General features: G+C 44.4%; 5 protein-coding genes across 22 annotated transcripts in view; 1 reads left to right on the forward strand and 4 right to left on the reverse strand.

Moving 5' to 3' along the window:
• The window catches only part of LOC109906707 (abl interactor 2-like), a 17,151-nt gene extending 15,335 nt beyond the window's left edge, over nucleotides 1-1,816 (reverse strand). For 10 of the 12 annotated variants that reach the window (XM_031792402.1, XM_031792401.1, XM_031792400.1 and 7 more), the window contains exon 1: nucleotides 1,610-1,815. In XM_031792402.1, coding sequence (XP_031648262.1) covers nucleotides 1,610-1,780 — 171 coding nt within the window. In that variant the 5' untranslated portion in view covers nucleotides 1,781-1,815. Of the gene's footprint in view, nucleotides 1-1,609 lie in introns of all 12 variants that reach the window. The other 2 variants (XM_031792399.1, XM_031792398.1) reach the window with 1 other exon arrangement.
• Nucleotides 1,817-1,965: 149 nt separating this feature from the next.
• On the reverse strand, nucleotides 1,966-7,001 carry LOC109906709 (cytochrome P450 20A1). Its single transcript, XM_031792407.1, has 13 exons — nucleotides 6,797-7,001; nucleotides 6,401-6,450; nucleotides 5,974-6,140; nucleotides 5,388-5,533; nucleotides 4,790-4,957; nucleotides 4,610-4,688; nucleotides 4,353-4,465; nucleotides 4,145-4,199; nucleotides 3,846-3,966; nucleotides 3,443-3,554; nucleotides 3,223-3,287; nucleotides 3,028-3,117; nucleotides 1,966-2,809 (listed from the first exon to the last, which is right to left on the reverse strand). The coding sequence occupies exons 1-13, from the start codon at nucleotides 6,866-6,868 to the stop codon at nucleotides 2,659-2,661; spliced, it is 1,389 nt and encodes a 462-aa protein (XP_031648267.1). The 5' UTR covers nucleotides 6,869-7,001; the 3' UTR covers nucleotides 1,966-2,658.
• Nucleotides 7,002-21,988: 14,987 nt separating this feature from the next.
• LOC109906711 (transmembrane protein 237B) lies at nucleotides 21,989-49,901 on the reverse strand. 3 transcript variants are annotated; one of them, XM_020504563.2, is made up of 27 exons: nucleotides 49,835-49,901; nucleotides 49,564-49,641; nucleotides 49,348-49,431; nucleotides 49,064-49,195; nucleotides 45,744-45,815; nucleotides 45,258-45,526; nucleotides 43,901-43,942; nucleotides 43,769-43,795; nucleotides 43,634-43,669; nucleotides 43,288-43,505; nucleotides 42,980-43,049; nucleotides 42,710-42,803; nucleotides 38,724-38,854; nucleotides 37,329-38,527; nucleotides 37,072-37,113; nucleotides 35,730-35,761; nucleotides 35,596-35,609; nucleotides 35,416-35,487; nucleotides 35,039-35,173; nucleotides 24,939-25,038; nucleotides 24,349-24,506; nucleotides 23,959-24,082; nucleotides 23,678-23,869; nucleotides 23,304-23,377; nucleotides 23,074-23,161; nucleotides 22,756-22,877; nucleotides 21,989-22,236 (listed from the first exon to the last, which is right to left on the reverse strand). In XM_020504563.2, exons 14-27 carry the CDS (start codon nucleotides 37,347-37,349, stop codon nucleotides 22,172-22,174), a joined length of 1,239 nt encoding a protein of 412 aa, XP_020360152.1. In that variant the 5' UTR covers nucleotides 37,350-38,527; nucleotides 38,724-38,854; nucleotides 42,710-42,803; nucleotides 42,980-43,049; nucleotides 43,288-43,505; nucleotides 43,634-43,669; nucleotides 43,769-43,795; nucleotides 43,901-43,942; nucleotides 45,258-45,526; nucleotides 45,744-45,815; nucleotides 49,064-49,195; nucleotides 49,348-49,431; nucleotides 49,564-49,641; nucleotides 49,835-49,901; the 3' UTR covers nucleotides 21,989-22,171. The 3 variants fall into 3 exon arrangements, with proteins under 3 accessions (XP_020360152.1, XP_020360151.1, XP_031648268.1); XM_020504562.2 differs by having other exon boundaries at nucleotides 35,039-35,176; XM_031792408.1 differs by lacking the exons at nucleotides 23,074-23,161; nucleotides 23,304-23,377 and having other exon boundaries at nucleotides 35,039-35,176.
• A 15,633-nt stretch (nucleotides 49,902-65,534) lies between these two features.
• On the reverse strand, nucleotides 65,535-84,923 carry LOC109906713 (alsin). Of its 5 annotated transcripts, none has more exons than XM_031792411.1 (35): nucleotides 84,812-84,923; nucleotides 84,131-84,235; nucleotides 83,714-83,862; nucleotides 82,534-83,519; nucleotides 81,906-82,269; nucleotides 80,142-80,313; nucleotides 79,820-79,916; nucleotides 79,644-79,721; nucleotides 78,494-78,691; nucleotides 78,179-78,350; nucleotides 77,650-77,839; nucleotides 77,439-77,504; nucleotides 76,317-76,479; nucleotides 76,083-76,214; nucleotides 75,677-75,805; nucleotides 75,467-75,490; nucleotides 74,374-74,444; nucleotides 74,021-74,087; nucleotides 73,643-73,833; nucleotides 73,445-73,510; nucleotides 73,247-73,345; nucleotides 72,912-73,076; nucleotides 72,627-72,738; nucleotides 72,421-72,498; nucleotides 72,138-72,271; nucleotides 71,613-71,777; nucleotides 71,373-71,496; nucleotides 70,944-71,101; nucleotides 70,706-70,822; nucleotides 70,183-70,359; nucleotides 69,922-69,967; nucleotides 69,749-69,810; nucleotides 69,486-69,635; nucleotides 67,810-67,906; nucleotides 65,535-67,597 (listed from the first exon to the last, which is right to left on the reverse strand). In XM_031792411.1, the coding sequence occupies exons 2-35, from the start codon at nucleotides 84,148-84,150 to the stop codon at nucleotides 67,559-67,561; spliced, it is 5,058 nt and encodes a 1,685-aa protein (XP_031648271.1). In that variant the 5' UTR covers nucleotides 84,151-84,235; nucleotides 84,812-84,923; the 3' UTR covers nucleotides 65,535-67,558. The 5 variants fall into 5 exon arrangements, with proteins under 5 accessions (XP_031648271.1, XP_031648269.1, XP_031648274.1 ...); XM_031792409.1 differs by having other exon boundaries at nucleotides 76,071-76,214; XM_031792414.1 differs by lacking the exon at nucleotides 75,467-75,490.
• A 4,817-nt stretch (nucleotides 84,924-89,740) lies between these two features.
• LOC109906714 (cyclin-dependent kinase 15) lies at nucleotides 89,741-118,427 on the forward strand. Its single transcript, XM_031792415.1, has 13 exons — nucleotides 89,741-90,701; nucleotides 98,755-98,786; nucleotides 101,968-102,108; nucleotides 102,808-102,902; nucleotides 105,340-105,419; nucleotides 105,613-105,770; nucleotides 105,922-106,045; nucleotides 108,534-108,654; nucleotides 109,739-109,832; nucleotides 110,124-110,187; nucleotides 114,142-114,190; nucleotides 115,407-115,549; nucleotides 117,401-118,427. Exons 1-13 carry the CDS (start codon nucleotides 90,656-90,658, stop codon nucleotides 117,514-117,516), a joined length of 1,263 nt encoding a protein of 420 aa, XP_031648275.1. The 5' UTR covers nucleotides 89,741-90,655; the 3' UTR covers nucleotides 117,517-118,427.
• Nucleotides 118,428-143,853: the final 25,426 nt, after the last annotated feature.

Genomic DNA, 143,853 nt, shown 5'->3' on the forward strand with positions numbered 1-143,853 from the left:
ATAGCCCCGTTATTGTTATTTACTGCTGCTCTTTAATTGTTAGTTATTCTTCTCTCACTCTTTTTTTTAGTATTTTCTTAGAACTGCATTGTTTTTTAAGGGCTTGTAAGTAAGCATTTCACTGTAAGGTCTATCTATACCTGTTGTATTCGGGCGCATGTGGCAAATAACATTTAAATTGCAGCCTCAGTTAGCCTAGCTAGCTAACGTTAGCTAGCTTCTCCCGGTTTGATGCAGTCCTAGACAGGTACTACATAATCATATTTGATGATAAATAACCTAGCTATGGCAGCTATTAGACTACTACAGGGCGAGTCGGCTTGGATGGTTGCTGTCTCATCTCTCCCTCCTACCTCCCCAAGTCACTTGCTCAAAGTATGGCCCCTCCCCCGCCTGCTATAGCAGCACCTCTCTCCCTCTTGGCTTTATCAGCTCCAGTTAATTAAATCGCTTAAAAACATGATTTTCTGCTGCTTCCATCACTCGGATCAGATCGGCCCTGGATTCTTCCGTTCTAAATGGAATGGGTGTATTGTCCTCGGGTCCGTCCAGAACGGGTTTCTATATATTTTTTAATGAATTTATGCATATCGAGTCACGGTGGGAAAGTCCCAGATCCATTTCGGAACAGGCCCAACTTTTTGGACCCGTGAAGACCTCTAGTTCCAGGGCAGTGGCACTATTGACAAACGTTTCACACTCGGTGTCAGAGCCGCACTTCATATTAGAAAAAACGTACTTCATGGCATGACTAACGTTATGAACCACCAGTAGTCTATGAAACACCGATTTTCCCACTGTACAGTCAGTAGTACAAGAAGTTCGGAATTGGTGATACAGAATGTCCGATCCAATTTGCTTGTGTTATGTGTTTTGGCACATAACACATAAGGCTATAACATTAGCTAGCTAACGCTAAGTATTGGCAGGAGAAGAACGCTTACAAGTGCCACACATATTATATATATTTTTTTCTTCACGACCACTGTTTACAGCCTGCTAATGTTGACACGAATTGGGAATTTCAAACCCCTACCACTGGAGAATTTGACAGTAATGGCAGCGCAGCTAACTAGAAACCGAGGCTAACGTTAGTTGGAATTAGTTAGCTAGTCATAATTCGTTTACTTATGGCTCATTTGATTCTCTTCTGGTATCAGAACGTGTACCAACATTTTAAATCCAATTCCTTTCCGTAGCTGAATACCTTGTTGTATACCCCATCACGACACAGTCAATCTTGAAACCAGCTGTGCCCAGATAATTCGTGCTAGCTCAGCTAGCATTATTTGGTTGGAGGTAAATAGCTAACGAAGTCAAGTTAGTAAAAATACTAACAACTAAATACACGTTTGATAAATGACGATACATGTATGACGGTTGGAGAACAGCAACCAATGTTTTCATATTAGGAAAAACATAACTACGTTCTGCATAAAGTAGCTAACTAAGGTTAGCTATCTATAGCCTAGCTTGGTCGCGCTAACAGGAGCACCCTTGCAGTGGAGTCGCTGCACCTCATCGGCATAGCTCGTAGCCATCACTTCGCCCACCGTCAAAGATGATAGTCGTAGAATATATAATTGATAATGTTATAAAGTATCATTACCTGAACATAGTTGCTTTCGCAATACTCGGCAACTCTTTCTAAATTGGTAAAACTATCTAATAAAGCACTACGTCCAGCTGGAATCTCCTCTTCCAAAAGCATTTGTAACTCCGCCATTTTCACATCTTTAGCAATCAATGCATGCCAGATCCCAGCCTCTCCAACGCTCATGCAGAAGTGGCGTTGGGCATCCCAACTATGACGGAGTGTATGACAATCTGTGACACATTTAAGTGGATATGATACCTAGATCTTTGCTCTTTCAATTCCTTTCCAATTTACATTGTGACTGGTGTAAATTATTACAAAGCCCAAGAGTCTGTTTCGAAAGGAAACAATACCACCTGGAAAAAGGCTGTTAATAAATCCAGAAGTTACGGATATTATTTTTATTTTAAACAATTAAAGCTAATGTAGCGATACAGTGGAAACAGGGCTGAGAATTGAACCAGAGACACTGCAGACACAAAGTGAGCACTTGTTGACAATAACAGCCTAGACGTCTTGACAGTGGCAGGATTTTCTCACAACAGAGGGGCTGCAACAAATGTGCAAAATATTATATTCCTATCCTAACACACGATTAGTGTAAACTTTATTAAAAAATTAACTGTCTAAAATGTCATGTATCTGGGGGAGTTGGGACCACGTGTTTTGGAAGGCAGTTCAGCTGGAATGTTGTGCATAAGTCCAAGAGTGGAGATAAAATAGCCATCACTTGTGCAGCATTTGGTTTAAGGCAAGGTTTTAAGACAATACATAAATGATCATGCAGCTTGAAAAGATAGCTACTGATCCTCATATTGAAATGGGGGGGACAAAAAGCTACTTCGGGTGATAGCTCAAATAACCGAGTCGCCATTGGCAATGACTTTAGCTAATCAAAACCATGTTCAAGAGCTGACTGACAAGTAGCCCTACTAAGCTCATGTTTACAGCTTTTTAAACAGTTCCACTCGGTCTAGAATCTAAGCTAACTGACAAGTACCTTCCCAATTAACACAGTTCCTCTTCCACAGATGGAGTTTGAGACAAATGTCCACTGTTAGTTAGCTTCTTCTGCTCACAGTGATCCATGTGTCATCTTTAGGTGTGGACACAAGCTCAGATCTGGCCTCTACCACCTGTCCCTTCACCTGATGCAGCTTCAGTTGGCGCACTACAGTGCTGAGGACGACAGTGGCCACTGTGTACGCAAACCTGAAATGTGGCGAAATGGTGGTATAAAAAGTTAGTAACAAGCCCACATTCTTCTTTGCCTGGTAGTGACACTCCCTCCATTTCCTTTCATTTGATATTGTAGAATAAATATGGTAAAACTGTATGACAAGTTGCTCCTGTGCAATTACAACTAGTAAATGCCCTAGCCCCTTGGTTAATCTCAAGTGCACGCCACTATCCTTTCCCATCCCCGTTACCTCAGCTCAGGACAGGCCTGGTTCCCTGAGAATCCAAGCAGAGAGAAGCTTTTCCTGGCTGAATCTTCTGTGAATCGGTCTGGGTCAAACCTGGATGTACAAAGTGCAGGAATTCAAACTTGGTACCAAAAAAATCCAGCAAAAAATGCCTCTTTAGGTGGCAAAAGGTTCAAAAGAAAATACATATGAACAGACTTGTAGGGACGGCTCCAGGTGTCTGCATCCTGTAGGACTACCCCAAGTGCATAGATCACCAGTGTCTAAAAAAAACAAAACATAGGAATAAAGTGTTATTATTATTATTATTATTCACTTTAAACAACAACAAAAAAATATTTTAAAAATCCATAAGCACTTGCTGACAATAAGATGTGGATAATAAATTGACTAAGTTGGTTAGAGGAGAATAAGATACCTCTTTAGGAATAATGTGCTGATCGACTTTCCCTTCGTTTTCCTGGAGCCGGGCTGCGATGGGCGTCAGTTTGGCTGTCCGCACAGTCTCGTTCAAAACCTGCTGAAAATACCTATAGTATAGAAGATGCATTTGATAAGCATGATAAAATGTATCTATAAACATACATTGAAGACATGCTACCATGAGGATACCTGCCCCTTCTGCTGTGACCGACCAGGGTTCGAACCCATGTGTCATGTGGGCCACAAGGCTATTAGCCCCTGTTAGCTTAGGCATTAGCTCAGGAAGCTACACCAGTCTTCAGGTCTCATATAAGGTACACGTCATGCAAGAGTGGATCTGAAACACCTCTGTTACACTGCATCACATTGTTTATGTTATTTGGCTGTCAGGCTATCACCTGAGCTGTGGGATCTTATCCAGAGAAACAGGCTCAGAGCCCAGAACATCCTCCAGCTCCTGATGCAGCTTCTCCTGAACTTCCTCTGATGTGGACAGGAAGTGTACTGCCCAGATGCACACTTGGAAAATATTACAACCACAAAGAGAAACATCAACACTTTGTGAGAGAGATTTTCTGACAGAATACTAACCAAATGTATGATATTATTCTCTCAGAAAAAAATGACGATTGGCTACACCATAAAAGCCGCAAGTTCTAACGTAGATAGGCATAATCTATTTATTACTAGTACTCACAATTAGCTGTGATGACACAACCTGCCAGTGTGAATACCATGCTGTCCTCCATCACCTACAAAAGAGAAACAATGAAAACAAGCGTTCATTAAAACAAAAGCAGGAAGGAAGTTTTATTTTCCTCTACACGTGAGTAACAGCAACAGGAGGCTCTATGCTCTGCCTCAATGAGCCTGTTCTCCTTATAATCAAAGAATCTGTGCATCACCTGTCTCTCTGTGAGGTTGGACTGGAGAAGAGTGTCTACAAACGCTGTCTGGCTCCTTTGTCCTTTCCTGTCTTTAGCCACAGACATCAGCACTGTTTCCATTTCTGCCAGCGCTGTAAACAAACAATGTACTTAGCATGAGGACAGAAAATGTATACACATCTCTTTTCTATTTCAGATACATTCTATAAGGAAGTGTATGCTGAGATGTACAAGTAACACATATGATCCATAGCAGTGAACTAGTTTCCACTCACCGCTCTCATAGTGCTCCTTTCTGATGGAGCTCTTCTCCATGGAACCGTCCAAATAGCCTTTTCCGATCTCCGACCAGATCTGACAAGTAAAGGGAATTATCTGTGAAAATCTGCAAACACCGGTCGTAATGGGCATCTTTTCACCAGAAACAGTGACTTTAAATGTGACTGCTCACTCACTGCCTCATGGTTCTTTCGGAAGCCGATGACTTCAGCATCATTCCGGAAACGGTCACCCAGAGCGAGTTGAGTGACAGCCTTCATAGCCAATCCTAGCAGATGGGCACAGAGGGGTGTGTGCTGGTCCTTAGGGAAAGACTGCCACTTCCCCACTAACTCCTCCACCAGCTAGAACAAGACAAAGGGGTAGGGAGACAGAGAGAGCGTGTGTCAATGGGAAAGGGGGATACTTAGTCAGTTGTCCAACTGAAATGTGTCTTCCGTATTTAATCCAACCCCTCTGAATCAGAGATTCGAAGGGGGCTGCCTTAATCGACGTCCACGGCGCCCGGGGAACAGTGGGTTAAGTGCCTTGCTCAGGGGCAGAATGACATATTTTTACCTTATCAGCTCAGGGATTCGATACAGCAACCTTCCGGTTACTGGCCCAATGCTCTAACCACTAGGCTACCGAACTATAACATTCCAGGGAAGTGAGCACAACAAGCTTTTGGAGTAAACAAATACTAATGGATACACAAAAACAGAAGAAAGTATTACAGAATACTACAGCCAAATATTAAAAACTGCAAAATGGGCCATTTTGTAAGAGGCAAACCTTTAGCAGCATTGGAAAGTTTTTCTCCAGGGTGTTGTTGACGGCACTCTCATACAACTTCTTCCTCATTACAGCCTCTGTGGCCCCTCCACCCGTTCCTGACTGGTAACCTAGCAACGACTTCAGCATTGTCTCAAATGAGTCCGCTACAAGTAAGGATAGAAGATGTCACAGTGTTACTGTTTCTTTATTTCAAAACAACACTGTACATGTATAACGGAAATCACCTGAATCTGTTACAATGTCTATCTATACCTACATTCCACTTAGAATGGTGCAATCTTTTAAGCATGAATTTTAAGTGGCCCGACTAACCATTGTCTGTATGTAGCCTCGCTACTTTTATAGTCTTGCTACTGTATATAGCCTCGCTACTGTTTTTCACTGTCTTTTTACTGTTGTTTTTATTTCTTTACTTACCCATTGTTCACCTAATACCTTTTTTGCACTATTGGCTAGAGCCTTAAGTAAGCATTTCACTGTTGTATTTGGCGCACGTGACAAATAAACTTGATTTGATGTTAGTAGGGACAGAGCACCTGTTTCCCTTTCCTCCCAATAGTTTCCCTCCCTCCCCAGTACTCACTAGTCCTGTTGGGGTTGATGTGCTGCCGTAGCTGGTCCACTGAACCCAAGCTGACCACAGGGCGTCCTCCAAACCAGAAGGATGCCACAGGACCAAACTGTCCATGTAGACTAGCCAGGAACTCATGCAGACTGCCTCGGTTCACTATGTCTTGCAGATTTCCATCCCTTGATTAAGAGAATGAGACGAATAAACCAATAGGAACCTAGGTCAGGCCAGGGCCCGTATTCAGAACATTTCTCAGTGTACGAGTGCTGATCCAGGATCAGTTTAGCCTTTTATATGGAGATGAATAGACAGGGGGATCTGATCCTGGATCAGTACTCCTACAGTGACGCTTATAAATATAGGCTGAGATCAAGTGTGGAGTGCTAAAGAGAGACAGTACTTAGAAAGTTGTAAACATATTTGGTCATAGTCTACTCACTTCTCTTCGGTAGGGTTGAGACCTGGTATACCAGAAGCACTTCTTGATGACTTGATAAAAAAATTATTCAAGCATGTTACTTTCAGTTTCAAGAGACATAAATTAAACATGACAAGAAATGCTGTGCAGTTTACATATTCTAAGTCTATGGCAGTAACCTCTAAAAACTTGAGCTTTGAAAAAATTATTTGTCCACTCCACAATTCACTTAAACTGCTGAAACATTTGGGTGCTAAAGGTCAGATGCATAAAATGTCCAGGGATTTTTTTTAACTGTCATGTCACTGTAAAACTGCACAAAGTTAGCAGCTTTACAAGTAACGTTAGCTAGTAATGACATGGGTGGATATACGATGTTGCAAATATTGGCTAATATAAACACAGGCATTGACTTACTGGATACAAATAGAGGACTGCGCCGACCAGAATGATGACAAAAGTCACTGCAAATATCGCAAAGTCCAGCATGTTTGCTGGTGTTACTAAAAAAGACGTTTAGACAGGTAGCTAAAGCGATACTAAACATTCGGTATCACTACCACGTCTACGGTAGCATTATAACTCCGTGTTCTACTGCAAAGCCTGCACACAGTCAGTGAGGCCAGAGCAATGCATCTCAGAGCGCATGGATAAATCAGAACGTACAGAAGCAGATACAATCTAACTACAAAATGTTACAAACTACTTGATCTGGCATAGCACAATTGGTCAAATCAATTCATTTTCATCTATCCAGATAATTTAGTGATTGGTCTACTTAGACCTAGGCAAGGGGGGAAGCAATGGTCCATTTTCCAAAAATTCGAACAACACACTTATATTCTGGGCAATGACAAAAGTGTCTGTAGATCATAAATCCGAGAGCAGATAGAGGAGAGCAGATACAGTTTTAGTATCTTAATTTCATCACCCTGTTGCAAGAGAACACTTGTAGTGTATTCTAGGTTTAAAAAGGCTTCTGAAGTTTGTACTTTTTCCATTTTGAAATTTCCGACTTGCTTTTCCCTTACAATAAAAAACGAAAATAATCAACCCCTACAAAAATGCCCATTAACGATTTTAGCATGTAAATCTCAGTGGGGCAAAAAATGTTTTAGTCAAAACTATTTGTTCAGCACTTTTGGAAATGTACAGCGACAGAATTCAAAACATGGGCCGTTCTTACAGTGTTCTCCCTGTACTTCAAGTCAGAACTGCAGGATAAATAAAGGAGGCATATAAGCAGACAATACATTTCTCAAAAACAGGTTATAGGCTACATGTGCACCACCAAGTCAGAACAGTAAGTGAAATTAAGAGGTGAAAATAGACCACAAATTAGGGTAGGCTACTAACAGCTTACTACACAACATACACTTAGTATTACTTTCTTAGCTACAGTATACATATCTCCCTGGCATATTACATTATTTATGCATTTGCATACAATACATTTTTGAACTCACCTTGTTGTGCTGTGCTCACTTGAACAGGAAGGTGGCACGGTGGTCCTTCGTGGACAAATTTTGTCATCAAAGCATTCTCTGGATTTATGGTGCTTTCAAGACAACTGGGAACTGGAAAAAAAGGCTGAATCTTGATACCGTCGGTGATCTTCAGGTCGTAGCTCTAGAAAGAGACCAGAGTTCCTGATTTACAATTCTGAGTTGGATGAAAGTTCTAAACGTATTTTCCCAGTCGTAGCTTGTTTTTCCCGAGTTCCCAGTTGTCTTGAACTCACTAAAGTAAGATTTTGCAGTTCAGAGTTAATTCAGTTGTTTTGAGCACAAATCGTGCTTCATTGACAGCAATGTTGAATGTTAACCATTTTAAACTAGGAAAATAGACCCTTAATCTTAGACTTGGGACCACACAGCCACTCCACTGAATAGCAGGCTAATGATTGCTTTGCAACGCTTGCAGTTAGCCACTCATTCCTTCTAAGCCACTCATTGTTGAATTTCTGGTTTCCAACTGGTTGTGTAATGTTTATGTCCAATGGCCGGTGAGCACCGATATGTTTTATCTATAATTTCTCTACATTTTCTATCTTCATATGACAAGGATTAAAAAGGATTTACCAGTAGATTGTCAACTTCATTCATGATGATGACTGCTAGCTAAGATTTAGAAAGTATGATGTTGACATGATCAGTCCAATCAAAGCTACTGTAGATATAACGTGATTTTACGTCATTTAATCTGTGGCCAATGACCTTCTTTGATGGGCACTTCTAATGTAACTCTTATGGCAGCACCCAAGGCGCTTGAATTTTCGAGCTCTACCCTTAGACCTGGCAATGACGTAGTATCCCCATGAGTGACAGAACACTGAGCCAATCACTGCACAGCGCTGCATTATTTACTGTTGGCTTGCCCCATCACCACAGAAGACAATGAGCTAGGCTGAAACACCTGCATTTTGGAACTGCCTTACTCAAGAAAACAAAAAAGAAACCATATTTGTATGCGGCTTTATTAACTCAATAATATATATATTTTTCATTGTTTGCAAACTGATATGTGCCAAAATAACATACAAAACAGGAAAGCCCATTTTGAATGACAGGTTGCCACTGATCCACATAATAATTCACATTTCCTGTATCTGCAGGATTATTTTCATGCTGTAGCAAACTGGCTCAAATGAATCCTACATATGTAGGAGCAGTTAGGAGAAAGAATCCTGGGCTGTAAATCGTTAACAGAATTACACAAAAAATCAGTAACAGAATTACTGCAATTGAGTTGGACACAATGGGAAATCATAGAAGTCACAAACCATAGTTGGGGCACCTGCTACTGTCCTTCCTTCCACTGGCATACTGTTATGTTCAGCTTATAACTGTTTTCTTTATCTTTCTGTTGTCAGGTGATCAAAGTCTGTGTGAAAACAGTCTGGACAACCCCTCCATCTCTCTCTCTCTCTCCCCACCTCTACAGGCTGGTGGGAGGAGCTCAACGAGGACAGGCTCATTGTAATGAATGGAATGTTATCAAACATATGGAAACCACATGTTTGAGTACATGACAATAGAGTACAGTATAATGTACTTTATTGTATTGTACTGAACTATACTTTACTGCACTCTACTGTCCAAACTTGTGAAACATAGATGTCTATGATTGGTTCAGATATTGTCCAGACCAACCAACTTTGGTCTTGTTTGGGGGCGGGGCTCATTCAATAGCAAAAAGTGCATGTCTGTAGAATAATACTCAAATATGCAAAGGAGGATATTGCATATTTATTCATGTAACATGTGGGACCATGGGAGGTCTACCAGTAGTGGCACTGTTTCAGGTATTGGGCAGTTTCTGCCAGCCTTTATAAGGAAAGTGGAAGTAAGCCATTGGGAGAAGCCATTTTACCTGGAATCCATGTGCCAGAATTGTTTGTTGAATGGATGTGTGTATTTTTGAAAGTGCTAAAAGCCCTCTGAACCCCAATGGTGTAAAAATTAAACATTTCCTAAATTGCATCCTGTATAACAGGTCCTAAAGTCAAAAATAATTTCTAACACTACAAAGTGCATCTCCTTAGACTGAGATCTATCTTAGTACTTGGTGTGTGTAAGTATGATTATTGTGGCATCAGTAGCAGAGGAGGCTGGTGATAGGAGCTATAGGAGGATGGGCTCATTGTGATGGCTGGAATGGAATCGATGGAATGTAGTCAAACGTGGTTTCCATATGTGTAATATGTTTGATACCCGACTTCCAATAGCTCCTCCCACCAGCCTCCTCTGACTCAGTAGCCTCTAAAACACGTCTCAAAATCATTCCACGGAGGGCAGAGGGTCTCTGGGTTTTTGCTGCGCCCTTGTACTTGATTGATGAATTAAGGTCACTAATTAGTAAGGAACTCCCCTCACCTGGTTTTCTAGGTCTTAATTGAAAGGAAATAACCTGCAGACACTCAGCCCTCGGTGGAATGAGTTTGACACCCCTGCTCTAAAACATTAGAAACCTGTCCACTGGGTGCATGTTTTTGATGCAAATTGTCAAAGCTTGATGATGAGTTCGTTATTTGAAACAGCTGTGTAGTGTTAGGGCAAAAACCAAAACGTGCACCCATGAAGGGCCACACTACACAATTTGCGAAACCCTGTCCTACACAAGCATATGTTGTAGGCCATTCATGCAAATAAACGCATTACATATTTTTTCAGTTTTCTCTAAGATGTAGTGATTAGGTGGAAAACAAGAAATTGAGAGAAAAAAGTTCTGAGCCAGAGGTAGTTTGTGTATACCAAGAGGTGGCGTTATATGGTTGTCTATCATGTCACACATAATTATGCATTTCTGTGTTGTTCAGATCAGGGACGCATAATGTCATTCCGTTATTATTTTAATGGGTGAAAATCCACTTAATTTACTGTAGTTCAATAACCAAAAGAGATGTTTACAAACTCAAGGGGTCATGTCATACTGTGGCTAACACCCCATTCTTCTGCAGACATCTTTCAATCTTAATTCAGAGCAGATATTTAAAACTTTTTGGAAAACGTGGTCACATAAAAAACTGAGGGAGACCCTCCGCTAATCCCTGCCCTCCTTGGTTAATATTGCAACCTCGGACAACATTTTCCCAGGAAAACCAATTTCGCCTAACAACTGTCAAAATTCACAATGACCTCAAACTGTGATTTTAATATGCAATTAAGTTAAACACAGACTATCCCTTGCTAATCAGAGGACTCTCTGGTATGTTGTGGTGGACTGTCATTACAATTGCTTACGGGAACCTGGTAAAAATGAAGGTTGTAGTGTGGCTAGCCACAGGATGGCTAAATGCACTGTCAGCATGCAGCCAAAGTTACAAACCCTTTTTGGAGCTAACTAATGTTTTTAAATCGTATTGTGATGTCAACAGCAGATGCTTTGTATTCATAACATGGCTAACTAACATATTGTTATGAGAATTTCGTTATCAATGTTCATAAACTTCAATTCATCTACTCAGTCTGCAACCCAGAGTTTGTAAGGTTAAATGAAACAGACAGATTTCCCAGCTTACAATAGTCAAAACATTTATTCACGAGAGCACTCTGAAGTCCATCATACAAATCCAGTCTTTATAACACAAACAAACAAGTTCAAATCTTAAGCTACGCCTTGCTCAGACAGTCAGTGTTTTTCCACTACACAGATACATTGTTTAATCTGCAACATGTTTCATCATTTTCTGCAAGCCTAACAGTTTCTCCCCTCCACGGGTGGAGACAGAATGTCCTGTAAAGGAACACAGTATTACAACTTGTCTGTCAATAGCTCCTCTTATCATTTGTTTCCCCACTTGCACCCTGCTTACATACTAAAAAGGAACAAAATGTCCTTGTTCTAATTCTGACTAAAACTACACACATCATCAGATTATAGTTTTATGATTGTAATAAATTTCATACAATTATATGGTTTCAGGGTGGAATATTTTTAGTCATTATCTTATCATTACAGTAAACATATAAATCATTGTCATTATCTTACCATTACTTTAAACATATAAATCATATGAATTTCTATCATATCACATACTAACTAACTAAAGTGCTGGTCCCATGTTTCATGAGCTGAAATAAAAGATCCCAGAAATGTTCCATATGCACAAAAAGCTTATTTCTCTCTAATTTTGTATACAAATTTGTTTACATCCATGTTTTTGAGCACTTCTCATTTGGCAAGATAATTCATATGTGTCATATCAAGAAACTGATTAAACAGCATGATCATTACACAGGTGCAATCGACCTGGACAGGGTATCCTGAAAGGATATTGACCTCATCATGTCAGTAGAGGATGCCTGGTTATTCTTTAAAAGTGCCTTCCTCACCATCTTAAATAAGCATGCCCTATTCAAATAAAATTGAACCAGGAACAGATATAGCCCTTGGTTCACTCCAGACCTGACTGCCCTTGACCAGCACAAAAACATCCTGTGGCGTACTGCATTAGCATCGAATAGCCCCCGTGATATGCAACTTTTCAGGGAAGTTAGGAACCAACATACACAGGCAGTTAGGAAAGCTAAGACTAGCTTTTTCAAACATACATTTGCATTCTGTAGCACAAACTCAAAAAGGTTATAGGACACTGTAAAGTCCCTGGAGAATAAGAGCACCTCCTCCCAGCTGCACACTGCACTGAGGATATGAAACCACCGATAATGAAACCACCGATAAATCCACTATAATTGAGAATTTCAATAAGCATTTTTCTATGGCTGGCCATGCTTTCCACCTGGCTACCCCTACCCCGGTCAACTGCCCTGTACCCCCCACAGCAACTCGCCCAAGCCTCCCCCATTTCTCCTTCACCCAAATCCAGATAGCGGATGTTCTGAAAGAAAACAAAATCTGGACCCCAACAAATCAGCCGGGCTAGACAATCTGGACCCTCTCTTTCTAAAATTATCTGCCGAAATTGTTGCAACCCCTATTACTAGCCTGTTCAACCTCTCTTTCGTATCGTCTGAAATTACCAAAGATTGGAAAGCTGCCGCGATCATCCCCCTCTTCAAAGGGGGAGACACTCTAGACCCAAACTGCTACAGACCTATATCTATCCTACCCTACCTTTCTAAGGTCTTCGAAAGCCAAGTTAATAAACAGATTACTGACCATTTCGAATCCCACCATACCTTCTCCATTATGCAATCTGGTTTCAGAGCTGGTCATGCATGCACCTCAGCCAAGCTCAAGGTCCTAAACGATATCCTAACCGCCATCGATAAGATACATTACTGTGCAGCCGTATTCATTGACCTGGCCAAGGCTTTCGACTCTGTCAATCACCACATTCTTATCGGACAGACTCAACAGCCTTGGTTTCTCAAATGACTGCCTCGCCTGGTTCACCAACTACTTTTCTGATAGAGTTCACTGTGTCAAATCGGAGGGCCTGTTGTCCGGACCTCTGGCAGTCTCTATGGGGGTGCCACAGGGTTCAATTCTCGGGCAGACTCTCTTCTCTGTATACATCAATGATGTCGCTCTTGCTGCTGGTGATTCTCTGATCCACCTCTACGCAGACGACACCATTCTGTATACTTCTGGCCCTTCTTTGGACACTGTGTTAAGTAACCTCCAGACGACCTTCAGTGCCTTTCAACTCTCCTTCCGTGGCCTCCAACTGCTCTTAAATGCAAGTAAAACTAAATGCATGCTCTTCAACCGATCGCTGCCCACACCTGCCTGCCCGTCCAGCATCACTACTCTGGACGGTTCTGACTTAGAATATGTGGACAACTACAAATACCTAGGTGTCTGGCTAGAGTGTAAACTCTCCTTCCAGACTCACATTAAGCATCTCCAATCCAAAATTAAATCTAGAATCAGCTTCCTATTTCGCAACAAAGCATCCTTCACTCATGCTTCCAAACATACCCTCGTAAACGGACTATGCTACCGATCCTCAACTTCGGCGAAGTCATCTACAAAATAGCCTCCAACACTCTACTCAACAAATTGGATGCAGTCTATCACAGTGCCATCTGTTTTGTCACCAAAGCCCCATATACTACCCACCACTGCGACCTGTACGCTCTTCTTGGCTGGCCCTCGCTTCATACTCGTCACCAAACCCACTGGCTCAAGGTCATCTACAAGCATTTGCTCGGTAAAGCCCCGCCTTATCTCAGCTCACCATAGCAGCACCCACCCGTAGCACACGCTCCAGCAGGTATATCTCACTGGTCACCCCCAAAGCCAATTCCTCGTTTGGCCGCCTTTCCTTCCAGTTCTCTGCTGCCAATGACTGTAACGAACTGCAAAAATCACTGAAGCTGGAGACTCATATCTCCCTCACTAGCTTTAAGCACCAGCTGTCTGAGCAGCTCACAGATCACTGCACCTGTACACAGCCCATCTGTAAATAGCCCGTCCAACTACCTCATCCCCATACTGTATTTATTTATTTATCTTGCTCCTTTGCACCCCAGTATCTCTACTTGCACATTCATCATCTGCACATCTATCACTCCAGTGTTTAATTGGTATATTGTAATTAATTCGACACCATGGCCTGTTTATTGCCTTTCCTCCCTTATCTTACCTCATTTGCACACACTGTATATATACTTCTTTTCTACTGTATTATTGACTGTATGTTTGTTTACTCCATGTGTAACTCTGTGTTGTTGTATGTGTCAAACTGCTTTGCTTAATCTTGGCCAGGTCGCAGTTGTAAATTACAACTTGTTCTCAACTAGCCTACCTGGTTAAATAAAGGTGAAATTAAAAAAATATATTAAAAAAAACTTGTGCTGGGGAAAAATAAAAGGCCACTCTAAAATGAGCAGTTTTGTCACACAACACAATGCCACAGATGTTTGAAGTTTTGAGGGAGTGTGCAATTGGCATGCTGACTGTAATAATATCCACCAGAGCTGTTGCCAGAGAATTGAATGTTTTAGAGAATTTGGCAGTATGTCCAACCACAGACCTTGTGTATGGTGTCAGGTTGGGGGGCGGTTAGCTGATGTCAACGTTGTAAACAGTATGCCCTATTGTGGCGCTGGGGTTATGGTATGGGCAGGCATAAGCTATGGACAACGAACACCATTACATTTTATCGATGGCAATTTGAATGCACAGAGATGTGACAAGATCCTGAGGCCCATTGTCTTGCTGTTCATCTTACGCCATCACCTCATGTTTCAGAATGATAATGTATGGCCCCATGTCGCAAGGATCTGTACATAATGGAAGCAAAAAATGTAATCTAGAATGTCATTGTATGCTGTGGGGTTAATATTTCCCTTCACTGGAAGAAAGGGGCCAAGCACAAACCATGAAAAACAGCCCCAGACCATTATCCCTCCTCCACCAAACTGTTCAGTTGGCACTATGCATTGGGGCAAGTGGCATTCTCCTGGCATTCGCCAAACCCAGATTCGTTGGACTGCCAGATGGTGAAACGTGATTCATCACACCAGAGAATGCGTTTCCACTGCTCTAGAGTCCAATGGTGGTGAGTGGTTTTCAAACCCATTTTTACAGTTTGTTACAGAAGGAAAATAATCATGCAGCAACAGGAAATGTGAATTTATGTGGATTATAATGGATATTTTTGTAGGGGTTGACACGTTTTTCATAAGGGAAAAGCTTGTCTGATATGTCAAAGTGGAAATGACAAACTTCAAGCCTTTTTAAACCTTAAATACACTACAAGTTTTTGATTTCCACTTTTGTCATTGCCCCCCAAAAACAGTGTTGTTCAAATTCTTTTGAAATGCACCATTGTTTCCTCCCATTCAAGTGTTCGAACTTGTGAACAAAGTTGCATGGGATTTCTCTTAATGAGACTCTGTGCAGCCAATGGCAAAGTCCGCTTTAGGTATAATGCCAGGAGCCATTTGTGGATTTGACAGCACTAACACAGTTCCACCTCTGACATTGCCAAAACAACTGCTATAAGAATGTCAGCTAAAGCCCATCTGATTAAATAGAGCCCTTAGTGTGTTACTGTGCTTCATCCAATACCACAACCACAAAAAATGACCTGCATTGCCGTTGAGATGACATTAAAGTACATGGTGCAAGTGATCAACACTGTTTGATATTCTGTGCAGATTATAGCAATTGTGAAGATTTACACAGTCCTGTGACCCTGAACCTGCATGCTTTCTATGATTACATAAGACATTTGATGTTACAGTAACCTCAATGCGAGCACAGCCACTATCTGATTACTGATCACTATCTTGATTGTGTTGGTTTTGCCACCTTTAATTCCCTGAATTCTGAGCCACATAATTCCTTTTGAATTTGAGCAGGCGTTTCAAATAAGTTATTGAACTGACCGGGTAGGTTGTAACTATGAATATTAAACTACACTGCTACGGGGTGAAAATACATTTGTCTTAAGGAGTCTCCCAAATCCTGTGGCTCAAGGCACATCTACTCCTGCTCCCCCACTTTGGTGCTCGACATCACCAGTCCTGGCAAGGGCAACCCATCTTTATGCAGACCAGCCAACCATCATTACTGCACACCTGCGTCTCATCATCAGTCACACATGGACTTCATTACTCCCTTGATTACTTACCCTTTATATAGCACTCTTTTGTTATCATTCATCAGCTAGTCTTGCTTCTATGTCAGATACTCCTCTTGTTCTGTAGCGGTTGTTGTTAACTTCCTGTGTCTACGTTACACTTGCATTATTAATCTTTCAACTCCTCCCGTAAACGCTCCTTTATCTATGAGAGGGTCTGGTCAAAGTGACTGATTCTGTCCAAATGAGTCTGTCAGTTCTACAGCTCAGTTGTAAACCTTAATACTGCTCTCACATGGTCCTCTCTCCTCACAACCAGAGCACATCAATTTCACCAAGGCAACTCCATCTCGCCATGACGTGTCTCTTTGGGCAGATTGTACAGACTGAGACATCACTGGTCCTCCTGGTCTTGTTGTTCATAGTTCTTCCCCTCTGTTAAGTTGAACAGCTACCTGCTGTTAGGACTGAAGAGCTCGGATAGCCTCTCCTAGCTGCCTCGCTGTACTCTGCTGAAGAATCTGATTGTTAGTGACCTGTTGGTGTCCATTGCTCTGTCATCCACTGTGCTGCGCTGCCTGCTGATCAGGCACACCCTGGTGTTTGGTGGCTGGCACTTGGTCCAGTTCAGAGTCAGTAATATGGGTGTCCTGAGCTTTCTGTTCACTCTGGCCCTCATGGCTATGGAGATTTTCAACTTCATATACCTCGGCCTCTGCTACCTGGTCATCATGACTTCCAGGCGCCTGCGTCTGGCCATAGCGCTAATCTGGGTTGTTACTGAAACTGTAAATCAAATCAAATTGTGTTGGTCACATACACATGGTTAACAGATGTTAATGCCAGTGTAGTGAAATGCTTGTGCTTCTAGTTCCGAAAGTGCAGTAATATCTAACAAGTAATCTAACAATTCCCCAAGAACTATCTAATACATACAAATCTAAAGGGTTGGAATAAGAATACGTACATATAAATATATGGATGAGCGATGGCCAAGCGGAATATGCAAGGTGCAATAGATGGTAGAAGGTACAGTATATACATATGAGATGAGTAATGTAAGATATGTTGTTTAAAGTGACTAGTGATCCATTTATTAAAGTGGCCAGTGATATGAGTCTCTATGTAGGCAGCAGCCTCTCCGAGTTAGTGATTGCTGTTTAACAGTCTGATGGCCTTGACAGCTGTTTTTCAGTCTCTCGGTCCCAGCTATGATGCACCTGTACTGACCTCGCCTTCTGGATGGTAGCGGGGTGAACAGGCAGTGGCTCAGGTGGTTGTTGTCCTTGATATTTTTGGCCTTCCTGTGACATCGGTGCTGTAGGTGTCTTGAATGGCAAGTAGTTTGACCCTGGTGATGCGTTGTGCAGACCACAGCACCCTCTGGAGAACCTTGCGGTTGAGGGCGGTGCAGTTGCCGTACCAGGTGGTGATACAGCCCGACAGGATGCTCTCAATTGTGCATCTAAAAGTTTGTCAGGGTTTTAGGTGACAAGCCAAATTTCTTCAGCCTCCTGAGGTTGAAGAGGCACTGTTGCACCTTCTTCACCACACCGTCTTTGTTCGATGTGAATAGGGGGATGCTCCCTCTTTCCTGAAGTTGACGATCATCTTCTTTGTTTTGTTGACGTTGAGTGAGAGGTTGTTTTCCTGACACCACACTCTGAGTGCCCTCACCTCCTCCATGTAGGCTGTCTCGTTGTTGTTTGTAATCTGTTTTGCATGTTATTTTGACCATTAGTATGAATCACAAATCAGTTTGCACACAATGTAAAAAAATATACATATTATTGAGTTAATAAAGCCACATACAAACATCTCTTTCTTGTTTTCTTGAGTAAGGCAGCTCCAAAATGCAGGTGTTTCAGCCTAGCTCAGTGCTTTCTGTGGTGGTGGGGCAAGGCAGCAGAAAATAGGAGCATTGCACCGTGATTGGCTCAGTGTTCTGTCACTCATGGGGACACTACATCACGACCAAGTAGTAAGGGGAAAGGGGAATACCTAGTCAGTTGTACAACTGAATGCCTTCAACTGAAACATGTCTTCTGCATTTAACCCAACCCCTCTGAATCAGAGTGGTGCAGGGGGCTGCCTTAATAGACATCCTTTCGGTTACTGGCCCAACACTCTAAACATTAGGCTACCTGCCGCCGGTAGACATCAAATTCAAGCCCCTTTGGCTCCTGCCATAGAATGACATTAGTAGTGCCCTTACAAGAAGGCTCAAGGTCATTGGCCACAGATAAAAAGACGTCAAATCACGTTATATGTACAGTAGCTTTGATTGGACTGATCATGTCAACATCTTACTTTCAAAATCTTAGCTAGCAGTAATCATCATGAATGAAGTTGACAATCTACTGGAAAATTATTTTTAATCCTTGTCATATGATGAGAAATAATGAAGAGAAATTATAGATAAAACGTATCGGTGCTCATCAGCCATTGGACATAAACATTACACAACAAGTTGGAAATCTCAAATTAAACAGTAAGTGGTTTGGATGGAATCGGTGACAGTGGCTAACTGCAAGCATTGCACCTGGGAAGTTGAGAATAAACGAGCTCAGACTGGGAAAATACATTTTGAATGGTCATCCAAATCCAACTCGGAATTGTAAATCCGGCCTCTTTGTCTTCCTTTGATGACAACATTTGCCCACGAAGGACCGTCGCGCCACCTCCCTGTTCAAGTGAGCACATCACAACAAGGTGAGTCCAAAAATGTCTTATATGCTGCTGCATAAATTATGTAATATGCCAGGAAGATATGTATACTGTAGCTAAGAAAGTAATACTACGGGTATGTTGTGAAGTAAGCTTTTAGTAGCCCATGTGCCTCACCCTAATAATTTGGTCTATTTTCACCTTTTAATTTCAATGTAATCATTGAATATTGTAAGCGCTTTCATTGTCTGCTAATGTGCCCCCTTTATTTATACTAAGATTCTGACTTGGTGTACAGGGAAAACACTGTAAGAATGGCCCATGTTCTGAATTTTGTTGCTGTACATTTCAAAAGTGCTTAATAAATAGTTATATTGTCTAAATCAGTCCTGGCTCACTCATTAATGTATTAATCGAAATTACGGATTGCATCTTATCTGCTTGTTGTCCCTTATGCCATCATTTGTACATCTCAATCGTCAGTAGAAACCACATTTGTTTAAAGCAGGTCAGCTATATCAGCTGTTTTTTTAAAGGCAGTAAATGTGGCTGGATGAACTGTTTCGCTGCCAGACACACAGTGTTGCCAATTTAGCGACACATTTTCAAAAAAGTGACTAGCGACTTCTTCTGGTGTTATTGGACTTTTGGAAACTCTTGACATGAAAGCACGTATCGTTCTAACTCTTCTCAACGAGCAGCGGGTGCTACCGCGGGCCCCACCCCCGTCGCAAAACACTTACAGGCGGCCCAGTCCTCGCGCAGCAGGCACTCCCAGCTTCAGTCAGAGCACATCAGTATTTCTACTTGCACATCCTCATCTGCACATATATCACTCCAGTGTAAATTGCAAAATTCTAATTACTTCGCCACTATTGGCCTATTTATTGCCCTACCTCCTTACTTCATTTGCACACGCTAGATACAGAATGTTCTATTGTGTTATTGACTGTACGTTTGTTTATCCCATGTGTAACTCTGTCATTGTCGCACTGCTTTGCTTTATCTTGGCCAGGACGCAGTTGTAAATGAGAACTTGTTCTCAACTGGCCTACCTGTTTAAATAAAGGTGAAATAAAACAAATAAGTGAATAAAGTTGAATCCCCAATCCTACAATGAATGTTAAGACGATTATGACAAATTTTTTCACATATCAGTTATTGTCCATCATTGTCGGTTACACGACTATTGTTCCAGCGCAACACATTTTATAGGATTCGATTTAGTGGTGTAATGATCTGGTTTAATGGTGTTTTATATAGAGCCTTCCAAATGAATTCACTCCCCTTGACTTTTTCCCAAATAAATTGTGTTACAGTCTGAATTTAAATGGATTAAATGTAGATGTTTGTGTCCCTGGGCTACACACACAATAGCCATTAATGTCAAAGTGGAATTCTGTTTTTTGAAATGTTTCCTAATTAATAAAAAATGAAAAGCTGAAATGTCTTGAGTCAATAAGTGTTCAACCCCTTTGTTATGGCAAGCCCAAAGATCAGGAGTAAAAATGTGCTTAAGTCACATCATTATGCAATAAGTTGAACATGATTTTTGAATGGCTACCTTATCCCTGCACCCCACACATACAGATAATTGTAAGGTCCCTCAGTCGAGCAGTGAATTTCAAAAACAGATTAAATCGCAATGACCAGGGAGGTTTTCCAATGCCTCGCAAAGAAGGACACCTATTGGTAGATGATTGTAACGGTTCTCTTGTGGTGAAGGAGAGTCGGACCAAAATGCAGCATGTAGATTTCGATCCATGTTTAATAAACAAACATAAAACACGAATCAATTATAAACACTACAAAACAAAGAACGTAACGAAAACCGAAAAAGCCTATACTTGTGTAAACTAACACAGAGACAGGTACAAGGACACTAAGGACAATCACCCACCAAACCCAACACAAAACAGGCTACCTAAATATGGTTCCCAATCAGAGACAATGACTAACACCTGCCTCTGATTGAAAACCATATCAGGCCAAACATAGAAATAGACAAACCAGACACACAACATAGAATGCCCACCCAGCTCACGTCCTGACCAACACTAAAACAAGGAAAACACATACGAACGATGGTCAGACCGTGACAATAATAGGTATAAATAAAAAGCAGATATTGAATATCCCTTTGCACATGGTGAAGTTATTCATTATACTTTGGATGGTGTATCAATACACCCAGTCTCTACAAAGATACATGCGACCTTACTAACTCAGTTGCCAGAGAGGAAGAAAACCTCTCAGGGATTTCACCATGAGGCCAATAGTGAGTTTAAAACAGTTAGAGTTTAACAGCTGTGACAGAAAACTGAGAATGGATCAACAACATTGTAGTCACTCCACAATACTAACCTAATTGACAGTGAAAAGGAAACATGTACAGAATACAAATATTTCAAAATATACATCCTGTTTGGAACAAGGCACTAAAGTAATACTGCAAAAAAATGTGGCAAAGCCATTAACTTTTTGTCCTGAATACCAAGTGTTATGTTTGGGGCAAATCCAATAACATATTACTGAGTACCATTCTCCATATTGTCAAACATAGTGGTGGCTGCAGCATGTTATGGGTATGCATGTAATCATTAAAGACTGGGGAGTTTTTCCAGGTAAAAAAAAAAACGGAATGGGCACAGGCAAAATTCCAGAGAAAAACCGGATTTCAGTCTGTTTTCTTCCACACTGGGAAATTGATTCACCTTTTAGCGGGACAATAACCTAAAACACAAGGCCAAATCTACACTGGAGTTGCTTACCAAGAAGACCGTGAATGTTCCTGAGTGGCTGAGTTACAGTTTTGACCCATGAATACTTTCTGAAGGCACTGTATTTAATGGTGTGGTATATAACAAGACACATGCTGTTTCAGGTCAATACACTGCAAATGGTATGTTTGGTTTAAAGTCCCCAAAATGACATATAGAAGCCTCTCAGTGGGATAACATTTTTATTATTTCCAATGGTAATCAATACACTTGACAAAACAAGTGCACATTTGGGTCATACAAAAATAAACTGCTTATTACCACAAACAAGGTGTACATTTTGTGTTGGCTGATAAAAATACAGCACAAAAAAAGATGTGCAAGGAAAAAAAATGGAAATACTATTCCTCAAGTAGACATTTCTGATTTCTCCTCTGGTCTCAAGGACTCGATCTCCATAGCCATTAGGAATCCTGGTTTGGAGGTAAGTGGAGAGAGAGATTGGCAGCCCATGTCACTTCTAAAGGCAACTGACATACAAAGCTTTTATACACATGAAAAATGAAAACACATCTCTGAAGGGACTTTAACATGTGCGTCATTCGGGAAGGTTGCTGAGTGTGTGTTACAATCCAGTCAAATTGCTGTGGTCTGTCTGAGGTGCTTTGTCCCTTCTAGTAATTATATTTCTATGGTGTATCCAATTTCAGTATGGGGTATCCAAAACATATTAAACAATTTATATAGATACGTATTGAGACCACGGTAACATATAGGACCGAGCACGTCAACAATGTCTGTCTCAATTTATCTACGCCTGAGTAGGTGGTGTTGTTTTCAGTAGACCTTTTTCTTTCGTCTCTGTTTATTGTGACTGTTGTGCAGTTAGTCTTGGTCAATGTCATGTGGAACTATGTCTGTGGAAATGTTAAGTTGCTGTTTGTTCAATTAAATCTACAAAAACTCAATTTAAAAAACTACTTCAGCCTCACCTTCGGTGTAGTCCATCTCAGGCCTAGTGGAGATGAAGATCCAGGCCATTCCTACCAGCACAGCCACCACCAGGTTCACTATGATCCACGGGTTCAGGATCTGGTGCTCTGACCCAGGAGGCCTGGGGAGGAGAGGGGTTGTAAAAGTCACAATGCTTTGTTTGTTTGTTTGGCTAGAGTCAGAGGAACAGAAGAAAAGGGGGTTCTCTTCTCTCGGACTCCCAACAGTGATATTGCTGAGTAGGAGAATCAATATACAAGAACTAACTTAGAACTACATGTTAATATCAAGACAATAAGAACAGTAAGTTAGCACACCATAAGGTCTCGTTAGCACTGGGATACAGGTTGATGCGGTCACTGGTCATCTGCTGGCTGAGAGAGAGGACCAGAGATGAGAAGTACACTGCAGGAGGAGAGGGAAAGTTACTTCAAGGCCAGAGAGACAAAGTGCTTGCTGGGCTGCATCATAGGCTGCATCATATACAGGTTGGCTCCATCTGTCCTGAATGAATGGAGTAACATACTGTAAAGATGTTTTCACTCACAGAAAGAGGCTAGAGCAACTGGGTCCAGGGTGACAAACTCTCTCATAGCCATGGCGCCTTTGGCCAGATTCACCCTGAAATGGAAAGAGAATGAGTCGCTCTCCACACACACACACACACACACACACTGGGTAGGGACGGGGCACACTGGGGTTTGTTGTAAAATGTGCAAGCCTGTAGCTAGAGAAAGTAGATGTGTGTGTGTGTGTGTTTGTGATGGAATAGAACGACAGTGCGTTGTATACATACACACACACAAACACCTCCTAGCTCTAGCCACAGGCTTCCCATATTTTCACAACAATGGCCACATTTAATTTGGGCCTGACCCCAGTGTGCCACACACAGACTCCCACTCTCTCTCCCCTCCTTACCTGTCAAAGGCTGACACGGTGCTTATAGCCAGTAGCAGGTAGAAGAGAGACTGTGCAGGGTAGGCCAGGCTGTGGTACTGCTGCAGTAGGTTAGGCAGAGTAGTGAGATGTTTTCCTGCCAGGGCATAGATCACTATGATGTTCCACACTGCATAGCCTGCTAGGAAGCCGTGGCAGAACAGCCCAACCCCCCTGTACATTAGAGAGATAGAGAGACGTGAGATAGAGGGAGCACACACACACAGTCTTTCAAACAGACACCTGCACACACACACACACACCTGAAGCCACCATGTACCCTAAGAGACACATCCTTGGTAGTCCACATCTGCTGGATGTCCACGAAGTTGTCCACCTGATCGCTGGACTTCGGTCTGTCTGACCGATCGGCCGCTTGAAACCTCTCTGAAAGTAAAACAACACATCATTATCCAACATAGAAGACAGGACACACAAGGATGTCCAAATAATTAATATAAGGCCAATTTTTCCAGACACAGAAACAAGACAAGTCCTCGACCAAGTAAAGCTGCCAATGGAGGTTTTCCATTGAAATTGCTTCATAGTCCAGGACTAGGTTAATTATTCTGTGTCCTGGAAACCAACCTATACTCTTAAAACTCTACCATGTACAGCTAACATAAAATAACAGAAAGAAGAGGGACACTCACTGCTCCTCTCTACAAACACCTTCCCCACGGGCTGGCTCTGTCCCAGGGGAGCAGAGAACAGGGAATGCCGGGGGACGGGTGGCTGAGCGTCTGTGATGATGTCATCGTCCTCTACATGAAGCTCGTTGACGTACTGTGTCTCTGACACTTTCGACTTCCTAGGGAGTTATCAAAAAAGAAAGAAAGAACAAAAGAGAGGGAAACTGAGCTCATTAATAAAGCACATCATAATAGAACCATACCAGTGAAAACATACCACACACATTTTACTCTACACCATAAATCAATTCAATTCGATTTGTCACATACATGTGATTAGTAGATGTTATTGTGGGTGTAGCGAAATGCAGTAATATGCAGTAATATCTAACAAATTACACAACATATACCCAATAGACACAAATCTAAGTTGGAATGAATTAAGACTACATACATCATATGGACGAGCAATGTCAGAGTGGAACGGACTAAGATACCGTAGAATAGTATAGAAAACAGTATATACACATGAGATGAGTAATGCCAGATATGTAAACATTAAGTGACTAAGATACCGTAGAATAGATAGGGCATATTACAGTGTCTCTTACTTCTTCCTCTTGGGTTTTTTGGTCACTTCTTCCCCTGCCTCTGCTGTGTTCTGGACCAGTCCATCCCCGTTCACCAGGTCAGCCTGGTCATCCTCCATGTCTGAAACACAAACAAGTGAACGAACAACGCTCCACATGTAACTTAATACATTTCACAAATACAGTAAGTACAACTATGACATATAGCCTATAAATGGTTTTGGTAAAACAGAACGGAATGTATTGAATATAAGTGTAATATAATCTTAACCATGAAGAAGTGATAGAATAAATAATACACAATCAAGATAATGTTTGAGTTAAAAGTAGGAAGAGTAGGTATATGGTTCCCCTGAGGTATGTTGTTACCTATAGTCAGGCCTGTTGTTTATCTATAGTCAAGCCTGCTGTTTACCTATAGTCAAGCGTGTTGTTTACCTATATTCAAGCGTGTTGTTTACCTATAGTCAAGCGTGTTGTTTACCTATAGTCAAATGTGTTGTTTACCTATAGTCAAGTGTTGTTTACCTATAGTCAAGCGGGTTGTTCACCTATAGTCAAGCGTGTTGTTTACCCACAGTTGAAGTCAGAAGTTTACATACACTCAATCAATACCTATCCCAGTCTGCTGTTCCCACATGCTTCAAGAGGGCCACCATTGTTCCTGTTCCCAAGAAAGGTAACTGAGCTAAACGACTACCGCCCCGTAGCACTCACTTCCGTCATCATGAAGTGCTTTGAGAGACTAGTCAAGGACCATATCACCTCCACCCTACCTGACACCCTAGACCCACTCCAATTTGCTTACCGCCCAAATAGGTCCACAGACGATGCAATCTCAACCACACTGCACACTGCCCTAACCCACCTGGACAAGAGGAATACCTATGTGAGAATGCTGTTCATCGACTACAGCTCGGCATTTAACACCATAGTACCCTCCAAGCTCGTCATCAAGCTCGAGACCCTGGGTCTCGACCCCGCCCTGTGCAACTGGGTACTGGACTTCCTGACGGGCCGCCCCCAGGTGGTGAGGGTAGGCAACAACATCTCCACCCCGCTGATCCTCAACACTGGGGCCCCACAAGGGTTGGACCACCCACACAGACAGCATCGTGAAGAAGGCGCAGCAGCGCCTCTTCAACCTCAGGAGGCTGAAGAAATTCGGCTTGTCACCAAAAGCACTCACAAACTTCTACAGATGCACAATCGAGAGCATCCTGGCGGGCTGTATCACCGACTTTTACGGCAACTGCTCCGCCCACAACCGTAAGGCTCTCCAGAGGGTAGTGAGGTCTGCACAACGCATCACCGGGGGCAAACTACCTGCCCTCCAGGACACCTACACCACCTGATGTTACAAAAAGGCCATAAAGATCATCAAGGACAACAACCACCCGAGCCACTGCCTGTTCACCCCGCTATCATCCAGAAGGCGAGGTCAGTACAGGTGCATCAAAGCTGGGACCGAGAGACTGAAAAACAGCTTCTATCTCAAGGCCATCAGACTGTTAAACAGCCACCACTAACATTGAGTGGCTGCTGCCAACACACCGACTCAACTCCAGCCACTTTAATAATGGGAATTGATGTAAAATGATGTAAAATATATCACTAGCCACTTTAAACAATGCTACCTAATATAATGTTTACATACCCTACATTATTAATCTCATATGTATACGTATATACTGTACCCTATATCATCTACTGCATCTTTATGTAATACATGTATCACTAGCCACTTTAACTATGCCACTTTGTTTACATACTCATCTCATATGTATATACTGTACTCGATACCATCTACTGTATCTTGCCTATGCCGCTCTGTACCATCACTCATTCATATATCTTTATGTACATATTCTTTATCCCCTTACACTTGTGTGTATAAGACAGTAGTTTTGGAATTGTTAGTTAGATTACTTGTTGGTTATTACTGCATTGTCGGAACTAGAAGCACAAGCATTTCGCTACACTCGCATTAACATCTGCTAACCATGTGTATGTGACAAATCAAATTTGATTTGACTTAGGTTGGAGTCATTAAAACACATTTTTCAACCACTCCACAAATTTCTTGATAACAAACTATAATTTTGGCAAGTCAGTTAGGCTATCTACTTTGTGCATGACAAATAATTTGACCAACAATTGTTTACAGACAGATTATTTCACTTATAATTCACTGTATCACAATTCCAGTGGGTCAGAAGTTTACATAGACTAAGTTGACTGTGCCTGTAAACAGCTTGGAAAATTTCAGAAAATGTCATGGCTTTAGAAGCTTCTGATGGGCTAATTGACATCATTTGAGTCCATTGGAGATGTATTTCAAGGCCTACCTTCAAACTCAGTGCCTCTTTGCTTGACATCATGGGAAAATCTAAAGAAATCAGCCAAGACCTCAGAGAATAAAACTGTAGACCTCCACAAGTGTAGTTCATCCTTGGGAGCAATTTCCAAACGCCTGAAGGTACCACGTTCATCTATACAAACAATAGTATGCAAGTATAAACACCATGGGACCACGCAGCCGTCATACCGCTCAGGAAGGAGACGCGTTCTGTCTCCTGGAGATGAACGTACTTTGGTGCGAAAAGTGCAAATCCATCCCAGAACTACAGCAAAGGAGCATGTGAAGATGCTGGCGCAAACAGGTACAAAAGTATCTATATCCACAGTAAAACGAGTCCTATATCGACATAACCTAAAAGGCCACTCAGCAAGGAAGAAGCCACTGCCCCAAAATCGCCATAAAAAAGCCAGACTACGGTTTGCAACTGCACATGGGGACAAAGATTGTACTTTTTGGAGAAATGTCCTCTGGTTTGATGAAACAAAATAGATCTGTTTGGCCATAATGACCATCGTTATGTTTGGAGGAAAAAGGGGGATGCTTGCAAGCCGAAGAGCACCACCCCAACTGTGAAGCATGGGGGTGGCAGCATCATGTTGTGGGTGTGCTTTGCTGCAGGAGTGACTGGTGCACTCCACAAAATAGATGACATCATGAGGCGGAAAATTATGTGGATATATTGAAGCAACATCTCAAGACATCAGTCAGGAAGTTGGGGTCATTGTTCCAAATGGACAATGACCCCAAGCATATTTATAAAGTTGTGGCAAAATGGCTTAAGGACAACAAAGTCAAGGTATTGGAGTGGCCATCACAAAGCCCTGACCTCAATCCCATAGAAAGTTTGTGGGCAGAACTGAAAATGCGTGTGCGAGCAAGGAGGCCTACAAACCTGACTCAGTTACACCAGCTCTGTCAGGATGATTTATTGTGGAAAGCTTGTGGAAGGCTACCCGGAACATTTGACCCAAGTTAAACAATTTAAAGGCAATGCTACCAAATACTAATTGAGTGTATGTAAACTTCTGACCCACTGGGAATGTGATGAAAGAAAAAAAGCTGAAATAAATAATTCTCTCTACTATTATTCTGACATTTCACACTAAAATAAAGTGGTGATCCTAACTGACCTATGACAGGGAATTTTTTACTAGGATTAAATGTCAGGAATTGTGAAAAACTGAGTTTAAATGTATTTGGCTAAGGTGGATGTAAACTTCCGACTTCAACTGTATAGTCAAGCCTGTTGTTTACCTATAGGCAGGCATGTTGTTTACCTATAGTCAGGCATGCTGTTTACCTATATTCAGGCATGTTGTTTACCTATAGTCAGGCATGTTGTTTACCTATAGTTAGGCATGTTGTTTACCCATAGTCAGGCATGTTGTTTACCTATAGTTAGGCATGCTGTTTACCTATAGCCAGGCATGCTGTTTACCTATAGTTAGGCATGTTGTTTACCTATAGTCAGGCATGTTGTTTACCTATAGTCAGGCATGTTGTTTACCTATAGTCAGGCATGCTGTTTACCTATAGGCAGGCATGCTGTTTACCTATAGGCAGGCATGCTGTTTACCTATAGTCAGGCATGTTGTTTACCTATAGTCAGGCATGTTGTTTACCTATAGTCAGGCATGTTGTTTACCTATAGTCAGGCATGTTGTTTACCTATAGTTAGGCATGTTGTTTACCCATAGTCAGGCATGTTGTTTACCCATAGTCAGGCATATTGTTTACCTATAGTTAGGCATGCTGTTTCCCTATAGCCAGGCATGCTGTTTACCTATAGTTAGGCATGTTGTTTACCTATAGTCAGGCATGTTGTTTACCTATAGTCAGGCATGTTGTTTACCTATAGGCAGGCATGCTGTTTACCTATAGGCAGGCATGCTGTTTACCTATAGGCAGGCATGCTGTTTACCTATAGGCAGGCATGCTGTTTACCTATAGGCAGGCATGCTGTTTACCTATAGTCAGGCATGTTGTTTACCTATAGTCAGGCATGTTGTTTACCTATAGTCAGGCATGTTGTTTACCTATAGTCAGGCATGTTGTTTACCTATAGTTAGGCATATTGTTTACCTATAGTTAGGCATGCTGTTTACCTATAGCCAGGCATGCTGTTTACCTATAGTCAGGCATGTTGTGTAGCTATAGTCAGATTTGTTGTTTACCTATAGTCAGGCATGCTGTTTACCTATAGCCAGACATGTTGTGTAGCTAGTCAGATTTGTTGTTTACCTATAGTTAGGCATGCTGTTTACCTATAGCCAGACATGTTGTGTAGCTATAGTCAGATTTGTTGTTTACCTATAGTCAGGCATGCTGTTTACCTATAGCCAGACATGTTGTGTAGCTATAGTCAGATTTGTTGTTTACCTACAGTTAGGCATGCTGTTTACCTATAGCCAGACATGTTGTGTAGCTATAGTCAGATTTGTTGTTTACCTATAGTCAGGCATATTGTTTACCTATAGTTAGGCATGCTGTTTACCTATAGTCAGGCATGTTGTTTACCTATAGTCAGGCATGTTGTTTACCTATAGTCAGGCATGTTGTTTACCTATAGTCAGGCATATTGTTTACCTATAGTTAGGCATGCTGTTTACCTATAGCCAGACATGCGGTTTACCTATAGCCAGACATGTTGTGTAGCTATAGTCAGATTTGTTGTTTACCTATAGTCAGGCATGTTGTTTACCTATAGTCAGGCATGCTGTTTACCTATAGTCAGGCATGCTGTTTACCTATAGGCAGGCATGCTGTTTACCTATAGGCAGGCATGCTGTTTACCTATAGGCAGGCATGCTGTTTACCTATAGTCAGGCATGTTGTTTACCTATAGTCAGGCATGTTGTTTACCTATAGTCAGGCATGCTGTTTACCTATAGCCAGGCATGCTGTTTACCTATAGTTAGGCATGCTGTTTACCTATAGTCAGGCATGCTGTTTACCTATAGTCAGGCATGCTGTTTACCTATAGTCAGGCATGTTGTGTAGCTATAGTCAGATTTGTTGTTTACCTATAGCCAGACATGTTGTGTAGCTATAGTCAGATTTGTTGTTTACCTATAGTCAGGCATGCTGTTTACCTATAGCCAGACATGTTGTGTAGCTATAGTCAGATTTGTTGTTTACCTATAGTTAGGCATGTTGTTTACCTATAGTTAGGCATGTTGTTTACCTATAGTCAGGCATATTGTTTACCTATAGTTAGGCATGTTGTTTACCTATAGTTAGGCATGTTGTTTACCTATAGTCAGGCATATTGTTTACCTATAGTCAGGCATGTTGTTTACCTATAGTTAGGCATGTTGTTTACCTATAGTCAGGCATATTGTTTACCTATAGCCAGACATGTTGTGTAGCTATAGTCAGGCATGTTGTTTACCTATAGTCAGGCATGCTGTTTACCTATAGCCAGACATGCGGTTTACCTATAGCCAGACATGTTGTGTAGCTATAGTCAGATTTGTTGTTTACCTATAGTCAGGCATGCTGTTTACCTATAGCCAGACATGTTGTGTAGCTATAGTCAGATTTGTTGTTTACCTATAGTCAGGCATGCTGTTTACCTATAGCCAGACATGTTGTGTAGCTATAGTCAGATTTGTTGTTTACCTATAGTCAGGCATGCTGTTTACCTATAGCCAGACATGTTGTGTAGCTATAGTCAGATTTGTTGTTTACCTATAGTCAGGCATGCTGTTTACCTATAGCCAGACATGTTGTGTAGCTATAGTCAGATTTGTTGTTTACCTTTAGTCAGGCATGCTGTTTACCTATAGCCAGACATGTTGTGTAGCTATAGTCAGATTTGTTGTTTACCTATAGTCAGGCATGCTGTTTACCTATAGCCAGACATGTTGTGTAGCTATAGTCAGATTTGTTGTTTACCTTTAGTCAGGCATGCTGTTTACCTATAGCCAGACATGTTGTGTAGCTATAGTCAGATTTGTTGTTTACCTATAGTCAGGCATGCTGTTTACCTATAGTCAGGCATATTGTTTACCTATAGTTAGGCATGTTGTTTACCTATAGTCAGGCATGTTGTTTACCTATAGTCAGGCATGTTGTTTACCTATTGTCAGGCATATTGTTTACCTATAGTCAGGCATGTTGTTTACCTATAGTCAGGCATGTTGTTTACCTATAGTTAGGCATGCTGTTTACCTATAGCCAGACATGTTGTGTAGCTATAGTCAGGCATGCTGTTTACCTATAGCCAGACATGTTGTGTAGCTATAGTCAGATTTGTTGTTTACCTATAGTCAGGCATGCTGTTTACCTATAGCCAGACATGTTGTGTAGCTATAGTCAGATTTGTTGTTTACCTATAGTCAGGCATGCTGTTTACCTATAGCCAGACATGTTGTGTAGCTATAGTCAGATTTGTTGTTTACCTATAGTCAGGCATGCTGTTTACCTATAGCCAGACATGTTGTGTAGCTATAGTCAGATTTGTTGTTTACCTATAGTCAGGCATGCTGTTTACCTATAGCCAGACATGTTGTGTAGCTATAGTCAGATTTGTTGTTTACCTTTAGTCAGGCATGCTGTTTACCTATAGCCAGACATGTTGTGTAGCTATAGTCAGATTTGTTGTTTACCTATAGTCAGGCATGCTGTTTACCTATAGCCAGACATGTTGTGTAGCTATAGTCAGATTTGTTGTTTACCTTTAGTCAGGCATGCTGTTTACCTATAGCCAGACATGTTGTGTAGCTATAGTCAGATTTGTTGTTTACCTATAGTCAGGCATGCTGTTTACCTATAGTCAGGCATATTGTTTACCTATAGTTAGGCATGTTGTTTACCTATAGTCAGGCATGTTGTTTACCTATAGTCAGGCATGTTGTTTACCTATTGTCAGGCATATTGTTTACCTATAGTCAGGCATGTTGTTTACCTATAGTCAGGCATGTTGTTTACCTATAGTTAGGCATGCTGTTTACCTATAGCCAGACATGTTGTGTAGCTATAGTCAGGCATGCTGTTTACCTATAGCCAGACATGTTGTGTAGCTATAGTCAGATTTGTTGTTTACCTATAGTCAGGCATGCTGTTTACCTATAGCCAGACATGTTGTGTAGCTATAGTCAGATTTGTTGTTTACCTATAGTCAGGCATGCTGTTTACCTATAGCCAGACATGTTGTGTAGCTATAGTCAGATTTGTTGTTTACCTATAGTCAGGCATGTTGTTTACCTATAGCCAGACATGTTGTGTAGCTATAGTCAGATTTGTTGTTTACCTATAGTCAGGCATGCTGTTTACCTATAGCCAGACATGTTGTGTAGCTATAGTGAGATTTGTTGTTTACCTATAGTCAGGCATGTTGTTTACCTATAGTTAGGCATGTTGTTTACCTATAGTCAGGCATATTGTTTACCTATAGTCAGGCATGTTGTTTACCTATAGCCAGACATGTTGTGTAGCTATAGTCAGATTTGTTGTTTACCTATAGTTAGGCATGCGGTTTACCTATAGCCAGACATATTGTGTAGCTATAGTGAGATTTGTTGTTTACCTATAGTCAGGCATGCTGTTTACCTATAGCCAGACATGTTGTTTACCTATATTCAGGCATGTTGTTTACCTATAGTTAGGCATGCTGTTTACCTATAGTCAGGCATATTGTTTACCTATAGTTAGGCATGCTGTTTACCTATAGCCAGACATGTTGTGTAGCTATAGTGAGATTTGTTGTTTACCTATAGTCAGGCATATTGTTTACCTATAGTTAGGCATGCTGTTTACCTATAGTCAGGCATATTGTTTACCTATAGTTAGGCATGCTGTTTACCTATAGCCAGACATGTTGTGTAGCTATAGTCAGATTTGTTGTTTACCTATAGCCAGACATGTTGTGTAGCTATAGTCAGATTTGTTGTTTACCTATAGTCAGGCATATTGTTTACCTATAGTTAGGCATGCTGTTTACCTATAGTCAGGCATGTTGTTTACCTATAGTCAGGCATATTGTTTACCTATAGTTAGGGATGTTGTTTACCTATAGTCAGGCATATTGTTTACCTATAGTTAGGCATGTTGTTTACCTATAGTTAGGCATGTTGTTTACCTATAGTCAGGCATATTGTTTACCTATAGTTAGGCATGCTGTTTACCTATAGCCAGACATGTTGTGTAGCTATAGTCAGGCATGTTGTTTACCTATAGTCAGGCATGCTGTTTACCTATAGCCAGACATGCGGTTTACCTATAGCCAGACATGTTGTGTAGCTATAGTCAGATTTGTTGTTTACCTATAGTCAGGCATGTTGTTTACCTATAGTCAGGCATGCTGTTTACCTATAGGCAGGCATGCTGTTTACCTATAGGCAGGCATGCTGTTTACCTATAGTCAGGCATGTTGTTTACCTATAGTCAGGCATGTTGTTTACCTATAGTCAGGCATGTTGTTTACCTATAGTCAGGCATGTTGTTTACCCATAGTCAGGCATGTTGTTTACCTATAGTCAGGCATATTGTTTACCTATAGTTAGGCATGCTGTTTACCTATAGCCAGGCATGCTGTTTACCTATAGTTAGGCATGCTGTTTACCTATAGTCAGGCATGCTGTTTACCTATAGTCAGGCATGTTGTTTACCTATAGTCAGGCATGTTGTGTAGCTATAGTCAGATGTGTTGTTTACCTATAGCCAGACATGTTGTGTAGCTATAGTCAGATTTGTTGTTTACCTATAGTCAGGCATGCTGTTTACCTATAGCCAGACATGTTGTGTAGCTAGTCAGATTTGTTGTTTACCTATAGTTAGGCATGCTGTTTACCTATAGCCAGACATGTTGTGTAGCTATAGTCAGATTTGTTGTTTACCTATAGTCAGGCATGCTGTTTACCTATAGCCAGACATGTTGTGTAGCTATAGTCAGATTTGTTGTTTACCTACAGTTAGGCATGCTGTTTACCTATAGCCAGACATGTTGTGTAGCTATAGTCAGATTTGTTGTTTACCTATAGTTAGGCATGTTGTTTACCTATAGTTAGGCATGTTGTTTACCTATAGTCAGGCATATTGTTTACCTATAGTTAGGCGTGTTGTTTACCTATAGTTAGGCATGTTGTTTACCTATAGTTAGGCATGTTGTTTACCTATAGTCAGGCATATTGTTTACCTATAGTGAGATTTGTTGTTTACCTATAGTTAGGCATGCGGTTTACCTATAGCCAGACATATTGTGTAGCTATAGTGAGATTTGTTGTTTACCTATAGTCAGGCATGCTGTTTACCTATAGCCAGACATGTTGTTTACCTATATTCAGGCATGTTGTTTACCTATAGTTAGGCATGCTGTTTACCTATAGTCAGGCATATTGTTTACCTATAGTTAGGCATGCTGTTTACCTATAGCCAGACATGTTGTGTAGCTATAGTGAGATTTGTTGTTTACCTATAGTCAGGCATATTGTTTACCTATAGTTAGGCATGCTGTTTACCTATAGTCAGGCATATTGTTTACCTATAGTTAGGCATGCTGTTTACCTATAGCCAGACATGTTGTGTAGCTATAGTGAGATTTGTTGTTTACCTATAGTCAGGCATGCTGTTTACCTATAGTCAGGCATGCTGTTTACCTATAGTCAGGCATATTGTTTACCTATAGGTAGGCATATTGTTTACCTATAGGTAGGCATGCTGTTTACCTATAGTCAGACATGTTGTGTAGCTATAGTGAGATTTGTTGTTTACCTATAGCCAGACATGTTGTGTAGCTATAGTGAGATTTGTTGTTTACCTACGGTCGCTGCCTTTTTCTTCTTCTTCCTTCTCTGTGGTGCAGCTTCCGGCGAATCGGGGGTCAAGGCCTGGATGACCTCAGATGACCTGCGACTGCTCAGACCCCCCACTTGGGCCATCTCCATCCCAGAGTCTGCTGCACATACAAAACAACACAACTCTCTTATTATATACTTGAGGTGTACTTACCATGTGGTTCAAGTCATTACTAGTACTTTAACTGTATATACATGATTATTTGACAGTGGAATACAAGCTTTATAGTTAACCCATAGCCTGAAACTTAAAGGCAAAGTGCCTCCAAAATCTGGAACAACGCTGTTCACCAGCAGTTCAACAGAAGGAGCTCCCGAGAACTATTCCTTTTCCACCCACCCTCTGGGCTTTCAACACCATCCACCTGACTCTTCGACTTCTTCCTCTTGCTTTTAGGGACCGGCATCACGTCTACATAGGAGACAAAACAGGTAAAGAAAACTATATCCAAGCCAGCAGCGCCAACCAATATTCAATAGTTAAATGATCTATTACAACATCCTTCTGAAGGCAACTCACCAACTGTATCTTGACTTCATGCAGTTGTTCAAATGCCATACATATAAAAGGGAAAGAGAGAGCGTGAGAGAGATGTTCTGCTGGGATAAATTAGTTGAAACAGTATCACAACAGCATAAGGAGGCGAGACTCACCTTGACATGGGGGGCAGGGCACGCTGTCCACGCTAAAGAGGACAAGGAAGAAGAGAATGAGGCTTGGCCAACATCTTACATAACACACCTTAATGATTACTTAATATACTTCATTACATTCACTTATTTAACCTTTATTTAACTAGGCATGTCAGTTTAAGAACAAATTCTTATTTACATTGACAGCCAACCCCCCCAGCTGAACACTCCCCTAACCCAGACAACGCTGGGCCAATTGTGAGCTGCCCTATGGGACTCCCAATCACGGCCGGTTATGACACAGCCTGAGAACAAACCAGGGTCTGTAGTGACGCCTCTAACACTGCAATGCAGTGCCTTAGACTGCTGCGCTCTTGGGAGGCCCTCAATCCATACATGCCAAGAGATAGGATCAGAGGGGAACCAAGGAACAATGGAACCAAGCAAGTGGTTGTACAAAGCGCTCTCCAAAACTTGCTTTCAAAGTAGATAACACTCCCAGTCACAAACAGTACATTTCTCCAATTGATCTCAACTAGAGGTCGATCGATTATGATTTAATCGACCATTCCGAATAATCGTTCGACCTCTAATCTCAACAATAAAATCCTCCAAAACTCAACAACCTGGACTCAGAAAACAGAGTCCTTCTCGTACAGAGAGAAGATCCAGCAGCACCAGGGCCCGATTTCCCAAAACTAGGCCCAGGACTGTGTATGAGAGAGAACTTACCATGATTTGTTTTCTCACCATTCCACCCAAGAATCAGAAAGGGCTCTGAGGATATTCCTGTGCCACAGCCTTGGTGGCACTGCCTAATCCTGGGCTAAATCTGCAGTATGCATCTGCCAAGGTACTGGAATACCAACCAATCCAGGCATAGATCAGATCAGACTATTCAGACTTGAGGGATTTGACCCCTTGAGGTGAAAGTGAATAAGACCCTCAACAAAAATAGCCTAGAGTAAACTACAACACCTTTATTGATGCAATAATTTGGTGTAAGAACAATGTTGATGATTATTAAGGCCGTATTTCATTTCCCCCTCATATTGGGCCACAGTTTTGAAGTGACATAAGCTACACCTCTTCATGGGGTTGTTGACCTTAACCCCTAATGCTGTATGGTTCTGCAGCAAGGTCCCTGTTACACCCTCTCTGATTTGTTGTTGTTGGGCCCTCTGCAGGGTGCAGAAACCAGAGACCTATGGGAACTGGCTGTCTGAGAGCAGTCTTTTGACTGGGCTTGTGCTCATAGGCTACCAATGTGCTGCATACTAGCTAGTTACAAGTCGAAATACTCTTAAGATTTATGATATGGATGGTCGTGTAAGTGTAGTGGCGTATGCGCGGCTAATGGTACCTGTGGAAGAGGCGGGAGGTCCCTCCGTCGCATACTTTGTGCCTAAATAAATATTTGGATTAAAAAACAAACTGCACACACTGGGCAACAGGAATAGGACAAAAATCACTAGTTATAACGAATGCATGGATAAATAGTAATAGCTAACTAAGACAGAGCAAAAGTATAACTAGCTGGTCAGCTAAATTAGCTAGCTAGCACATTTAGGCTAGAGCAACCTTGTGTTCCGACCTTTACAAGATTAGCAAGCTACATACCTGGAATCCTCCTGTGTCCATTTCTGCGGGATATCCTATTAAAACAACCCCGATAAGAGATAGCTAGTTAGCTACCTAGCTGTTAAAACGTTTTGGGCTTGTAACGTCCGCATGTTGGTAGCCACCGTGTTTACCCGACCACTTTGTTTACACTCGTTGCCTTGCCTTTACAGTGATTTTTAGCTGAGAAAACAAAAAGGAACTTCCGGTTTTCAAAATAAAAGCCTGTCTTCTACACATGTTGACACAAAAAGTCACACAAACACATTAAATAACACGCGTTCACACACACAATTGTATTTTTAAAATTGGTAACAGTATACATCACATATTTTAGCATTATTCCATATCCCATTATGTTACACAAAAAAATATTATGTATAATAATAGCCTGGGATTACAGCCTGTGCTGAAGGTATCCTTCAGTACTATGAAAACATTGTGTTAAATGGTGAGCACATAACTCCACTAACTTGCTCACCTTCCTACTGAAACATCGTACCAATCTAGAGCACTTGAATATACGTTCTTTGGCATTAACATTCATTTTATTAAATCAAATAAAAACATTAAGAAAATACAGAAATTCAGCACGGACAATTATTTGCTCTGATTGTAAACGAAAGATGAGAAGTTAACCTACAACCTCTCATAGCATACCTATGTAGCACATCAATACATTATCTCCAACTATGCACACAATTTCAGAGAAAAACAGACATGATTTTTGGTTTAATCCAGCGCCACCATAGCCTTAAATAGGCAAATTAGTCAACAACAGATTCAAGCAGACACAAGGACAGTATCTGTATGAGTCTCTCAAACTCACACTAAACAAAACAAAACAAGAAATCCAATCTAAAACAAATTCCACTGAAGAGCAGAGGGCATCTTCAGAAGTAGCAGCCAAAGGTGACAGCCACTCCACATCCATGTTGTTCTCCATTCCCTCTTTTACGATGCCCTGTTTGTGATCCTTTTATGTTCTCTCCTCTCCTCATTTCTCATCAAAACTCCTCTGTGGGTCGTATCTAGTTGGCAGGAACCCACTGTGTCTAGTCCTGAGCCCTTCTCACAGCCCTCAGTAGCTGAACACAGGAGTCTTGCAGCCTGTCGTTCACCATCACATTTTCGAAGAACTAGCAGTAGTGAAACTCCATCTTTCTGGCTGTCTCCTCAATCTCCTGGAAGTCTTCCTCCTGTTGGGAACAGAATAACATGACAGTTGGTCACTATCTTAACTATGGCATGATGGTCAGTATTTCAACCATTTGATCACCATAGGGATGGCATATTATTACCAGGTATCTTTGGAAAAAAGAGGTTCAAACCGTGAGCGACTTCCTGGTCAATAAAAAAAAGGAGAAATTATAATAAAACCATAAGAGGGCTTACTTTGAAAGGGATGTTGACGTAGTCATTTGTGGCGATCTGAGTGTCCTGGTCTCCTTCATTTGTTTTGCGGTGGGCGGCTTCACATAGATGATGTAGGCCTTGAGCTCATGTGTCCTCACTGACTGGATGGCCTAAAACGGGACAGTCATCATACATACATGTTTACAGGCCTCCTGGGCCATATACAGCGTTCCTCACTGAGTTCCCTGAATTCCTATCGGACCTTGTAGTCATAGCAGATAATATTCTAATCTTTGGTGACTTTAATATTCACATGGAAAAGTCCACAGACCCACTCCAAAAGGCTTTCGGAGCCATCATCGACTCAGTGGGTTTTGTCCAACATGTCTCTGGACCCACTCGCTGTCACAGTCATACGGACCTAGTTTTGTCCCATGGAATAAATGTTGTGGATCTTAATGTTTTTCCTCATAATCCTGGACTATCGGACCACCATTTTATTACATTTGCAATTGCAACAAATAATCTTCAACCCCAACCAAGGAACATCAAAAGTCGTGCTATAAATTCACAGACAACACAAAGATTCCTTGATGTCCTTCCAGATTCCCTCTGTCTACCCAAGGACGCCAGAGGACAAAAATCAGTTAACCACCTAACTGAGGAACTCAATTTAACCTTGCACAATACCCTAGATGCAGTTGCACCCCTAAAAACTAAAAACATTTCTCATAAGAAACTAGCTCCCTGGTACACAGAAAATACCCGAGCTCTGGAGCAAGCTTCCAGAAAATTGGAACGGAAATGGCGCCACACCAAACTGGAAGTCTTCCGACTAGCTTGGAAAGACAGTACCGTGCAGTACCGAAGAGCCCTTAGTGCTGCTCGATCATCCTATTTTTCTAACTTAATTGAGGAAAATAAGAACAATCCGAAATTCCTTTTTGATACTGTTGCAAAGCTAACTAAAAAGCAGCATTCCCCAAGAGAGGATGACTTTCACTTTAGCAGTGATAAATTCACGAACTTCTTTGAGGAAAAGATTATGATTATTAGAAAGCAAATTACGGACTCCTCTTTAAATCTGCGTATTCCTTCAAAGCTCAGTTGTCCTCAGTCTGCACAACTCTGCCAGGACCTAGGATCAAGAGAGACGCTCAAGTGTTTTGGTACTATATCTCTTGACACAATGATGAAAATAATCATGGCATCTAAACCTTCAAGCTGCATACTGGACCCTATTCCAACTAAACTACTGAAAGAGCTGCTTCCTGTGCTTGGCCCTCCTATGTTGAACATAATAAACAGCTCTCTATCCACCGGATGTGTACCAAACTCACTACAAGTGGCAGTAATAAAGCCTCTCTTGAAAAAGCCAAACCTTGACCCAGAAAATATAAAAAACGATAGGCCTTTATCGAATCTTCCATTCCTCTCAAATATTTTAGAAAAGGCTGTTGCGCAGCAACTCACTGCCTTCCTGAAGACAAACAATGTATACGAAATGCTTCAGTCTGGTTTTAGACCCCATCATAGCACTGAGACGGCACATGTGAAGGTGGTAAATGACATTTTAATGGCATCGGACCGAGGCTCTGCATCTGTCCTCGTGCTCCTAGACCTTAGTGCTGCTTTTGATACCATCGATCACCACATTCTTTTGGAGAGATTGGAAACCCAAATTGGTCTACACGGACAAGTTCTGGCCTGGTTTAGATCTTATCTGTCGGAAAGATATCAGTTTGTCTCTGTGAATGGTTTATCCTCTGACAAATCAAACTGTAAATTTCGGTGTTCCTCAAGGTTCCGTTTTAGGACCACTATTGTTTTCACTATATATTTTACCTTTTGGGGATGTTATTCGAAAACATAATGTTAACTTTCACTGCTATGCGGATGACACACAGCTGTACATTTCAATGAAACATGGCGAAGCCCCAAAATTGCCCTTGCTAGAAGCATGTGTTTCAGACATAAGGAAGTGGATGGCTGCAAACTTTCGACTTTTAAACTCGGACAAAACAGAGATGCTTGTTCTAGGTCCCAAGAAACAAAGAGATCTTCTGTTGAATCTGACAATTAATCTTAATGGTTGTACAGTCGTCTCAAATAAAACTGTGAAGGACCTCAGCGTTACTCTGGACCCTGATCTCTCTTTTGAAGAACATATCAAGACCATTTCAAGGACAGCTTTTTTCCATCTACGTAACATTGCAAAAATCAGAAACTTTCTGTCCAAAAATGATGCAGAAAAATTAATCCATGCTTTTGTCACTTCTAGGTTAGACTACTGCAATGCTCTACTTTCCGGCTACCCGGATAAAGCACTAAATAAACTTCAGTTAGTGCTAAATATGGCTGCTAGAATCCTGACTAGAACCAAAAAAATTTGATCATATTACTCCAGTGCTAGCCTCTCTACACTGGCTTCCTGTCAAAGCAAGGGCTGATTTCAAGGTTTTACTGCTAACCTACAAAGCATTACATGGGCTTGCTCCTACCTATCTCTCTGATTTGGTCCTGCCGTACATACCTACACGTACGCTACGGTCACAAGACGCAGGCCTCCTAATTGTCCCTAGAATTTCTAAGCAAACAGCAGGAGGCAGGGCTTTCTCCTATAGAGCTCCATTTTTATGGAACGGTCTGCCAACCCATGTCAGAGACGCAAACACGGTCTCAACCTTTAAGTCTTTACTGAAGACTCATCTCTTCAGTGGGTCATATGATTGAGTGTATTCTGGCCCAAGAGTGGGAAGGTGAACGGAAAGGCTCTGGAGCAATGAACCGCCCTTGCTGTCTCTGCCTGGCCGGTTCCCCTCTTTCCACTGGGATTCTCTGCCTCTAACCCTATTACAGGGGCTGAGTCGCTGGCTTACTGGGGCTCTCTCATGCCATCCCTAGAAGGGGTGCGTCACCTGAGTGGGTTGATTCATCCTGTCTGGGTTGGCGCCCCCCCTTGGGTTGTGCCGTGGCGGAGATCTTTGTGGGCTATACTCAGCCTTGTCTCAGGATGGTAAGTTGGTGGTTGAAGATATCCCTCTAGTGGTGTGGGGGCTGTGCTTTGGCAAAGTGGGTGGGGTTATATCCTTCCTGTTTGGCCCTGTCCGGGGGTGTCCTCGGATGGGGCCACAGTGTCTCCTGACCCCTCCTGTCTCAGCCTCCAGTATTTATGCTGCAGTAGTTTATGTGTGGGGGGCTAGGGTCAGTTTGTTATATCTGGAGTACATCTCCTGTCCTATTCGGTGTCCTGTGTGAATCTAAGTGTGCGTTCTCTAATTCTCTCCGTCTATCTTTCTTTCTCTCTCTCTCTCGGAGGACCTGAGCCCTAGGACCATGCCCCAGGACTACCTGACATGATGACTCCTTGCGGTCATTTATGAACATTTGAACATCTTGGCCATTTTCTGTTATAATCTCCACCCGGCACAGCCAGAAGAGGACTGGCCACCCCACATAGCCTGGTTCCTCTCTAGGTTTCTTCCTAGGTTTTGGCCTTTCTAGGGAGTTTTTCCTAGCCACCGTGCTTCTACACATGCATTGCTTGCTGTTTGGGGTTTTAGGCTGGGTTTCTATACAGCACTTTGAGATATCAGCTGATGTATGAAGGGCTATATAAATACATTTGATTTGACATGGGTCAATTGAGAACTAATTCTCATTTTCAATGAAGACCTGGCCAAGATGCAACTGAGGTCAACACAGAGCTAACTCCACAATAGGGCCAAGTCAATGATGAAGCCCCACTGGGGAAGAACCCCAGCAGGACTCACATGAGGCTCGATTTCAATCACACAGATCCTTCCACTGTTCAAAACATCCTTCACAGCGTCAAAGCTTGTGCTGTAGAAATGACCTTTGTACTCCCCATTTTCCAGAAACATGGTTTAAAACAAATGCAACACAAAACCCTGGCTTAATATCAGGTGGTCCACATCAATGTTATTAACTTACTTAATCCTCTTTGTCCCCATTCATGTGTTCGTGAGAGGAAAGTGATAAGCTGTTATTCAGTGAGTACTTACTTGTTGTTGTAAACCATGTTCTCAAACAGTTCTCTGTTGATGAAGTGATACTCTTTATCAGACTCCTCATGGCTCTTAGCGGCTCGTGTTGTGTCTGGAGCAGGAAGGACAAATATTTCAGATGACATCATAGGAAGAAGACGAGACGTCATATCATCATATCAAGACATCATAGGACGACATCAAATAAGACATTGATTGTATCCATGTCAACAATGGAAGAAAGTCAAATAGACTGTCAGGTTCACAGAAGTTAGGTGGTTTACTTACGAGGCACGGCCCCTTGAAAGGTCACTGGATTGATTTCGATTAAGTTCGTTCACTCCAATGCCAGAGGGACCTGAGAGAGAAGAACACACTTGTGAGGTCTCTGTCATGTCGTCACACATATTCTGCGCCAATACAAGTAGAGGCACACTGCCCATGTACAAAAACAGTGACACAACATGAATCATACTGCATTATTGGCCACAGAACCATTTACGTGTTAGCACGTACTCATGGCAGTCAATACATATTTGAATCTTGTGCCAATCTATTTGTGTAGCTGGTTAGTGCCAGACTGGTGAATTACCCACCAGGGTGACCAGGCGGTGCTTGTCCTGCGGGTTGCACTGGTATCGTACCACCTCTTCATATGGGTTGTTGAGGGCACTGTAGCAGCTGCTGGAGCAGCGGGTGTAGCAGGACTGCTGACTGGAACCAGTGCTTAGGGACTGGCGCCGGCACAGACGCAGGCTACGTCTGAACCCAGTTAGATAGATCCCCTCGACGTTAGTGCTGAACTCACCCTCCTCTAGGAGCGGGGGGAAAAGGGAGGGGGAGAGCATGATAATGGGATGAATGTGTATGTCACTAGACATGGTGTTGGAGTTGATTCTAATTGAGATCAAAGGAGAGCTCAGTAGAGCAGGTCATGCTCACCTTCTCTTAGCTCCTCTCACATTTCAAATTGGAATTCTGAAATGATTGAGATCAAGTAAACAGTGTTATAGTTGAGCGATACTGTATTTTGTATACCACAGGCTACATGAAGAACTTACTTCAACAAAGACTTACCTAAAAGATTCAAAATCTTCCTCATCTCTTAGAAAATAGAAGAAAAATATACAAAAAAATCCACCAAATCTTGAAGTAAACAAATGAGTGAAACAATATGATTCATTGTAGAGGAAATTCGGGAAATCTTACCAGCTTCATCACACTTTTCATCAATGGCCATCAGGTCTTTATCTGAAAGAGCCAAGTATGACAGGTCAGTGCAAAGTCAATAATGGAATGCACTAGATATACAAAAGTACGTGGACACCCTTTCAAATTAGTGGATTCGTCTATTTCAGCCACATCTGTTGCTGACAGATATATAAAATGGAGCAACAGCCATGCAATCTCCATAGACAAACATTAGCAGTAGAATGGCCTTACTGAAGAGCTCCGTTACTTTCAACGTGGCACCTTCATAGGATGATACCTTTCCAACAAGTCAGTTCATCAAATTTCTGCCCTGCTAGAGCTGCCCCAGTCAACTGTAAGTGCTGTTACTGTGAAGTGGAAACGTCTAGGTGCAACAACGTGCCGCAAAGTGTTAGACCACACAAGCTCATAGAACGGGATCCCCTAGTGCTGAAGAGCGTAGCTCATAAAAATCGCCTGTCCTCTGTTGCAACACACACTACCAAGTTCCAAACTGCCTCTGCAAGAAATGTCAGCAGAAGAGTTGTTCGTCGGGAGCTTCAGGAAATGACTTTCCAAGGCTGAGCAGCTGCACACAAGCCTAAGATCACCATGCGCCATGCAACGCGTCAGCTGTAAAGCTCGCCGCTATTGGACTCTGACAGACAAATCTGGGTTTGGCAGATGCCAGGAGAACGCTACCTGCTCCAATGCATAGTGTCAACTGGTGGATAAGGAATATTGGTCTGGGGCTGTTTTTCATTGTTCGGGCTATGCCCCTTAGTTCCAGTGAAGGGAAATCTTAACGCTACAGCATACAATGACATTCTAGATGGTTCTGTGCTTCCAACTTTGTGACAACAGTTTGGAGAAGGCCCTTTCCTGTTTCACCATGACAATACCCCCTTGCAGAAAGTCAGGTTCATACAGAAATGGTTGTTCAAGATCGGTGTGGAAGAACTTGACTGGCCTGCACAAAGACCTGACCTCAACCCTATTGAACACCTTTGGGATGAATTGGAACGCAGACTGCGAGCCCAACAGCAGTGCCCGACCTCACTAATGCTCTTGTGGCTGAATGGAAGCAAGTCCATGATTTTGGAATGAGATGTTCGACAAGCAGGTGTACACATACTGTACTTTTGGTCATGTAGTGTAACAATAACTGCCTCAAATTGAGAACTGGCACCATAAAAAAGGATCATAGTTCGTACCTTCATTCACAGTGCTCAATTCAGGTAAGCAAGAGGAATAAGATCATTGGCATGTGTATTACTGTTATGGATATACAGTAATAATTGTTACCAGCTGCTTATAATTTGGTCTACAAGAGCTGAAAAGCCAGATGTAAAGATGAGTAGGGAACTCTACTCACAGGGTTTGATGTAGGCTGGTAAAGCTGAGACCACCAGAACTCTTTCTGTTTCCTCCTGAGCAGGTTGGTGGAGGGGATAAGTCCAGCGCAGGCCGAGGTGCTGGGTAGTTTCTTGGCCTGCCACCAGAGGGTGTCTGACTGGTCCACGATCTCCAGCAGGTCTCCCTTCCTGAAGTCCATACCTGCCTCGGCGCAGGGAATGGCCAGGTCCTGCTGGGGACTGTAGTCTGCCATGGCACGCACATACAGCTGGGACACCAGGAGACACACTACAACAGATAACAAGACACAAGGACAATGCAATGAAAATATCTTTACTACAACACTGAACCTATGGCTCAGTTCCTGTCTTTTCTTGGTAATAGTAACCTCCTATTGTCAAGAGAAAGACTTTGGTTTTGGTGCCATTATGGTTCAATCAGCTTACATGACTTGTCTGATACTGTTACCAGGGAAGGGTAGGTCGGTAAACATGCCATTACTCACTATCGTCTGGTTGCTGACTGGTCTATCTGTGATGGGAAACACTTTGGACACGAGAGTGCCTTGAGACCGGGCCTGTGGGTCCAAAGACAGATAAACACCCATGTACATCACTGTACATGCCACAAAGATCTCCCCTGTTATCCCATTTCGCTTTATCGTGGCTCCCTAAGAGAGACAGAGAGGGGACATGAATCCAGGGTTAAAACCTTTCCCTGTAGCTCTCACACAGAGTGAGCTCCAAAAGTATTGGAACTTTGGCAAATGTTTAGTTGCTTTGGCTCTGTACTCCAGCACTTTGGTTTTTAAATGATGCAATGATTATGAGGTTAAAGTGCAGACTGTCAGCTTAAATTTGCAGATGCACAAATACCATAGTTGTGCATCTAACTTTCTCACTCATCATTATTCATGATTCATTCAGGATTATCGTTAATCATGGTAGCATCCACATTAATGTACAAGTGTTTAAAAACATGATATTCTTATTTACAATAATAGTGACTCCAAAATGACACAATACATTATTTACCATTCTTCTATTGGGCACAAAATAATATGAAACACAAACATTACAAACACGAAATGCATCCAACAAAATGTTTAGACTCACAAGCTTGATGTAGTCATTGCGTGCTATGAATTTGGGACCAAATACTTAACTTTTTACTACTTTAATATACAAAAGTGAATGTGCAAAAACTGCTGTCATTTCTAAACGATTCACCCGATAAGGATGAAAATACCCTCAAATTAAAGCTGACAAGTCTGCACTTCAACCTCATTGTATCATTTCAAATCCAAAGTGCTGGAGTACAAAGTCAAAACAACAAACATTGTGTCACTGTCCAAATACCTTTGGAGCTCACTGCAAACTGAGAATTATCGCTGGGGTGGAACAGCAACAACGACACATTTGGCCAATTACAGGTTATGGAGGGTGTCATGTGATATGAGATGAAAACATCATGAGTCAAGGAATAATGGACATGCTTTATTTACAATTACAAAATGAAATCATGTGAAAATAACAGATGACATTCGGGAAACAGAGTGGCATGAAACACAGGCGGACGGCTTGAGGATGGAAACGCAACAGTGAACATAGCTAACACATAACAATTGCGGGATGAATGGGGGGGGGGGCGAAATGATGGTGATGAAGATAACAGAAGGTTAAATGCCTTTTGAAGCCGAGATCTCTGAGGGAATCTTGAGGAGAGGACCATTCCCTGAAGCAGAGGAATATAAGATCTCCTGAAGATACCAGAGCACCACTGTCCTCCTGGCTAGTTCACTTCCTCTTCTTCTTCCCCTGGCTGGAGCTGGAGCAGCAGCCAGTCTTGTTGTGGTTGGGGGCGGGTGGGGCAGGTGGTGGAGGTGTTGAGAGGCTGTTGTAGAGGTGGGGTTGCTGGGGCTGGGGTTCCACATGCTTCTTTTTAGATGTGGGGGAAGCACCAACATGCTTTTTGGGAGACATAGGCGGAACCCTGGTCTTCAACCCTGCTTTGGGTGACCCATTACAGGCTGGGGACCGAGGCTGAGAGATCTTCCCCTGGGATGTGGATATGCCATCCAAAGAGCCAGTGAAGGAGCTGGAGGAGGAGGAAGAGGTGTACAGGGAGCATACTCTGGACTGGTGTGAAAGGGACGTCTGAGTCTTCAAGCTGCTGGCTGTGTGTTCTTGTACCCTGGCTGATATGTTGACTGGCAGGCTACTGCTGCTGGTTCCTCTGTGTGGTTCCGGTGTATCTGCTACCGCCCTGCTGGCAGTGATGAGTGTCTGCAGTCTGCTCACCACCTGGGCCAGCAGCGTCAGGGCCTGGGCATTCTCCTGGACACTCTCAGACATGCGCTCTGTGGCGGCGGCCATCTTCTGCCCCAGCAGCCGGACATCATTGGTGCTGCGCTCCATAGAGCTCGCAGCCTGCTGCACCGTGGACCTCAACTCATCCAGGCTCTTCTGCTTAGCCAGCTCCACAGGGGGGTTGAGAGGCATCTCATCTACCTGCCGATGCTGCATGGGGCTGGGGGGAGCCGTGCGCACCCGGGGACTGACGCTGTAGCTCCGGAACCGCGGAGGAGTTCCAGGGGAATGGTGGTAGTCACCCATGGAGAGATGGTATGCAGCTATGCAGGGAGGGGTGAGAGTCCGGGGCTGGAGGGGTGGGTCGTGGTGTGGGAGAGGGGACAGGGTGTTGGCTGACTCTCTGTCTTCGTCGCTGTCTAGCTCCTCGATCACATTATCTCCAGAAGCAGGGAGGAGAGAGAGGTTGGAAAAAGGTAATCTATTAGCCTGAATTAGAGTCGAAGTTCCATTGTGTTGTATTACAATGTACTGAACTGATATGTATTGCAGTGTACAGCACTGTACAACTCATGGCAGTAGATACAGTATTGCATCATATTGTTTTCAGGGACTTTTCAACTGTAGTTCTTACCAATCAGGACAGAGCTACAGACCGAGGGGGCAGAGCGATTAAGACCTTCTTTCCAGAGTGCATCAGTCTGGTACGTTCTGCAGTTACTCATTGGCTTAAAATGTGGCAGAGCACGGGGCTTGCCCAGGGGTGGTGGACCCGCAGAAGATAGCAATTCAGCTGGTGGGTAGCTGACTCTCCTTGTGTTGGGCATGACTGGTCGCTCCCCGGGCACTACGTCCCCCAGAGCCCCCACACCGTGCCAGGGGCCCTCCACAGCCCTGGCCCCACCGTGGATCAGCCTTCGGCGGGTCATCTTCCTCAGGGTATCCCAGCGACTGCGGATCCCCTCTCCTGAGCTCCTCTTTCAGGGGGAGAGACAGGGCTAGACAAGATTACCTCTGTCTGAGGTCACAGATACCTCTATAGCCCTGAAATAGGGATCTGGGTACACAGGGTACTGCTAAAACTGTCTGCCACCAGGATTGGATTTAGATTTGTTCCAAATGGGTTCCAAAAGAGGTCGCAATGTCAGATGTGGATGGGTAGGAGCTTCCGAGCATATACAGCTTAATAACTATAGGAAAACATTTTGTGTTCAAATTCAGTGACTGGAAATTGTATATTTTGGTGTCCAAAACTGACCCATCGTGACACTAATCATAAGCCATCCTGAAATGTTGAAGTATTAAAACCATCTCTACTACTATTACTCTGATTGAAGTCATCTGTCACACAATTTAACAATCAAACGAAGGACATGTTATGAAAGCATCATCTGCTCTTTCTTACAGCTTCTGTCAGGTCCTCAGGAGTTGATGCTTTGCATGCGGTGTGCATAAAATACAACAGTTCTGGAACCTTGCAATAAAAACATTCAGTTGTATCCAATCCACAACTCACCAGCTGCTGCTTGTTCTTCACCAGACAGACTATCCTCATGGCCTCCTCATCGTCAGCGAGGTTGTCAGGGATAGGAGGCAGCACAGGGTCATAGTCCTTCTGGGCCACCGTATCATGGGCTGATGTCAGAGCCTAGGACAGAGCACAACTATTAAGTACATTCATTCATTCAGGCGGACTCAACACACATAAATAACTCACACAACCCAGAAGACCTTAGTTACTGCAACAACAGATACAAAGGTTAGGATCATAGGAGCCCTTGTTGCCTCAGGATCTCTCACCTGGAAATGTGGTCCCCTGAGGAGACTGTAAAGCTCCCTGGCCTCAGCAGAAGTGTTCTGAACTGTTCTCAGGTCAGCCAGAATCTAGAAGAGAAGCAGAAAGACGGGTTGGAACACAGACAGCAGCAGAGTGGACACAGGACAGGACTGACACCACTGACACTTCTGACAAGCCAAAGAGGGAAGGAGGCAAAGCAGTAGAGGGAAAGGTCCTACCTGTTGGATGAGCTGTGTTGTGTAGGGTAGGAAGGGAGCAGCTGGCTCTCTCTGGTGTTGCCGCAGACACTCATACACCTGGGTGGTGCAGAGACAGAGAAAAGGTTAAAACCTATACCCAGAACAAGACAAGAGTATGGACAAACACAAGTCAGAGACACCCTCCACTCACTGGGTGGAGCAGAGACTGAGAGAACGTAGAGATATAGTGAAATACAGCATTCCTAAACCCCAGATGAGAGTATATCACAAACTAGACTCCCAGACTAACTTGGAGCAGAGACTTAAGCCTTGGGGCGTTGAGGAGGCTGTTTAGGAGCTTTGCCCCGTTGATTTCCTTATTGATGGAATGTTTCACCTCCTCTACCACGTCAGACAGGATCTGCCTTAGGCCTGGAGGACAACAGCAACAAAAACGTAAATCGTAAAGATGAACAACCATAGGATTATCATAACATACAGGAGAGAAGTGCATTGCCATCAGCTAGAGGTTGAGAGAGAGGCTGTTTCCTATTACTGACCATGGTCACTCGGTCTAGGGGACGACATCACCCTCTCGGCTTCCACAGCCTGCCTCATGGTGATCACCCAGCACTGACTGCTGGAAATTCACCCCAACCCAGACATTGGAAAGAGAGAAATGAACAAAGAAAGATATTATAATTAAAAACAATTATAATCTTGCTTAGTAGTTAATCTAAAATCTGAATGATAACATCTAACCTTCGTACACATTTTAGATAACAATAACATAACATTTATCCTGAATAAAAAGACTCCATGTATAGTACATAGTCATCAGTTCTGCTATGATGATGTCAACGGGGTTTTAATAACTTCCCAGGTAAAAACAGCCTCCACTGTCACACGTTAAAAGCCCTAGGGGTAATTTAAATGCCCTGAGTGTGAAATAAACTCAGGGTTCAAAGGTCAATGGCACACTTAAGCACTGTCTCTTCTAATTCCGTATTCTACGTGCTACCATGTCCCTTTGTGGGTCAATGTCACCCATTCAACAGAAAGAAAAAACAATACTGGTGATGTCGTGTTACATCTTAAACCCAAGTATGAGGATTTTTCATCATGTTACTTGACGGATGGGTGCGTCAATTGACTATAATATGTAGTAATACTTGGATTAAAAACAGTGGATCCCCTTGATGGGAAAACAATGAAAATCCTGAAAACTGTCAGAGTGAGAGTCTACTGTATCTGGGCTCGGTGCCAACTATAAAAGACTTAACACACATTCCTGCGTGCGCACTACTTACCTCTGTGGTCTCCTTTCTTGCAGTCCCTTTGACCCGCTTCCTCAACCCTTAATATTTAGCTCCAGAGGAGGATTTGTCATCTGTATAATACAGTTCACCGATTTTTGCCGCAGAGTGAGAATCCCCAGGGGATCTGCTGGTAACAGGTCGGTGCTTTTACTACGTAGCGAGCCGGAAAGAAAGGAGAGAAGAGCGTAATCCTCTCTCTATCCCAGTTAATCCTGGGCGAGCCGTTGTCTCTCGCTCTCCGGAAGTGACAGAAGCGTGTCCAACCTGCTGCTGGCCTGTCCAAGGCTATGCTACAGCTCTGCTCCCAAAGCTTCAACTCTTTCTGCTTATAAAACCCGCCAGACCGTGGCCCGATAAAGCTTGTGTCCTAAATGGCACCCTTTCCCCTATACAGTGCACAACTTTTTTGGGACGCAACCATGGCCACACAGCTACCCTGTGTTGAATAGAGGGAAAAGAGGGGATATCCCACAGTGTGTAATTAAACACACCACTGTACTGAACTCCCAACAGATGGAGGAGATGGGGACAGAACATGATGATGTCATTATATACTTTAGTACCCTACAACTACTTTTGCTTTTCTAACCATACAAATGATCATGGAAGTCTGCCGCACACTCGTCTCCTTGCTGTGGATTTATTTGATCAGAAACTGGTGGCCGATGGTGATTTTTGAAGTAATCTGCCAGGGAAAAAATCTGATTTCATGTTGAGGACAATCCAGAATTGATTTTAGAGATGAACTTTAACCTAAGATTATCTTGCTGCACTGTAAAAAGCTTTGGCTTTAAAATTCTTATTTTTGTATTGTCATTAATTTACCCTCCGTCTGGGTAGCTTTTTAGGAAGAGAAATAGGTCAAAACTAGAGGATTATCAGCAGCACTAGAGATATTTATGAAATAGTCATCTTTGACCTCTAATGTGACTGTTAAAACCAAAGCATTATTATTATCACGTTTATTTGTAAGGGATCGTGTACAACATTCCATTGCACCAGATTTAGCTAGATAGCTAATTTTCATCTGTAGTCCTTGGGCAGAAAACAATGAACATTAATACATCAATACAATGCTACAGTATAACACACTATAAATATAAATATATATATAAATATATATATACACACACACACACACACACACACAGTACCAGTCAAATTAAAATATATTTAATAAATTAAAATATTTTTAATATTTGAGATTCTTCAAATAGCCGCACTTTCAAATCAAATCAATTTATATAGCCCTTTGTACATCAGCTGATATCTCAAAGTGCTGTACAGAAACCCAGCCTAAAACCCCAAACAGCAAGCAATGCAGGTGTAGAAGCACGGTGGCTAGGAAAAACTCCCTAGAAAGGCCAAAACCTAGGAAGAAACCTAGAGAGGAACCAGGCTATGTGGGGTGGCCAGTCCTCTTCTGGCTGTGCCGGGTGGAGATTATAACAGAACATGGCCAAGATGTTCAAATGTTCATAAATGACCAGCATGGTCGTATAATAATAAGGCAGAACAGTTGAAACTGGAGCAGCAGCACGGTCAGATGGACTGGGGACAGCAAGGAGTCATCATGTCAGGGAGTCCTGGGGCATGGTCCAAGGGCTCAGGTCCTCCGAGAGAGAGAAAGAAAGAGAGAATTAGAGAGAGCATATGTGGGGTGGCCAGTCCTCTTCTGGCTGTGCCGGGTGGAGATTATAACAGAACATGGCCAAGATGTTCAAATGTTCATAAATGACCAGCATGGTCGAATAATAATAAGGCAGAACAGTTGAAACTGGAGCAGCAGCACGGCCAGGTGGACTGGGGACAGCAAGGAGTCATCATGTCAGGTAGTCCTGGGGCATGGTCCTAGGGCTCAGGTCCTCCGAGAGAAAGAAAGAGAGAAGGAGAGAATTAGAGAACGCACACTTAGATTCACACAGGACACCGAATAGGACAGGAGAAGTACTCCAGATATAACAAACTGACCCTAGCCCCCCGACACATAAACTACTGCAGCTTAAATACTGGAGGCTGAAACAGGAGGGGTCAGGAGACACTGTGGCCCCATCCGAGGACACCCCCGGACAGGGCCAAACAGGAAGGATATAACCCCACCCACTTTGCCAAAGCACAGCCCCCACACCACTAGAGGGATATCTTCAACCACCAACTTACCATCCTGAGACAAGGCTAAGTATAGCCCACAAAGATCTCCGCCATGGCACAACCCAAGGGGGGGCGCCAACCCAGACAGGATGACCACATCAGTGAATCAACCCACTCAGGTGACGCACCCCTTCCAGGGACGGCATGAGAGAGCACTAGTAAGCCAGTGACTCAGCCCCTGTAATAGGGTTAGAGGCAGAGAATCCCAGTGGAAAGAGGGGAACCGGCCAGGCAGAGACAGCAAGGGCGGTTCGTTGCTCCAGAGCCTTTCCGTTCACCTTCCCACTCCTGGGCCAGACTACACTCAATCATATGACCCACTGAAGAGATGAGTCTTCAGTAAAGACTTAAAGGTTGAGACCGAGTTTGCGTCTCTGACATGGGTAGGCAGACCGTTCCATAAAAATGGAGCTCTATAGGAGAAAGCCCTGCCTCCAGCTGTTTGCTTAGAAATTCTAGGGACAATTAGGAAGCCTGCGTCTTGTGACCATAGCATACGTGTAGGTATGTACGGCAGGACCAAATCAGAGAGATAGGTAGGAGCAAGCCCATGTAATGCTTTGTAGGTTAGCAGTAAAACCTTGAAATCAGCCCTTGCTTTGACAGGAAGCCAGTGTAGAGAGGCTAGTACTGGAGTAATATGATCACATTTTTTGGTTCTAGTCAGGATTCTAGCAGCCGTATTTAGCACCAACTGAAGTTTATTTAGTGCTTTATCCGGGTAGCCGGAAAGTAGAGCATTGCAGTAGTCTAACCTAGAAGTGACAAATGCATGGATTAATTTTTCTGCATCATTTTTGGACAGAAAGTTTCTGATTTTTGCAATGTTACGTAGATGGAAAAAAGCTGTCCTTGAAATGGTCTTTATACAGTGCCTTGCGAAAGTATTCGGCCCCCTTGAACTTTGCGACCTTTTGCCACATTTCAGGCTTCAAACATAAAGATATAAAACTGTATTTTTTTGTGAAGAATCAACAACAAGTGGGACACAATCATGAAGTGGAACGACATTTATTGGATATTTAAAAAAAAAATTACAAATCAAAAACTGAAAAATTGGGTGTGCAAAATTATTCAGCCCCTTTACTTTCAGTGCAGCAAACTCTCTCCAGAAGTTCAGTGAGGATCTCTGAATGATCCAATGTTGACCTAAATGACTAATGATGATAAATACAATCCACCTGTGTGTAATCAAGTCTCCGTATAAATGCACCTGCACTGTGATAGTCTCAGAGGTCCGTTAAAAGCGCAGAGAGCATCATGAAGAACAAGGAACACACCAGGCAGGTCCGAGATACTGTTGTGAAGAAGTTTAAAGCCGGATTTGGATACAAAAAGATTTCCCAAGCTTTAAACATCCCAAGGAGCACTGTGCAAGCGATAATATTGAAATGGAAGGAGTATCAGACCACTGCAAATCTACCAAGACCTGGCCGTCCCTCTAAACTTTCAGCTCATACAAGGAGAAGACTGATCAGAGATGCAGCCAAGAGGCCCATGATCACTCTGGATGAACTGCAGAGATCTACAGCTGAGGTGGGAGACTCTGTCCATAGGACAACAATCAGTCGTATATTGCACAAATCTGGCCTTTATGGAAGAGTGGCAAGAAAGCCATTTCTTAAAGATATCCATAAAAAGTGTTGTTTAAAGTTTGCCACAAGCCACCTGGGAGACACACCAAACATGTGGAAGAAGGTGCTCTGGTCAGATGAAACCAAAATTGAACTTTTTGGCAACAATGCAAAATGTTATGTTTGGCGTAAAAGCAACACAGCTCATCACTCTGAACACACCATCCCCACTGTCAAACATGGTGGTGGCAGCATCATGGTTTGGGCCTGCTTTTCTTCAGCAGGGACAGGGAAGATGGTTAAAATTGATGGGAAGATGGATGGAGCCAAATACAGGACCATTCTGGAAGAAAACCTGATGGAGTCTGCAAAAGACCTGAGACTGGGACGGAGATTTGTCTTCCAACAAGACAATGATCCAAAACATAAAGCAAAATCTACAATGGAATGGTTCAAAAATAAACATATCCAGGTGTTAGAATGGCCAAGTCAAAGTCCAGACCTGAATCCAATCGAGAATCTGTGGAAAGAACTGAAAACTGCTGTTCACAAATGCTCTCCATCCAACCTCACTGAGCTCGAGCTGTTTTGCAAGGAGGAATGGGAAAAAATTTCAGTCTCTCGATGTGCAAAACTGATAAAGACATACCCCAAGCGACTTACAGCTGTAATCGCAGCAAAAGGTGGCGCTACAAAGTATTAACTTAAGGGGGCTGAATAATTTTGCACGCCCAATTTTTCAGTTTTTGATTTGTTAAAAAAGTTTGAAATATCCAATAAATGTCGTTCCACTTCATGATTGTGTCCCACTTGTTGTTGATTCTTCACAAAAAAATACAGTTTTATATCTTTATGTTTTGAAGCCTGAAATGTGGCAAAAGGTCGCCAAGTTCAAGGGGGCCGAATACTTTCGCAAGGCACTGTATGTTCTTCAAAAGAGAGATCAGGGTCCAGAGTAACGCCGAGGTCCTTCACAGTTTTATTTGAGACGACTGTACAACCATTAAGATTAATTGTCAGATTCAACAGAAGATCTCTTTGTTTCTTGGGACCTAGAACAAGCATCTCTGTTTTGTCCGAGTTTAAAAGTAGAAAGTTTGCAGCCATCCACTTCCTTATGTCTGAAACACATGCTTCTAGCAAGGGCAATTTTGGGTCTTCACCATGTTTCATTGAAATGTACAGCTGTGTGTCATCCGCATAGCAGTGAAAGTTAACATTATGTTTTCGAATAACATCCCCAAGAGGTAAAATATATAGTGAAAACAAAAGTGGTCCTAAAACGGAACCTTGAGGAACACCAAAATATACAGTTGATTTGTCAGAGGACAAACCATTCACAGAGACAAACTGATATCTTTCCGACAGATAAGATCTAAACCAGGCCAGAACTTGTCCGTGTAGACCAATTTGGGTTTCCAATCTCTCCAAAAGAATGTGGTGATCGATGGTATCAAAAGCAGCACTAAGGTCTAGGAGCACGAGGACAGATGCAGAGCCTCGGTCCGATGCCATTAAAATGTCATTTACCACCTTCACAAGTGCCATCTCAGTGCTATGATGGGGTCTAAAACCAGACTGAAGCATTTCGTATACATTGTTTGTCTTCAGGAAGGCAGTAAGTTGCTGCGCAACAGCCTTTTCTAAAAATTTTGAGAGGAATGGAAGATTCGATATAGGCCTATAGTTTTTTATATTTTCTGGGTCAAGGTTTGGCTTTTTCAAGAGAGGCTTTATTACTGCCACTTTTAGTGAGTTTGGTACACATCCGGTGGATAGAGAGCCGTTTATTATGTTCAACATAGGAGGGCCAAGCACAGGAAGCAGCTCTTTCAGTAGTTTAGTTGGAATAGGGTCCAGTATGCAGCTTGAAGGTTTAGAGGCCATGATTATTTTCATCATTGTGTCAAGAGCTATATTACTAAAACACTTGAGCGTCTCTCTTGATCCTAGGTCCTGGGAGAGTTGTGCAGACTCAGGACAACTGAGCTTTGAAGGAATACGCAGATTTAAAGGAGTCCGTAATTTGCTTTCTAATAATCATAATCTTTTCCTCAAAGAAGTTCATGAATTTATCACTGCTAAAGTGAAAGTCATCCTCTCTTGGGGAATGCTGCTTTTTAGTTAGCTTTGCGACAGTATCAAAAAGGAATTTCGGATTGTTCTTATTTTCCTCAATTAAGTTAGAAAAATAGGATGATCGAGCAGCAGTAAGGGCTCTTCGGTACTGCACGGTACTGTCTTTCCAAGCTAGTCGGAAGACTACCAGTTTGGTGTGGCGCCATTTCCGTTCCAATTTTCTGGAAGCTTGCTCCAGAGCTCGGGTATTTTCTGTGTACCAGGGAGCTAGTTTCTTATGAGAAATGTTTTTAGTTTTTAGGGGTGCAACTGCATCTAGGGTATTGTGCAAGGTTAAATTGAGTTCCTCAGTTAGGTGGTTAACTGATTTTTGTCCTCTGGCGTCCTTGGGTAGACAGAGGGAATCTGGAAGGACATCAAGGAATCTTTGTGTAGTCTGTGAATTTATAGCACGACTTTTGATGTTCCTTGGTTGGGGTCTGAGCAGATTATTTGTTGCAATTGCAAACGTAATAAAATGGTGGTCCGATTATGAGGAAAAACATTAAGATCCACAACATTTATTCCATGGGACAAAACTAGGTCCAGCGTATGACTGTGACAGTGAGTGGGTCCAGAGACATGTTGGACAAAACCCACTGAGTCGATGATGGCTCCGAAAGCCTTTTGGAGTGGGTCTGTGGACTTTTCCATGTGAATATTAAAGTCACCAAAGATTAGAATATTATCTGCTATGACTACAAGGTCCCATAGGAATTCAGGGAACTCAGTGAGGAACGCTGTATATGGCCCAGGAGGCCTGTAAACAGTAGCTATAAAAAGTGATTGAGTTGGCTGCATAGATTTCATGACTAGAAGCTCAAAAGACGAAAACGTCATTTTTTTTGTTTATAAATTGAAATTTGCTATCGTAAATGTTAGCAACACCTCCGCCTTTGCGGGATGCACGGGGGATATGGTCACTAGTGTAGCCAGGAGGTGAGGCCTCATTTAACACAGTAAATTCATCAGGCTTAAGCCATGTTTCAGTCAGGCCAATCACATCAAGATTATGATCAGTGATTAGTTCATTGACTATAATTGCCTTTGAAGTAAGGGATCTAACATTAAGTAGCCCTATTTTGAGATGTGAGGTATCATGATCTCTTTCAATGCTGACAGGAATGGAGGTGGTCTTTATCCTAGTGAGATTGCTAAGGCGAACACCGCCATGTGTAGTTTTGCCCAACCTAGGTCGAGGCACAGACACAGTCTCAATGGTGATAGCTGAGCTGACTACACTGACTGTGCTAGTGGCAGACTCCACTATGCTGGCAGGCTGGCTAACAGCCTGCTGCCTTGCCTGCACCCTATTTCATTGTGGAGCTAGAGGAGTTAGAGCCCTGTCTATGTTGGTAGATAAGATGAGAGCACCCCTCCAGCTAGGATGGAGTCCGTCACTCCTCAGCAGGTCAGGCTTGGTCCTGTTTGTGGGTGAGTCCCAGAAAGAGGGACAATTATCTACAAATTCTATCTTTTGGGAGGGGCAGAAAACAGTTTTCAACCAGCGATTGAGTTTTGAGACTCTGCTGTAGAGCTCATCACTCCCCCTAACTGGGAGGGGGCCAGAGACAATTACTCGATGCCGACACATCTTTCTAGCTGATTTACACGCAGAAGCTATGTTGCGCTTGGTGATCTCTGACTGTTTCATCCTAACATCGTTGGTGCCGACTTGGATAACAATATCTCTATACTCTCTACACTCGCCAGTTTTAGCTTTAGCCAGCACCATCTTCAGATTAGCCTTAACGTCGGTAGCCCTGCCCCCTGGTAAACAGTGTATGATCGCTGGATGATTCGTTTTAAGTCTAATACTGCGGGTAATGGAGTCGCCAATGACTAGAGTTTTCAATTTGTCAGAGCTAATGGTGAGAAGCTTCGGCGTCTCAGACCCCGTAACGAGAGGAGTAGAGACCAGAGAAGACTCGGCCTCTGACTCCAACTCGCTGCTTAATGGGGAAAACCGGTTGAAAGTTTCTGTCGGCTGAATGAGCGACACCGGTTGAGCGTTCCTACAGCATTTCCTTCCAGAAACCGTGAGAAAGTTGTCTGGCTGCGGGGACTGTGCCAGGGGATTTATACTACTATCTGTACTTACTGGTGGCACAGACGCTGTTTCATCCTTTCCTACACTGAAATTACCCTTGCCTAACAATTGCGTCTGAAGCTGGGCTGCAATTAGAAGGCATCATGTTAATGTTACTACTTAGCTTCGGCTGTTGGAGGTCCTGACGAATCGTGTCCAGATAAAGCATCCGGAGTTAAAAAAAAAATAATATATAAACGGTAATTAAAAAGTAAAAACCGTAAAGTTGTCAGGTAGCAAAATAGGTTGGCAACAAAACGCACCTTTGCCTTGATGACAGCTTTGCACACTCTTGGCATTCTCTAAACCAGCTTCACCTGGAATGCTTTTCCAACTGGCTTGAAGGAGTTTGCATATATGCTGAGCACTTGTTAGCTGCTTTTCCTTCACTCTGCGGTCCAACTCATCCCAAACCATCTCAATTGGGGTGAGATTGGGTGATTGTGGTGGACAGGTCATCTGATATGCAGCACTCCATAACTCTCCTTCTTGGTCAAATAGCCTTTACACAGCCTGGAGGTGTGTTTGTGTTTGAGTCCAAACGTTTGACTGGTACTGTATATACGTTAAAAAAAAATGTTATTATAAAAGAAATGCCTGTTTTGCATGTTATTTTGGCATTAATACATGTCACATATCAGTTTGTAAAAAAACTACAACATCAAGTTAACAGAGCTGCATACAAACATGGTCTCTTTTTTGCTTCTTGAGTAAGGCAGCTCCAGAATGCAGGTGTTTCAGCCTAGCTCAGTGTTTTCTGTGGTGGTGGGGCAGCCAGAGGAAAATATGGCGTGTATGAGTTGGTAATGTTCTCTAGTTGTGCCATGATTGGATCAGTGTTCTGTCACTCATGGGGACACTACGTCACCGCAAAATCTACGGGAAGAGCTCGAAAATTCAAGCCCCTTGGATGCTGCCATGGAGTTAAATTAGAAGTGCCCATCCAAGAAGGCTCAAGGTCATTGTTAAATCTACAGTAGCTTTGATTGGACAGATTGTGTCAACATCATACTTTCAAAATCTTAGCTAGCAAGCTAGCAGCCATCATCATGAATCCTTGTCATATGAAGAAAAATTATGAAGAGAAATTATAGATAAAACTTATTAGTGCTCATTGGCCATTGGACATAAACATTACACAACAAGTTGGAAATCGCTAATTAAACAATGAGTGGTTTGGAAGGAATCAGTGGCTAACTGCAAGCATTGCAAAACAATCCCTAGCCAGCTATTCAGTGGAGTGGAAGTGTGTTCCAAGTCTGGGTTTAAGGGTCTCTTTTATTTTTTATTTAAAAAAAATATATGTTTTTGAATTTTTACCCCTTTTTCGTGGTATCCAATTGTTTAGTAGCTACTATCTTGTCTCATCGCTACAACTCCCGTACAGGCTCGGGAGAGACGAATGTTGAAAGTCATGAGTCCTCCAATACACAACCCAACCAAGCCGTCTCTTTTAAGGATAAACATTCAACATTGGCCATGCTGTCAATCCAGCATGACTTCTGTCGCTTTCAAAACAACTGGAAACTGGGAAATCTCAGACTTTAGTGAGCTCAAGACAACTGGGAATTTTTTGTTGTTGCTCTGACTGGGAAAATATGTTTGGAATGGTCATCCAACTCTGAATTCCAAGTCGGGAACTCTGGCCTCATTCTAGAGCTCTGACCTGAAGATCACACGATTCAACATTGTTTTTTCAGAGTTCCCAGTTGTCTTGAAAGCACCAGAAATCCAGAGAATGCCAGACTTTGATGACAAATTTGCCCACAAAGGACCACCTTGTCACCTTCCACCTTGTCACACAACATATCTGTTGGATTGTGTTGTGTGACAAAACTGCACATTTTACAGTGGCCTTTTATTGTCTCCAGTACAAAGTGCACTTGTTTTATGATCATGCTGTTTAATCCGCTTCTTGATATGCCACACCTGTCAGGTGGATGGATTATCTTGGCAAAGGAGAAATGCTCACAACCAGGGATGTAAACAAATTTGTGCACAACATTTGAGAGAAATATGCTTTTAGTGCAAATGGAACATTTCTGGGATCTTTTATTTCAGCTCATGAAACATGGAAAATTTCAGAACATTATGTCATGGCTTTAGAAGCTTCTGATGGACTAATTGACATCATTTGAGTCAATTGGAGGTGTACCTGTGGATGTATTTCAAGGCCTAGCTTCAAACTCGGTGCCTCTTTGCTTGACATCATGGGAAAATCAAAAGAAATCAGCCAAGACCTGTAGACCTCCACAAGTCTAGTTCATTCTTGGGAGCAACAGGGTCTGTTGAAATGAATACTGTAGTGGTGTGAGAAAGGTTACATTCCCTAATGGTTAGTCGAATACTGTACTGGTGTGAGAATGGTTCCATTCCCTAATAGTTAGTCGATCATTCCCGAATTATGGTGGTAATGCTGTCCCTGAACTTTGACACCATATAAAACCCTTAAAAAAATTAGAAATACTATATATACACAGTACCAGTCAAAAGTTAGGACACACCTACTCATTCCAGGGTTTTTCTTTATTTTTACTATTTTCTACTTTGTAGAATAATAGTGAAGACATAAACTATGAAATAACACATTTGTAATCATGTAGTTTACAACAAATTGTAAAAAAAAAAAAATCTTTTAAATTTGAGATTCTTCAAAGTAGCCACCCTTTGCCTTGACGACAGCTTTGCACACTCATGGCATTCTCTCAACCAACCATTCATTTCAATTAACAGGTGTGCCTTGTTAAAAGTTATTTTGTGGAATTTCTTTCCTTCTTAATGTGTTTGAGCCAATCAGTTGTGTTGTGACAAGGTAGGGGTGGTATACACAAGATAGCCCTATTTGGTACAATACCAAGTCCATATCTTGGGAGGAACTGCTCAAATAAGAAAAGAGAAACAACAGTCCATTACTACTTTAAGACATGAAGGTGCATCAATCCAGAAAATGTCAATATCTTTCAAATATCTACAAGCGCAGTCGCAAAAACCAACAAGCGCTATGATGAAACCGGCTCTCACGAGGACCGCCACAGGGAAGGAAGACCCAGAGTTACCTCTGCTACAGAGGATTAGAGTTCATTCGAGTTACCAGCCTCAGAAATTGCAGCCCAAATAAATGCTTCACAGAGTTCAAGTAACAGACAAATACAGTGGGGAGAACAAGTATTTGATAACCTGCAAAATCGGCAGTGTTTCCTACTTACAAAGCATGTAGAGGTCTGTCATTTTTTTAAATCATAGATACACTTCAACTGTGAGAGACGGAATCTAAAACAAAAATCCAGAAAATCACATTGTATGAATTTTAAGTAATTAATTAGCATTTTATTGCATGACATAAGTATTTGATCACCTACCAACCAGTAAGAATTCCGGCTCTCACAGACCTGTTAGTTTTTCTTTAAGAAGCCCTCCTGTTCTACACTCATTACCTGTATTAACTGCATCTGTTTGAACTCGTTACCTGTATAAAAGACACCTGTCCACACACTCAATCAAACAGACTCCAACCTCTCCACAATGGCCAAGACCAGAGAGCTTTGGAAGGACATCAGGGATAAAATTGTAGACCTGCACAAGGCTGGGATGGGCTACAGGACAACAGGCAAGCAGCTTGGTGAGAAGGCAACAACTGTTGGCTCAATTATTAGAAAATGGAAGAAGTTCAAGATGACGGTCAATCACCCTCAGTCTGGGGCTCCATGCAAGATCTCACCTCATGGGGCATCAATGATCATGAGGAAGGTGAGGGATCAGCCCAGAACTTCATGGCAGGACCTGGTCAATGACCTGAAGAGAGCTGGGACCACAGTCTCAAAGAAAACCATTAGTAACACACTACGCCGTCATGGATTAAAATCCTACAGTGCACGCAAGGTCCCCCTGCACAAGCCAGCGCATGTCCAGGCCCGTCTGAAGTTTGCCAATGACCATCTGGATGATCCACAGGAGGAATGGGAGAAGGTCATGTGGTCTGATGAGACAAAAATAGAGCTTTTTGGTCTAAACTCCACCTGCCATGTTTAGAGGAAGAAGGATGAGTACAACCCCAAGAAATCCATCCCAACCATGAAGCATGGAGGTGGAAACATCATTCTTTGGGGATGCTTTTCTGCAAAGGGGACAGGACGACTGCACCGTATTGAGGGGAGGATGGATGGGGCCATGTATCGCGAGATCTTGGCCAACAACCTCCTTCCCCCAGTAAGAGCATTGAAGATGGGTCGTGGCTGGGTCTTCCAGCGTGACAACGACCCGAAACACACAGCCAGGGAAACTAAGGAGTGGCTCCGTAAGAAGCATCTCAAGGTCCTGGAGTGGCCTAGCCAGTCTCCAGACAATAGAAAATCTTTGGAGGGAGCTGAAAGTCCGTATTGCCCAGCGACAGCCCCGAAGCCTGAAGGATCTGGAGAAGGTCTGTATGGAGTAGTGGGCCAAAATCCCTGCTGCAGTGTGTGCAAACCTGGTCAAGAACTACAGGAAACGTATGATCTCTGTAATTGCAAACAAAGGTTTCTGTACCAAATATTAAGTTCTGCTTTTCTGATGTATCAAATACTTATGTCATGCAATAAAATGCAAATTATTTACTTAAAAATCATACGTGATTTTCTGGATTTTTGTTTTAGATTCCGTCTCTCAGAGTTGAAGTGTACCTATGATAACAATTACAGACATGCTTTGTAAGTAGGAAAACCTGCAACATCGGCAGTGTATCAAATACTTGTTCTCCCCACTGTATCAATTGTTCAGAGACTTTTGCTGCAAAGAGGGCCTCCCGGGTGGCGCAGTGGTCTAGGGCACTGCATCGCCGCGCTAGCTGTGCCACAAGAGACTTTGGGTTCGCGCCCAGGCTCTGTCGCAGCCGGCCGCGACCGGGAGGTCCGTGGGGGCGATGGCATAGCGTCGTCCAGGTTAGGGAGGGTTTGGCCGGTAGGGATATCCTTGTCTCATCGCACACCAGCAACTCCTGTGGCGGGCCGGACGCAGTGCGCGCTAACCAAGGTAGCCAGGTGCACAGTGTTTCCTCCGACACATTGGTGCAGCTGGCATCCGGGTTGGAGGCGCGCTGTGTTAAGAAGCAGGGGGCTTGGTTGGGTTGTGTTTCGGGGGACACATGGCTTTCGACCTTCGTCTCTCCCGAGCCCGTACGGGAGTTGTAGTGATGAGACAAGATAGTAAATACTACAATTGGATACCACGAAAAGGGGGTATAAAAATAAAATAAAATTGCTGCAAAGAAACCACTACTAAAGGACACTAATGAGAGGAAGGGAGTTGCTTGGGCCAAGAAACACAAGCAATGGACGTTAGACCAGTGGAAATCTGTACTTTGTCTGAGCCCAAATTTGAGATTATTGGTGTTTTGGTGTTTTGTGAGACGCAGAGTAGGTGAATGGATGATCTCCGCATGTGGTTCCCACCGTGAAGCATGGAGGAGGTAGTGCGTGGGTGCTGTGCTCGTGACACTGTCAGCAATTTATTTTGAATTCAAGGCACACTTAACCAGCATGGCCACCACAGCATTCTGCAGCAATACGCCATCCCATCTGGTTTGCACTTAGTGGGACTATCATTTGTTTTTCAACAGGACAATGACCCAACACAGCTCCAGGCTGTGTAAGGGGTATTTGACCAAGGAGAGTGATGGAATGCTGCATCACCCGACCTCAACCCAATTGAGGTGGTTTGGGATGAGTTTTTTTCATTTAACCCTTATTTTACCAGGTAAGTGGACTGAGAACACATTCTCATTTACAGCAACGGCCTGGGGAATAGTTAGAGGAGAGGTATGAATGGGCCAATTGTAAGCTGGGGATGATTAGGTGACCGTGGTGGTATGAGGGCCAGATTCGGAATTTAGCCAGGACACCGGAGTTAATACTCCTACAATATGTTTCATGGGATCTTTAGTGCCCAGAGAGAGTCAGGACACCCGTTTAGTGTCCCATCCGAAAGACAGGACCCAACACACAGTAATATCCCCAATCACTGTCCCCTGGGGCATTGGGATATTTTTATTTTGACCAGAGGAAAGAGTACCTCCTACTGGCCCTCCAACACCACTTCCACAGCATCTGGTCTCCCATTTAAGGACTGACCAGGAGCGCTGTGAAAGAAACACAGCCAACGAGTGCTCAGCATATGTGGGAACTCCTTCAAGACTGTTGGAAAAGCATTCCAAGTGAAGCTGGTTGAGAGAATGCCAAGTGTCCAAAGCTGTCAGCAAAGCAAAGGGTGGCTACATTGAAGAATCTAAAACATATTTTGATTTGCCCAGTTCCACCCGGGCAAGCATAATAGAACACCAGAACAGCTGCTCACCAATTTGACGGCTCCAACGCAGTTCCAGTTCTGACACCACCAAAACATCCTCTATCTGATTGAATCTAAGCCTAAGACTGTCACACAGTCAACTCCTTACTGTGGACTTATTTACCAACGTTTCAAACATCAGAAACTGGTTGTTGATGGTGATTTATGAAGTAATTTATTAATCTAAGATTATCTTGCTGCACTTTAAAAGGCTTTGGATTTAAAAAGTTATTTTTGTATGGTCATTAATTCACCCTCTGCCTCTAGCTTTTTAGAAATGGGACAAAGCTTAGAGCATTGTCAGCAGCACTACAAATATTTACTAAAAACAGTCACCTTTGGCCTCTAATCTGACTGTTAAAACCAAAGTATCTAAACAATTAAACCAAAGTAACAGGGAACAGACGGTTTACTTTTTAAAGGCAAACTTAGACACAAATGTCATTTAAAAGGGAAATTTGTCAGCTCGCTTTATTGCCCTTTCTTTACATTAGACAAAATGTTGACCTCATTCCCCTAAAAAAGACCAACGTGACAACATACAGATAACGCTACCCAATTGAACACACCTTAACCTGGAAGTACAAGCAGTCACATTATAATCTATGAAGGAAGATGTATGTTAGTCAGTCTATGGGTCAAACACTTGATACATTTCCTATCATGCAGCACCTCATGTCATGTGTTTCAGGTGTAAACAAATATACAGATAAATAACCAGTCCTTGCCCAAGGAATTATTGGGGAAAATCTTGGAATGACCATACAAATTACAAACAAGCTGAATAAAGAGTTAACCAAATACCAGGCTACAATCAAATTCTGTTTAAAATAGCAATTCTTATGTACTGCGTGTCCCATCAAACACTCAATTCATAGTTGTAACAAACTATATTCCCCAGATTAATAATTCTGCCTAGATTTGAGATATAAAAAATAAAGAAAATTGCTTTTGGTAGACGTCAATGTCACTGTATAACCACTGTCTAACCATCACAATGCCACGACAGCATGATCAGCCCCTAACTAGTTGAACAGAGACAGCTTCTTCAGGGTAGTGATTGCCTTGCAGGTAGTAACAAATACTGCATCATACTGTCATAAGTCTGTCTGCATGAAAGGAGCACACCAAACAAATACATGAACAATATTGCTTCCTGGTAATAGCCTCCATCTGATTTGACGAACCCCAAACATGAACATTACATGAGCTATATTGCAGGAAGAGATTTATAACAAAAAAAGATCTACTGTGTGTTACCCATAATGTCAACATTTCATATAGGCGTTCATTTGAATTACAGCTCTGGTATAGAATAACAAAGTGACCTGAAAAAAACAAACACCTTGTAGCATTATAAATACATATGACGCAGTACGAATGGAAATATTTTAAAAGGCTAGCATTTGAGGTGCACATTAGCTGGCTGTCATTTAACTGCATCACGTGAGAAACATTAGAGCGTCACCCAACCTCACATCTTCAAAAATCACCTGAATACAGAGCTGTATATTTCAGATCCCCCCCCCCCCCCAACAATGAACACAACAATAACACCAAAACTGTACCGAGTGTTTGACATTTCAACTACAAAACAACTTCAACTGGTGTTGCTCTTGAAGTTGAGGCTAGCGATCCGTACACAGCCTCAGATATCAGAGGTTAAATCCTTTTTCGTGTTTTAAGTGGCATCAATGTGACGTATTGCGTTGGTCCATTAAATAACATGTGCTTTTGAGGGCTGAGGTCCAATGGAAGTTGCCACCTCATACTGTACATACAGGATGGTGTCTTGTAATTAGACAGGCTCCAAGTTCAGGGTGAGTCTCACTTGGATTTTAAACGTTGCAGTTTCATTTCATAGACTTCCATTTCACTACCAGAGCTGGGTGACAAACGAGGCGGTTATCATCTCTGCCACTACTGTAGCGCGAATAGGAAATAGCCAGTCATATTCACAACAGTCCACGATCAAGCTAAAACTCCACTGGCTCGGCGCACATCACAGTAAGCCCCTATTCCAGACGGCTTCAAGGAGCAGGTTCCTTCATTCAGGGGCTAAGGAGTCACAAAGCCTATGGACAGATGAAATGGCCAAACTGCCAATACAGTTTTACAACACCTTGGGTTTACAGAGGTCAACCTGATCAATCAAGTAGGTGTATGAGCCTGATGACATGGTCACCAAAAGGTAGTGGTTAGAGCGGGGAGCTGTGTAGTGTGTGTGTGTTTACGTATGTGTGTGTAAGCGCATGTGTCAGTATATGTGTGTATGTAAGGGGGAGGGGGTCCTGCTACGGGGGAACAGATGGCCAGTCAGCAGCCTGTGTCAGTCATCGTGACCCTCCTGTGACGACCCTGAGACAGCATCACTCCAAACCTCTCCAATCCCTGCCCTCTAATTGGCTGACTGCCACTTTACACAGAGCTGCTGCAGTATACAGTAAAGAGATTCTCTGTGGTTCTTATGTGGTCTTCTCATGCTGGATCTGATAGTAACACGCCTGACGGACAGGGAAATAAAAATGAATATATTATACAGATAGATTCATTTATTCCCTATGAAGCAGTGTGTTAAAGTGTACATCGATCACATTAGTATGTTATGAGTATCTGAATAAGTTGAGTTTGAGTGCATGCATTTGGATGGTATCTGAGTGCATGCATCTGCCATAGAATGTATGCTGTGTGTGTGTGTGTGTGTGTGTGTGTTTACCTTGAGTGTGGTGAACATGATGCCATGTTCTCCGTGCTGTACACAGGGGTCCATCAGGTCCTCTATCAGACTCACCTCTGACCCCAGGTTCCTGATCCTTAAGAGAAACATAGCCTTGGTTAACACAACGCAACCAGTCAAAAGTTTGAACACCTACTCATTCAAGGGTTTTTCTTTATTTTTTTTACTATTTTCTACATTGTAGAATAATAGTGAAGACATCAAAACTATGAAATAACACATATGGAATCATGTAGTAACCAACAAAGTGTTAAACAAATTAAAACATATTTTATATGAGATTCTTCAAAGTAGCCACCCTTTGCCTTGACAGCTTTGCACACTCATGGCATTCTCTCAACCAGCTTCACCTGGAATGTTTTTCCAACAGTCTTGAAGCGGAGCACTTGTTGGCTGCTTTTCCTTCACTCTGCCCTCCAATTCATCCCAATTGGGTTGAGGTTGGGTGATTGTGGAGGCCAGGTCATCTGAAGCAGCATTCCATCACTATCCTTCTTGGTGAAATACCCATTACACAGTCTGGAGGTGTGTTGGGTCATTGTCCTGTTGAAAAACAAATGATAATCCCACTAAGCCCCAACCAGATGGGATGGTGTATCGCTGCAGAACGCTGTGGTAGTCATGCTGGTTAAGTGTGCCTTGAATTCTAAATTATTCACAGACCATCAAAGCACCCACACACACCTCCTCCTCCATGCTTCATGGTGGGAACCACACATGCGGAGATCATCCCTTCACCTACTCAACATCTCACAAAGACACGACGGTTGGAACCAAATTTGGACTCAGACCAAAGGACAGATTTCCACCACAATGTCCATTGCTTGTGTTTCTTGGCACAAGCAAGTCTCTTCTTATTGGTGTCCTTTAGTGGTTTCTTCTTCAGCAATTCGACCATGAAGGCCTGATTCACACAGTCTCCTCTGAACAGTTGATATGTGTGTTACTTGAACTCTGAAGTATTTATTTGGGCTGAAATTTCTGAGGCTGGTAACTAATGAACTTGTAACTCTGGGCCTTCCTTTCCTGTGGCGGTCCTCATGAGCCAGTTTCATCATAGCGCTTGATGGTTATTGCAACTGCACTTGAAGAATGTTCAAAGTGCTTTACATTTTCGGGATTGACCTTCATCTCTAAAAATAATGATGGACTGTCGTTTTTGCTTATTTGAGTTGTTCTTGCCATAATATGGACTTGTTATTGTACCAAATAGGGCTATCTTGTGTATACCAACACTACCTTGCCACAACACAACGGATTGGCTCAAACTCATTAAGAAAAGATATTCCACAAATTAACTTTTAACAAGGTACACCTGTTAACTGAAATGCATTCCAGGTGACTACCTCATGAAGCTGGTTGAGAGAATGCCAAGCGTGTACAAAGCTGTCATCAAGGCAAAGGGTGGCTACTTTGAAGAATCTCAAATATATTTGGATTTGTTTAACAATTTTTTGGTTACTACATGATTCCATGTGTGTTATACGATGTAGAAAATAGTAAAAATAAAGAAAAACCCTGGAACGAGTAGTTGTGTCCTAACTTTTGACTGGTACTGTAAATATATTTGTAGTTCTGATTGTAATTTGATGAAAATCAGATTTCTGTGCATCTCTCAGGAACATAGAGACATGTGTGTGTTTTCATCGACTCACCGGGCGCGCAGCACCACGTAGAGGAACACAGGAAACAGGTCGTCCATGGACCACAGGAAGTTATCCTCCAGAGATGACATCACTTCCTTTGTGATCTCCTCGAATGTCAGCTGGATCACCTGCAGCTTGTCAGATGGGGTGAACGTTGTGCTGACAAAAAAAACAGTCTTAATACACATCAACCACATTGAACTGCAACATCATAAGAGTGCATGAGACCCATTCATTCATGACGATATAGTACTGCTCTGGATAAAGCGTACCTGATCTGCTGCAAGGTCTCCGTTGCAGAGGCAAAACAGGCATCTTTTGTGCTGGACACAACCTAGAAAGGGGAGAGAGACTGTCAGTAAGGACAATCTATCATGTACTTGATGCAATGTTGTAATTCACCCACAGGAGGGCAGTGTGATTCAGAATGTACTTAGTGTCATACCTCGGTCTTCTCCCCCAGCACTGGAACCGAAACTGGCCAAAACTTACTGAAAGCAAAAAGAGATGCATTTTAACATGCTATAATTACAGTTTTTTCCAGGTCAGGACAGTCAGGTTACATGATCGATAAAAAAATATATATCAAAAAATAAAAACTTGGGTCCTTTTCATTTAGCCTCGTACGACTATCCTGACCTGGCGAGATCAGTAGAGGCTACTATTCATTCCCAACCTCACTGGTCAGTCCGAGAGAGAGACTCACTGTTGCACGCCGAGGAAGGCGAGCAGGGCCACGTCTGGCTGTTTGTTGAGGCGGAGGACACACTCCCAGTACACGTCGTCCTCCTTCTCCTTCTCCAGGGCGTACAGGGTGAAGAGAGGGGGGTAGAGACGAGGCAGCAACACTGGCAGGAGCAGAGCGGAGCTACTCACCACACGCCTGGGGAAACCACACACACACAGGACATCATTCAACACACATTCAGGGGCTTAAATACTTGTGACAAGTGACATGTGCTCTTTTTACATAAGACATACTGTAACGTAATCTTCTATAGTTTTGTACATAATCCTCCATAGCTATCTCCCATTGGACCCTCCACTGCAAAACAGATCCATGATATAGATGTGTTCTCAATCAAATAAACACCCAAATACATAGCCTACATATTTATCTAGAAGTCATCTCTAAGACTATGGATTCAGTATATGACTGCTGCGTAGCCAAACCACTGAAGACTCTCCACAGGCTCCAACCAGGGAGGGTGGATATGTTATGGTCGTACCCAGGTTTGGGGGATTCTAGCTGGGTGTCTGCGCAGTTGGAGTCCTTCTTGTCCTGGGGGTCAGAGGATGGTTCAGGGATCGCTCCACCCTCCTCAGGCAGATCTGGAAACAGGAACCTGAAAGACAAAACACCACATATTCAGTACATCACACATACAGCACATGGCTTAAACAGGCTAGCCTAGGGCCAAACTGAATGGAAAAATAGTATCCAACTGTCTAAGGCAACACACACACCTGACGAGCTGGAAGATGCGGGCCAGGTAGGACATGATCTCGTTGACAGCCTGCAGCAGAAGGCGGCGGTTGGCCCCCACCCCCACGTAGGTCATCCTGTAGACAGCCACCAGGGTCTCCATCAGCCTGCCCAGGGGGTGCAGGGGCATGTCACATGCCTGGGGGGGGGCACAAAATGGAGGACAGAGAAGGTTAATGTGAGTTTCAGGATATTCATGTTTTGTGGTGTTAAGTCAGAGGTTAGAACTAAAGAGTAAATCAGTATGAACAAGGACACCTCCGGATGACGGTTCAGACATCTTCATGATTATTAGAAAAACAACTTAACCGATACTGAAAGATATTGCTTGGCAGACACGTTGGTGCGTGGGTCCATTGGCTGAGGGAGATTAGGCAGGTTAGTAAGTCACCTGGGGGTCGTTGGCTCACCTTGATGAGGTAACGCCGGATACTGTCATACTTCTCCATGGTAACAGGACCAACATGCTGCTGAGGGATGAACTCCAGACTCTCCAGCATTCTGTTTTGAGTCCGACTCAGGTTCATCTCCGGGCTGCAACACACACCAATCTCACTTAGACTACTGTACGTGTGTGAGTGTGAGAGAGAGAGTGAAATAGCGAGTGAATGTGAGATGGAAGTACTGTGTGTGGTCTCTGCTCTCTCTACCTGTCTCTGTGCTGTCTCCTGCTGGTGGTCAAGGCTACAGCGATGTTCTCCCAGGCTCGCTGGTTCTCTCCCTGGCCAGGGGCCTCACAGCCCAGCCTCATCCAACACTCCTCAAACACTACCCTCCACTTCTCCTCCGGAGGCACTGCCAGGCGCCCCAGCTTACTGGAGACGCACATACAAGGAATTAATACACATTTTCTATGTTCACATTCACTTGACCGGGTTCATTTCAAAACGATCAAACCTTTTTTCAAGGCATAGATGCAAAAAGATGTCCTGCAGACAGACAGCCTTGCTATATATATATATATTTGAGTCCGATATAGATATATAGATATATATATATATATATATATATATATATATATATATCTTTAGTGTTTAAAAAAAATGTGTGTGTGTACATACATACATACATACATACATACATACAATTTTTTTTTAAACACTAAAGATCAAAACCAAAAATCTTTGAATATGCTAATCCTCCACCATACTAAAACCAATGGCACAGAGACGTACACAGCGCGACCCTTGTCCCCATCTGAGTCGTAGAGGTTGGGTTTGAAGAAGGATCCGGTGACCTTCAGGCCAGAGCCCCACTCCCCGGTGAAGGAGCCCTCAAAGTAGTCCCCATTAGGCATAGTCAGCACACCCTGAGAGATAGGGACAGCAATGTGCTGTATTATACACGTGTCTGCTTAAATGTATGTGGCTAAGCAAAAATGTGTATGAGTGCAAGCTATGTGTGTGTGTGTGTGTGTGTGTGAGAGGCTTGTTTGTGTGCCGCTCCTCTTTCACTGACCTTTCCGTTGAGAGTCCAGTCCTCCGAGAACTCTCCTTCATATGTGGTGTTGTCCTCAGACAGCAGGACCCCTGTGCCCTGAGACCGCGAGAAAAGAATAAAAAAATAAAGCAAAATGGAGAGGTGATCCTCTTCCTCTCCTCTAACACCTTGGTGCTAACGTTCAGCTAGCATCAGGAGGAAGAACCCCACTGACCAGAACTCACTTGCATCTTGTTGTTGTTGAAGGCTCCCTCGTAGTACAGGCCAAACTGGGTTACTATGACGCCCGTGCCCTGCCGCTGGTCATCCTGCCACATGCCCATGTACTTCTCTCCTCTGACGGAACAACACAGGTCACCACGTAACATCAGCACTTCAGATACACTAATACCCCTTTCACACTATCAATCCAACCCCAATCGTACTGAGCTAGCTGGATGCGTAACCAGGCCAGTTCGGTACAGTTTACCACGGTAGGATGATAAGGGTGGGCTGGAGTGGTCCACTACCTGGTGATGTCATCAAAGACGCCGTAGCCCGTCTTCTTGTCGTGCACCCATTGGCCGATGAAGACGCTGGGGGAGGAGGAGTTCAGCGTGCCGCTGCGCAGCATCCCGTGACCGTGGCGCATGTTGTCCTGGAACGAGCCCTCGTACAACTCACCTGTAGCATACCTGCATAGACAGTCACATTGGTAGGATACACAGCGGAAACCCTACAGCCAATGTCCACATAGACATGCCTGCAAACTCCAGGTCAAGCTTTTTTATTTTGAAAGTGATTTTTAACCTTAAGGGTCTTTGTTAAATAATGTTGAACTCCTCACAAAGCCAAACAGACTCACTTGTATGTTCCGATGCCGTGCATCTTCCCTTCTTTCCAGTGGCCTTGATAGTGGTCGTTCAGGTTCAATGTCTTGCTGGGCATAACGTAATCTCCAAAACTACGAACCATAAACAAATAGCAGAACAATGAGAAATGCCTTTATTTCTGACTAGGATGATTGATACATTGATTTATTGATCGATTTACACTGACTGACCCATCCTCCAGTCCGTTCTTGAACGTCCCCGTGTAAATTCTCCCATCAAGCCACTTCACCATACCCCTGGAAACAAGGACACATACACAACAAGTCAGCGCTTTCCTACAACCCCTCAATTTTCAATGCATTGTGACTGTACAGAAGTGGAACCAGAAGTACAAGGTCCTGATTCCCTCCTTCCCCAGCTAGACCCACCTCCCATTGGGCTTGCCGGCCAGCCAGCGACCCTCGTAGGTGGCCTCCTTCAGACGGCTGTCCTTGTAGAAGGTGTAGGAGGCGGTCCGGGAGATGGGAGGCTCCGCCCTCTGCCCTGCCCCTGAGCCTGACTGCCCCGCCCCAGTCATGGCCTGGTCCACCGCCTGGTTGATTGAGCGAAGCCACTTGGCCTGGAGAACACAGGTCGGTTAATAGTCATATTGAAGTGAAATTAATTTAATGGGTTGTTACACCGTCTGTCACCACACGCTCCAAACAGAACCCAACTAGGCAGCTTTAGCGCTACAAAGACAACCACTACATACTTGTAACCTGAGCAGGTGAGTAGTGAAGCCTGGCTATTGGCTAGTGGCCTACCTTCTCCATGGAAGAACAGGCCAACAGGGTGAAGGTCTCCTCAGGTGAGATCAACTTCAGTCCATGCCTGGATGGAACATAGGGAAACGCTGCCTCAGCTGAGCTGTGCTAACTCGGTCCTGGGGACCCCAAGGGGTGCACGTTTTGGTTTTTGCCCTAGCACTACACAGCTGATTCAAATAATCAAAGCTTGATGATTAGTTGAATCAGCTGTGTAGTGCTTGGGGAAAATAATAATAATTGTGCACCCTTTGGGGTCCCCAGGACCGAGTTTGGGAAAAGCTGAGCTAAGGGGTCAATAACACACCAGTTAAACACTCTGGTTGGACAGATAGGGTGATTGACAGACTCACAGGCCAGTGTTCTCCTCCGGGATGGGCTCGACCCACAGTGTGGCCAATGGGAAGACGTGGTGGGTGGAGAACTGCAGGAGAGGGAGGGGAGAGCGAGACCTCAGTATGCCGATACACTCAGCTACAGTACACTGGTTCAACAGTCAGGGAAGTAGTCAGGGCACTGGAGCTAACACAGTCACATGACCTAGGAGATGCCAATATGCATGGCACACGGAGAGGCGAGGGCGACAGGGCACGAGGCAGGCCGACAGACACAGCACACAAGGTGGAACCGACGGGGATTAAAAACGCTCACTACGTCATCAAAACACAAGAAAATGCTCTCCTTGGAATGAAACATAAATCAAAAAGGAACAGAAACTGTTTGAGAGAAGTGAACCTGAGACGGCTGATCCTCATGTTGTGTCACATGGTTTCAGAGTAATGATAACTAAGGCTCCAGATAGCAAAAATACAAATAAAAGTGAGCCAAAAGGCATCTTAGTTAAATAACCAAGACGCACACGTTGGGAAGACCCAATAACGTCAGTCTTATCTTTTTAGATTTGGGTTTATATTGATGTCTATGTTGCTATGACGAGGTCATAGAAGTAGGCAATATACTACAGAGAGCCTTAGTTATTAAAAAGTATCAGTTCAGCTTTAAAAACACACAGTATCCTGAGGCTAGCATCAGAGGGCAAGGGGGCACTGGGCTCGGCTGAGGAGAAGCTGCACACTGTAGAGTGGTGTGGCCCCGCTCTGGGGCTCCTGATGTTCAGGAGCAGTTATATTAGTTAAAGCCTGAGGGAGAAGGCAGAGAAGGTAAATAACCACCATTCTTGACTCTTTACTGCGAGCTTCAAGAAATCCAGGCTTATTCCAGCCAGGTGTTAGTACATCATATGTGCATAAAGAAGATAAGAAAAACTGTGTCTGTCTGTGTGGGTGTTACTTCAAGCTGGGAAGCCAGTGTTTGTGGTTTAGGACAGGCAGAAGGTGCCTAAAGAGCTGCTACATCAAGCCTACATCCTAAGCCAAGCCCTGGCCACATGGGGGCGCTGCATATGACTAGGGGTCAGTACACTGGCTGCTGCTGCTGCATACTTACAAGGCTTTTATAGGGAACCACGCCCTGATAGGACAAAGACAAACACACAACTTGATAGAAGTCAGTCAACACACCAGATATATTCATATCAAATACTCTGAGGATGTTAACTCATTTTTTTTTTTAAGTGAAAGAAAGAACGAACGAACTAAAAGGACATTGGCACCTTTGTAAGAGCCAGCTGTAAGAGCTGTGAGGAGCTGTGTTTACCTGAGCGTGGACGAGTGCATCGTTGAAGAGGATGAACCAGTTGACAGAGAACCTTCCAGAGTTCTGTAGCGTCAGGGCCTTGTTACTGCTCTCACAGATCAGCCTCCGGCGGGGCTTACGCAGGGAATCCTAGAACAGGAACGCCAGGTTAAATGGGATAAGAGGTTGATAAACTGGAGATTTTGGGCTGAATAAAAGCTCTTATACCCATTTCACACTATGGAGCCAAACCCGAACCAAGCTGTACTGTGGTGGCCTGACTAGAAATCCACCATAGTTGCTGGAACCATTGAAAGGACAATGTGAAAAGAAAATATCTGAGCAAGCACAGTATGGTTGGCATTGGCTCAATAGTGTGAATCTGGCACTGATTACTGTGGTCAAACCAACTGACCAGGCCACTGACCGTCATCTTGCCAGGGAAGCTCTTCCAGAAGTGGTATGTGTACTCTGCCTCCTTCCTCCTCCTCTTCAGATGAAGAGCCAGGGCCTCAAACTTAGAGCAGCCATCCTGCAGCTTCTGGTAGTCCACTGAGCTCTGGAGACAGAGAGACAAGAAAGTGAGAGTATGTATGAAGGTGTGTGAGCGTGTGCATGTGTGTGTGTGTGTGCACGCCCCGGTCCTAGTTCCTCTACGTACCACCTCGAAGCAGGTTCCCAGTTTGAACAGCAGCCTGCCATACTCGTGAAGGTGTCTCATGGGCAGGTAGAAGAGCGTCACCAACAGGTCACTCAGAGGAATGTTCTCCTCGCTGGACTCTGCCAGCCGCTGCAACAGCTCTGGACACTTCCCAAAGAATTCTCTGAGCAGAGGAACAGGGGATGGAGGGAGGAGAGGGAGGACGGGGAAGAGAGGAGAGATGGAAAAGGAAACAAGAGATTTCCTGTTTTAATTCACCGTTCCAGTTAAAAGCATGAGAAGGGTAATTCAGTCGCTCTTGGTTGAAGCCTTGATGAAGGAACACATTGGTTTATAATTAAGCAATAAGGCACCTCTGGGGTTTGTGGTATATGGCCAATATACCACGACGCAACATGGAGTCCCTGGATACAGCCCGTAGCCTGATATATTGGCCATATACCACAAACCCCCGAGGTGCCCTATCGCTATTATAAACTGGTTACCCACGTAATTAGAATAGTATAAAAAAATTAAATAATGTTTTGTCATACCCGTGGTACTGTCAGCCAATCGGCATGAAGGACTCTTACCACCAGTTTCATAATTAAAAATAATTCATAAGAATTCATCCTGACTTTTCCCTTTCCAATTAAAGCTGCATGAGCTTCCTGAGTCTCGTGTGCAGAATTACGAGGCATCAAACAGCTGTCCTCTGACACAGGCCTAGGTCAATGTCAAGGATAATGAACACACAGGCCAATGTCAAGGATAATGAGCACACAGGCCTAGGTCAAAGTCAAGGATAATGAGCACACAGGCCAAAGTCAAGGATAATGAGCACACAGGCCAAAGTCAAGGATAATGAGCACACAGGCCAAAGTCAAGGATAATGAGCACACAGGCCAATGTCAAGGATAATGAGCACGCATGTCTAGGTCAAAGTCAAGGATAATGAGCACACAGGCCTAGGTCAAAGTCAAGGATAATGAGCACACAGGCCTAGGTCAAAGTCAAGGATAATGAGCACACAGGCCTAGGTCAATGGTAAAGATAATGAACATATAGTATAATGGGCACGCGAAATGGTAAGGATAATAAGCTAGGGCTGCTAGATGTCCTAGTGTGTGTGTACACACTCACAGCGAGGGCTTGGCCAGAGCCTGGAAGCCCCCCATCACCAGGAAGTTACCCACAGAGCAGCAGTACCTGGCAGGGAGCGATGAGGAGGGAGAAGGAATGGAAAGAGGAGAGAAGGAGAGGTCATTATCCACACAGAACTGCATGTAAACAACCTGTTAAAAACCAGTGGGAGTGTCAGACATTGTGCATTTGTGTACACAACAGTACATACTCATTGTACGTGTCCAGGAAGATGCTGGCATGCTCCAGCATAACCAGGCTTTTAAACTCCCGGCGGCGGCGCAGGTTGGTGCTGAGGGAGGCAGAGTGCTGGCCAGTCAGGTGACACAGGCGGCTATAACACCTCACCAGGCTCCGTAGCAGCACTGTGGACGCCGGGCCTAGAGCTGTACTCAACGACTCTGAGGGGTAGACGGAGAACACACCACACATACACCTGTTAACAAACACTATGCGAAAGAACACACACATCCAAGAGAAATCAACCTAATACTTACTAACTTACTCTATTTCAGCACACAGTTAACCAAAAAGTTACAGGTCTGTACGAACAACAACATTATGTGAGCAAAATGTAAGCTTTATGCCAGATCTTTTTGAACACGGACCGTTCACTTTTTTTTGTTGCTTTTGATTGGACATGGTTACCGTTATAATAAAAACTCATCCTTCCCTCTCTCCCTAACCTCTGACCCATGGCCTCTGTCCAGCGGAGCTGGAGCTGCAGCAGTAGTTCTCACCCAGGTCCAACAGGGGGCGCAGGATGTGGTTCTTCACAGAGCTCAGCTTGCAGTAGAACTTCCTCTCGGCAGTAGCCAGCTCGTGGAGGCTGGCGATGAAACCCATGATGTTGCGGTCGGCTAGCGCCACGCAGCTCTGGCCCCCCGCAAACACACCGCTCACGTAGCCCAACTAAAACACGGATACACAAACCCACACACACCACCGTCAGGCCAAATGGCAGTTGAAATCATGAAGCAGATGCTTACTACAATAAAAGTCGAACATAGCAGGGGTTCAGTACTGTGTGTGTGTGTGTGTGGTCCACTACTCACGTTCATGCAGAAGGGGAGCAGCACTGGTTGCTGGGTGTAGCTGTACCCCTCCGTCTGGTCCTGGGGTGTGTCCTGCACCCCCTCTCTGACCTGCTGTCCGCTATAGTAAAGGATGGGCTGATAACAGTCCCCATCGGCCAGGAGGAGGGTGTGCTGCGCCCCCGCACCCACGTCCCAGACACGGATCCCCTCAGACAGCTACAGGGTCACACCAGGGACAAACAGAGCAGATCAGATCACTGTACATAGTCTTTTGTGTTGCGCTAGGCTTCTACAACTCGGTGGCCTTGTGGTGTCAACCCCGAGAATGGAAGGTTTGGGAGCTCGATCCCCGGCCGAGTCATACCAAAGACTGTAAAAATGGGACCTGACGCGTCTCTGTTTGGCAATCAGAATTAAAGAGATAGATTGGAGGGAAGGCTCTGCGATAGACTAGTGTCCTGTCCAGGGGGTGTATTTGTACATCAAGCTGCCTCATGCTACAGATAAAGGAGATACACGCCAAGGCTACTCAAGCTTATACAAACAGTCCTGCACAAATTCAATAGTTATATATTTGTCCTATGATATGCGATCACTGTAAGCGTGAGGGTGCTTTTCCATTGAGACTTAGCCCCACACCAGGGTGTCTCCTGTGTTTTATGTTAAGGTAGTCTTATTGTGTTTTTACCAGGAGACTGGTGGCGAGCAGAAACAACAACCTCCGCATCATTCAAGACTGTGGCTTCGTGAGGTGTTCAAGTTCACAGTTAGTTAAATAAAAATCGGAAAAGAACCCAGGGCTTGGCTCCAAGTCAGAGCAGGGCCGCTGGAGCCATGGCCCAGTGAGAAGCAGGAGCCGGCGAGCGTTGAAGGAAACACTGGGTTAAATCCCCAGTGGAAATGTGGCGTTATTGTTCTACGACGGAGAGTGCTTTAAATCGCTGTTGCAGAGTTTAGTAATGTGGGTATATAAGGTTAGCAGTGTTTCTCCTTCTCCTTGTTTTCAGCAGCCGTGGCCAAGGTAGCAGGGAGCCAAAGAACACCCTTCACATGCATTGCCCAGCGGTGGGGCGTCGGTGCTGAATGTATAAAGGAGGAACACTGGCTTGGTGTGTGCTAAAGATTACTGTATGGGCACCATTTTCCTCAATTAAAGAAACACACTTACCTTGGCAAGGCGAGGGATAGTAGTAGGAGATGCCATGTGTCCCAGCTGGCCAGAGCTGTTACTACCCCAGGAGAAGACCTTGAACACACACACACGCACACAAACACACAAAATGTTCACACAGTTGGGAGGAATCCCTCAAGACTCCCACGAGGAGTGATAATGTAGTTTCTGACCTGGGACTGTGCAGTCAGGGCCAGGGAGTGATGTGCCCCAGCAGCCACAAGCACCACTTCCTTACTGCTCAGGCACTTGATGCACAGTGGCTGCAGCCTGCAGGTCAGAAACACCTCTCAGTCAACAACCAGGGCCAAAGCATTTCAGAGTAGGAGTGCTGATCTAGTATCAGGTCCGACCTGTCCATGTAATCTTATTTATCGCAAAAGCCAAACAGATTCTAGGTCAGATTCAGCGCTCATACTCTGATGCTTTACTGGCCTACACAACTGTCAATCATGGTTCTCATCCCCCAGCGATTGATGTAGAGTGGACACTGACCTGGGGAGGTTGTCCCCGTGGCCTAGCTGGCCCTCCTCGCCCCGCCCCCAGCTCCACACCTCGGTCTGCAGGGAGGGGAGCAGCTCCCCCGCCTCTGGGAGCCCTCCCACAGGGGTGAGGGGCACCGCTCGCACCCTGGGCCGGCTGGCCCTCCGCAGCAACCTGGGGGACACTACAGACGGAGACAGACCAATATGTTTCTTAAAATGGTACATTTTCTACGCTTCCTCTCAAACCATGTTCAGTTACGGCGGTCAACTGCTGTTAATGTTACAGATGAAGTCCTCCCTGTTCCACAGGTGAGTGTAAACAACTGTAAAGAAATGCTCAGGATGACTGGTTTAGTCATGGAGTGATCATCTACTCTGGAAATACAAAACATTTCTAAGCCCCTGCAATAACCCAGAAACGCAGCCCTCACAGCATCCTCCAGACGATGAGGCATTGAGCCCCGCCGGAAACAGGTCCTGTACCACAGTAAGAGTATGGGAGGGACTGTTAATGATGACAGACAGACCGAGACGGCACTGGGGAGGCATGGGTTGGTTGCTCTCACAGAGAGAGCGGTCTGCCAGCCCAGAGAGAGCGGTCTGCCAGCCCAGAGAGAGAGCGGTCTGCCAGCCCAGAGAGAGAGCGGTCTGCCAGCCCAGAGAGAGAGCGGTCTGCCAGCCCAGAGAGAGAGCGGTCTGCCAGCCCAGAGAGAGAGCGGTCTGCCAGCCCAGAGAGAGAGCGGTCTGCCAGCCCAGAGAGAGAGCGGTCTGCCAGCCCAGAGAGAGAGCGGTCTGCCAGCCCAGACAGAGAGCGGTCTGCCAGCCCAGAGAGAGAGCGGTCTGCCAGCCCAGAGAGAGAGCGGTCTGCCAGCCCAGAGAGAGAGCGGTCTGCCAGCCCAGAGAGAGAGCGGTCTGCCAGCCCAGAGAGAGAGCGGTCTGCCAGCCCAGAGAGAGAGCGGTCTGCCAGCCCAGAGAGAGAGCGGTCTGCCAGCCCAGAGAGAGAGCGGTCTGCCAGCCCAGAGAGAGAGCGGTCTGCCAGCCCAGAGAGAGAGCGGTCTGCCAGCCCAGAGAGAGAGCGGTCTGCCAGCCCAGAGAGAGAGCGGTCTGCCAGCCCAGAGAGAGAGCGGTCTACCAGCCCAGAGAGAGAGCGGTCTACCAGCCCAGAGAGAGAGCGGTGAGCTGTCTATCCCCTTCTTGGCTGCAGCAGAGAGCTAATAATAATCATTTGGTGGGTGTTTTAATTTGTCCCGTTTCACAGGACATGTTCAAGCATGTATTATACCCATATGTCAAATTTGTTTCTTGCATATCCAAAACTCACTTAAGACAACCTCAGAGAGCTAGGGACAAATCCTGCCTTTCAGCTTTCACCCTACCAAAGTGACAATAGAAGATTCCTACGTTACTGCAGGCCCTACCACTGACTGTTTCTCAAGAGATTATTAGACCATCTTGCCCCCCCCCTCCCCCCCCCCCTCCTTACTGTAACCCTTCTGGTTAAGTCCTCACATTAATATGGCCTCACATTCCTCTATGGCAGAGTGCTTTAATCTCAGAACAATAACCACTGTTCACTGACTAACCCACATAAACACACACACACAAACACATAAACACACACACACAAACACATAAACACAAACACACACACAATATGTTCGCAGGCTGGATGAGTGGGGACACACACGCATACTTAGAGTATAGGAGGAAGATGAAGATAAGGATAAGAGGCTATGAGCAGAGGAGGAGGATAAGAGACAAACAGCGTATCTACCCTGAGAGAGGAGTCCAGGCAGAGAGAGACGTCGACTCAGGCCCTCTGCTTCCTCCTCACGGATATCCCCCGTGCTGCAGCTCTTCTTCCCCTGCATGGACTCCTCCAGGCGCACCCGCACCTCCGCGGGTCCCCCTGGAAACCCACCGGGTACTCCACCGGGTACTCCTGCTACACCCCCAATCCCAGGGTAGTAGTAGTTAATCATCTTCTTCAGGGACAGAGCCTCGTAGGTGGAGACCACTCTCTCGCCCACGGCGGAGGCACAGGATGAGACCAGGTTGTTGAGGGCAGAGCTGGTGGTCACTGGCATGACCCCGGGGATGAGGTCAGAGGTCAGGAGGTCAAGGCTATCTGCTGGGGGCTGAAACAAACACAAGGTGCATTAGGCAACACACAAAAGAAAACTGACAAACAGGAAGACTTCCTATGACCTGTAAGTAAAGCACATTTGAGTTATCCATAGCAAAACTGTTTTACCTTTTCGTGCTTTAATGAACACAACCCAGGAAACACAGCGTGACAGCTCATTGTCACTTTTCAAACTACAAGAAAGTAAATTTGTCACCCACCAAGTACGCAAAAATGGGTAGCTTTAGGCTTAAAGATTCAACTCATCACTACTAACCTGAAAACTTGCTCCTGCTATGGTCATCTTGGCAGTCTCCTCAGCCAAAGAGGTGTCAGACTGTTTCTTGAGATATTCTTTCACTGCCTGATCATCAGGGTAGGGGGAGTTTCGAGACCCTGCACCCCCCACACCTCGATCAGAGTCTGTCCCAGAAGCAGAGATGTCAGCATCTGTGGTGGTCAAGACTTCCCCATTCTGTGCCACTGTCCTCCCCCTCTCATAGTCTGCATGTTCTGTTATGGAGGGATGGGGACCTGGCGCTGAGGCAGAGGTATGAGAGGAGAGGAGGGGCTCTGAAGGAGAGCTCAGAAGCCCTAGTGGAGGGGACCTTCCAGGCCCCAGCCTGGCCTCTCCTTCAGCCAGCAACTCCACCCCTAGGGGGCAGTAATGACTATCTGAGATAATGACGTGGTCCTCCTTGTCCGTCATGGTGTAGAGCAGCTGGTTGCACTGGCCACACTTGTCTGGCAGGGGCCGCCGGGACTCCTGAGGTGGTAGGCAACGCACCAAGGCAAGGCTGTGGAAGGCCCCACAGGCCACCTGAAGGACGTGTCTGCCCACCAGGTGCTCCACCTTTTGGGGCTTCCAAACGGGGAAGATGGTGGTGACCAGGCCGAGCTGGCAGCCGCTGCCCCAGGCCCACACCTCGTGCTGGGCAGAGAGAGCAAGGGAGTGCTGCTCCCCGCAGGCCAGCTCCAGGACCCGGATGGTATGGGGGGGGCTGGTGTCGGGGTCCATGACAGCCACTGGAGTAGGGTTGGGGACTACAGTGAGGCTGGACAGGCCACACTGGCCGAACGAGTTCTCCCCCCACATGTGGACCCCACCGTCCTCAGTAAGCGCCCCGCTATGGAAACTGCCCGCTGCCACGGCGACCACGCGCTGGCCACTGAGAGCGCTCTCTAGGACAGGCTTCAGGGGGCCCACCTCTGACACCTGGCTCTGTCTCCATGGGAACTCACCGAAGCTGTACACCTGCCCGCCTAAATACATTACAACACAACATTCCAGTTATTAGACAAGAGGATCTGTTAGAAATTATTGCCAGTAGTATGTGTACATAAGTAATTTAAAAAAACAAAGCAAAATACATTTATATTTTAATTATAGATCAAGCAGGCTAATCAAAAATGTCAGAGTTTTGCCATTATATCAAAGGCTGTCCATTGACTCTCACCCTCCACCAGTAGAACCCCATGGCGTGTCCCCAGGGCAGCCTGCAGCACAGGCCTGGACAGGAGCACTCTCTCTGGGGTGACACTATAAGAGTAGCCCTTCCAGGTGTGGAGCGACCCTCGCTCCCCTGAACTGTCCTCCTCACCAGAGCTGTAGAATACATACAGAAGTAGGCAGTCAGTCAAACAGACAGACAGACATTGACAAGTCATGTCTCAAGGATTCTGAACAACCACACTGAAAGCATACATTGTTTTTGAATTACCAAGACAAAACATGCCATGGAACAGAAGTTATAGTAGCTAGCTAGAGAAACAACAAGAGCTTTGTGAGGACATAGACTTACACAAAGAATATTATTTGTTGTCATACGATGATCACATATTTATTGACAACACCCTACCTACGGGCTACATACCTTTTCCTCTGGGACTCCATCACTGAGATTTATCCAGGGCAATGCTGATGCATAGACTGGTGAAATTCAACTTGAAAAACTCAAAATCCGTTTCTAAATTCAGCCCTGTATCGAATACGGTAAACAACATTGGACACAAGACAACTTACAAAAATGACTAGCTAATGGTAACACTGCCTAACTGAATTGCATACAGACCCTACAGGTAGCTAGGGTGGCTTCAGAATAACCAGCACGAGTGACAGTACGCGAAAGCTTGTGTTGTTGTTGACAGGAGAGAGAGAGAGATATTTTCTTTTCACGGTTTACATGGCTAGCTGTCAATCATGTGGGAGTGAGGTAAACTAGCTAACACTGACCCCCCTATTTGAGTAGCCAGCTAACTAACGTTAGCCAGATACTATTAGCTATTTATTTGATGAAATACTATTTTCAGTCCATTAGCTAATGCGTTTGCTTGAAATGACGCAACTAGCTAGGAGGATCACGTCATGCCATAATTACTAGATGCCTACCAAAGCCTTTGACAGTCTCAGTACTGTATTGACTTCGTTATAGTCTCCGTATAACTAACGTTAAATAGCAACTCGGAGCTGACATGTATCCTCCCACTTGCTCCTTGTACTGTAGCTACTAACCATGTATTATTTACAATCTGAGATACAATTGTCTTTCACCTACCGGTCCCCTGACCATATCAATTTTTTCATAAACCTGTGAAATGTACAGCGACTGAGTCATCCAAGGGATTAGCTGGCTAGCTAATTGCTATCCTTTTTATTTTCGCTTTGTCGTTGGGACCACATGTTGAACGGAAGCCGAGAGGCCTCAAAGCGTGCGTATTTTCTTGCCTTTCAAAAAATAAATTATTACATCGATTCTGTCAAGTAGCTTAGCTTTGCTAGCTATCTATTTTGAAATACACCAGATATGGAATTCTGCTGTTTTACACTGTAATTTCCTATTTGATTAATGTGTGTCAATGCCAAGGTGAAAAACGGGTGCAGGTACAAGGTGCAAGTAGGTGATACGTTTTTTTTTTCAATTTGTACATTTTGGAAAAATATAGCTGAGAGCAGCAATGATCGGGGTCCACAGGATGAGAAAGGACAATATCAGTTGGATAACAAAGCAAGCACTCTGTCATGTAGGAACTATCTTTCTTTATGTGCAATCAGTGAAAACATTATGATAAGTATTTTTAGATTTAGAGTATGTGCTCACTAGCATCTATAGGTACAGTGCAGTCATATTTGAATGACTCTAAATACAAAATCTGGAGTGACTCTGACATACGGTGGGAAGAAAAAGTATGTGAACCCTTTAGAATTACCTGGATTTCTGCATAAATTGGGTATAAAATTTGATCTGATTTTCATCTAAGTCACAACAATAGACAAACAGTCTGCTTAAACTAATAACACATAAACAATTGTTAATGTCTTTATTGAACACACCTTGTAAACATTCACAGTGCAGGAACCCTTGAATTTAATAACAGGTAGTTTTTTTGTTTGTTGAATTTTACCCCTTTTTCTCCCCAATTGTTAGTAGTTAGTAGCCAATTGCCATTTTCCTAAGTTCTTTTTTATGGCACCTGACCACACGACTGAACAGTAGTCAAGGTGTGACAAAACTAGGACCTGTAGGACCTGCCGTGTTGATAGTGTTGTTAAGAAGGCGGAGCATCGCTTTATTATAGACAGACTTCTCCCCATCTTAGCTACTGTTGTATCAACATGTTTTGACCATGACAGTTTACAATATAGTGTTACTCCAAGCAGTTAGTTTAGTCATCTCAACTTCCCCAATCTCCACATTATTTATTACAAGATTTAGTTGAGGTTTAGGGTTTAGTGAGTGTTTTGTTCCAAATACAATGCTTTAAGTTTTAGAAATATTTAGTGCTAACTTATTCCTTGCCACCCACACTGAAACTAACTGCAGCTCTTTGTTGAGTGTTGTAGTAATTTCAGTCGCTGTAGTAGCTGACATGTATAATGTTGAGTCATCCACATACATAGAAACTCTTGCTTTACTCAAAGTCAGTGGCATGTCGTTAGTAAAAATTGAAAAAGCAAGGGGCCTAAACAGCTACCCTGGGGAATTCCTGATTCTAACTGGATTATATTTGATAGGCTTCCATTAAAGAACACCCTCTGTGTTCTGTTAGACAAGTAACTCTTTATCCACATTATAGCATGGGGTGTAAAGCCATAACACATACGTTTTTCCAGCAGCAGACTATGATCAATAATGTCAAAAGCTGCACTGAAGTCTAACAAGACAGGCCCAACAATCGTTTTATCATCAATTTCTCTCAGCAAATCATCAGTCATTTGTGTAAGTGCTATGCTTGCTGAGTGTCCTTTCCTATGAGCATGCTGAAATTCTGTTGTCAGTTTGTTTACTGTAAAATAGCATTGTATCTGGTCAAACACAATTCTTTCCAGAAGTTTACTAAGGGTTGGTAACAGGCTGATTGGTCGGCTATTTGAGCCAGTAAAGCTTCCCTCCAGGCCTGAGGGCACACGCTCTCTAGTAGGCTTAAATTGAAGATGTTGCAAACAGGAGTGGCATATTTCTGCTATTATCCTCAGTAATTTTCCATCTAGATTGTCAGACCCTGGTGGCTTGTCATTGTTGTTTTCATCTCTTCCACACTGACTTTACAGAATTCAAAAGTACAATTCTTGTCTTTCATAATTTGGTCCGATATACTTGGATGTGTTGTGTCAGCGTTTGTTGCTGGCATGTCATCCCTAAGTTTGCTTATCTTGCCAATGAAAAAGTCATTAAAGTAGTTTGCAATATCAGTGGGCTTTGTGATGAATGAGCCATCTGATTCAATAAATGAAGGAGCCGAGTTGGCTTTTTCCCCCTAAATTTAATTTAAGGTGCCCCAAAGCTTTTTACTATCATTCTTTATATAATTTTTCTTTGTTTCATAGTGTAGTTTATTTTTATTTTTATTTAGTTTAGTCACATGATTTCTTAATTTGCAGTACGTTTGCCAATCATTTGGGATGCCAGACTTAATTGCCATACCTTTCGCCTCATCCCTCTCAACCATCCTCATCAATCAAAGGGGATTTTAACCGTTTTTACAGTCATTTTCATAATGGGTGTGTGCTTATTAGTAACTGGAATAAGTTGTTTCATAAATGTGTCAAGTGCAGCGTCTGGTTGCTCCTCATTACACACCACAGACCAGCAAGTATTCTTTACATCATCAACATATGAATCACTACAAAACTTCTTCTATGACCTCTCAAACACTATATTAGGCCCAGCCTTTGGAACTTTGGTTTTCCCAGATATGGCTATTATATTGTGATCACTACATCCTATGGATTTGGATACTGCTTTAAAGCAAATATCTGCAGTGTCACGAAAGATGTGATCAATGCATGATTTAATTCCTGTGCTCTTTGTAACTACCCTGGTAGGTTGACTGACGACCCAATCCAGGTTGCATGCACTGGTTACCGTTTGAAGTTTTTTCCTGAGGTGCCAGCTTGATTATAGCCAGTCAATATTTAAATCACCCAGAAAATATACTTCTCTGTTGACATCACATACATTATCAAGCATTTCACACATATTATCCAAATACTGACTGTTAGCACTTGGTGGTCTATAGCAGTTTCCCACAAGAATAGGCTTTAGGTGAGGCAGATGAACCTGTAGCCATATTACTTCAACAGTATTTAACATTCGATTGTCTCTAAGCTTTGCAGGAATCTGGTTCTGAATATAGACCGCAACACCACCTCCGTTGGCATTTCTGTCTTTTCGGTAGATGTTATAACCATGTATTGCTACCACTGTATCATCAAAGGTATTATCTTAGTGAGTTTCAGAGATAGTCAGAATCAGTGGCTTCTTCCATGGTGTCCTCCCATGAACACCATTCTTGTTTAGTGTTTTACGCATTGTAGACTCATCAACAGAGATGTTAGCATCTTCCAGAGATTTCTGTAAGTCTTTAGCTGACACTCTAGGATTCTTCCTGTTTGGCCCTGTCCGGGGGTATCATCGGATGGGGCCACAGTGTCTCCTGACCCCTCCTGTCTCAGCCTCCAGTATTTATACTGCAGTATAAATCGGGGGGCTCGGGGGGCTAGGGTCAGTTTGTTATATCTAGAGTACTTCTCCTGTCTTATCCGGTGTCCTGTGTGAATTTAAGTATGCTTTCTCTAATTCTCTCTTTCTTTCTCTCTCTCGGGGACCTGAGCCCTAGGACCATGCCTCAGGACTACCTGGCATGATGACTCCTTGCTGTCCCCAGTCCACCTGGCTGTGCTGCTGCTCCAGTTTCAACTGTTCTGCCTGCGGCTATGGAACACTGACCTGTTCACCGGACGTGCTACCTGTCCCAGACCTGCTGTTTTCAACTCTCTGGAGACAGCAGGAGCGGTAGAGATACTCCTAATGATCGGCTATGAAAAGCCAACTGACATTTACTCCTGAGCTGCTGACTTACTGCACTCTCAACAACTACTGTGATTATTATTATCTGACCATGCTGGTCATTTATGAACATTTGAACATCTTGGCCATGTTCTGTTATAATCTCCACCCGGCACAGCCAGAAGAGGACAGGCCACCCCTCATAGCCTGGTTCCTCTCTAGGTTTCTTCCTAGGTTTTGTCCTTTCTAGGGAGTTTTTCCTAGCCACCGTGCTTCTACACCTGCATTGCTTGCTGTTTGGGGTTTTAGGCTGCGTTTCTGTGCAGCACTTTGAGATATCAGCTGATGTAAGAAGGGCTATATAAATACATTTGATTTGATTTGACAATTTGTCTTACCGTGGACTGACTTTTAGAGATACTTTTGTCACCCTTTCCAGCTTTATGCAAGGCAACAATTCTTAATCTTAGGTCTTCTGAGATCTCTTTTGTTTGAGGCATGGTTCACACCAGGCAATGCTTCTTGTGAATAGCAAAATCAAATTTTGTGAGTGTTTTTTATGGGTCAGGGCAGCTCTAACCAAAATCTCCAATCTCGTCTAATTGATTAGACTCCAGGTTAGTTGACTCCTGACTTCAATTAGCTTTTGGAGTCATTAGCCTTGGGTTTCACATACTTTTTCCACCCTACACTGTGAATGTTTAAATGATGTATTCAATATAGACAAGAAAAATACAATAATTTGTGTGTTATTAGTTTAAGCACACTGTGTTTGTCTATTGTTGTGACTTAGATGAAGATCAGATGAAATTGTATGTCAAAGTTATGCAGAAATCCAGGTAATTCTAAAGGGTTCACATACTTTTTCTTGCCACTGTATGGTTCATGAGGAGAAGATGATTGCAGATAATTTTGAGCGTTAGAGTTACACATGCAATGAATGAGTTGTTCATAGTTTCCTTGTTTTTTCAGGTATCAAAACCAAATTCAGCACGGTTCATCTTAGGGACGTCCACGATAGTGGTGACACATTTCAAGTCGATAGGCCGCTGTGGAGTAGATTTTCAGTGGTTTAAATGGACACATAAAATCTGATTTTGGATTTGTTACTAACTCATTTGATTTGTTAATTGGTCCTATGGTTCATCAGAATACGTTTTTCAAATGTTTAAAAATATATATATATTTTTGGCATATTTTAGCATTAGATGCTAATATGCATCTGCTGTTATCGTGCGGCCATCTTTGAATGCGTCAATGTTCTTTTTTCATACTCCTTAGCAACTAATTTGGAGTGAATCTGACTTTTAGTTAATGAGAAGATTTTTGGGGGATTATTCAAAGCATTATCATTACATAATCAAAACTTAACAAAATTTGTTCAAGCATGAGGAAAGACTCCTGTATTTCAAGTCTCGAGGTCAAACGGGTCGGCGAATATGAAGGTTTAAGTGAGACTACTGGCCAATCGGTGCCATTCTTTTTGACCAAGTTACTCACGGCCTCTAGTTTCTGTGTGCCGAATTAGATGTTTAAAAAAACAAAAACAATCTATGCTTGAATTATTGAAATGAAGATGATCAAAAGCGTGGCTCACTTCTGCCCACAGCACACACACACATTAGTGACCCCCTGAACACAATGCTCAAGCTCCAACCTTTCAAAACACGCCAGCAGCCCCGGCTCTCTCCTCCACTGAGAGCTCATTGGGCAGTGCCTCCTATCGGACTCCACTGATTGGCTATTGAACGTTGCCTCGCAGGCAGCAGAGGAACTGTCAGCAGGAGGGGACAGGGAGAAAGAAGGGAAAGTGAGAGAGGGAGGATACAGTGCAATATTGTGAGAGGGAGAGAGCAAAACAGAGAGAGTAATAGAGGAGGCAAGAGCACCTTCAGGCAAAAGGAGGAAGAAGAAAAAGGGAAAGTAGGAAAATTCTGTCTGTGTTGCTAAAGCTGTTTACGTCTGAGGTTGCTGAAGACAAGGAGGGGCTGTGACTGAGATGAGAGCGCTGCTGTAGCTGGGTCCAGTTCTAAGGATGCCGGGGTGGAAGTGAGGTTCTATAACGGTTCCACAGCAGTTCCACAGTACCACCAGGCAGGAACCAACGCTGGGATGCAGAACCTACGACAAGCAGCCACAGAGGCTTTCCATCGCCTGGGTGAGTATCAGTCAAACCTACCCTCCCTAGAAACAGTACCACACTGACTCCAGTCCGGTTAGGGGATTGAGCAGTGCTTGCTCAAGCTTCCTCATACCCACAAACAGCATTTACAGAGTTCTCATTGGTAGCCTGCTATGCTTATTGTGTTCCATCTTTGTACTATGCCAGATTCCAGGATACACTGCATGGGGAATGTACTGTATGTTACCTAGGGAACACAATACCTAACTTGTTGGCAGGACAACTATCCTTACACACTCTACAGGTAATGACAGGCAGCAGCTTGTTAACAGGGTCGGGTGTTGTAGTGTGGTATGTTGCCGTGTTCCAGGGATGCGGGCACCCTTAGGGACTGAACTTTTCCAAACGTCAGTAGCTTGGCACGGACTGGCAAGTTATATTGCTGATCTGCAGATACAGCTTGGAAGCCCACAGCTTATTGAATAAAGCATAAAAATGCTGATGAGCAAAGGGGCTGTTTTGCTCCCAAAGTGGGAGAGAAGACATGTGAGGGGTGACGTGATTACGAGGGGAGAGAGGAGAAGAGAGAAGGAGAGAGGAGGTGGCCCCAGCGGGAGCAGAGGGGTGTTTTGTTCGCTAAGTGGGAGAGGAAAGGGGTGAGGAGAGAGGTGAAGGAGGAGGTAAGAAGCAGAACATGTGTTTGTCTCACTGAGTGGGAGAGAAGATGGGAGAGGAGTGAGATGGTAACCCACATCTCCCCCAAGGTGGTTGCAGGTTCTCAGGGGGAGGGAAGGTAGACAGCTAAGGCATCAAGGTGCAGGTTGTCAGGGTGAGGGAAGGTAGACAGCTAAGGCATCAAGGTGCAGGTTGTCAGGGGGAGGGAAGGTAGACAGCTAAGGCATCAAGGTGCAGGTGGTTCCAGTTCCTAGTGGGGGAGGTTGGTTGTCAGGGGGGATGGGTACTGGGTAGTTATAGTGCTGTTATACAGTCATGGTAGTTATAGTGCTGTTATACAGTCAGGGTAGTTATAGTGCTGTTATACAGTCAGGGTAGTTATAGTGCTGTTATACAGTCAGGGTAGTTATAGTGCTGTTATACAGTCAGGGTAGTTATAATGTTATAGAGCTGTTATACAGTCAGGGTAGTTATAATGTTATAGAGCTGTTATACAGTCAGGGTAGTTATAGTGTTATAGTGCTGTTATACAGTCAGGGTAGTTATAGTGCTGTTATACAGTCAGGGTAGTTATAATGTTATAGAGCTGTTATACAGTCAGGGTAGTTATAGTGCTGTTATACAGTCAGGGTAGTTATAATGTTATAGAGCTGTTATACAGTCAGGGTAGTTATAATGTTATAGAGCTGTTATACAGTCAGGGTAGTTATAATGTTATAGTGCTGTTATACAGTCAGGGTAGTTATAGTGCTGTTATACAGTCAGGGTAGTTATAATGTTATAGTGCTGTTATACAGTCAGGGTAGTTATAATGTTATAGTGCTGTTATACAGTCAGGGTAGTTATAGTGCTGTTATATAGTCAGGGTAGTTATAGTGCTGTTATACAGTCAGGGTAGTTATAATGTTATAGAGCTGTTATACAGTCAGGGTAGTTATAATGTTATAGTGCTGTTATACAGTCAGGGTAGTTATAGTGCTGTTATACAGTCAGGGTAGTTATAGTGCTGTTATACAGTCAGGGTAGTTATAGTGCTGTTATACAGTCAGGGTAGTTATAATGTTATAGAGCTGTTATACAGTCAGGGTAGTTATAATGTTATAGTGCTGTTATACAGTCAGGGTAGTTATAATGTTATAGAGTTGGGGAAGCAGGATGCTGGTGGTTCTGTAGACAGGGATGAATAATGCATCACTCTCACAGCTGCAGTTTAAACAAAATAAAGTAAGTGCTCTGTAGTCCTCTAAAAGACTCAGGGCAAATCTGTAAGGGGTCACTGCCAATTCAAATGCAATGGCACGTCCACTAACCAGTTTCCGCCACATTGGTTGTGTCTTGTTCGAATCAGAACTGTGCTAAGTGATTTTATTATCGTACACAGACAGGACAGCCGATATTCCTCCTCTCTATTGTCCTGTCAGTTTGAACAAGGAAACTGTTATTTCCTGTGATCTGAAGAGACTCGGATGAGCATTGCACATTTCTATCAGAGAGAGAGCAGCTGTACTGCTCAGCTGCTTGGCCTGGGAGCATAACTCACAGGGTGTCCAAACGAGCGCCTATCTCTACGCTATTCAGAGACGCTGATAGTATGTCTGAACACTAGGCTACTAGTACACTGCTTCTGCACATGATTGCATGTTTACTCATGTCTTGAATCATTACGTACTTGTGCTATTTTCCATGTATCCCACACAACACAGTATGATAGTATGCCAGAGGTAAGATTACAGAGGACAGGACTGGCTACGAGGGACACGCCACAGGGCATTCCAATTCCAATATAGCTCAGAGGAAATAGTATAAGAGCATCAATGACACATCGACTCCCCCCAAAAATGCCTCAACCTCAATTCATTGAGGAGTGGGTACTTGAAGAATCCAATCTGTGTGTGTGTGTGCTTTTTCAGCTTCACTCTCTCTCTCTCTCTGACACATCTCATCCCCTCCTCAATACCCCCCCTCCCCCCTGGGTGAGTTGGACAATAGACAAAGTTGCACTTTTTTCGACACCCCTCAAGCTGTACCTGTGTAGTGCCCATCTGTGTGATGTCTATCTGTGTGTGACTGTCTGGTAGACCTGGCTGGAAGGCTACAGCGTCTCGGTCCGTTCAACATATGCCTGCCTGAGCCCCCCAGGCTGCTCCCAGTGGGTAGTGGATTAACAAGCTGCCTGGAAGCTGCCTGTCATCCTGTGACAAGTGTCTACCTCCAACAGCTACGGCCCACTCTGCTCTGCTCTGTTCTGCCTCAGGAATACTGATGAGGGCTATCTGTATGTACGGGTCTGTATGAGGGCGAGATGGAGGGATAGGAATGGAGGGAGGAGGGTAGGTGGTGAATGGTGGGCTCGGCGTGTGATGGAGCATGAGTGACTGTCTCTCTGTGCCTCCATAATTAACCCTGACGTGCTGTACCAAGGCAGAGCTATAATATAATATCCTAATATCCTAACCTACTTTCCCCCCTTTTTCTCCCCAATTGGTAGTTACAGTCTTGTCCCAACGCTGCAACTCCCTTTCGGACTCGGGTCAGGTGAAGGTCGAGAGCCACGCGTCTTCCGAAACACGACCCTGCCAAGCCGCACTGCTTCTTGACACACTGCTCGCTTAACCCGGAAGCCAGCCGCACCAATGTGTCGGAGGGAACGCCAAACGGGCAACCGTGGTCAGCTTGCAGGCGCCCGGCCCGCCACCAGGAGTTGCTAGAGTGCGATGGGACAAGGACATCCCGGCCGGCCAAACCTTCCCCTTACCTGAACGATGCTGGGACAATTGTGTGCTGCCTCATGGATCTCCCGGTCACGGCTGGCTGTGACACAGCCCGGGATCGAACCCGGGTCTGTAGTGACTCCTCAAGAACTGTGATGCAGTACCTTAGACCGCTGCACCACTCGGGAGACCTCCGTTCTAGGGATTCTATTTCTATGGTAGCTACTTTACCTCACCTTAGTCCAATGCCCTTCAGTCAGAGTCATACCAGAACGTCCCTACCCCAGGATGGCTGCACATACTGCAGAGATCGTGACCTCCATTTTCTGGTTGGCATTCCTAGTTTCTACCCAATCTAATTATAGCTTGACTTTGTCAATGGCTGCACATGCTGAGCCAAGAGGAGTTTTAGTTAGTTGGAAAAGGCAATGTGCCAGCTGTACTGTATTCTTCCAAGACAAATATATTTAGACTGGAACATGTTTGTATGGGTTTAATTACCCAATGTGTTCAATTTATAGATGTGGCTTTTATATGAACAACAACATACATTTATACCCTCAATAATTTCCCATATCAAATTGGTTGTTGACAAACAATTATAGCTTTATATTACAGTAACTTTTCCTGTTTAAATACTATACAGTGGGGCAAAAAAGTATTTAGTCAGCCACCAATTGTGCAAATTGTGCAAGAGAGGCCTGTAATTTTCATCATTGGTACACTTCAACTATGACAGACAAAATGAGAAAATAAAATCCAGAAAATCACATTGTAGGATTTTAAATGAATTTATTTGCAAATTATGGTGGAAAATAAGTATTTGGTCACCTACAAACAAGCAAGATTTCTGTCTCTCACAGACCTGTAACTTCTTCTTTAAGAGGCTCCTCTGTCCTCCACTCATTACCTGTATTAATGGCACCTGTTTGAACTTGATATCAGTATAAAAGACACCTGTCCACAACCTCAAACAGTCACACTCCAAACTCCACTATGGCCAAGACCAAATAGCTGTCAAAGGACCCCAGAAACAAAATTGTAGACCTGCACCAGGTTGGGAAGACTGAATCTGCAATAGGTAAGCAGCTTGGTTTGAAGAAATCAACTGTGGGAGCAATTATTAGGAAGTGGAAGACATACAAGACCACTGATAATCTCCCTCGATCTGGGGCTCCACGCAAGATCTCACCCCGTGGGGTCAAAATTATCACAAGAACGGTGAGCAAAAGTCCCAGAACCACACGGGGGGACCTAGTGAATGACCTGCAGAGAGCTGGGACAAAAGTAACAAAGCCTACCATCAGTAACACACTACGCCGCCAGGGACTCAAATCCTGCAGTGCCAGACGTGTCCCCCTGCTTAAGCCAGTACATGTCCAGGCCCGTCTGAAGTTTGCTAGAGAGCATTTGGATGATCCAGAAGAAGATTGGGAGAATGTCATATGGTCAGATGAAACCAAAATATAACTTTTTGGTAAAAACTCAACTCGTCGTGTTTGGAGGACAAAGAATGCTGAGTTGCATCCAAAGAACACCATACCTACTGTGAAGCATGGGGGTGGAAACATCATGCTTTGGGGCTGTTTTTCTGCAAAGGGACCAGGACGACTGATCCGTGTAAAGGAAAGAATGAATGGGGCCATGTATCGTGAGATTTTGAGTGAAAACCTCCTTCCATCAGCAAGGGCATTGAAGATGAAATGTGGCTGGGTCTTTCAGCATGACAATGATCCCAAACACACCACCCGGGCAACGAAGGAGTGGCTTCGTAAGAAGCATTTCAAGGTCCTGGAGTGGCCTAGCCAGTCTCCAGATCTCAACCCCATAGAAAATCTTTGGAGGCAGTTGAAAGTCTGTGTTGCCCAGCAACAGCCCCAAAACATCACTGCTCTAGAGGAGATCTGCATGGAGGAATGGGCCAAAATACCAGCAACAGTGTGTGAAAATCTTGTGAAGACTTACAGAAAACATTTTACCTCTGTCATTGCCAACAAAGGGCATATAACAAAGTATTGAGATAAACTTTTGTTATTGACCAAATACTTATTTTACACCATAATTTGCAAATAAATTCCTACAATGTGATTTTCTGTATTTTTTTTTTTTACAGGCCTCTCTCATCTTTTTAAGTGGGAGAACTTGCACAATTGGTGGCTAACTAAATACTTTTTTGCCTCACTGTATGTGTTGCTATACAGGGAAAAAGGCTTTCTGTAAAGCCTATTGTTATTAGAGTCAAGCAGCCCTAATGGTAATGTCTTGTCTGGATGGGTACAGTGAAGCCTTCCCATTTAGAAGATAAGGAGCAGTCATGTTCCTGCAAACTTTGACTGTCACTTATGAGAACGAGCTACTGACCCAGACTCCTCTCGAAGTTCTCTCTCTCTGTCTTTGTATCTCTTTCTTTCTGTCTCTCTCCCCTTCTGTCTGAGTCTCTGTATCTCTCTGTGTCTCTCTGTCTTTCTCCAAGTCCCTCTGTGTCCCTGTCTCTTCGAGTCTCTCTCCAAGTCTCTCTGTGTCTCTGTCTCTCTGTGTCGCTCTCTCTCTGTCTCTCTGTGTCTCTCGCTGTCTCTCTGTCTTTCTCTGTGTCTCTGTCTCTCTCTCCAAGTCTCTCTCTGTCTGTCCGTGTCTCTCTCCAAGTCTGTGTCTCTCTGTCACTGTCTCTCTGTCTCTCTCTGTCTCTCTGTATCTCTCTCAAGTCTCTCTCTGTCTCTCTGTCTGTCCGTGTCTCGCTGTCTCTCTCTCCAAGTCTCTCTCTGTCTCTCTGTCTCTCTCTCCCTCTCTGTCTCTCTCTCCAAGTCTCTCTCTGTCTCTCTGTCTCTCTCCAAGTCTCTCTCTGTCTCTTTCTCTCTCTCCAAGTCTCTCTCTGTCTGTCCGTGTCTCTCTCCAAGTCTGTGTATCTCTCTCTCTGTCTCTCTGTCACTGTCTCTCTGTCTCTCTCTGTCTCTCTGTATCTCTCTCCAAGTCTCTCTTTGTCTCTCTGTCTCTCTCTCCCTCTCTGTCTCTCTCCCCAAGTATCTCTCTCTCTCTGTCTCTCTCTCCAAGTATCTCTCTCTCTCTGTCTCTCTCTCCAAGTCTCTCTCTGTCTCTGTCTCTCTCTCCAAGTCTCTCTCTGTCTCTCTCTCCAAGTCTCTCTCTGTCTCTCTCTCCAAGTCTCTCTCTGTCTCTCTCTCCAAGTCTCTCTCTGTCTGTCCGTGTCTCTCTCTCCAAGTCTCTCTCTGTCTCTCTCTCCAAGTCTCTCTCTGTCTCTCTCTACAAGTCTCTCTCTGTCTCTCTGTCTGTCCGTGTCTCTCTCCAAGTCTCTCTCTGTCTGTCCGTGTCTCTCTCTGTCTCTCTGTCTCTCTCTCCAAGTCTCTCTCTGTCTCTCTCTCCAAGTCTCTCTCTGTCTCTCTGTCTGTCCGTGTCTTTCTCCAAGTCTCTCTCTGTCTCTCACTGTCTCACACTCCCCAACTTATATCAACATCATCACTCACGTCACACACTCACATTTCCATCTCTTCCTCCTGTCACTCATCCTCTTCCTCTCCCTCCTCCTCCTCTCCTTCCTTCCCTGCTCCACTCCTCTCTCATTTGACTTCTCTGCTCCACTTTTCACATTCCATTAGAATCTCTCAGCTACAGAATTTTACCACAATGGACATAACGTTCAATGTTATCTTCAGCTGAATTCTTATAAAGCAACGATAGCAGCAGTAGACATTGTAGCATCCTTGTAACACAGGACCTTAAAGTTTATGGTTTGGTCCAAGTGGTTTGGTCCAAATGTTGTTTCCATGTGTTCCAACCATGTCTTCTATCCAAGTGTTCTATCATAGTGTTCTAGCCATGTGTTCCAACCATGTGTTCTATCCAAGTGTTCTATCATAGTGTTCTAACCATGTGTTCCAACCATGTGTTCTATCCAAGTGTTCTATCATAGTGTTCTAACCAGTGTTCTATCCAAGTGTTCTATCATAGTGTTCTAACCAGTGTTCTATCCAAGTGTTCTATCATAGTGTTCCAACCAGTGTTCTATCCAAGTGTTCTATCATAGTGTTCTATCCAAGTGTTCTATCATAGTGTTCTAACCAGTGTTCTATCCAAGTGTTCTATCATAGTGTTCCAACCAGTGTTCTATCCAAGTGTTCTATCATAGTGTTCTAACCAGTGTTCTATCCAAGTGTTCTATCATAGTGTTCTATCCAAGTGTTCTATCATAGCGTTCTAACCTGTGTTCTATCCAAGTGTTCTATCATAGTGTTCTAACCAGTGTTCTATCCAAGTGTTCTATCATAGTGTTCCAACCAGTGTTCTATCCAAGTGTTCTATCATAGTGTTCTATCCAAGTGTTCTATCATAGTGTTCTAACCAGTGTTCTATCCAAGTGTTCTATCATAGTGTTCCAACCAGTGTTCTATCCAAGTGTTCTATCATAGTGTTCTAACCAGTGTTCTATCCAAGTGTTCTATCATAGTGTTCTATCCAAGTGTTCTATCATAGCGTTCTAACCTGTGTTCTATCCAAGTGTTCTATCATAGTGTTCTAACCAGTGTTCTATCCAAGTGTTCTATCATAGTGTTCTAACCAGTGTTCTTAACAAATGTTCTATCATAAGTTCTAACAAGTGTTCTATCCAGGTGTTCTATCCAAGTGTTCTAACCAGTGTTCTATCCAAGTGTTCTTAACAAGTGTTCACTCTTTCTGTCTTTTGTTCCTGGCAGGTCTGAAGCAAAGACAGCTGGGATATGAGGAGGTAAGATACCCTATGTTATTGTCTGTGACTGAAACACTTACGAAATACTATTTTTAAGGGTCAGATTCGACTATGTATCACAAGAATTTTAGACAGTTAGACGTACTTTGTTGTTCCCTCTCTCTGGTTCTTTCTGGCGTCCTCCGTCCCTCCTGGGGAGAGAGAAGATATAGAATAGTCAACACTGCCCCCTGCTGAGAAGAGTGGGTGGAGGAGATGGGGGGAGGGAGGGAGGGGCTGTAGATACACACACACACACTCCACCACCACCACCACTCAGCATTGCTCCCGCTGTCGCGTTGAAGTTGGAGAGGCATTTCATTTCAAGGGCCATTAAGTCCTGTCTCCTCCCCATAGCGGAAAGAGCACAGTCAGATTCGACATTCTACTTCTCTGAAAAGAAAGCGAGACAAAAATAGCCTTGTCTCCCCTCTGAGCTCTACATCCTAGCCTGCCCTGCCCTGTCCTCGACTACTAAAACAGTAATTACACTCTTTATGGAGCTAATTCCCATTTGAAGCTGCTCTACATGGACCACTCAGCACTCACAGAAAGCATCATTATGTGGTGGTACTAACTGCCCTGTGTCCTCCAAAACCTGCCCAGAAATGTTATGTATGCAGTTAAGAAAATGTTTTCAGGGGATGGAAAATGGGGGAAATAGACCACATACAGTAAAAGCTGCTCGTGGTTCAGATTGGCAGGTTATGGCAGCTCTGTGGGAGACTGTTTTCACCCGCTGGTCTCTCCCCTCACACGCAGTCCCTCTCAGTCCTCACACCTCGCCCTCGTACAGGCTGGGAATGGGTCTGGAGCTAGATTGTGTTAGGCCTCAAACTGTGTTTTCGGGCACGCCAAGACTTTCTGGAGGGGTGGATGAGCAATGAGCGATGGCGGTTGAGGGATAATGGAGGAATTCTATCAATCACTCACTGTATTGTATTCGGAATGCCCCATGCAAATATTTGGAATTCCATTCAAATAAATACCAGAGAAGAAGACAGGAGAGAAGGCTCCGGTGGTGTGTAGAGGAAATGAGACAGAACCCCTTCCCCCCTCCACCAACCCCTAAATGGAACAGAAATAGAATGTTCATTCGTATAAAACACTCAAATTAGATTTCCCTCCATGAGTTCCTCTCTGTCCCCTTCCCTTTGCGTCTCTCTTCACACACACACACACACGCACTCCGAGACACACTTGTCGTCTCTTCTTCAGCTTGTGCTGACTTGAATGTACACTCTTGTTCAAATTAGGTCGAGTTACCATGGTGTTTGCGTTTATCTGCTACTGGGATAGGGAGAGGGTCATGGGACTGTACTCCTGGAGCCAGACTCATGCTTGTCATATGAGATTCAGGGCCAACCCACCGCACCGAAAACAGGAAAGAAAGAGAGACCGAGAGAGGGAAGGAGTGTGAGGAGAGATGAAAGTGCCTAGAAAGTGAGAGAGGAGGGAGAGGAAGATTAGAAGATTTGAGATGGGTGGTCAGGGCCACAGCTACTCTGTGTGCCCGGAGTTGCTGCTGGTGCTGTTTTGTGGTCGAAGAAGATGGAGAAAGAGGGGAGAAAGAGGAGAAGGAGGGGGAGGGAGGATGAGCAAGAGGAGGAGGGAATGGAGGAGCCCCCATCTCCCCAGAGCAGGAGTGTCACGTCCTTACTGTCTGCTGAGGTAGCAGTGAGCATGTGTGTGTGTGTGTGTGTGTGTGTGTGTGTGTGTGTGTGTGTGTGTGTGTGTGTGTGTGTGTGTCTGCGTGTGTGTGTCTGATTCTGCAGGCTTTGTTAAGGTGACGGCTGGTGCTACTGTGTTATTACTGTCAGTGTCCTTGGATTATCACACCAACACTGAGTGTCACATGATGTCAATGTTGTCGTGACTTTAAGGATCTCTCTCTGGCTGTCAGTGTGCCCTGTGCACACACCAATTAAGTTCAATGAAATGCTCCTGATGGGGAATTCTCTCTCGGGGAAAACGCTCCTACCTCTGCATTGACAGTAACCTTTTCTCTCGGGGAAAACGCTCCTACCTCTGCATTGACAGTAACCTTTTCTCTCAGGGAATTCCCCTTTGTTTTTATGCCAAAGTTGTAAACCAAGCTGGTGGGTAATGTATTCTAGCTGACTAGCTGCAAGATGGCCAGTTACGATAATAGAGGTGTCATCACAACAGCGGGCTGCCTGTCTCTCTTGGCCTTTTCTCCGCCCACGCCTGTCCACAACATTCAGAGAATCCACAAAACACATTCTGCCGTGTCTAACGAATGTATTTGAGGAAAAAGGTGCCGTCGACAGGAACAGGGGAAAGCAATTCAATTGAGTAGCGTAGCGGTGTTGAGGGGATGGATAGTGTTCCCGTGGGACATCACAGGCCTCTGTATCAGCACAGCTCACATTGAAACGTCCTGTACTCTACTGTGACTTTTACACTGAGTACACCAAACATTAAGAACCCCCTCTCTTTACCCTCAGAACAGCCTCGATTCGTCGGGGCATGAGTTCCACAAGGTGTCAGAAGTGTCACACAGGGATGCTGGCCCATGTTGACTCCAGTGCATCCCACAGTTGTGTCAAGTTGGCTGGATGTCCTTTTGGTGGTGGACCATTTTTGATACACAGGGGAACCTGCAGTTCTCGACACTGCGCCTGGCACCTACTACCATATCCCCGTTCAAAGGCACTTAAATATTTTGTCTTGCCGATTCATACTCTGACTGGCACACATACACAATCCTTGTCTCAATTGTGTCACGGCTTAAAAATCCTTCTTTAACCTGTCTCCTCCATTTCTGTCTACACTGACATCAACAAGGGATCATAGCTTTCACCTGGATTCACCTGGTCAGTCTATGTCATGGAAAGAGCAGGTGTTCTTAATGTTTTGTATACCCAGCATCCTCTGTGTCTTTCATGTTGTTAGCCACAGTTTGATGGGGAGGCTGAGAAACTTTTCAACCCATAACAGTCTCCTCATATTGCCTCTTGTGTCTGTCCTTCTGTGTCTATCCATCTCTCTCTCTCTCTCTCTCTCTCTCTCTCTCTCTCTCTCTCTCTCTCTCTCTCTCTCTCTCTCTCTCTCTCTCTCTCTCTCTCTCTCTCTCTCTCCTGCCATGTGTTTATTTGCATCCACCACTCTCTCTCTCTCTCTCCTGTCTCCCTCTATTCTCTCTCCTTCACCTGGCCAGTTGGATGAGACAGACCCATCCTACTCCAAGCCCCGGCCTCACTGGTTCCACACGCTGCAGGTCCGCAGGCTGGCGGTCCAGAGAGGACGCAGCAACAGTGACCCTATGGGAGGGAAAAGTTTTGATCAGGACTTCCAATGGGTGAGCACTGGGAAGTTTAGCCTGATCCCAGAATCTGTTATCAAATCAAATGTTATTGGTCACATACACATGGTTAGCAGATGTTATTGCGAGTGTAGCGAAAAGCTTGTGCTTCTAGTTCCGACAGTGCAGCAATATCAACAAGTAATCTAACAATTCCACAACTACCCAATACACACAAATCTAAGTAAAGGGATGAAATAAGAATATGTACTTATAAATATATGGATGAGCAATGACCGAGTGACATAGGCAAGATGCAATAGATGGTATAAAATACAGTATATACATTTGAGATGAGTAATGCAAGATATGTAAACATCATTATTACAGTGACATGAATAATGTGACTAGTGATCCATTTGTTAGAGTGGCCAATGATTTCAAGTCTGTATGTAGGCAGCAGCCTCTCTGTGTTATTGACGGCTGTTTAACAGTCTGATGGCCAAGAGGTAGAAGCAATTTTTCAGTCACTCGGTCCCAGCTTTGATGCACCTGTATGATTTACTATGGTTTGTGACAATGACTTTAGGATTTGGCAAGATAGTACAAACAGATCTGGGATCAGGCTTGGCTTGGGCACCTGGTTATATCTGTAATGTACCTGCAGTTACCGCACTCTGTCAATATGAAGATGTACTGTAAATGTTTGAGGTCGGCACCTTACCCCACCTAACACACGCGTGTCCCTCCTCACAGAAAACAGGCCTACAGTTTGGCACAGCCAACTCCTACCTGAACCTGGAGAAGATAGGGGAGGGGACATACGCTACAGTCTACAAGGGAATCAGCCGGTCAGTATCAATCAATCAATCAGTTGTCATCAAGTGCTTATGCAGTAAGCCGAACCTTGACCCCGAAGAGCAAGCGGAATCTGAAGTCAGTACAGGTGCTATAAGCTGTAAGACATTACCACAACTCAACACTGATCAACAGCTCAATAATTACGTCACCCACCCTGACAACGTCCAATAGGTCAGTGTTTGTTTGACGAAGGACAAGGTTGTTTTTTTGTGAGGGTCTATTGGACGGTTCTACGCTAACGAGCAAAGAGCATATAAAGCCTCTCACAGTGGTTTCACTTCATACGGTCAAACAGCACACAGTCGAGGCTGCCAGAGGTCACGTCACAGATAGAACAGGTATTTCACCGGATGTTTAAATGCGAAGCATCCGCTTGGCTTTTCCACCCACTACCAAATATGGTAGTGAGAGGAAGCCCAGTGGCCGGCAGTGGGAGAAGATGGAACGAGATGGATTTTGGCCGACAATTAAACGATTGATCTCAATACAGTTTATGGTTCCCAAAAGTATAATCTGTTACGAATAGAGTGAGACTAAGTTTTGTAGACTTTACCCTTGTTTAGAAGGCAAATGTAGTTATTTAGTTATTGCACACACACACTTCACAGAGTAGGCTTTCCCTAACGGAAATATGCAAATGTGTGCTAGAACGTGACAATAGGATCTCGCAAGCTTGTATTTGGCTCTGTCCACCCATTTGAAACGACAGGCTGTGTGTCTGTCTTGCTTCAGTTATACAAATCGTTGGTGACGTTATGCTAGTGTTCAGGACAAAGAGCTTTATTAACTCATCAAGTCAGACTCCAGAAGACCAGGCAGAGAGCTTTATTAACTCATCAAGTCAGGCTTCAGAAGACCAGACAGAGAGCTTTATTAACTCATCAAGTCAGACTCCAGAAGACCAGACAGAGAGCTTTATTAACTCATCAAGTCAGACTCCAGAAGACCAGGCAGAGAGCTTTATTAACACATCAAGTCAGACTCCAGAAGACCAGACAGAGAGCTTTATTAACTCATCAAGTCAGGCTTCAGAAGACCAGACAGAGAGCTTTATTAACTCATCAAGTCAGGCTTCAGAAGAGCAGGCAGAGAGCTTTATTAACTCATCAAGTCAGACTCCAGAAGACCAGACAGAGAGCTTTATTAACTCATCAAGTCAGACTCCAGAAGACCAGGCAGAGAGCTTTATTAACACATCAAGTCAGACTCCAGAAGACCAGGCAGAGAGCTTTATTAACTCATCAAGTCAGGCTTCAGAAGACCAGACAGAGAGCTTTATTAACTCATCAAGTCAGGCTTCAGAAGACCAGGCAGAGAGCTTTATTAACTCATCAAGTCAGACTCCAGAAGACCAGGCAGAGAGCTTTATTAACACATCAAGTCAGACTCCAGAAGACCAGACAGAGAGCTTTATTAACTCATCAAGTCAGGCTTCAGAAGAGCAGGCAGAGAGCTTTATTAACTCATCAAGTCAGACTCCAGAAGACCAGACAGAGAGCTTTATTAACTCATCAAGTCAGACTCCAGAAGAGCAGGCAGAGAGCTTTATTAACACATCAAGTCAGACTCCAGAAGACCAGGCAGAGAGCTTTATTAACTCATCAAGTCAGGCTTCAGAAGACCAGACAGAGAGCTTTATTAACTCATCAAGTCAGACTCCAGAAGACCAGGCAGAGAGCTTTATTAACACATCAAGTCAGACTCCAGAAGACCAGGCAGAGAGCTTTATTAACTCATCAAGTCAGGCTTCAGAAGACCAGACAGAGAGCTTTATTAACTCATCAAGTCAGGCTTCAGAAGAGCAGGCAGAGAGCTTTATTAACTCATGAAGTCAGACTCCAGAAGACCAGACAGAGAGCTTTATTAACTCATCAAGTCAGACTCCAGAAGACCAGGCAGAGAGCTTTATTAACTCATCAAGTCAGGCTTCAGAAGAGCAGGCAGAGAGCTTTATTAACTCATCAAGTCAGACTCCAGAAGACCAGGCAGAGAGCTTTATTAACTCATCAAGTCAGACTTCAGAAGACCAGACAGAGAGCTTTATTAACTCATCAAGTCAGACTCCAGAAGACCAGGCAGAGAGCTTTATTAACTCATCAAGTCAGACTTCAGAAGACCAGACAGAGAGCTTTATTAACTCATCAAGTCAGACTTCAGAAGAGCAGGCAGAGAGCTGCCAAAAGCCACAGCTGCACTAAGATAAGAGTTTTTTCGGTCAGGTAGGGGATGTGATTTGATTGGTTGGCAGCAATGCAGAAATGGAGGGCGAGGTTCGATTGTGTTTTTCTTGACATTTAATGAGGTCCTGAATTGTATCTCTCCGTTATAAATTATAATAGATTAATAGATTTGCCTGTATCCTCTCTTACCATAACTGAGCCGTGGGATGTTCACCTTCTCTGTTACTCTCCTCTACTCTGCCCTCAGGATAAACGGGCACCTGGTGGCCTTGAAGGTGATCCGTATGAAGACGGAAGAAGGCGTACCATTCACTGCCATCCGAGAGGGTGAGAGCTTTTCCAGGAGGCACATGCTGTACATGCGAAACAGGATTGATACTTCGACGTCTCAGAGCACAGGAAATGAACTGAAGTCAAGTCATGTTAGCTTTAGCATGTTAAGGAGAATTGCAGGTGCTTTTCGAATTCCATTTCCACTGTGAGCAAAGTGAATCAGTATTCACTCTGTGTCTCTGTCCAGCCTCCCTCCTGAAAGGCCTGAAACACGCCAACATTGTCCTGCTCCATGACATCATCCACACCAAAGAGGCACTCACATTTGTCTTTGAGTACGTACAAACAGACTTGGCTGAGTATATGACGCAGCACCCAGGGGGCCTGCATTCCTACAATGTCAGGGTAAGTTCAATATTTTGATCAACAGAACCTCAACAAATACCATACCTTTTCCCTCTCACCCGAAAATCTGTCCTCTGCTCTTTCAGTTGTTTTAATTGTTCACCATTGACCATACTCTTCCTGCATGTCTGTCTGTCTGTGTGTCCATCAGATCTTCATGTTCCAGCTGCTGCGGGGTCTGTCCTACATCCACGGTCGGAGGATCCTGCATCGTGACCTCAAACCCCAGAACCTGCTCATCAGCTACCTGGGGGAGCTCAAACTGGCCGACTTCGGTAAACCAAACCCTAGTTTCATGTCCACATTCTGGTTCAACCCTAACCTCAACCCTAATCCTAGTTTCATGTCCACACCCCGACTCAACACTAACCCTCAACCACAACCCTAACCCAAGCTTCGTATCCACATCCCGGTTCAAACCTAACCCTAGACTCAACCACAACCCTAACCCTAGCTTCATATCCACATCCCGGTTCAAAACAAACCTTAGCCTCAACCACAACCCTAACCCTAGCTTCATATCCACATCCCGGTTCAAACCAAACCTTAGCCTCAACCACAACCCTAACCCTAGCTTCGTATCCACATCCCGGTTCAATCCTAACCCAAGCCAACCCCTCCACAGCCTCTTAAGTTCTGGCTTGTTCATTGTCTATGCTCTGTAGAAGCCTGTGGTATAACTCTCTCTTTATAGTGTGCTATTTGGTCATGTATACAGGTGGTATTATAACTTCATCTTACAACTTCTATCTCAAGGCCATCAGACTGCTAAACAGCAAAATCACTAACTCAGAGAGGCTGCTGCCTACATTGAGACCCAGTCACTGGCCACTTTAATAAATGGATCACTAGTCACTTTATACAATGCCACTCTAAATAATGCCACTTTAATAAGGTTTACATATGTTACATTACAGATATCATATGTACAGTTGAGGTTTACATACACTTGGAGTCATTAAAACTTGTTTTTTAACCACTCCACAAATTTCTTGTTAACCAACTATAGTTTTGGCAAGTCAGTTTGGACATCTACTTTGTGCATGACACAAGTCATTTTTCCAACAATTGTTTACAGACAGATTATTTCACTTATAATTCCCTGTATCACAATTCCAGTTGGTCAGAAGTTTACATACACTAAGTTGACTGTGCCTTTAAACAGCTTGGAAAATTCCAGAAAATGATGTCCTGGCTTTAGAAGCTTCTGATTGACTTAATTTGAGTCAATTGGAGGTGTACCTGTGGATGTATTTCAAGGTCTACATTCAAACTCAGTGCCTTTGCTTGACATCATGGGAAAATCAAAAGAAATCAGCCAAGACCTCAGAAAACAAATTGTTAACCTCCACAGGTCTGGTTCATCCATGGGAGCAATTTCCAAACGCCTGAAGGTACCACGTTCATCTGTACAAACAATAGTACGCAAGTATAAACACCATGGGACCACGCGGCCATCATACCGCTCAGGAAGGAGTTCCGTCTCCTAGAGATTAACGTACTTTGGTGCAAAATGTGCAAATCAATCCCAGAAAAAAGCAAAGGACCTTGTGAAGATGCTGGCGGAAACAGGTACAAAAGTATCTATATCCACAGTAAAACGAGTCCTATATCGACATAACCTGAAAGGCCGCTCAGCAAGGAAGAAGCCACTGCTCCAAATCGCCATAAAAAAGCCAGACTACGGTTTGCAACTGCACATGGGGACAAAGATTGTACTTTTTGGAGAAATGTCCTCTGGTCTGATGAAACAAAAATAGAACTGTTTGGCCATAATAGTCATCGTTATGTTTGGAGGAAAAAGCGGGATGCTTGCAAGCCGAAGAACACCATCCCAACCGTGAAGCACGGGGGTGGCAGCATCATGTTGTGGGGGTGCTTTGCTGCAGGAGGGACTGGTGCACTTCACAAAATATATGCCACCATGAGGAAAGGAAAGTCTGTGGATATATTGAAGCAACATCTCAAAACATCAGTCAGTTAGTTGAAGCTTGGTCACAAATGGGTCTTCCAAATGGACAATTACCCCAAGCATACTTCCAAAGTTGTGGCAAAATGGCTTAAGTACAACAAAGTCAAGGTATTGGAGTGGCCATCACAAAGCCTTGACCTCAATTTGACCTCAAATTTGTGGGCAGAACTGAAAAAGCATGTGCAAGCAAGGAGGCCTACAAACCTGACTCAGTTACACCAGCTCTGTCAGGAGGAATGGTCCAAAAGTCACCCAACTTATTGTGGGAAGCTTGTGGAAGGCTACGCAAAACATTTGACCCAAGTTAAACAATTTAAAGGCAATGCTACCAAATACTATTTGAATGTATTTAAACTCCTGACCCACTGGGAATGTGGTGAAAGAAATAAAGCTGAATAAATAATTCTCTGCTATTATTCTGACATTTCACATTCTTAAAATAAAGTGGTGATCCTAACTGCAAACTTCCGACTTCGACTGTTTATACTGTGTTTTATACCATCTACTGCACCTTGCCTATGCCGCTCAGCCATCGCTCATCCATATACTTACATGTACATATTCTCATTCACCCCTTTGGATTTGTGTGTATTAGATAGTTGTTGGGGAATTGTTAGATTACTTGTTAGATATTACTGCACTGTCGGAACTAGAAGCACAAGCATTTCGCTACACTCACATTAACATCTGCTAGCCATGTGTATGTGACAAATACAATTTGATGTGATATGTGTGTTATATGTGGTATTGTATTCATGTTATAACTATATGGTTCCGTCTGTATCCACTAGGGCTGGCCCGGTCCAAGTCCATCCCGTGCCAGACCTATTCGTCTGAGGTGGTGACTCTGTGGTACCGACCTCCTGATGTCCTCCTGGGTTCCACTGATTACTCCACTGCTCTGGACATCTGGTGAGTGGACTGGACATATTTGGACATACAATATCCCATATTTGTACAGGGTCTGAACATCCTCCATAAACAACCACCCTACAGGCAAGGTTGCAATAACGTCATTTCAATCAGCTTTTTTCCACTCGACAGCCAGATCTGAACCCACCAGCATTGAACCAGATCAACACCAGAATACCACTGGACCGTGCCCATACTGTTCTAGAGACTGCATAACTACTTAGACCACTGTATCATGGCTCTTTCAAGACAACTGGGAACTCTGGGGGGGGGGGGGGGGGGGGGGGGGACTAGGTCAAATCATGACGTCATTTTTCCTAGTCGGAGCTGTTTTTTTTTCAGAGTTCCCAGTTACCTTGAACGCACTGAAGTGGGAGATTTCTTAGTTCTCAGTTGTTTTGAACGCGGCATCAGTGGTGGTTTAAGAGTAGGTGCCACTAGTGTTGCCACCAGTACTCTCCTACAGAGTGAGTTACCTCAGGTTGGCTCAGAGAATGTTGCGTGTTCAGAAGAGTTTAACCTCTTGGCCTTTGTCTAACGATGTTTTGGTGCCATACTGAAAAACAAACGTTTAGAGTTGATCTCCAAAGCAAAATATTATTTCCACCCAGAGTTAAAATAATTTTGTACTAATGAATAGCATAAGCGTTGGTATAAACCATCCTGTGCATTACTGTTAATGATATCTGGGCATGTTTCTATGTGACCTTTCCAAATAGAAAAGATTGGGACCACATGTTGTTTAATGTCTTTGAATACAAAGAGAAATGTACCAAAAGGGTTAGTATTTTAACAGCAATAATCAAATGGGTCGGCCATAACCTAGGTATTTGCTTTCGTGCTGTGTATTTCGAAAGGTTTTCATATTTTTACCAAGGACACGTTTTTGAATTCATCCCCTTTTTCTATGCTATGTTTTGCCCTCTATAAAAACACTGCTTAGGATACAAAACCTACCTTTAGTTTTTACCAAATGAGTTCACTTAATTGTGCCGATTATGAAAAACTGAAGAAAGATGTCCCGTCCTTCTCTGTCTTTTAACTGATTATTAAATGACTCCCTCCAACCTGTGTTGTCTTCCAGGGGAGCTGGATGCATCTTCATTGAGATGCTCCAGGGGACACCAGCCTTTCCAGGGGTGGCAGACATCTTTGAGCAGCTGCAGAACGTATGGACTGTGAGTAGGATCCCTCTTTCACTCTTTTCAATGGTATCATCCTCTCTCCACTCTTTGAAAAAAAAAGTGCTATCTAGATGCGTAACAGGTTTTTTGGCTGTTCCCTTTGGAGAACCATTTTTGGTTCCAGGTAGAACCGTTCTACAGCGGGTTCTTCGTGGAACCACAAAAAGGTTCTACCTGGAACCCAAAAGTGTTTACTTATGGGGACAGACGAAGAACCCCTTTGGAAGCTTTTTTTCTAAGAGAGTAGATCCATAAAAACTCTGGACCCTTTTTGTCTGTCTCCAGGTCATAGGGGTCCCGACTGAGGAGACGTGGCCAGGAGTGAACGAGCTGCCCAACTTCAGACCAGGTCAGAACCTCTTCGTCCCTTTCATCCTCCTCCTCCTCCCTCATGACCATTCCAATAATCCAATCTATGTGCTGCTGATAAAATACAGTCATTCCCATTGGGTCAGAGAAAGGTCAGGGAGGGATTAGTTTGGGATTAGTCTGGGTAATCTACACACTTAATAAAGCTCGACATAAACCACAGCAGACGAGACTCATGGTTTGCTGTGTGGCTCATCCCTAACCACTAGGGGGTAGAAGAAGTCAACGAGATACATTTTTGTTGGGGTTGTATGAGACTGTGGGCCTGTTGGTCTACAGTACTACTTTTGCTTTCCAGACTCTGGCATTTAAGACGGCTGTGGGAAGAGAGTATTTCAGCTCTTTCTAATGCACTGTGGTTTAAGAGAGTTGAGATGCATGGCGTGTGGCCGACAAACACACCTGCGAGAGGAGTCCGTGTGAAGGCTATATGTGGGAGTTAACTCTTTGGTCTGAGAGAGAATGATGTCAGGAACGAGAAAGACCTTCAAATGGACCTCCAGACGGTGTGGTTTTGGACAGAGTTCTACTCCTCTGACTCGCCTATGCTGATCTCTCACTTTCACCTTGTAAACCACGCTCAACGACACCATACCCAGATGTGTGTACTTGTCAGTCTTTTATACTCTTCCATCCAACCCTGAGATTTAAACCTCATGCTGAGTTGAACCTGAGTCAGCCTGTCTTCCCACTCTTCCAGTAATGGGCTACAAAGGGAGTTCGAGGGTGACATGTTTCACAGCTGACTGTGTGTGCGTGTTTAACTATACTATACAAGAATAGTAAACTATACAAGAATAGTAAACAAACAAACATTTGTCCAACTGGGGACATTTTGTTAGTCCCCACAAGTTAAAATGCTATTCCTTTGGGTTTTAGGGTTAAGGTTAGAATTAGTGTTAGGGTCAGGAGCTAGGGTTATGGTGAAGGTTACATTTTGGGGTTAAGATTAGGTTTTGGGATTAAGGTTAGGGTTAGGGGTTAGGGAAAATAGCATTTTGAAGGACTGAATTGTGTGTCTCCACAAGGTTAGTTATACAAGACTGTGTGTGTGTGTGTGTGTGTGTTGCGCTGCAGAAAATATGGGCTACTCTTTGTCTCTTCTAATTCCTCCCCTACAAGACCCATAGGAATTCAAAACCTCAGACTGTTAAAGTCTTAAAGTTCCTCAGCAAACATTAATAAATAAACATAAGATTCATAAATGCTGAATAAATGCATAGATGAATCTCCAAACTACACAGTGGGTCCTGTCTGCGCTGCCCCATGCAGTTCAATAAGGGCTCTGACATTGGTTGGGGGCGACGAGATGCTGAGAGAAGATGGGCTAGTAGAAAGGTCTGGAAGTCAAAAAGAGAGAACGTTCTGTATAAAATATGTGTAAAGCAAACAGAGCGGTGAGGCTGGGAGATGAGAAGATAGACAAGACAGGCAGATGCTTGCGCACACTAAAGTATGTGAGTGGAGCGGAGCGAGGAGCAGAGCGTGCCCAATTTGACTGGAGCATAAGAGCGAGATTTTTAAAGGCTGGAGCCCGCTCCAATTTTGCTCCGGTAGCGCTCACTTCACCAGCTCGGGGCATGCCGGTCCCAGCATGCATTTGTAGTCTGCGTGTGTGCTGCTATAGCCCTTTGCTTTGTCATGGAGTTCCCTAAATATGTTCATAAAGACACTGATAAAACACACAGGTGCTAAATCAAGGTGACGTACAAAGATGAGGATGAAGAGCAAGTGCGATGATTTAGTGTCCACAACTAAAGAATCCTTGTTGAATCTGAAAAGACACATATCCCAAAAGCATGCTATGTGCACCTGCTAAAAGAAAGGAAATATGTGGGTAGATAACTAAGTGTGTCATCGTGGCAAAGCATTTATAAACTTAAACGTTTTGTTCATTTTCGTTCTAATATCTATACAATAATTGATTTCGGCCCAATGGGCCTGGCATATTCCCACGTTCAAGGAGCTTCCGTTTTCATTGAGTAATTTTGCCTAAAAAAACTTTAGGCCTACCTATAGAAAAACAAAACACAACTCAGCGTCTCTGCCCAACCTGTCAAGAAGGGCCAAAAGGGTGTTTAGCATCCACAACTGTTCTGCAAGTGTGGGGAGGATATTAATTGTCTGCTGCTGACCCGCTCTCCAGGCACCATCACTCATGTTTCTGAAAAATGAATTCTTTAAATACTTTCATTTTTTTGTTGAATTTGTATTTCATTCTAAGTAAGTCGCAGCCTATATGCACAATATATAAATTATAATGGTTTAATACAAAGAAATGTGGTTGAAATACTGAGCCCTTTGTGTCCCTACCAGCCTATTGTGTCACACTCACAAATGCTTCACAATGTATTTCTTTGTAGGCTATAGCTTTGGAATAATATAAATAATATAGCCTAAGTAATTCATTTGTGTTCCTTCTTACGCTTCCTGTCTGTCTCCTGACCTATTTACAGTGTTTATATGACATTCTTACATTCACCTTTTCATGTTTATTCTAAATAGTTTTCATTCAAATCCATATGGTTTGGTTTCAAAACTTCAAAACCAATTGGTAGTTCCAGGTAGGCACGAAAATAGATGGGTGTTGGTTAAATTGGGATTTGAATGAATGGAGCGAATTTGGCAGTTTGATTTCCCCTGTGAGCCCAGAGCGGTTTTTAGCTGAGCAGTATGGAAGCACATGGAGCACCTGGAACAGTGTGCAAGCACCAACTCCAGAGATGAGCGGGACTTTCAACCGCTCAACTCCACTCACATGCTCTGGTACACACACACACGCACACACACACGCACGCACGCACACACGCACACACACACACACGCACGCACACACACACACACACACACACACACACACACACACACACACACACACACACACACACACACACACACACACACACACACACACACACACACACACACACACGCACACACACACACACGCATGCATGCACGCACACACAGGCAGGAGGGTGAGCCAGACAGCTTTCTCTGCCCTGTCTGTGTGGGGATGGGGGGCGCAATCTGGGCATGAAGAATGGCTGGACTTAGAACCTCTGTGTCTGACAGGGGGGGGGGGGGGGGGGGGGTGCAGGCGTGAGAGCGAGTGCAGGCGTGTGCACATGCACGTTACTGTGGTGTTTTAGGACACCCATGTTGGTTGTCCTTGCGTGGGCATAACCCTAGGTATCTTCTCCTCTCCCCATCCCCCCTCTCCCCCTCTCTCCCTCCTGGCTAACTCCCTACCTGGCCCCCTGACTGCTGCTGGCACCACTGGGCCTCTCCAGATGTGGGAGCTGAATGGACCAATAGATGAAGGCCCGGGCGGCTTTCAGCAGGGCAGAGCGGGTGGCCAGCACAGAACAGGGAGAGGCCAAGAAGGGAAGAGGGAAAATATTGGGAAAATATTCCTTCAGTGACCTGACTGGCCAGGAGAAAGTGATAACTAGCCTATACTATAGAGAATGCTTGTCTAAAAATGTTTGTTTATGCTCCGTTGCACCCTGCAGGAGAGACTGAGCGTATACATTTTTAAAATCTTTTTTTGAAGTGTTTTTATTTCAAACAAGTTCAATCTCCACAGTTCACTATTAATTCATCATGGAGCATCGGGGCTGTCCAAAGCACCGGCTAATCAACCGTTAAAACACTCTCATTAAAACTCTACGCCAGGGCCCAGAACAGAAACCACAAATTGAGATCAGTAGTGCCAAAGCATGTTTGACTTAGTCTCCCCGCCAGGATACCCTAGCTGTAGCATGAATCATCAAAGAGAACAAGGCTTTACCGTAAGTTTACACAGACATTCTTTGTTGTTGTTGTGTCCTGTGGGCTGACCACCTCCCTGTTCCATCGTGCCTTTGCAGCCATAGTTGCAGGCCAAACATTTCCTAACTAACATGCCCGTGCTGCTCTCCTCTTCCTACAGAGTGGTTTCAACCATGTGAGCCCCAGCAATTCAGGAATGTTTGGAAAAGGTACAGTGAAATCAGTTTGCTCAGTGTTCTGTCAGTACTATGAGTTTGGGAATGTGTTTAACATGTCTTGCAGATCTGTTTAACTCGTGCAGGCTCGTCTAATGAATCTCAGCAACCTGCAAATGTGAACATTTGATACAAATAGTATTCCGTCCCAGCATATAAGTGACTGTAGAGGTAGAGTTTGGACACATGTGTACATAGTGTAAGGTACGGAACTACCCCGTTTTGGACGGCCGTGTGTGTTTGCCCATTCCATTGCCTCCGGCTAGGGGGGGGGGGGGGCAGCAGAGGTGGGCAGTTAGCCCTGTGGTAACAGGAGATTCTTTGTCTGGCCAGGCGTGTCTCCTCCCCTCCTCCCTCCTTCCTCCCCCTTCCTACCATCATGGTGACATCTGACCCAACACAGCTCTGCTCCTGTACCAGCCCACAGGGGGGGCCAGACACACACACACACACACACAGGCACATACACACAAGTGCACACACACACAGTCGGGTTATGGGAGAGAGAGGATGTCTGGAGTAGTCTCTGACTCGCTGTCATAACAAATATGAGACCCACTCAACAGTCTGTAGCACACTAATGCAGTCTTGTCTGAAAAAAATCACTCTGAAATAGGAAAACACATTACTAGGAATATGGATCTAATGGATTTAAATGAGAGACAGTGAGGAAGGGAGAGAGAGAGAGAGAGAGTTTGAGCGAGACTCAGGGGAGTTATGGTGTGATTTTTAATGCAGGTCTTTTCAAGACTGATGAATGGGAGTCGGTCTCTCCCCCGCCCATCTCCTCCCCCCTCTCCCCCACCCATCTCCCCCTCTCTCTCTTGTTCTAGCCATGGATTTAATTAACTAGACCCCCTGTTGGGACCAAACGCTCTTTTCTCCAAATACATGGACACTGTCAGAAAAACACACACAGAAATAGCAGATAATTACATTGTGAAATAAAAGTTGCTTCGGTAGGACAGCGAGGAGGCACACAAAGCAGGGGGGGGGGGTACAGAGCTATGCACGCCAGTAGAGAAAATTTACTTGAATTAATGCAAATGACTAAGAAGTGTGGCTGGGTTGTTGTTATATGTCTAATGGCTGTGGATGTAAAGTCATTTACATAAAGTACGTGTATCTATTGGGGGTTGTCCGTCAGTGTGCGTGTGTGTGTGCGTGTGTGTGTATCTCTTATAGTCAGTCCCCTCTGCTTCCCCCTCAGACTGTCCAAGTTGCCCTATAAGACAGAGGACCTGGCCCAGAAGATTCTGATCACCATCCCACGAGACCGCATCTCGGCCCAGGATGCACTGCAGCACCCCTATTTCAACACGCTACCGCCCCCCATCATGCAGCTACGAGACAGTGAGTGTGTGTGTGTGTCACTCCACATCAGTGAAACACATAACATATCAGTCTATCTATGCAAAATTAATTTGTGTTTTTTTGTCACAGCAATGACAGTCAAGTGATGCATAATGTGGTGTGTGTGTGTGTGTGTGTGTGTGTGTGTGTGTGTGTGTGTGTGTGTGTGTGTGTGTGTGTGTGTGTGTGTGTGTGTGTGTGTGTGTGTGTGTGTGTGTGTGTGTGTGTGTGTGTGTGTGTGTGTAGTATACACATGTGGGAGACTAAGCATGTGTTTGTACGTGTGCGTGCGTATTCATGCGCATATACAGTATTTCCCTCCTCTGACACCCCCCATCAACATTCTCTGTTCCTCCCTGCCGGGGAGAGAGATTGACACTCCGTTGCACTAAACTCCAGTGCAGTTTGTCACTTAAACAGTCTACCCATCCAACGCATGATTAAAGACACGAGCTTCCTACTGTGAGCACAGATGGCTCCTTTGAAGAGATCAGACTGTCTCCACAGCTCTCGGGTGGCTAAATAGATATACATCAGGAAAGTGGATGTATAAGTAAGCAGAGTTGCATTTGAAGTCTCTCTCCACCTGTCTGTCTATCCCGCTGACAGTCTGCCTGGTTCGGTTTGAACATAGATGTGTCTTTCCAGGCCGTAGAAATAATATTCAGTGAACAGAAGAAGAGTACAGGGAGTACTAGGATAGATATTAGTGAAAATGTAGGAATGTATTAGATGGGAATAAAGCCCAATGGGATACAGTGTCTGATATGGTCAAGCAGTAGCCTTCCAGCTGAATGTGTCCTACACACACATGCTGGCAGATGCATGCGCATGCGTACACACACACACACACACACACACACACACACACACAGTCTTGCGCATCTAACCTTGTGGGGACATACAATTCAGTCCCATTCAAAATCCTATTTTCCTTAACCCCTAACCCGTACCCTTACCCTAACCTTAACCCATAAACCTAACCTTAACCATAAACCTAACCCTAGCTCCTAACCCTAACCCAAAACTGAACACATTTGACATCCCACCAACAAAATTTCCCCAGTTGATCAAATTTTTGTTTGTTTACTATCCCCACAAGTATAGTTAAACACACACACTCTGCTCTTTCGAGAATGAGCTATCATTACTGCTACTACTCTGCATGGCATCCCAGACAGGGAGAATAGACAGTAGGGGAGAGACATCAATGAACAGAGCGGAGAAGGAGAATAGGGAGCGAGAGAGAGCAACTGAGAGAAAGAGAGCGAGAGAGAGAGCAACTAAGAAGTGAAAGAGCGTGGAGAGAGAAGGTTCTCTCCAGGAAGAACAAACTTATTTTAATGATGCCAAGGTCTTGGCAAGGCAGAAGGGAGAAGGCCTAGAAACAGACCAGTAGTAATGAGTAGCCCTTCTACTTTCACACAATGTATCACAATATAACTGGAACAGAGGTGAGCAGCATCAAGTGTTGAGAAGAGAAGCCATTGTGGTTGTTAGGGATGGGGCTCTAGCTGGACTGTACACGACCACACCCAACACCAGGTGCCTATGAGAGGCCCCTTTGATCGCGTCCCAGCGAGTAGCCAGTAAGTCTGGAAGGAGGGCGTGGTGGCGTTTTAGGCTCTAAGCTGTCTGAGCTGCCATGATCGGTATCTGTCAGACCAACTGCCCTACAAGGCTTCTCCAGGAGTTAGTGTGGGAGATGTTTATCTTTTGGTTACTGTTAGTGAGCTGGCTGAGGAACTTTTTCACCTGACTTTATAATGATGTGAAGCCGTAAGAGTTGCCTGACTCTCGCTCTCTCTCTCGCTCTCTCTGTATCTGTCTCTCTCTCTACCCCCCCCCCAGCTGTATCAGTCTTCAAGGTCCCCGGAGTGAGGCTGGAGACAGAGGTGAAGGATATCTTCAGTCCCAGTCTAAGGATCAGACCGTCCCAGCTGGTGCCCTTGGCTAAGTGCTGGTGATAATGGACCCCTAACCCACTGGGCTTGACCCCTAACCCCTAGCCCCAGGCCCATAGCCCCAGGCCCCTAACCCCAGGCCCCTAGCCCGGTCCGCAAGGCTAGACCACCATCTGATCAAGATGGAGAGGCATGAGGCGTCTCACACACACACAACACTTAACTACACCACCAGCGTCCTCCACCAACCTCTGCTCTTGACTCCACCCAGCATTCCTCAGTCACAGTTCCCATGTTGTAAGAAGACAGGAGAGAAGAGGGAGGTTTTGAATGGTACCTGGTATATCACATATTAGATGATGTCAGAAGTACTGTATGCACTGTATATACTCTCTATCTGAGACCCGGTGTCTGTTGGTGGCAACGGAAAGCGAGGCAATGTCTACGAGAACTGTCAGGAAGCTCACAACAGCTTAACATCTTCCTCCTGCTGAACCACCTCCTCCTGCGTCCTCCCTCTCCTTCTCCTTCTCCTTCTCAGAGCGTCTCCCTGGACTCACTATGCTCTCTCTGCCTCCTCCTAAATCTACACTGAGATTCAATGATGACTATGGGTTTGTTTTGCAGATGAGTGTTTTATTTTGTACTGCCAAAACATGCATATATTATATACCTCTTATATTAATCAGGTCCTTGTGAACCATGATTGTTCTTTTGCACAGCATGTGGGTGGGTATCCCTGCGACAGAACGACTGTGACGGTTGTTTGTACACTGTACCTTATGTCGTATTGTACCGTGAAACTTCCTCCTCGACACCCCACATAGCGTATTTTTCGGCAATCTTGTGATGTCCACTCTTCACTTGTCCTACACTTGGGTGCAGCTTTGCCTTTAAAATGTGTGTGTGTGTGTGTGTGTGTTTCGTGAGAATGAGTGAAGGAGTGTGTGAGTCAATAAATGTTGCAGTAATGATATGTGTGTTATTTTCTGATGTATACATGTAGAACTGCCTGCAGGTCTACATTATCATATGTCATTTGTTGTCTTCTCAAACACGCTACACTATCTATACAAAAGTACGCGGACACCCCTTCAAATGAGTGGATTTGGCTATTTCAGGTGTCTAAAATCGAGCACAAAGCCATGCAATCTCCAAAAACAAACATTGGCAGCAGAATGGCCTCACTGAAGAGCTCGGTGACTTTCAACGTGGCACTGTCATAGGACGCCACCTTTCCAACAGGTCAGTTAGTCAAATGTCTGCCCTGCTAGAGCTGCCCCGGTCAACTGTAAGTGTTGTTATTGGGAAGTGGAAATGTCTAGGAGCAACAACGGTTCAGCCACGCAGTGGTAAGCCACACAAGCTCACAGAACGGGACCGCAGAGTGCTGAAGCACGTAAAAATCTTCTGTCCTCAGTTGCAAAACTCACTACCGAGTTCCAAACTGCCTCTGGAAGCAACGTCAGCACAATAACTGTTCGTCAGGGGAGCTTCATGAAATGGGTTTCCATGGCCGAGCTGCCACACATAAGCCTAAAATCACCTGCGCAAATGCCAAGCGCCAGCTGGTGTGGTGTAAAGCTCGCCACCATTGGACTCTGGGGCAGTGGAAATGTGTTCTCTGGAGTGATGAGTCACGCAAGCTTCACCATCTGGCAGTCCGATGGACTAATCTGTGTTTGGCGGATGCCAGGAGAACGCTATCTGCCGCAATGCATAGTGGCAACTGTCAAGTTTGGTGGAGGAGGAATAATGGTCTGGGGCTGTTTTTCATGGTTCGGGCCCCTTAGTTTCAATGAAGGGGAATCTTAAAGCTGCAGCATACAATTACATTCTAGGCGATTCTGTGCTTCCAACTTTGTGGCAACAGTTTGGAGAAAGGCCTTTCCTGTTTCAGCATGACAATGTCCCTGTGCTCAAAACGAGGTCCATACAGAAATGGTTTGTTGAGATTGGTGTGGAAGAACTTGACTGGCCTGCACAGAGCCCTGACCTCAACACCATCGAACACCTTTGGGATGAATTGGAATGCCAGCCCTAATCGCCCAGCATCAGTGACCGACCTCACTAATGCTCGCGACTGAATGGAAGCAAGTCCCTGCAGCAATGTTCCAACATCGAGTGGAAAGCCTTCCCAGTAGAGTGGATTTTGGAATGAGATGTTCGTAGAGCAGGTGTCCACGTACTTTTGGCCATGTGGTGTATATTGTTGTAAATGGCTTTTGTCCTTCCTGCCATCCTCCCCTTTTCTCTCATGAACTTAGAAAGACTTCTGTAGCATGGCAACCGTGCTGTTTTGTGAAGTGACTACATTCCTAGGAGGCTCCTCCAGTCGTACCGACTCCGTCCATTATCGTCCCACGGACCATCTCTCCTCGAAGACTGCAAGTCTGGACCTCCTGAAGACTGGCTGCTGCAGGGCCTCAGCAGGTATGTAATCTACCACTACACCATGTTTTAACTCTAGTATACTGTAAAACAAACTGAAGACACAGGACTGGGCACAAGACGGAATGTGTGTGTGCATCTTTGTGTGTGTGAGAGAGATAGAGGGGGGAGAGAAAGGTGTGTGCGTGCGTGCGTCGTGTGTTCGCGTGCGTCGTGTGTGTGTGTGTGTGTGTGCACATCTGTGTGTGTGTGTGAGACATAGAGGGAGGGCAGAGAGAAAGGTGTGCGTGTGTGCGTGTCGGGGGGGGGGGGCTAAATGTTGCGTAACCGTGTAAAATAAGACATGTCCAGGTGATGAATAACTCTGACTTCCTTTTCTGTCATAATCTCATTTCACAACACTATCCCCACTGGCTGGCTCTCATGTACAGTATTAGCTTTCATACTTAATGAATAGACACCAGGTCACCGCAGAGGGAGAGAAGGAGAGCAAGGGGAGAGGAAATTGAGTAGAAATATGGGGCAATGTTATGTTTACTTACAGAGTCTCTGTGAGAAGCAAGAGAGTTCCAGTCTCACATGTCCTGCGTTAACTCCCTAGTCTGAGGGTTAAGGAGTAGGGTGACGTTACCCTTAGGGCCTAGATGCTGATCTTGGGTCCGTTTTGCATTTCCCCCCACTAATGGCTATGGTTAGGACTGGGGGAGGGGGAGCTAATCCTACATCTGTACTTAAGGGACCTTCACCCCCGAGCGAGGGTTTACCCTAAATGAAGTTGTTCTCTTCCATCATCTGAGGGCAGTGTATCTGTTGGCCACTAGGGGACACTGCAAGCTATGCATGTCATCCCCTTGAGACCGCACTGGTACACAGGTGGTTGTTATGCTGAGAGTTTTATCGAGAAGTTCACACACACATACACACACACACACACAGATGGAGAGGGTACATTGTGTTTATTTGAGCAGAAACTTATCCAAATGGAAGTGTTGCTTTGCCAGTTCACAAGGAGGTGTGACAAGCACAGGGGACCGAGGTGCCAAACCCCCGGCTGGGGCACATGACACCTAGCTAGCTTGTCATCACTCTGTGCCATGAAGCCTATACTATTTCTGAGCCAGCTCTCGCTCAGTTTACAGCCAACAATGACAAAATGGTCCTAGAACTACAACAAAGACCGAGAATCGAACAGCCAACCGTGACTGTGAGGTAAGACTCCTATTCAAACAAGCTGTTCTCCAGAATGGGGGGGGGGGGGGGGGGTGTAACATAAACGTTGTCTAACAAACTAATGTGATTTACTATGCTTAGTGAGCCACCACTAACTGACATGTCCCTAACTGATGATTGACAGCTGCTTCCTACATTCAACAGCCCCTAATCCACCTCACACCATCAGCCTCCTTTTGAAGGCCAGACAATGTAATGGGATGCTCCATGCCCACACACCATCTTCCCCCCTGACAAACATCCTATGAGTATTCCTAAGGTGTCCAACCCTTCAACTTCCCTACTCAAACACCTTCACATTTGGCCCGTTTAAGTCGCCCGCTGGCTGAGGTGTCACTAGGCATTGGGGGACCTCCACACTCACACAGTACTAGACTGGATCCAACTAGTCAGGCTAAAGCAATACGAACCCGGATAATTGTAGAGGAAGGGCCTGGGATGGTGAACTTGAACCCTGGCTGCCTCACTCAGTAACAGTTGCTTGCTTAGCACATGTGACTTCCAGGAGTGTGTGTGAACGGTCCTGTGGGCAGCGGTGAGAGGGACCATATGCTCTGGGTCTGGGAGCGGAGGTCTGGTCCCACAGCGTGGTCAAGCCCTCACAGCATCCACACTGACCCCCTCTCCACAGGACCAGACTCCCCCCAGCACCACGACCTTTCCCTCCTCGCCGCCTTGCCAGCTATCAACCACTGGGCTATAGATAAATGGTCTCTCACTGGCTTATGCCCCCCCCCCCCCCCAACCAATCGCTGTCTTGTCTATCTTCTCATTTGCTCTACTGCTTCGTCTTTACACTCACATCTCTTCCATTATCGAAACTCTTTCTCAAGCCAATGAAAATGATGATTGCTATGACAGTATTTGGATGAATGTTTGTATTTTGTGTATTTATCATGCATCAGTTGTAACTGAGTAGTTTAGCTTGTATTACACAAGCTGATCATCTATTTTTTTTCCCAGAAGGAGACATGCCTGTCTTCCATCCCTGCCAGATGTCCATAAAATCACACACAGTGTTACACAACTAGAGGAATAAGTGATTGGGGTGGGGTGGGGTGGGGTGGGGGGGGGCAGAAATGTTTTTAGGAATTCCAGGAGGCCTCCAAATTTGAAATCAGATCTGCAGAGAGACAGAGAGTGCAGTATGAGGGAGGTGGAGAAGCAGGGTGCAGTATGAGATATCCAGGGAGGACAGGAAAGGCAGGAAAGGAAGACTGCAGGAAGACGCTGGAGAAGGCAAGTGTTTTTACAGGCACAGACAAAGGAGATAGAGCGTTTCCTTACAAACACCGTCAGAGAATGTAAGGAAACTAAAGGCAGGAGTCGCTCTTCCATTTTTGCACTCTGTTTCCCTGATGGGAAATCCCATGGGCGCGTCTGAAATTGCACCCTATTCCCTATGTAGTGCACAGATGTTGACCAGAGCCCATAGCGTCAAGAGAAGTGGACTATAGGGTGCCATTTAGAAGACTGATGTCTTATGATAACAATGATGTGCTCATTGCAATATAATAAACCCATTACAAAGCTTACCTTATTGTAAAGTGTTGTCTAACTGAGTTCTGTGTGATAATATTTATGATCCTTTACAGTAATTCATCCTAGCATCTTTAATTTAAGTCAAAAACATTCTCAACCTCCAGATGAGTATGACGGGGGAGTTTGTGTACAATTCTTACAAGATTGTTTGGCTGGTAGCTTATTCTTTAGATGTTTGGAGCTGCTGGTGAACCGTGATGTGCAGGCAAAATCAAACATGACACTGGCCTAGCACACTTGCCAGAGTCTTTAGGGTGTCTATTGCTAGGTTTCCATCCAACTGGCAACAGGTTTTTATGTGGATATTTAAAAAAAATCATCATTAAAACGATGTGCCATTTCAGAGTTTCTTTTAGAAAAAGTTAACGCTGGACAACATGACCGGGAAGATTTTAATTTACCATTTGCTAAATGTAACATCCATATGCATTCAGATCCGACCTGGCGCAGCCTGCGCCACCAATAAACGAGGGATATTGGCCAAATGAGCCACATGTACGTGTCCTTAAAAGATAAAAGGGATGTTGTTAGATTATAGGAGTAAGTCTTCCTCAACTCATGTTCAAATGTCGGTGTCAGTTGGAGCGTCGGGGTGCACTGCCTTCATATCATAGACCTGCAGCAGCGAAAGATTAATAATAGCCACACCACACCAAACCTTCACAGATGTTTCTAAACTTTATTATCCCTGTAAAAAAAACTGTAAAAAAACACCCAACCCTCCACAAAGCAAAAATTAAAAGTTTGACAACCCTCCTTTTAAATTATTTTTTTTAACCTTTATTTAACTAGGACAATGCTGGGCCAATTGTGCGCTGCCCTATGGAACGTCCAATCACGGGCCAGTTGTGATACAGCCTGGAATCGAACTGTAGTGATGCTTCTAAGCACTGAGATGCAGTGCCTTGGACCCCTGCGCCACTTGGGAGCCCCCTTTTGGACCAACCCTCCCCCTGAGTAAATTTAATTCTGTCCCTATCCAATGTCAGCAGGTGTCAAATTGAGTCATTGAATGCACAATGCATACCTCATTATTTTAATCCTATTCAAAACATTATCTCAGAGGAAACAGGCTATTATACGAACAGGGGGCCTCAGTGTTTTGTGATGCACACCTGTAGGGACTGGAGCTCAGGGCCCCTGCATTACATTAGCATGTAAACAGTGCTCTCTTTTGCATGGAGATCCCATGGCCTGATATGGGCTTAATTCAATTGTCTAGGAAAATGTCTATTGTTTTCTCTCTATCCACTTAAGGGATAGCGAGGGGGCAGGGAATGGTGCTAGACACAACTCAAAGTACCTGATTCAAATTTGAGCCAGGGTAAGATATAATTTTGTAAGATCTTAAAAATGATTCCCTTCCTTTCTGGAGACGGATAGAGGAGTTGTAGCTTTGGGGGGGGATGGGGTCACTCATTCACTCTCTCATTCTCTCTCACAGAGCTAGAATGAACGGCCGGGTGGCTGTGGATGGATGTTTGACTGTGTTTGTCATTCACGCTCAGCTTCTACCTCTGTCACAGCAGATGGGAGCCGAAGGGGGAGGAGCACTTTGAGAGGGGGGACCAAAGGAATCTAATTTCCCACCCGTGTGTGTGTGTGTGTGTGTGCGCGTGTGTGTGACCACCCCCCACCCACTACTACCCTTCCCTGTAGCTTCTCACCCCTCCCACCATTAGCATAACACCTCCAGAGGAGAACAAATCTCTAGCCTGGGCCTGGTGTTGGTCCTGCCCCCATGTGAGAACACACACACACACACACGAACACACACACATAAACACACACACACACTAGCCACGAGGAGCCCCCACAGCAACAGATGTCATCTGACTGAGAGACGGTAAATAAACACAACTAGATAAACAGGACTCCGTGGAGACGCCAGAAAGAGAGAAAGAGACGAAAGAGAGAGAGGGCCAGACCATACAGACATGTTATAAATAAGAAGATGGCTGCTCATTTTCCAACGCGGAGTTGAATGAGTTTTTGGAGACTGATTTCGATAAAACTAAGAAAACCTGCTGGCCTTGTCAGTCCAAGTGGAGCAGCAGCCCTCTCTTCAGAATGCCAGGGATATTAGCTGATCATTTAGAGAGATTCACTGTTTCCCTGTCTCCTCTTTGGGACTGGTTATGATTGTTCTCAGCAGACAGAGAGTGAGTGCGTCCCAAATGGCTCTCTATATCCTATTTAGTGCACTACTTTGCCGTTTGGGACATTACTAGTGTTGTCCTTAGCCTATGGGGCTGAAAGCAGCTGAGGCAGGGCAATGTGGTACATCCATATAGCGTGTCAGACCTCAGGCCATGGAAGGCTACTGTGCCAGCTGCATGGAACTCTATCCAGGACACCTGTGGTTCTAGGAGTTTTATATCAGCACAGGTGTCTGAGCCAGGTGTGAGAATATTGATGTCAATGTTGTTTTATCTCTCTCTCTCTCTCTCTGTCTGTCTCTCTGTCTCTCTGTCTCTCTGTCTCTCTGTCTCTCTCTCTCTGTCTCTCTCTCTGTCTCTCTCTCTCTCTCTCTCTGTCTCTCTCTCCCTCTGTCTCTCTGTCTCTCTCTCCCTCTGTCTCTCTCTCTCTCTCTCTCTCTCTCTCTGTCTCTCTCTCTCTCTCTCTCTGTCTCTGTCTCTCTGTCTCTCTCTCCCTGTCTGTCTCCTCTCTCTGTCTCTGTCTATCTCTCTCTCTCTGTCTCTGTCTCTCTCTCCAATTCAAGGGCTTTATTGGCATGGGAAACATATGTTTGCATTGACAAAGCAAGTGAAATAAATATTTAAACAACAGTGAAATAAACAACCAAAAGATGAACGGTAAACATCACACACACAAGTTCCAAAGAAATAGAGACATTTCAAATGTTTCAGTGTTATAACAATGTGCAAATAGTGGAAGTACAAAAGGGGAAAATAAATAAGCATAAATATGTGCTGTATTTACAATGGCGTTTGTTCTTCACTGGCTGCCCTTTTCTTGTGGCAACACATCTTGCTGCTGTGAAGGCACATTGTGACATTCCACTCAATAGACATGGGAGTTGATCAAAATTGGATCTGTTTTCGAATTCTTTGTGGGTGTAATCTGAGGGAAATATGTGTCTCTAAAATGGTAATACATTTGGCAGGAGGTTAGGAAGTGCAGCTCAGTTTCCTTCTACTTGTGTAGGCAGTGTACACATAGCCTGTCTTCTCTTGAGAGCCAGGTCTGCCTACGCCGGCCTTTCTCAATAGCAAGGCTATGCTCACTGAGTCTGTACATAGTCAAAGCTTTCCTTAATTTTGAGTCAGTCACAGTGGTCAGGTATTCTGCCTGGAGCTGTTTAGGGCCAAATAGCATTCTAGTTTGCTCTGTTTTTTTCTGTCAATTCTTTCAAATGTGTCAAGTAATTCTCTTTTTGTTTTCTCATGATTTGGTTGGGTCTAATTATGTCGCTGTCCTGGAGCTCGGTGGGGTCTGTTTGTGTTTTTGAACAGAGCCCCAGGACCAGCTTGCTTAGGGGGCTCTTCTCCAGGCTAATGTCTCTGTAGGTGATGGCTTTGTTATGGAAGGTTTGGGAATCACTTCCTTTTAGGTGGAATTTTGTTAATTAGCGGGTATCGGCCTAATGCTCTGCAAGCATTATTTGGTGTTTTACGTTGTACACTGAGGATATTTTTGCAGAATTCTGCTGCAGTCTCAATTTGGTGTTTGTTCCATTTTGTGAAGTCTTGGTTGGTGAGCGGACCCCAGATCTCACAACCATAAAGGGCAATGGGTTCTATAACTGATTCAAGTATTTTTAGCCAGCTCCTAATTGGTGTGTTGAATGTTATGTTCCTTTTGATGGCATAGAAGGACCTTCTTGCATTTTCTCTCAGCTCGTTCACAGCTTTCTGGAAGTTACCTGTGGCGCTGATGTTAAGGCCGAGGTATGTATATTTTTTTGTGTGCTCTAGGGCAACGGTGTCTAGATGGAATTTGTATTTGTGGTCCTGGTAACTGGACCTTTTTAGGAACACCATTATTTTGTCTTACTGAGACTTACTGTCAAGGCCCAGGTCTGACAGAATCTGTGCAGAAGATCTAGGTGCTGTTGTAGGCCCCTCCTTGGTTGGGGACAGAAGCACCAGATCATCAGCAAACAGTAGACATTTGACTTCAGATTCTAGTAGGGTGAGGCCGGGTGCTGCAGATTGTTCTAGTGCCCTCGCCAATTCGTTGATATATATGTTGAAGAGGGTGGGGCTTAAGCTGCGTCACTGTCTCACCCCACGGCCCTGTAGAAAGAAATGTGTTTTTTGCCCATTTTAACCAGACACTTGTTGTTTTCCTACAACACCCCTTTCCATCCCTTTGTATAGCAGACCCTCATGCCAAATTGAGGCAAAAGCTTTTTTTGAAATCAACAAAGCATGAGAAGACTTTGCCTTTGTTTTGGTTTGTTTGTCCATTATGGTGTGCAGGGTGAATACGGAGTCTGTCGTAATGTCATTTGGTAAAAAGCCAATTTGACAGTTGCTCAGTACATTATTTCCACTGAGGAACTGTACAAGTCTGGTGTTAATGATAATGCAGAGGATTTTCCTAAGGTTGCTGTTGCCGCATATCCCACGGTACTGTACATTCAAGTAAATATATGTGTATGCTCTGGGCGTGATGTCCCATCCGGAGTGGTGCAGCGGTCCAAGGCACTGCATCTCAGTGCTAGAGGCGTCACTACAGAGCCTGGTTCGATTCCAGGCTGTATCACAACCGGCCGTGATTGGGAGTCCCATAGGGTGGCGCACAGTTGGTCGGGTTAGGGTTTTGCCGGGGTAGTCATTGTAAATAAGAATTTGTTGTTAACTGACTTGCCTACTTGAGTAAAGTTTTTTAATAAAAAAAAAAGAACTGAACACACACTAGGCTGATGCTGACACAGTTGAGGTATTTATGACTCCAGGGCTGTGAACGCCATGGCATCCCGTTCCAGAAGACTACTCTTCTCTTCTCTCTCAGTGGAGCAGGAAGAACCCCCCATTGACCTGGGGATCCACAATAGCTCCATGGGAGAGAGGGCTAGAGGGGGGATGGAAAGAGGGAGCGGGGAAAGAGGGAGACAGGGAAGTAGAGAGGGATGGAGGATGGGAGAGAGGGATGGAAGGAGGGATGTAGAGAGGAAGTGAAAGAGGGAGGAGTGTAAAGAGGAAGGGGGAAGTCTCTCTCTCTCTCTCTCTCTCGTGACCGGTAGTTGAACCTTACTGTTTCTATACCCAGCACGTGTTGCCATAACACAGGAGCAAAGCCTTGATCTGCCTGTCAAGCTGACTAAATAAGAAGGTCTGGGGTCAAAGCTTTGCCGCTTAAAGGGCTTAATTCCATTCGGCCTTTCTTGTGTGAACTGCTGAATTCCAGGGTTTGTTGAGTATTAATTTAGAGCTCTATTCAAATCGAAATTCAGCGTTCCAGCTTGATTTGAAATTGATTTGATTTGAAATGTTCCTGTGTTAGCGTAGTCTGTCGGATCAATAGGAAATAACTTTGGCATTTCTAGTGTGCTATCTGTAACACTTCAGCAATACAGATTGAATAGAGCCCTTTCTGTTCCAGAGATCAAGCTGTTCTAAGCCTTTCACAGCCACAGTGAGGTGCCTTGAGTGAGTCTCTGAAATCACTCTGCTCAAACACACTGACATTGAGCACACCATTTAGAATGGTAAGAAGAGGGGAGGTTATGTGCGTGCCTGCTTGTCTGCCTGCCTGCCTGTCAGAAAAAGAGAGAGAGATCAACCAAAGATGCCATGCCCAGATGATGTCTTCACTGAAGCCTGCCTGGCCGTGTCTCTGTGTGTCTTCTGCCCTAATCTCTAATCCCATCTCTAGTCCCATCTCTGTCTTCTCTGAGTCTTGCTGGGGGAGGTGGAGAATGTGGAAAGTTTTAAGTTCCTCGGCGTACACATCACAGACAAACTGAAATGGTCCAACCACACAGACAGCATGGTGAAGAAGGCGCAACAGTGTCTCTTCAACCTCAGGAGGCTGAATAAACATGGCTTGTCACCGAAACACTCACAAACTTTTACAGATGCACAATCGAGAGCATCCTGTCGGGCTGTATCACCGCCTGGTACGCCCACAACCGTAAGTCTCTCCAGAGGGTTGTGAGGACTGCACAACGTATCACCAGGGGCAAACTACCTGCCCTCCAGGACACCTAAAACCACCCAATGTCACAGGAAGGCCAAAAAGATCATCAAGGACAACAACCCCCCTGCCTGTTCACCCCGCTATCATCCAGAAGGCGAGGCCAGTACAGATGCACCAAAGCTGGGGACGAGAGACTGAAAAACAGCTTCTATATCAAGGCCATCAGGCTGTTAAACAGCCATCACTACCATTGAGTGGCTGCTGCCAACATACTGACTCAAATCTCTATCATTGTATTAATAAAAAATTGGATGTAATAAATGTATCACTAGTCACTTTAAACAATGCCACTTTATGTCATGTTTACATACCCTCCATTTCTCATCTCATATGTACAGTCAAAGTCGGAAGTTTACATACACCTTAGCCAAATACATTTAAACTCAGTTTTTCACAAATCCTGACATTTAATTCTAGTAAAGATGTCCTGTCTTAGGTCAGTTAGGATCACCACTTTATTTTAAGAATGTGAAATGTCAGAATAATAGTAGAGAGAATGATTTATTTAAGCTTTTATTTCTTTCATCATATTTCCAGTGTGTCAGAAGTTTACATACACTCAATTAGTATTTGGTAGCATTGCCTTTAATTGTTTAATTTGGGTCAAATGTTTCGGGGAGCCTTCCACAAGCTTCCCACAATAAATTGGGTGAATTTTGGCCCATTCCTCCTGACAGAGCTGGTGTAACTGAGTCAGGTTTGTAGGCCTCCTTGCTTGCACACGGTTTTCAGTTCTGCCCACAAATGCATGGGACCACGCACCAAAATACGTTAATCTCTAGAAGACAGAACGCGTCTCCTTCCTGAGCAGAATGACGGCTGCGTGGTCCCATGGTGTTTATACTTGCATACTATTGTTTGTACAGATGAACGTGGTACTTTCAGGCATTTGGAAATTACTCCCAAGGATGAACCAGATTTGTGGAGGATTTTTTTTTTAAATTCTGGTGTCTTGGCTGATTTCTTTTGATTTTCCCATGATGTCAAGCAAAGAGGCACTGAGTTTGAAGGTTGGCCTTGAAATACATCCACAGGTACACCTCCAATTGACTCAAATTATGTCAGTTAGCCTATCAGAAGCTTCTAAAGCCATGACATCATTTCTGGAATTTTCCAAGCTGTTTAAAGGCACAGTCAACTTAGTGTATGTAAACTTCTGACCCACTGGAATTGTGATACAGTGAAATAATCTGTCTGTAAACAATTGTAGGAAAATGTACTTCATGCACAAAGTAGATGTCCTAACCGACTTGCCAAGACTATAGTTGGTTAACAAAAAATGTGTGGAGTGGTTAAAAAACTAGTTTTAATGACTCCAACTTAAGTGTATGTAAACTTCCAACTTCAACTGTATATACTGTACTCTATACTATCTACTGCATCTTGCCTATGCCGCTCAGCCATCACTCATCCATATATTTATATGTACATATTCTTATTAATTCCTTTACATTTGTGTGTATAAGGTAGTTGTTGTGAAATTGTTAGATATAATAAAAAAAATGTACCTTTATTTAACTAGGCAAATCAGTTAAAACAAATTCTTATTTTCAACGACGGCCTAGGAACAGTAGGTTAACTGCCAGATTTTTTACCTTACTGCACGGTCGGAACTAGAAGCACAAGCATTTCGCTCACTTTCATTATCATCTGCTAACCATGTGTATGTGACCAATAGAACTTGATTTGATTTGGATCCCAACCCCATGCAGCTCAGGCCTGACAGGCCTGACAGGCCTGACACCCTGCAATCAGCCCTGTCTCATCCTCCAGACATCTTTCTCATTAAGACACTAACAGCTTACAGACGGTAGGCAATTGAGGTCACAGTTAGGAAAACTTAGGACACTAAAGAGCACTTTCTACTGACTCTGAAAAACACCAAAAGAAAGATGCCCAGGGTCCCTGCTCATCTGGGGGGTGTCATAGCATCATCGAACTGAGCTTGTTGTCATTGCAGGCAATCTCAACTCTGTGCGTTACAGGGAAGACATCCTCCTCCCTCATGTGGTACCCTTCCTGCAGGCTCATCCTGACATGACCCTCCAGCATGACAATGCCACGAGCCATAGTGTTCATTCTGTGTGTGATTTCCTGCAAGACAGGAATGTCAGTGTTCTGCCATGGCCAGCTAAGTACCCGTATCTCAATCCCATTGAGCACGTCTAGGACCTGTTGGATCGGAGGGTGAGGGCTAGGGCCATTCCCCCAGAATTGTCCGGGAACTTGCAGGTGCCTTGGTGGGGTGGGGTAACATCTCACAGCAAGAACTGGCAAATCTAGTGCAGTCCATGAGGAGGAGATGCACTGCAGTACTTAATGCAGCTGGTGTCTCACCAGATACAGACTGTTACTTTTGATATTGACCCCCCCTTTGTTCAGGGACACATTGTTCCATTTCTGTTAGTCACATGTCTGTGGAACTTGTTCAGTTCATGTCTCAGTTGTTGAATCTTGTTATTTTTATACCAATATTTACATATTTGCATGCATCGCTCTCTGTGTGTAATGAATAGTCAGGGAGAAAGAGGTGTAGATACAAGCGCAGATCACGGTAGATGTTAATTAAGCCTTCGCAGAAGGCAGGAATTGTGGTCGCAGGCAATGGTCAAACACAGGTAGGCAGTCAAAAACAAACAATACCTCACAACCATACAAACAAAAATAACTGGACCAAATAGGGAGCTGATGAGACCAGGTGAGAAATGAACACAGGTGAAATCAATGAACAAAAATGGAAGACAGAGCTACGTTCCAGAACACAAAGAAACAGGGCTACGTTCCAGAACACAAAGAAACAGGGCTACGTTCCAGAACACAAAGAAACAGGGCTACGTTCCAGAACACAAAGAAACAGGGCTACGTTCCAGAACACAAAGAAACAGGGCTACGTTCCAGAACACAAAGAAACAGGGCTACGTTCCAGAACACAAAGAAACAGGGCTACGTTCCAGAACACAAAGAAACAGGGCTACGTTCAAGAACACAAAGAAACAGGGCTACGTTCAAGAACACAAAGAAACAGGGCTACGTTCAAGAACACAAAGACAAAGAACACAAGGTTGACTAAGAAAAGAAAAGCAGAACCTTACACTGTGTGAGGTGTGTGTGTGTGTCGCTCTCTCTCTTTAGTGTGTGTGTACGTGTGTGTATGTGTGTGTGTTTATGTCCACATTCTCGCTTGTACTGCATGTAAGGGTGGGTGCTTACATAGCTGTGCCTCCTCAGTCCATCAGCCCAGAGCAGCACAGAGAAGCCCAGAGCAAGGCCAGAGCAGGCCAGAGTAACCCAGAGCAGGCCAGAGTAGCCCAGAGCAGGCCAGAGTAGCCCCAGAGCAGCCCAGAGCAAGGCCATAGCAGGCGCAGCCCAGAGCAGGCCAGAGTAGCCCAGAGCAGGCCAGAGCAGCACAGAGAAGCCCAGAGCAGCACAGAGAAGCTCAGAGCAGCACAGAGAAGCTCATAGGAGCAGCACAGAGAAGCCCAGAGCAGCACAGAGAAGCCCAGAGCAGCACAGAGAAGCCCAGAGCAGCACAGAGAATCCCAGAGGAGCAGCACAGAGAAGCCCAGAGCAGCACAGAGAAGCCCAGAGGAGCAGCACAGAGAAGCCCAGAGCAGGCCAGAGAATCCCAGAGTAGCCCTGTAATTGTCCTAACCTTGTGTTCCTCTTCGCTAGACGTGTGACCTCTTTCCCAGCGGAGGCTAGCTGTTGTCTTTGCTAGTCCATGTCTGCAGGTCCGACAGTTCACACTCTTCACACACTTACAGTTTAAGTATCATTCTTCCTATAGTAGAGTAGTGACTTAGGAAAAGTTGTTAGCTGCTGTCATGTGCTCTTCTCTCTCTATTTCTGACCCCAACTAAAGACGAGTACTCATCACCACAGATGTGTGCACTCATCATCACCGTGACAGTTCAGTGCAGAGTTTTACAGCAGTGTTTAGGTTGACTCCCACCGGACACATCCTCTACTCCCACTGAGCTTTATCATGCCACTAATGACCATGTGGTCAAGTTTCTCGTATAGAAACAATTGGCCGCTTGAACATCCTCCACACCCCCTTACCTCTCTCCCCTCCCCCCAGCCAGAGGTCTATGTTTAGGTTGCCCTACCCCTTTGAGCCCCAAGCCTCTACCCCTCTGTGCCTGTGGGAGGGAGAGGGGAGAGGGGAGAGGGGGAGAGGGGAGCAGGGAAGCGGGGGCAGCTAGTAATGAACCCAGGGCTATTTCTGGAAGGACAGCTCATGTGTTTTGCCTAATGGCGCGTTGCGTCTCCTTAGACTGTGATTGGCTGCACTCAGGGCTCCCTGGCACATTCTTCTGTCCATTCACTAGACAGACAGACGGACGAGGTTTAGGAGGGTCCTGAAACTGCCCCATAGCAATATGGGTTACAGTTAAACATAGAGCAATACAATGATTATTCTGCAATGGCAGCTGAAACTTTAAAATGGATTCTCCATTCCTCCCTCCCTCTCTAAAACTCAAACCACTTATCGAATTCCAGCCCCTTCCTCTCTCTCTCCTCCTCTGGCATCTCTCTTGGTGTTCTGAGTGTGTTGCTCTGCTCTCTGCTTTCTCACACAGGGGCATCTCAGTGCCATGACTAGACTCACACTGCGAGTGATCAGGCGTCAGGAAGCCTCTTCGTGTTCCCTCTCCACTCAGAGCTTAACCCAGTCAATCACACAGGAGGAGACTGTGCCTCCAGGAGTCATAGACACATACAAGGCAGCCACACACTGATAAGCCGTCTAGACACACATTTGTATCAGATAGAAATGATTTGCATGTGTTACCTCGAAAGGACTAACTCCCTCCCAATAGAAAAGACATACCGGTACATCAAGGCACCAAATTGAAAAAGAATAGTGAAAATTAAGGCCTGAATTCACTTGGAACATGAACCCTGTTCAACTGAGGAAGTGACAAAGATTTATTGAGAAGGGAGGACACATCTCCGACTTCAGAAGACGGAGGAGAACAGAGAGGAAAGAGAGAAGAAAGAGAAAAGGTCTGCTCTGCTCTCCCTTCAAAATGGCCACTGCACAATTCAGTCAAAGCCTCTACCCATGACCCTTTGACCCCCAGTGACCTCTGCGGGTCAGCAAATGATACAAAAATCGAGAAGTGTTTTTGTCGTGCATGAACTGTGGCCAGGGCCTTGGGGCAAACATCTATAAAGAAAACAGAGGGGGGGGGAAGAGAGAGGAGGCGGGGAGAGAGAGAGCGAGTGAGAGAGGACGGTGTTTGGCTACAACATTTTCCAGACTCTAAACTTCAGTAGGAGAGGGTGTTGACTGATAAATATTGATGACTTTGGGAACACTTGTGGTGTTGTGCAAGACTGAGGCTTGTTTGTGCAAGATGAGTCGGTGGGAAAAGTGGAGGACTAAACAGTGGAGAAATACAATTAAAATCTCCATGATTTACATGAAAGACTTTACAGTGTCCTTATCACTAATTACAGTGTCCTTATCACTAATTCATTACATAACATTTCATTCAAGAGATATTAGCAATACCAGTTGTATTAGAGACTCTTGAAATCAAGTAAAGATGGTCTGTCATTTGAGGTTGTGTGTAAACAGTGCATGTGAATGAATGCAGAGTTGGACCAGTTGGCTACTTTCTCCACAGAACCATAGTTTATGTACCACAATCTCAAGGTCCTATAGCTCTAGATGCCTTTCAGACCACTTTTCAGTCTGCGTCTCTCCCTCAAGTTAGTCCGCCCACTCAAACTCCTCTTTTTTTGTATCCCCCTGCCTATTCTACACTTTCTCTTTGTCCTGCTCTACCCTTTTCCCTTACACCAGCCCTACTTCTTTCTCCCTCAACTCTCTCTCTTCTTTTTTTTCTCTTCTCTTCTCCTCTCTTCTTTTCTCTCCTCCTCCCTGTGACTGACCTGTGGGAGGAGCTCTATTGTCCGGGGTATCCCAGGGTGCACTGGGCCCCCCCTTCAGGCAGCTTGTCATGTTAATGTGTGTGAATGGGATGGTAATGGGATGTTAATATCATGTGCTCTTTTAACATACCGTCCAACAGGGCAGGAATCCCCAGAACCCTTCCTGCCCTTTTTTACACAATATCTTTTATTTTATTTCAAAGACTTCATGGCATTAAAGGTGCTCTCTGAAATCTGACAATAGAGAATCTGAGAATGTCTAGAGAGGGTGTTGGGTGGAGGTTTGTAGCTGGGGGTGTTGTTGTCACTCTTGTCACCCACGAGGCACTCTGTTTTAATTCCTCAATATGTAAAGGTTAACGGAGCCAATGCGTGGGTTGAAAGCACAACTTTCTCCATATTCTTTGATCTTATGAAATCAGAGATCAACGATGAATAAAGTCAGATGAAGAAAGTCCCCCCCCCCTGTGATCGTATAAGTCATTATGAGATTGGCTGATCTGTGATCGCGTCGCAGGGTCTTGTCTTTGATTATAGTATCTTTGGTAATTGAACTCCGGCGATGTCATGTCAGTGTCACAGTCTACTGGCTTCATTTCAGCTAGTTGCATCAGCTTCTCAGACAGGGCCAAGAGCCTCACACATTGTCTGTGACAGCATTTGATTCTGTATGCACTACATTCCATATCCACTACACCACGGTCTGTATTACAACAGTCCAGTTAGATGACATCAGAGGGCCACAATCAGATGCACCCTTTCCACCCTAATGAAAGCAGGACGTATAATTACTAGCAAGCAAGTAACCCCTTATTAGTGTAATCATCAGAATACGACCAAGTCACTGCTACAGCCTTGTAGCAATGGTGGGGGTGACTAAATTGGGTAAATGTATCAGAAAGTAGAGATATAGATTCTAGGGGATCATCCAAATCACACGTGACACAGATCATTCAGAAGCCTTGTTTAAGCCGGTTACAATATGGTTCATATCAGTGGATAAACCCATTTTTTTTTTAAGACAAAGCCCTGACTTTAAGTGGCTGTTTGAAGTGGTGGTTATCAGATTTGAGACGTACTGATGTTTCTTCCCCAGAGCCACTCTCCCATATCTAAGCTCTCCTCCTGAAACGGTCCCCTGGGAACCTTCCCAGAGCGGGCATCAAGGGGGAAAGGGCTAAAGGGGAGACTCTTTCTTTCACTTCATCCATCTGTCTGAGGCGCTCAACGGTATCACGTGACCAAGCAAGACCTGTGGAACAGCAGGAAAAGGCATCATCAGCTGAGCAACGCAGACACAGCCGGACCATAGCGCTGCTGTGCTGGGAAACCAGTCCATGGGTACAGATCCACTTCTCCCATAGGTAAATCCTTCACTGCATTGCACTAGCAAATCCAAAGAGATGCTTTGTTGACTTTTCCAGGATCTCTACCAATTTCACATAGAGTGCTGTATCAGTCCTGAGTTACACTTTATAGAGTTACTCAAGTCTTCTGGATGTGTATGTAATATCATGAAATTGCGAAAGCCATAATCTATCTTTGTGTTGGTTCATCGCTGGGATCTTTATGTTGGCTCATCTCTGGCTATCATTATGGGAATATTAGCTGTGAAAGAGCTTTGTGGTTCAGGGGCCCTTCGCTCTCACATCTGGCAAACGAATCAGAGAGACAATGGATAGCATACATCCCAGTCTGATATGTGATCCAGCAAAGGGAGCCTACAACTCCCATTAAATGACTATTATAATCCGGGTAGCTTCAGTCCTGGATACTGAAACATCATTCCAGCCGTGTGTATACCAGACAACATACCATGGTATGACACAACTTGTTTACTGTTATATTCGAAATATAATAGCAATATGGCACCACATGGGTTTGTGACATATGGCCAATAAACTGCTAAGTGCTGTATCGAGGCACTCCGCTTCGCATCCTGCGAATAAACCACCCTTAGGCGTGGTATATTTAAGCAATAAGGCACAGGGGGTGTGGTATATGGCCAATATACCACGGTTAAAGGCTGTTCTTATGCACAACGCAACCCGCCTGAACACAGCCCTTAGCCGTGGTATATTGGCCATATACCACACCCCCCCGTGCCTTATTGCTATTATAAACTGGTTACCAACATAATTAGAGAAGTAAAAATACATGTTTTGTTATACCTGTGGTATATGGTCTGATATACTATGGCTTTCAGCCAATCAGCATTCAGGGCTCGAACCTCCCAGTTTATAATTAAGTGATAATGCCTGAGAAGCCGGTGTTTGGAGTATATATTGGCACTGTGCCTATATATCCTCCAAACACCGGCTTTGAGGGCATTATCACTTTTATACAACGGGCTACCAACATATTCAAATAATGATTTACATATTTGAATAAAAAAGTTATTTGGATCGATTTATTCATACTATTTCATCCTTCCACAAGATATAGTCCCCACACAGATCTAGGGTTGCTACCCAAGCCGGCTGGTCGTTTGTTCTATCGGTTTGGTTGCCAGAGACGTGACACAGTCATTCAGTCTTTTTGTTCTGTATCTATGGAACGCGACCCAGTCATTCGTTCTAAATGTTCCATTGCTATACTGGCTGGCAACGTTCTTATCCCTTGCTTGCTAGCTAGCCAACTATGGCTAACATACAGTCACATCGAAAAGCATCCAGAATAACAGCAAAGTGGCTGCATTTGCGTTTGTTTAAGAAGTTTTCCAGTGACATTTATTTGGATACATCCACAACAATGAGCTAATGAGGTGTGACAGACTGGAAACTAGCTGCATTTAGTTTAGTTTGACCTATTTTCTATTGATTGGTTATTGTAAATACACTGCTCAAAAAAATTAAGGGAACACTAAACTAACACATCCTAGATCTGAATGAATTAAATATTCTTATTAAATACTTTTTTCTTTACATAGTTGAATGTGCTGACAACAAAATTATCAATGGAAATCAAATTTATCAACCCATGGAGGTCTGGATTTGGAATGACACTCAAAATGAAAGTGGAAAACCACACTACAGGCTGATCCAACTTTGATGTAATGTCCTTAAAACAAGTCAAAATTTGGCTCAGTAGTGTGTGTGGCCTCCACGTGCCTGTGTGACCTCCCTACAACGCCTGGGCATGCTCCTGATGAGATGGCGGATAGTCTCCTGAGGGATCTCCTCTCAGACCAGGACTAAAGCATCCGCAAACTCCTGGACAGTCTGTGGTGCAACGTGGCGTTGGTGGATGGAGAAAGACATGATGTGCTCAATTGGATTCAGGTCTGGGGAACGGGCGGGCCAGTCCATAGCATCAATGCCTTCCTCTTGCAAGAACTGCTGACACACTCCAGCCACATGAGGTCTAGCATTGTCTTGCATTAGGAGGAACCCAGGGCCAACCGCACCAGCATATGGTCTCACAAGGGGTCTGAGGATCTCATATCGGTACCTAATGGCAGTCAGGCTACCTCTGGCGAGCACATGGAGGGCTGTGCGGCCCCCCAAAGAAATGCCACCCCACACCATGACTGACCCACCGCCAAACCGGTCATGCTGGAGGATGTTGCAGGCAGCAGAACGTTCTCCACGGCGTCTGTCACATGTGCTCAGTGTGAAACTGCTTTCATCTGTGAAGTGCACAGGGCACCAGTGGCGAATTTGCCAATCTTGGTGTTCTCTGGCAAATGAAAAACATCCTGCACGGTGTTGGGCTGTAAGCACAACCCCCACCTGTGGACATCGGGCCCTCATACCACGCCTCATGGAGTCTGTTTCTGACCGTTTGAGCAGACACAAGCACATTTGTGGCCTGCTGGAGGTCATTTTGCAGGGCTCTGGCAGTGCTCCTCCTGCTCCTCCTTGCACAAAGGCGGAGGTAGCGGTCCTGCTGCTGGGTTGTTGCCCTCCTACGGCCTCCTCCACGTCTCCTGATGTACTGGCCTGTCTCCTGGTAGCGCCTCCGTGCTCTGGACACTACGCTGACAGACACAGCAAACCTTCTTGTCACAGATCGCATTGATGTGCCATCCTGGATGAGCTGCACTACCTGAGCCACTTGTGTGGGTTGTAGACTCCGTCTCATGCTACCACTAGAGTGAAAGCACCGCCAGCATTCAAAAGTGACCAAAACATCAGCCAGGAAGCATAGGAACTGAGAAGTGGTCTGTGGTCACCACCTGCAGAACCTCTCCTTTATTGGGGGTGTCTTGCTAAATGCCTATAATTTCCACCTGTTTTCTATTCCATTTGCACAACAGCATGTGAAATTTATTGTCAATCAGTGTTGTTTCCTAAGTGGACAGTTTGATTTCACAGAAGTGTGATTGACTTGGAGTTATATTGTGTTGTTTAAGTGTTCCCTTTATTTTTTTGAGCAGTGTATATAGAAAATGATGCTGATTCCTTGACTCCCGACACTTTCATTACTATAGGACAGCAGGAGATCGATTTTGAATATTGAAACAATGTTGCAAATGTAGGAGAGACAGAAAGCAAGATTTATATAAATCTCCAATGTTGAAAACGAAATGTTTGTCTAAAAGTGAGATGATGTGTAGATGCTTTTCATAGTGCAGATCAAGTTTATAAATTGCCTGGCTGGGCTGATGAGACAGTGGATTGCGCAGTAAGATGGAAGAGAGTAAATAGGCATTTTAATGCATATATTTAACTGGTGGTGTCACGACTTCTGCCGAAGTCGGTTCCTCTCCTTGTTCGGGCGGCGTTCAGCAGTCAACGTCACCGGCTTTCTAGCCATCGCCGATCCACTTTTTATTTTCCATTTGTTTTGTCTTTGTCCGTATTTGTGGCCTTGTATTTTTACGACGTATATTTTTAAATTATTGAGTAAAATTGCTTTCATTACTCATATCTGCTGTCCTGCGCCAGACAGCTACACACAGACGCATTACAGAATTACTCACCTGAAATGGAGTTAGCGGGAGCAGACGGCCCCCCTTTCTCGGTCGAAGAGCGAGTCCAGCAGCACGCGACCTTGTTACAACATCCGGGCACCACAATGGATTGCGTGCTGCAGACGATGGATAGATGGGAGAGAGAAGGAAGTTTTCCAACGCCTCCACCAGCCTCATTACAGCAGGGTCCACGGTCCACTCCTCCTTCACCCAGTCCCAGCGGGCAGTTTTCGACCCAAAAGCGGCGAGGGTCGAGCGTCAGGGTCGAGCGTCTGTTCCACCTGAGGCAGGGGACAAGGAGCACGCATGATTTCGCTTTGGACTTCCGGACCCTAGCCGCCAGCGCAGGATGGAACGACAGGGCCCTGATCGATCACTACTGGTGCAGTCTGTGCGAGGACGTACATCGGGAGTTGGCCTGCCGAGACACCACCCTCACGTTGGACCAGCTGGTGGACCTCTCCATCCGGCTGGACAACCTGCTGGCCACGCGCGGATGTCCGGATCGGGGACCGTCAGTTCCATCCCCCAGCACCTCTGATCCGATGCCCATGGAGCTGGGAGGTGCTGCGCTTAGGGCGACCGGAGGAGGGGTCATTCCCTGCACCATCTGTGGCCGCAGAGGGCACACTGCTGGTAGGTGCTTGGGGGGGGGTTCCTCAGGGAGTCGAGGCAGCAGGCAGGGTACTATTGTGTCACCCCAGGTGAGTCGGCACCAGGCTCATCCAGATCCCCCTGTTGCTCACATGTACAGTATGTGTTTATTACATTTCCTGAGTTTTCCCCACATCCCCAGCATAAGGTGCTCGTAGATTCAGGCGCAGCTGGGAATTTGATTGACCGTTCATTTGCCCATAGTTTAGGGATTCTCCTTGTTCCTGTGGATATGCCCTTCCCTGTGCACGCCCTAGATAGTCAACCATTAGGGTCAGGGCTGATTAGGGAGGCCACCGCTCCACTAGACATGGTTACTCAGGAGGGTAACAAGGAGAGAATCAGTCTCTTCCTTATTGATTCTCCTGCGTATCCCGTATCCCGACATCGGCGGAAGTCGTGGCAGTAACCCCCCCCCCCCCCTTGACGCGTGGCTACAGCAGCGCGCCAACACCGACCTCGGGGACGACCCGGAGGACGAGGCGCAGGGAGATCCGGATGGAGACGGTGGAACTCCCGCAGCAACAAAGGGTCCAAGACGTCCTCCACCGGCACCCAGCATCTCTCTTCCGGACCGTACCCCTCCCACTCCACGAGGTACTGAAGGCCCTCGCCCCGACGCCTCGAGTCCAGGACGGCTCGAACAGTATACGCTGGGGCCCCCTTGATGTCCAGGGGGAGCAGAGGAACCTCCCGCACCTCAGACTGCTGGAGTGGACCAGCCACCACCGGCCTGCGGAGAGACACATGGAACGAGGGGTTAATACGGTAATCAGGGGGAAGTTGTAACCTATAACATACCTCGTTCTGTCTCCTCAGGACTTTGAATGGCCCCACAAACCGCGGACCCAGCTTCCGGCAGGGCAGGCGGAGGGACCGGGTCTGGCTCTCGACCCTCCACCTGCCCCTCCACCTGCCTGTCGGAAGCTGGGTCCCGTGTTTGTTTGTGAGTAATTGTTTATTTGTATTGCGGTCCGTATTTGTGGCCTTGTATTTTTACGATGTGTATTGTTATATTATTGAGTAAAATTGCTTTCATTACTCATATCTGCTGTCTTGTGCCAGACTCATCTCACCAGCTACACACAGACGTATTACAGGTGGTAACTTGTGGAATAGACACGGGCTGGAATGTGGTTTTAACCAATCAGCATTCATGATTAGACCATTATAGGGCCATTATAAACTGGGTAGTTTTAGCCCTGAATGCTGATTTGCTGACAGCCGTGGTATTTCAGACAGTATATAATTACGTTGGTAACGTATATAATATGTAATTGTTGTACTGTATGTGTGTTTATTTGTTATTTATATATAGTTTAATGTTGTTTTAGTGTATGTAAGTTGTTTTGTCTGAAACGTTGTTCCCTCTGCTGCTATTGGACCAGGTCTCTCTTGGAAAAGAGATATTATCTCAATGAGAAAAAAACGGTATAAATAAAAAATAAAAACCCGTTTTTAATAGCAATAAGGCACCTCAGGGGTTTGTGGTATATGGCGAATATACCAGGCTAAGGGCTTTGTCCAAGCAGTCCACGTTGCGTCGTGCCTAAGAACAGCCCTTAGCCGTGGTATATTTGGATTTTGGATTTGGATTTATTATGGATCCCCAATAGCTGCTGTAGCAGCAGCTACTCTTCCTGGGGTCCAGCAAAACTAAGGCAGTTTATAGAATTTTAAAACATTACAATACATTCACAGATTTCAGCACACACTGTGCCCTCAGGCCCCTACTCCACCACTAACACCATATCTACAGTACTAAATCCATGTGTATGTATAGTGCGTATGTTATCGTATGTGTGTGTGTGTGTGTGTGTGTGTGTGTGTGTGTGTGTGTGTGTGTGTGTGTGTCTGTGCCAATATTTGTGTGGCTTCACAGTCCCTGTTGTTCCATAAGGTGTTTTTTATCTGTTTTTTAAATCTAATTCTACTGCTTGCGTTAGTTACTTGACGTGGAATAGAGTTCCATGTAGTCATGGCTTTATGTAGTACTGTGTGCCTCCCATAGTCTGTTCTGGACTTGGGGACTGTGAAGAGACCTCTTGTGGGATATGCATGGGTGTCCGAGCTGTGCACCAGTCGTTTAGACAGACAGCTCGGTGCATTCAAGATGTCAATACCTCTCATAAATAAAAGTAGTGATGAAGTCAATCTCTCCTCCACTTTTATTGGCCATATACCACACCTCCTCGGGCCTTACTGCTTAAATAAACCATCTATACAGATCCTATGTAAATCTGTGAGGCTATGGTATCTCTGAGGTGGGCAATAACATAGGCCCAATAACCTCCAGTGTGTATGTAGGTGTGTGTGTATCAGAGGGAGGAGAAGGGGAGATGGAGACACTGAGAGAGAGTGAGGGCGAGAGAGAGAGAGGGAGAGAGAGAGGGCAAAGGAGAGAGAGGTTAAGGGAGATAGAGAGATAGACAGAGAGAGATAGAGAAAGATCTGTTGGAGAGGAGAGGCCTGGTCTTTCTCAACACCACTTTCTCTGGAATTCGGAGGACAGGAGGATAATATAGTGGGGGAGATGAAAAGATGGAAGGAAGGGAAAGAGAGAGAGACTGAATGAGTGAATGAGAAGGAGAGATATGCTTACTGGCAGGAGGTACGCATGTTACAGGGATCCAGTCTGTGGGAGTAAGAGAAGCACTAATTAACAATGATTACTGACTTTAGTTTAAATAGTATCTGTCACTATGGCTAAGTAGTAACAGGCTGACCCTACATGGCCATGGATTTGTGAATAAAACAATAATGTATATGGTGAATGTTATCAATGTGTGCGTGTGTGCGTGCGTTCGTGTGTATGCGTTTGTGTGCACGTGCATGCAGATAAATATATGTCTGAGTGTATGCCCGTAGGTGTGTTTGTTCATTTGTGCCTGTCGGTGTGTGTTTCAGGGAGGGAAGAGAGCTGGATAAATTCAACATGAGCCAGCCAGAGCGGTGTGTGTTTCAGGGAGGGAAGGGAGCTGGATAAATTCAACATGAGCCAGCCAGAGCGGTGTGTGTTTCAGGGAGGGAAAGGAGCTTGATAAATTCAACATGAGCCAGCCAGAGCGGTGTGTGTTTCAGGGAGGGAAAGGAGCTTGATAAATTCAACATGAGCCAGCCAGAGCGGTGTGTGTTTCAGGGAGGGAAAGGAGCTTGATAAATTCAACATGAGCCAGCCAGAGCGGTGTGTGTTTCAGGGAGGGAAAGGAGCTTGATAAATTCAACATGATGCCAGAGCGGTGTGTGTTTCAGGGAGGGAAAGGAGCTTGATAAATTCAACATGAGCCAGCCAGAGCGGTGTGTGTTTCAGGGAGGGAAAGGAGCTTGATAAATTCAACATGAGCCAGCCAGAGCGGTGTGTGTTTCAGGGAGGGAAAGGAGCTTGATAAATTCAACATGATGCCAGAGCGGTGTGTGTTTCAGGGAGGGAAAGGAGCTTGATAAATTCAACATGATGCCAGAGCGGTGTGTGTTTCAGGGAGGGAAAGGAGCTTGATAAATTCAACATGAGCCAGCCAGAGCGGTGTGTGTTTCAGGGAGGGAAAGGAGCTTGATAAATTCAACATGATGCCAGAGCGGTGTGTGTTTCAGGGAGG

This window comes from Oncorhynchus kisutch, linkage group LG16 (assembly GCF_002021735.2).
Source record: "Oncorhynchus kisutch isolate 150728-3 linkage group LG16, Okis_V2, whole genome shotgun sequence".
NCBI classification, from domain to species: Eukaryota; Metazoa; Chordata; class Actinopteri; order Salmoniformes; family Salmonidae; genus Oncorhynchus; species Oncorhynchus kisutch.

Coding starts and splice junctions, on each gene's coding strand:
- LOC109906711 (XM_020504562.2), bottom strand. CDS start 37,349: ATGGACACAGGAGGATTCCAG. Junction 37,114..37,328: donor TGGACACAGGAGGATTCCAG/GTATGTAGCTTG, acceptor ATATTTATTTAG/GCACAAAGTATGCGACGGAG. Junction 23,162..23,303: donor AGTTGCTCTAGCCTCTTTCT/GTGAGTGAAAAC, acceptor CTCCTCCTGCAG/TGTACTTCTCATCTCTGGTC.
- LOC109906714 (XM_031792415.1), top strand. CDS start 90,656: ATGCAGAACCTACGACAAGCAGCCACAGAGGCTTTCCATCGCCTGG. Junction 98,787..101,967: donor GACAGCTGGGATATGAGGAG/GTAAGATACCCT, acceptor TCACCTGGCCAG/TTGGATGAGACAGACCCATC. Junction 105,420..105,612: donor ATTCACTGCCATCCGAGAGG/GTGAGAGCTTTT, acceptor GTCTCTGTCCAG/CCTCCCTCCTGAAAGGCCTG.
- LOC109906713 (XM_031792409.1), bottom strand. CDS start 84,150: ATGGAGTCCCAGAGGAAAAG. Junction 73,834..74,020: donor CCTGTTCTTCCATGGAGAAG/GTAGGCCACTAG, acceptor TGTGTTCTCCAG/GCCAAGTGGCTTCGCTCAAT. Junction 70,823..70,943: donor CGCATCTTCCAGCTCGTCAG/GTGTGTGTGTTG, acceptor TTTGTCTTTCAG/GTTCCTGTTTCCAGATCTGC.
- LOC109906709 (XM_031792407.1), bottom strand. CDS start 6,868: ATGCTGGACTTTGCGATATTTGCAGTGACTTTTGTCATCATTCTGGTC. Junction 4,466..4,609: donor AAAGGAGCACTATGAGAGCG/GTGAGTGGAAAC, acceptor GTTTGTTTACAG/CGCTGGCAGAAATGGAAACA. Junction 3,288..3,442: donor AGCACATTATTCCTAAAGAG/GTATCTTATTCT, acceptor TGTTTTTTTTAG/ACACTGGTGATCTATGCACT.